We start from the raw sequence: 144,179 nt of genomic DNA on the forward strand, positions 1-144,179 counted from the left end.
GTTTCCTGTGTGGCTGCTCAGAGCATCGAAGCTCGGACTGCTGTCCAGAGCGTCAACAGAGTGGTGCACTGTGGGATAGCTCCCGGAGCTACTAAGTTCGATTTGCATCCACACCTAGCCTAATTCGAGCTAGCCATGTCGAATTTAGCGTTACTCCACCTGTCGGGGTGGAGTACCAAATTCGAACTAAAGAGCCCTCTAGTTCGAATTAAATGGCTTCCTGGTGTGGACGGTTGAGCGGTTAGTTCGAATTAACGCTGCTAAATTCGAATTAAAGTCCTAGTGTAGACCAGGCCTTAGGGAAGGAATCTGGTCATGACAACATAGCTGTTAGTGGATGTTTGTCTATTTCACAAAATCACAGATGGCTTGTAATTGTTTGCCAGAGTTGGATTTGCAAGAATGCTGCAGGTTGGGGTTGAGGCACTTTACACTGAAAGTATGAAATGTATCTGATCATCAGAGACTAAAACATAGAGAAACCACCACTTAACATGGGTGGGGCAGCAGTCTTACATTCACTATGGAACTGACCTGCATAATGACCACTCTCTCCATGGAGACTGGGAGAGCGGGAAAACCAAGCAGAGATGTGGGTCATGTAGAGTTAACAGCCACCACCAGCTAACATGTTTTTAAACACAACTGTATTTGTCCGTAGAATGGGCAAAATCACATGATAACATTACTGTATGTTAATTAACATGGGTTTGTTAATGTATTTCTTGATGTGATGCATTTTTCCTGTGTTGATAAGGCCTTTCTTGGCCTTTGTGCAGAAGATATAAAATTCACCTGATGTGCAAAGCTCTGGGTATAATCTTAAGTCAGTGCTGTTAACTGCTTCTTGTTTCCATGAACACAAAGGGTAACTATATAGAGGGAACAGAGGACAGAATAAAAAGCTTGTGGGGAGCATGAGAAAATGTGAATTTACTGCTTTATTTGTATTCCATATGGAAACTATGCATCAGCTGGGAAATATCCAGAGTTGGTGACTATACATATTCTACCACAAAAGGCAGATATTTCCACAACTTCCTCACATGGAAACCCTTCTAATAAACCCTACTGGATGGATTGGTTTGATCTCTCTCAATTGCACATCTCTTATACAGCATGAAACTTGAACTTTTATCCAGCTTAACATTTTGAAACTATAGTTTTGTGGGGAGAAACCTTGGAACTTCTACTTTACTTTAGATAGCTGCTTTTGAGTGTATGGGAGATGATGAGAAGGGTCAGTCGATGAGCTTGTCATCTTTATGTTCTCATGTGCCATAGCAGGAGAAATACAAGATGATACAAAATACTCTCAGAGAAAGTATCTCCTCATCTCCCACCTTCATCTTGGAAGTATTCTGCCCTATAGTATCTTTTCTAGCCCAAACCTAAATCTACAACATGTTTACATGCAAAAATATTACCTTAGTCTCTAATAAATCAGCCTCCTCCTGTCATGTCTATAAGCTATAATTTCTTACTTGTGATATCAGAACTCATTCCCATAAGTACTGATTATGATCTCTGAAAGAAGATACAACCTCTTAGTTTATGCATGCACGAGAAGACTGGCAAGCTAGCTAGAAGGAAGACCTTTCCTATTTGCAGAAAAACAGAACTACATGGGTTTGTTAACAACCACGTAGGGTAGAAGCAGATACCGCCTGTTCTTAGCACATGGAAAATTAGCAATGTTTTAGTCCAGGTGAAAGTTTATTTAAAAGGGATATCAGCTATTTTTTAGATATTTTAGTTATATTTTCTTTTTTGTTTATATATAACATTGGAATTGGAGGAAAAATTTCTGGCAGGATTTGAGGCGTTGGAGTCACCTGAACTAGAGTGACTCAGCATTTACCAAAGTCAAAATTAATATAGACCTTGTGAAAGAGGCTGGATTAATGAAATCTTTTAACTATTGGAAAAGTGAAAAGACAAATTTGGCTCACCAGAGTGCCTCAACTTCTGTCTGAAGGAATCATTTCTCTGGGCACCACAGGCCATCTCTACATTACAGGCTAAATCGGCACTGCTGTGATCGATGCAGCAGTATCGATTTAGCGGGTCTGGTGAAGACATGCAAAGTTGATGGCAAAGCGCTCTCCTGTCGACTTTTGTACTCTGAGAAGAGTAAGGTAAGTTGGCGGGAGAGTGTCTCCCATCAACACAGCAGTAGACACCACTGTGAGTCGACCTAAGCTACATCGACTTTAGCTACGTAACTTACATAACTGAAGTAGTGTAACTTAGGTCGACTTACAGCTTTAGTGTAGAGCAGCCCTCAGTCTCCATTTTCATTCAATTTTCTCTGTTGTCAGTACCTAAGAGCCCAATACTGTATTTGCCATGTACTGAACTTTAAAAATATGTTAATGAGATTCCTGTGCACAGCAGTCTTGCCAGATTGGGCCCTGGGACTGCAATAAGATTCCTGTTTAGTACAAAATATGACATTCATTTGTGATTTGGACTGCTGCTCAGTGGGAGCTCATTGTGTCACCTCCCTCAGATTAATTCACATAAACCACCAAAGATCTATAAGACAACAATGATTCTTGGTTAGTACTGGATCAGACTAGATTGTAACCTCTCCATTAGAGAAACAGACTGTATGCTGAACTATCCAGTCTCCATTTATAAACATTTTGAAACTACGATATGGACCTGTTAGACTGGAATGTCTCTGTTGGAGCTACACCAGTCTGACCAGTAAGTACCTGTTATTAAAAATACATTTGAACAGCACAGTGACTCCTAAAGGAATGCTTACGTGGGCTACTGTATAAATAAATCCTTCTTTAGAGATTATTGATCAGTGCAGAAGAGATCATGATGTCATAAAATAAAAAAAGCTTTTATTTCTTGAAGTAGTTAAAAAATTTCAATGATATTAGTATTTACTATGGTTGCACTTAAAAGAAGTTACCATGTGTCTAATAGAAGGGAGTTAAAATGATTTTATTCTCTTTAATTGAGAATGCAACATAAACGGTGATACAATTTTCTTCCATCCTGTTTTGCACATTCTGCACATTCCAGCCTCTTGCTGGCCAGGAATTGGTCAGAAAAGTGTGTGTGTGTGAGAGAGAGAGAGTGAGTGAGTGTGTGTGTGTGTGTGTGTGATTCCAAATCTAACTCTCCCCCCATATCAAAGTCTTCCAGCTAGCTCTCCATCACAGAACATTGTGCCTTTCTGGCCCGGGGAACATTTTTGTTCCGCTATAGCTCAAATTTCAGCACTTTCTTATTTTTTTTAAATGTAGAATAGATATGAATTGCACAAGATTGTTGCATGCATCTTGGTTGTTGCGAATATATATATATATATATATATATGTAGGGTGTGTGTGTCTCTCTTGTTGTTTACTTGGGGAGTTACATTTAATGTGGAGATTCTCCACCCTTCCCGGCTTTTTGTATATGATAATCTGATACCTCTGCTGATGCCATTAAATCAACTCTATCATCACATCTGGAATTTCCTATACTTCCCATGAAGGAAAAGTATTCATTTTAATTTTAGAGATGAGTCAGACACAAGATGGAGTTGGCATAGAATGGAAAGGTAAATATAGCTGGTACCACCTTCTTATAGCTAACCTTGAGTGTGTGCAGCCAATAAGGCAGTTACAGATGATAGCCAAGGGACTGATCTTATGAGCACACCCAACTGCAGTTGCCTTCACTTGGGACTGTGAGTAGTCCACAATTCTCAGAAATGTTTTTTAAAGTTATGCCTATGGCAGGATATCCAGCCAACAGATTTCTAAAAAGAAATCTCAGGAAATACAGGGTGATATCCTGGTTAGAACATAGCCCTGGATTTCCTGGTTCTGTTCCTGCCTCTGCCTTTGGGACAATTCACTTAACCACAGTGGAATATATAAAACCAGGCTATTGATATCTACCTCACAGGCATGTTGTCAGGCTTAATTAATTGAAGTCTGTCAGTTTTGCCATTAACTTCAAGGGGTGCAGAAGTGGGATTCATCATATTGCTAAAGTGCTCTGAGATCCTCCTATGAAAGGTGCAATAAAAAGGCAATGTATTCTTAGGGCAAATAATTATCTTGATTTCTCTTTATCTTCCACGTATAGTTTCAAGTAGGTTCTTTGTTACCCATGTGCAGCAATACCAGAAATTAATAAATCAGAGCAGTAATTATCTTTATATATGAAAGGATGTAGTTAATGCTTAAAACCTACACATTTTGTAATTAAGCCTACAAACCAAAGTGCTTTACAATCCTACATATTTATCAGGAAATAATTAAAAATAGTAGGTTTAAAAAAATGGTTCTTGCGGCACACATACAAAGCAAATGACTTGCCTTTCCTTAGTATTCTGTATTCCTTAGTATTCTCCCTCTACATACATTCTACATATGGATTATAGAACTCTACAGAATACTCTGTGTAGGTGCATTAACAAGGTATTATACTAGTCTGGCAGCCTCATAAGTACAGGTATCCAGATAACCCATTACACCGAGAAAACTTATTGGAGATTGGGAGATGAGACAGAAATAGAACCTCAAATTAAGAGGAAAGACAGCTAAGTGAAAGCAAGAGACATAAAAAATAAGAAAAAGAAAAGACCAAGAAAATAATTTTCAGAAAAGATTGACCGTGTTGAAGAAAATAAAAGGAATAATTTGGGATCTGACAACATTGAAATGAACCATATTGGCGTAGTTTCCTTCTGCCTGCAAGTTTTTCTTATACAGCTTTCTTGGCAGAGATCTTAATATCCTCAGAAATTACAGCTACCCGCTGACACATCTGCTGACATGAGTGCATTTACATTTAGGGAGATTGAAAGCCTCTTTTACTCTCTTTTTCTTTATGGTATTTGTTTTATTACATTGCTGTGTGCTGGTCTTAGCTTTTTCATTCTGATCTGGTGGTGCAGCTGTAATCCACTTGAATACAGATATCCGGCTCTTCCTTTAGAAACTTCCTTTTCAAACAGGCGATGCTATAGTTCTTGTAAACGCCCTGACGGAAGTGGGTTTTTTCCTCCTTCCTCCTCCAGCCAGAGGTCCTAGAAATACAAACCATTTTCTTAAAACTGAGAAAATTTTGATTAGAAAATAGCCCTACAAGTTCTACTGTGCTGAAGAAATGCATTGTGCACTAATGATAATGCATTGTTTTCCTACCTTATAAAAAAAGGTGCTTGTCATTAATCCAATGAAACAATTTGCTAGAAAAGCCACAGAGACTGTCCCCTAATACTTTAAATTGTTAGAGCAAAACTGGCAGATTATTTCCCATCCACTCTTCTCCATATATTTGAGAGAGAACATCTGTCTTACAATACTGACAGATCCAGCTCAGGCATGCTTCTCTGCTCTGGTTAGGGGAAGAGGTATGTATACTCCGAATGTGATTATCATTTTGCTTTCAGCTTTTATTTTAAAAGAGAACTTCAATAGCTAGAAGAAATTAACATATACATTTTAATTATAATATTTTAATAGTGTCTAAAGGTGTAGTAGGTATTTCATATAATGCAAAGAAAGATGCAGTGTGTGTGTCTCAGTACAATTATCAGGTTATTTAGATTAGGCTGTTGCTGATTGTGATGATTCAATGAAGGTGGTTTTTTAAAAAAATAATATGTACTCAAAAAAAGATGACCATGACAGAGGTATAAAATGGTGGGTATTCGTGACTTGCTAATTGTGGACATTCTGAAAGAGGGGAGTTTTCATGAGGGCCTCAAAAGATCAGTGGTGGCCTGGCAGACCAAAGTGAGTGAGGGTTTTCAAAGCACAGGGAGCAGTATGGAGATGCTTGTGAGAGAAAGATGCCAATTTCTCATATATCTTTGGCAGAGTGAATTGGCCAGGGCAATGTGACAAGGGATAAGGCTGAAGAAATTGGGAGGATCTGTTATTTATGAGTGTGAGAATCAGAGCAAGATGTCCTAAATTTTGACCTGATAGAGGAGGCAAGAGGAAAGATTAAAGAAGAGGTGATGTGGTCTGAGTGATGGGTTAGAGTGGTATTCCCTGTCTCTGAGTATTGATTACAAAACCAATAAGATATGTGAAAACTTGTTTTTTAATTATGTGGCAACTTAATTTATCCCTTGTTTAACTGTGTGAAGCTTGGACTTCAAGGAAGTTACCGTTGCTTACACAGGGATGAATTTGACCCTATAATGTAACAGAACGCTGTTTGCTGAAAATTGACTGTTAAATTATGATTTGAATACTTAAAACAATTTTTTTAAAAGTATGTCTGATTTTAAAAATCCATATAACAGATAGGATTTTATTAGTTAAAAAGATGTTCTTTAACTTATAACTGAAAATCACTTATGTTTATTTTTTAAATGCTATTTGCCTTTGGAAAATACTGCATATAGGACCTGATCCTGCAGTCATTAAGCAGATGAAGTCAGAGTATGCAAGACTGGGTCCATAAGTAGTACTGCCTTGCCATAATGATTTTTGACTTCATAAAGCTATTGTATGAGCTACAGTTCAAATGCTCTCTGAGTATTTGTTGACAGAACAGACAAGCCATTATGGATAATCAAGCTAGTAATCTGTCGGTTATGGACTCTCTAAGTATGTATTGACATCACGGACTTGTAAGAGTTTTCATGCTGTTGATCTGTTACAAACTCAGATGTGTGTGTTACTTCATGGAAGCTATTGTCTTCCCAAGAAAAGTGTAACAATTGTGATTTTCCACATTTCCCAGTGATTTTGTAACATCTCATAAGATATTGCAATCTCAATTATTCATTTTTGAAACAAAGTATATCTCCAAATTACATTGAAGTAATGTTATGCTTGTTCCTTATTAACAAAATCAAGGAAAATCAGATTTAAGGCCCTGATCCTCCAAATACTACTGGTGGGTGATTTTACTCAAGTGTCTAATCTTATTGAAGTCAGTGAGATGATTCTGCAGTCATGTTATGGACATGTGTGTTTGTAGGATTGGGGCCTTAGCCTGTATCCATCAACTCATCTCCTTGTTCTACTCAAGTCACAGAACACTGCATGACTGCTATATTATCGGAGCAAAACAGATGATAGACGTCTATAATGTAGTTGCAGTTATCTGGATGTTGATGATTAAAAGAGAAGTTTCAAATGTAGCTTTGGTTGTATCAGGCTGCTTTTTTATGTCTTTATAATAAATAGCCCCATCTCAAAACATAAACAGGCTATTGTGATAAAATATTTTTTTTTAAAAATTAGATTAGATACACCCTCTCCATTTTTTTTGTTTTAATCGCAATACACTGAAAAATGAAGATTTACCCTTCTTCCCCTCCTCCCCAATGGTTTATAGCATTGGGGGAGGGAAAGCTCAGTGGTTTGAGCATTGGCCTTAAGGGGGCCACTTAGGGATCTGAGGCAAAATCAGTACTTGGTCCTGCTAGTGAAGGCAGAGGGCTGGACTCAATGACTTTTCAGGATCCCTTCCAGTTCTATGAGATAGGTATATCTCCATATATTATATTTAATCTTAGAAAGACATACATACAGTATCAGATGCAATGGGGACTGAAACTTGTTTTATTCATGAAAAAAGGCATTTTATCTTAAAAAAAATAGAAACTTCTAGAAAGATGAAAATGAGAAATGAGACCATATTGCTATGATCTCTCAACTACAGCAGGAAATATATTTGTTTATCATGACCCTGATACTTCCATCGGCAGATTAGTTTTTAAGTAAAATGTCTCTATTCTGTTTGTCTACAAAAACTAAAACCAGGGTTGATGACAGGCCCTGTAGTTACAGAGGACCCTGGCCTCAGGAGATTGTTACTATCAATACTTAGAGATCTAGCCTCTCTTTCTGAAGGTATCTGTGGGACAGACCTGGTTTTTTTAAAGTTTTTCTTACCTCTCCTGGCGGCTGCTGCTGCTGCTGCTTTTACAGCCATGCCATGTTTTAATAAGGGGTGGATTTTTTCGCTTTTCTGAGTAGTTAACCTCTCAGTTTTCTGGTCTTGCACATTTTGTTAGAATACCAGGGGCAGGAGGTGGGGACTTGGACATATTTGTGCCAGCCCTAAGCACTCCCCACTATGGAAGGTAATTCCCTAAGCTCCCTAGTGGAACATGGATAATAGGGGCTAGCCTATCCAGGGTCTAAAAAGGACTCTAGAAATCTGAACATTTTAAGCTCTGATTATGCCATGAGTTCTGTATAGGTGGACCACTATAAAAACCAGTGAGGCTTTTAACAGGTGCAACAGTATACTCACAGGGATTCAGTTGCCGGATAATGATATACCAGCGTAGTCCTTAGGAGTTTTACCATTAACTTTAATGGAGCCAGGATTTCACCCCTAAAGCCCTTCACATTCTTTGGTATGTGCAGTGACTTCTTAGGCACTGGTTTGTTCCTGGACATTGAGTCTCCATTGGTCACGGATTATATTGTTTGTTGGATTTTTCAGGAATCACTGGATGCTTTAATCTTCCTAGAAGCAAGTTTAGGATTATAGACTTCAAGTGAATTTAAATAAGATTTTAAAAGGCTTCCTCGCTCTCGCCAGTATTCCTGTGCTAAGTCAGAAAGAGGATTACTAAAGTTTAGAGTCTTAGAAATGAAAGTTTTGAGTTTTGAGTGTATCTTTAACTACAGTGTGCATTTAGATGGAAGGGGTGGGAAGAAGGAAACATTACAGGGCTAATGGCCTGTCACCTCTCTGGTAGGAAAATGAGAGTGATCTATAGCCTCCACAGTGTTAGATCTGGGAAGATGGAGTCAAGCCTCTTCACCTAAACTCAGGACTATTTTCACTGATTTCAGCAGACACAACCGAGCTACTGTTAAAACAGAGTCAAACTTCTTTATAATGAATATAACTTAGATTGTTAGCTCTTTGGGGCCTGGTGCTCTCTTTTTGTTCTCTGTTTGTAGGTCTAAGCACAATGGGACCCTCCCTGGTCCATGACATGATAATGGAAATTAATAGTAATGCCTTCAGAATGCTGAATGTTCTCATCTCTGCATCTTTATCTTCCTGTCATCTACCTCTCCCTTCCCCTTTATCCGTTTTTTTCCTTCCTCTGCATGTTTGCACACTCACTTTTCTACACTCTCTCATTTGTTCGCTCGTTGCTCTCCCAAGCAGGTGAGGACAGTGTGGTGTGAGAGCGGATGGGCTGCCACGAGCCTTTTAGGGGGGGTCAATAATCTTTTGCTCCCCAGCAAGACCGCGTCGATTTTCCAATCGCCCCTTTTCCTGCCCCCCCCCCCCCGTTTAAAAAGCCCCTGACACTGCAGGAGGATTTTACTGTGGATTCCAAGGAGATCGACAACAATCGCCCTCCCGTGTCTTTTCTCTGCACTGTCATCTCCCCCCCAGCCTCTGGACGCGCCGCGGGGGAGAGGGGGTCACTGGCTACCCTGGCCCCGGGGGGAGATGCGGAAAGGGGAAGCCGGTCCCTGCAGCCGGGCGCTCCCCTGCGTGCAGCCGGAGAACGCGCGGCTCTGCTTGGGTCCCATCACGTGGGCAGCAAACTTTTCTCCCAGCAGCGGTATGAGGAAGTTCAGAGGGACGCTGCTGCCGGCGCCGCCGCAATCTCCAGCCCAGGCGGGTGAATCCTCCTGCCCCGGGCCCGCTATGTGAGTCCGGCTCAGCCCCGCCGCAGCGGCTCCTCTGCCCCCGGCACGCAGGCTGGCTGCGGGGCTGGGCTCGGGCCCTCACGGACCCCGCCGCCGGCTGCGGGGCAGGGGCCCGATCCGGCCCCGCGGGCTGCTGCCCGCTCCCCAGGGAGGGAAGCGCTTTGAGGAACACCCCGATGGGTTAAGTTCTCGGGTTGCCGTTCGGCTCCCGCGGCTCGGGCGGGCGCCTCCCGCTGTGTTGGTTCCTTTTTGCTGCGGCCGCTGGAGCTGCGCTCCCGTCTGGAAGCCGCACTCGGGGGGAAGCGGAGGTGACAGCCGCCAGCTGGGGCGAGGCGTGGGAGGGGAGCGAGCTGCAGCGAACCCCGGGCGGCCGGGCGGGGGCGGCCAAACGTAGAATCGTTTTCAGGGCGGACCTGGAGGCCGCCCCAGTGTTGCAACAGTGAGCGAGGCGCGAGCCGCCTGTGCGCGCGGGGCCGGCGGGGGGCGATGCTGAGCGCGGGGCGCGCCGGGCTGCCGGGGCCTGGGGCGGACGGCGGGTGACTCGGGCGCTGCTGCTCGTCCCCGGCGGGGCTGCGCGGGAGCCCGTCCCCGCGCGTGGGAAACGCGCTGCCGCCCTCGCGTCGCGTCCCGCGCGCTCACCCGGCTCGCGTGTGCCTGGCAGGGCGCGTTGCTGCGGTCGCCTTGTGAAGTGAAGCAGCAGCAGCCGCAGGAGCCGCGGTCCTGATGGAGGAGCCGCCGGGGGCCGAGGAGTGGCCCGGGGCCAGCCAGAAGAGAAAGGCCTGGGCCAAGAGCAGGGACTCCTGGCAGGCGTCGGAGGCGGAGGATCTCTCGGCAGAAGCAGCCCAGCTGGCCCGGCAGGAGGACGAGCTCACCGTCGGGAAACTGCTCCTGGCTGCAGAAGGAGGTCTGTCCTGTCCTGTCCTGTCCTGTCCTGTCCGGCTGTCTCCGCTAAGGCAGGGAAGGGGGGGAATCAGGGACTGGAATCGGCCCGTCCATTAGCCCTGCCTGATGAAAGCGCTACTGGGTTGCACCATATGTGAGACACGCAGTCTGGGGTTAAAAGTATTTTTAATTCTGATATTTTTGGCCTGCCATTGAGTTTATTCTTCTTTCTTTTGTTTGTTATTGTCTCCTTTTTGGTTGCTCTTGTCAGCAGTCTAGTTTGTGTGGCAGTAGTGTAAGTGGTGTTTAAAAGGCACCATTCGTCTTTCTTCATGAGACGGCTGGAATGCACAGAGCATCAATTACAACTCTTTGCTTTTCTCTCTCCTTCCCTTTCTTTTCTCCCAAAGGTAATATTCCACACGAAAAGATCGCCATATGGCTTAAAGATTGCAGGTAAGTACTTCTGCAAGCCAGAAGTTCCAGTACTGCTCTAAATAGTTACATATGCCTAAGTAGCAGTGTCCACAATTCTTTATTAGCTAAAGGACCTGAACTTAACAACCTTTACTTATGTGAATGTGAGTTGAAGGATTGGGCCCTCAAAGCATGCAGTTTTACTTTTAACTCTCTCGGTAGTGCGCTTTCTCTTATTAGGAGGGAACAGTTGAAGTTCTTCTTTGAGAATAAATGTACCATTAATAAGCTAATAGAGTAGCAATGTATGTAAACAGAGAGCAAACAGAGAGAAGATGGGAAAAGAAAAATCAACTATCTGTCATGTGACAATGGTAAAACATTACAGAGTCACTTTCTTCTAATACTGAGCAAAGATTAAGGAAAACAGTGTCATCCCTAAATCTACTCTCTCTCTCCCTGACTGACTGCAGGGCTCCTCTTAAAACCTTTCCTATCCTCATCTTGACTGGTTTCCTGTTACACTTCTAAGGAAACAGTGCACATCCCTTTCTCTCCTCCTCTTTATTACTAAACATTTAGCAACAGATTACTGAGTCATCAACTTTACCATTCTCCCACATACAGTCACCTTCTGACCCTGAGGATCCTTTTTCTTTGTTTTACTGACTGACACGATGTATCTAATCTCAAATAGATTCCTGTCCCTTAAGCTTGGATTTCCCTAAAGGATTATCTCTAGGACCCTATCAAATTCATGCCATGAAAAAGGCATCATGGACCGTGAAATCTGGTCTCCCACTGTGAAATCTGGTCCTTTGTATACTTTTACCCTATACTATACAGATTTCATGTGGGAGACTAGTGTTTCTCAAACTGGGGGTTCCAACCCAAACAAAGGTTGTGGAGCAGTTGCAAGGCTATTGTAGGGGAGTTGTGGTATTGCCACCTTTACTTCTGTGGTGGCTTCAGAGCTGGGTGGCTGGAGAGTGGTCGATGCTGGCCAGCCACCCAGCTTGAAAGCAGCACCTGAACCAGCAGCAGCACAGAAGTAATGGTAGCAATATCCTGCCATGACACCCTTATTTCTGCGCTGCTGCTGTTAGTAGCACTGTCTTTAGAGCTGGGTTCCAAGCCTGCAGCCACAGAGCTTCCTGAAACTGGGGGAAGTTCCTGGAGGTGACTCTGACTAGGCGCTGGGAGCGGCCCCTGCAGGGGAAGAGGAAGTCCCATCCCTCACCAGCCTGGTGAGGACAAGCTGGAACCTGGCATACAGTAGGAGCCCTTGGCCATGGTGCCCCCAGCCTTGTCCCGCCCTGGTGCTCAGGGGTTAAACAGACCTTGGGCTGGCTGTGTGTGTAGGGGGGCGACCACCGGCCCCCGTAACCACATACCATGCCACCATCATTTTTACGCTGCTACTGGTGGCGGTGCTGCCCTCAGAGCTGGGTGCCTGGCCAGCAGATGCTCATGTCCGGCTGCCCAGCTCTGAAGGCAATGCTGCCACCAGCAACAGCGCAGAAGTAAGGGTGGCGATATTGCAACTCCTCTACAATAGCCTTGTGACCCTCTCCCCCATGACTCCCTTTTGGATTGGGGCACCCAAGGTTACAACACAGTGAAATTTACAGTTTTTAAAATTCTATGACTGAAATTGACCAAAATCAACAGTGAATTTGGTAGGGCCCTAATTATGTACCTTCACTAAGACTGTGGAATGAATACCATTGTTGCGATTGTCACAAAACAGTTCAATTGGATTTAGAAAAAGCTTTTTCTTCAGTCTCCACCATATAGTATTTTGGGGTTCAGCTGTAGCCAGTGACAATAGCTGATCTTGTCCAATCTTTTTCTTCTTTCAGTTTTATCAGGGATAGTTGTCCTAGTTTAAGGTTAGGTGAGCTTTGGGTGGCATCCCAATAGTTAAAGATTGTTCAGGACCTCCTATATTTATCTTTCACTGTCATCCTTTAGACATAGCAGTTTATGGTGAAAATTTACTTTAAAGGTTGGCAGTGCTAGTCTGATCCGTTGACCCAGTGAGCAACTCAGCTGGGCTTACTCTAGAGACTGCTGAGTGTGTTCCCGTATAGCTCAGTAGAGCTAATATGGTGTCTTTGTTGTAGAAGTCTCTGTGCAGTCTAGGTGACCTGTTCCCTTGTGGGCAGAGAGGGCTGGTGACATACTGTATCCCCAAAACTTGGAATTCCCTTCTGACAAATTGTGGTCCATTGTCAGTGACTATTTTTTTTCAGACTGCCAAAATGAGACAAGTTGCCTTAACTTTTCTATGACCTAATGACTTGTGGGTCTTGTAAGAAATAGAATTTCAGCAAATCTTGGTAAATAGTGGCTACCAAATCAGTATGTTCCTTTTCTTTACACAGGTCTAGTGCTAAACTAGAAGCTTTACTAGAATGCGGGGGGAGAGATTCTTCCAAAAGCTAGTCTGTCTCTATTCACAGAGTTTCTGTCTAGAATCTTTTCCTTTCTTAGCTTCTCGGTACAGGTTTAAAGGAATTATACATATATCCACATAATGACAATATGCATACTTAATAACTAAAGTCACAAACCTATATAATATTAGATTTTATTATTAATTATTATTTTCATTATGCGGGATAGAAGACTTATGAAGCAGTAGTGTCTGTTGATTAGATCAGAGTATTGGGAGCCAGAATTCCTGGCTTTTGTTCATTGCTACTGACTGACTGCGTGACCTTGAGCAAGCCACATAAATTGGTGTTTTCCTTATTTTACAGCTGAGGAAAGCAAGGCACAAAGAAGTTGATTAACAGGGATGTTGCAAGGTTTAGTTAACGGATGTTTGTAAAGCCCTCTGTGATCCTTGCATAAAAGATCCTGTACAAGTGTAAATGTACTGTTTGTAATTGTTGTTGCTGACCAGTTCTGTACTTTACAACAGAGGCAAATTTAATTTTTTAGTATAGAGTTGGCAAATCCTACTTTGACACTGTTCCTTTAGTTTTCATGTATTACATAAAAATGTTGCACACTTTGTTCTTGTGGCTGGCTTTTGCAAAGCTCAAGTGATTTGTTAATATCAGTGGTTCCCTGAGATGGAAAAACTCCCACTGACTTCATTGGAGCAGGATCAGACCAGTAGGCAATTAGGGTCTGATTCTGTGATGTGCCGAGTGCCAACAACTACCAGTAATGTCTGTGGGAGCCGGGAATTCTCAGCACTTTGGATAAGTGCTCAGCTCCTCACAGGATTATATTCTCAAGACCAGGGCTTTGGAGCGGAGCCTGGAGCTGGAGTGTGGAGCAGCTCCAGAGCAGTGGAGCTGCAGGTTTTTGCCTGGAGCTGGAGCAGAGCCAGAGCACAGCTCCAAAGCCCTGCTCAAGACTGTAGGTAGTACACAGTTAAATTTGTGTGTAAATGCATATTTTTGTCTATTATAGGTGGTGAGAGAGAATAATCTAATTTACCTTTTGACAAGGTGTCTGCTACTCTCTCTCTGCATGTGTGCATGTATAATCAAAGGGAACGGGTTGGGCTAGTTCTTCTAGCCCTCAATGCAGGGCTGGCTCTAGGCACCAGCAAAGCAAGCAGGTGCTTGGGGCGGCACATTTGCAGGGGCAGCAGAGATCCAGCCTGGGGGCTGAGAACAAGAGGGGGCGCTAGGAACTATAGTTCCTTGGTTAGCTTCCTGCCTATAGAGCCAGCCCTGGAGCAGGGAAATAACTACATTTCCCAGCATTCCCTTGGCAGCTATCAACAGGAAAGGGATGGGGAGGGAATGAGGTAGCTGAGACCTCATGCTGCAGTTTGCTGTGAATGGAGAGCTCCCTGCTAGAACGGGGTGGCACTGTGAAGGGTAGGGATACCATATTTTAACATTCAAAAAAGAGGACACTCCAGGGGCGGGGGTAGACCCGCCCCCTATCCACTCCCTCCCCCCACAGAACCCTCAACCCATCCAACCCCCCCTGCTCCTTGTCCCCTGATCGCCCCCTCCTGGGACCCCTGCCCCTAACTGCCCCCCGGGACCCCACCCCTATCTAAGCCCCCCTTCTCCTTGTCCCTGACTGCCCCCTCCTGAGACCCCCCCACCCTAACTGCCCCCCTAGGATCCCACCCCCTGACTGCCCCAACCCCATCCACACCTCAGCTCCCTGTAAACCCCCCCAGAACCCCCGACCCACCCAACCCCCCCTTCTCCCTGTCCCTTGACTACCCCGACCCCTCTCCACACTGCTGCCCCCTGACAGGCCCCCCCAACCCATCCAACCCCCCCTTCTCCCTGTCCCTTAACTGCCCCACAGGATCCCATTCCCCTTCTCCAACCCCCTGGCCCCCTTACTGTGCTGCTCAGACCAGCGTGTCTGGCTCCAGGTGGAGCTGGGGCAGCAGGAGTGTGCGGGGGTAAGGGGGCAGCCAAATTTTTTTTTGCTTGGGGCGGCAAAAAACCTAGAGCCGGCCCTGCCTCGATGATCCCTGGTGGTTTTCCTCTTTTTCTGTCCACATTGCTGGTTAAAGACAATATCCAAAATCTTGAACATATTTTACATTGTGTTGTTAAGAATAACACCTACATTACAGGTACTTTCTTCCTGGATTGTAACTGAATTTCTTGTAACAATCTAACGCGCTTTTCACTATCCTGTTGCATAATCTGGACTTCTCCAAGTGTGTACAACAAAAATAGACTGATTTCATTTGTTTCTAGTCAATTACATGTCCTGGCTCTCAGGAGTTAGCAAAATGCCTTATTGTTTGGTGTGTAAAAACAGCAAAAATACTTTCCCCATAGGAATGAATTAATACATTTCTATTGTTTTTAGGTTTATATGACATTTTAGAAAATGTAGGATCAAATTTGATTGGCCAGTCTGAAAGGTTTTGCAGTGGTATTAGTTCAAGTGAAGTAGCATCAATATTCTTGGTAATGAGCTCTGCTTGTAAGATTTTTGTTTCAAAAGACTATCCACAATGTTGTCGTTGTAAGGAAAATGGACTTACTAGATGGCTATTTCTGTGGTATGCATTAGCAGTTTGGGACTGTAACCATTGAAATTTCTCATCTGTTGTACAGTAGTTCATGGCTATGCAGAAGTCTCTCCACATCACACCAGGCTCCACTATTTATATATATATATATATGTGTGTGTGTGTGTGTGTGTGTATATGTGTGTGTGTATGTGTATGTATATTACCTTTGTACAGCTATTGGGTTAGAAAAGCACTCATCACATTGTGGCAATATTCATCGAGGCCTAAGAAACATCCCACTTCTGCTCCATTTCATGGAATTGTCATCCCTGTAGGAAGGTCTTCCTTCATTTATCTCAATTTTGCCAGTGTTTTGAAATGATTTAAAAGAGTTTAGTGCATTTACTAAGGCTGTTTAAGATAAACATAAAAAATCAGCTGTGTACCCATCTTACATTGAAACAGAAAGGAGGAAATCCTCCATTTGAACTCAAGGATGGTTTTTATTTTTTGAATTTGAGTGTTTTGTTTGGCCAAAATGTCTTCTATAATAACAACAACATAGCTTACCCTGTTGGAAAGTGTTTAGGAACTTTCTCATGTAGAATATTCAGGAAAGAGGAGGATTTGAAATCTGACCGAGAAGATATTTTTTTTGTTTTGAGTTTTTGAGGCAGAATGGACACACTATTTAATTGCACTTCGGCTGCCAAACTATGATTTTTAACAGCCAAAGTTTTAACTGCTTCTAAAACACAATGCAAGATCTTCATTAATTGTTAAAGTTTTCCTAAAATAAAACACCGGGTCAAACAAACCCAACAGAAATTTTCTACAACTTGGGGAAGGTGAGAAGCAGAATTCTCAGTGAAGTCCACTATGGGCACAACCATGTGTATCTAATCTACCTGATCAGTACACAGAGCCTACAGCGATGGGCACTGTGGGTGTAATGAGAGGGGTAAATGTTTGAGGGGAGGTGTTGAGTAGAAGATCCCAGAGAATTCCCCCTCCCTCCACTCTTCTTGACTGCACCTAGAATGTTTGGGAGATGTCTTGTCATCTCTCTGAGGGATCTAAGTCATGTTGGTTCCTTGATTCCAGTGCAAATCAAGACTTTTATGAAGCTCTGCATTCCAGATTGTCTTTGGTTTTCCGTTTGTCCTTGCCCTGTGTTGCATCTGCTCCACACTCGTGCTACTTCACTTAGGGCTGTGAAAGCAGGCAGCTTCTTCAGAGTCTGCCGTAGCAGTATTTTATCCATCCTCAGTGTACAATGTGCCTTTTCTTGAGTATGAGGATATATTGAAAGATCTCTAAAATCTCCTGTTTAGCAACATAATGCACTTGAAAGCAAACCTGAATCAGCTGATTTATGAGCCATCCTGCTGAAAATATTCCTATAAAAAAAATCCCAGTTGCTTTGCTGTTGTTCAAAGGGCTTCCATTGTTCTTATGCTCTTCTCTTTTTAAATGTACAATTTTTCAATGGAATGGACTATAAAGTGTGTGTGTACAGATTCAAGCAGGGATGCAGACAGATTGCTTGCCAAAGTTTCTTTCTAGTAGCTGTTAACAGGCTGCAGAGGTGACAGGCTTAATTTTTGAGGGAGAATGCCAGTTTTGCTGCTTGCTTTTTACCATTCTCTGCCAGCCAGTGCATGCGCAATACTGGCATCAATTGAGGAAGTTGCTGCCAGCAACTTTGTCTAGCTAAAAAGTAAGACATGCTGAAGTGGCCTCCAAGGAAGGAGAGGGAGAATAGAAATTTAGCCATTAAAACCAGGATATAAACAATAGGCATGGTTGTTAATTCAGATCATAAGACTTGCTGTAACTTGAATAGATTTAATAAAAAACCTAGTCACTTAAAGCCCTATTTACTCCCATGAGAGACCCAAAATTTCAGAAGATTTGAGTTTCTAAAGGCTTGTTCTGTCACCTAGCTGAGTAAATATCACTCATACTGTCACTATTTTAATTGGCATGTCACTGTAACAAGTTATTTCTGAAGAGTCATTGTCAAAGGTTTGTGGCTTATTCCATATCAAAGGGCAACGTGCAGCAACAGTAAACTGTTCCAGAGAAACAATTTGCATTGTAAAATAAAGGGTGTGTTAGGAAACAAATACACGCTTTTCATTCCAGAATTTAGTTTTGGAACCAGAACAAATACCGTATCATGTTTTTGTTTATTTCAGAGTAACTTTGGGCAATTTTCTCTGCTTGTCTAATGAAAAACCTTCACATGCCCATATATGAAGTATTCATGATGTAAACACTTAAGTCATCTGATTTGCCCTTCTTTAATCATATTTTACTTTATTTCACATAGCAGGTTCTTGTTAACCATCGTTTGTCTACATTGGTGGCAGCTCTGTATTAATATTTGGTCTGTTTAAAGAGCTTATGCACTGAATTAGTTTACGCAGGATGAGTAATACTAACTCCATTAGGGTCCAATCCTGCTGTCTGTGGGAGTTTTGCTGTTGACTTCAAAGGCTGCAGGATTGGGCCCTTCAACAAGCCTCTTTCCATCCTTGAAATCGTGATTACATCTGTCCTAGAACAAAAGCTAAAGAATTTGATCCCGTATCCGAGCTAGCAAATGACTTGACAGATATTTTAGGTCTCAGATTGTTCTTGTTTCTGATTAGACTTTGTATTATTATTGTTTATTACTACTACTTATTTTTTGTATTACAGTAGTGCCTGGCGGTCCTAGTCCTGGACCAGGACCCCATTGTATTGCACCTAATAGAAACACAGAACAAAAAGACAGCCACTGACCAAAAGAACTTACAATTTGGGGTAGGGGGGGAGAAGAAGGGTGAGGAGTGTGTGTGTGTCTCTTCCTGTCTATCTGTCTTTCATTCCCTTACTCACCTATCCTTAGGATTTCAGTGTAGGAAAAACAGGTGTCAACGTTTAAAGTGTAAATGAGTTTAAAATGAATTCACTCCTGCGTAGTGCCACTCCCACCGCTCCCTATTCATTCTTGTTGGTAGTGTGGGCACAATATAACACATAATATTTTCTTTGACAACCTACAGAATGCCTGTGGCCTTCTTAACTTTTGCCTTAATCCTGATTCCTGTGTTAACGTTCATAGGTGCGAGTGCTGCCAGTTTTATCGACCTGTTTTTTTCACAAGTGTTTATTCAGGGGTTGGGGATTGTTTAGTAAGTTATTGTCAGTCCCTATGCATTTGTGCAGGCTTTCTGGGGGAGGAAGGAGGCACAACTGCTGTTATCACAAGCTGGTTATAGCTCTTAAGGAAGGACATGAAGAAGCAACGTTTTAAACTAGCATTAACCTTTTCTGTGGTTTCAGAACACCTCTGGGAGCCTCCCTGGATGAGCAAAGCAATCCTACATTGAAGGGTAAGAAAAGGCGCTGTGCTCTTGGATAGCTGCTTTTATTATGAACTTTTCTACTTTCCTAGTTTATGATTTAAAAATCAATATATGTTACCCATATGCATATGTTATGGCTATCTTGATCTTGTTAAGATATTTGTATTCCTGTGAAGTTGAGGAAGAAGTTTAGGGGAGGGGAAAAGAGTCAGATTTTTTTTTTCTCAAGAGTTGAAGAAGTCTTTAAAAAGACTATTCCCGTGCTTCAGCTTTTATATAAATGCAAAATCTCTGCAGAAGCTGTGTGTGTGTGTGTGTGTGTGTGTGCGCGTGTGCATGTGTGGGAAAGGGGAAGCTAGTTAATGCACCGTCTTAGAACTAGGTCAGCTTTCGTGCTATGTTTCTTTGCTTGCTCTAACTGAAATGGCCACACCTGAAAAAATTACTGTCTGAGCAGGACAAAATTTGAAAGTTCAAAGTACAACAAGAATCTGCAGGTAGTTGCAGAGCATATAAAAAGAACTCGCAGTATATACTAGTGGAAGAAAGGGGATGACTCGACTAATTTATTAACCCTGAAGCCCTGTGGTAAGATGTCTGGAGTGTAACTTAACATCCAATGCAGGTACTTACGTTAGGTATGGTACCAGGGGGTAGGTAGTTATGCTTAATTAGCTTGTAAGTTGACATGGAGTTGTTCTTCATCTGGTCCCTCTAATAGCTTTAGAGTGACCTCTCACTCTTTTAGCTCTTCTTTTAAAACAAGCTTTTCTGTGATGTGAATAGTAACTTCAAAATACCATAGGCTTTGTCTGTACATTATCAGGGTGTAAATGATAAAGGATCTGTAAAGATGTTCTGAGTAAATCCTACAGCATTAACTCTGTTTAAACAAAAGCTCATGCAATATTTTTAGGAAAGAAAACATTACAGCACTATATAGGCGTTGAACTGCCAAATGTACATTTTCAGGCATGCTGGTGAGAAACGGAGGAAGTTTTGAAGATGACTTATCCCTGGGAGCGGAAGGTGGGTGTGGCAGGGTTATTTGACTATTAAAGCAAGCATTTTTTTAAATTATTATTTAAGTAACATTCAAGAGTTTGAATTTATTTTGAAAAGTCAGTATTTCTAATCTGGTCAAAGTCTGATGGTAAAGCTGTTTGGAAAGCAAGAGGGAAGATGAGACATTTGCAAAAAACCCAAAACAAACCTATTTATTTATTTTCTTTCATCAAAACTTTATTTCTTTGTCAATGTGTTGTGACCTGGCCTTCCTGCAGGGCAGAGCCAGCCTTGAAGGGACCTGCGTAATGAAGGGAGCAGCTGTCTGCTGCTACTTCATGTGCTTTGGTGCAAACAGCAATGAAACAGTCCAAAGTACTGGTGGAAGGAGTGCAAGCAGTGAGAAAAATGACTGCGCTAATGCTTGTGCTCTCTTTGTATGGGCCAGTTATGGAGGTCAGACACGTGCACCAGTTCCAGGGAAACCAGTGGGAGTGGCATGTGAGGGTTTTCTGACGGCCAAATTTGGCCTCACGTGTTCAGCTAATAGCTGATAGTTAAGGAGGAAGGAAAGAGAAGACAGGGTGAAAGATGGGAGACAGAATTAAATAAACCCTGAAATAGAAACCAGTAGATAAGTGTTTAAACCAACAACCACCAAACATAATAAAACAAATGGAAAGGCGGTTTTGATTTTCTGTCTGTTTTGACACTTTTCCCCCTTGTATCTCCAGCTGTTGCTTTACTGTTTGTTCTGCTTCTCTCTGCTTGTTCCCACTAGTTCTTCTTTTCTTCTCTTTCTTTTGGAGGAGGAGGAGAGGTGGCCCCTCAGAGCAGGCTTTTTTTTTTTTTTTAACCTCTTGACTAAAAAATGTGGCCTGCACAGCCTTTTGGTGATTTGATTGTTTTAAATTGCCAGAGAGATCCCCAGCTGAGTAGCTGATCTGCATTGAGGGTCCAGTGCTGAGAGCTGCCAAACATGCTCAAGTTTCATACATGCAGAGGCAGATCAGCACTTCACAGATTGGGTTCTGCTTGTCCAGCTACCCTGTGCATACATGCAGGATAAGAGGCATACAATAAGTTGACAACAATTTTTGCAATTCTAAAAAGTGTTTGAGAAATGTCAGATCTGATCTGATCTGGTATAAAGCCCAACCCTGTTCTTATTGGAGTCAATCGGAGTCTTGCCATCAACACCACAGAAGGAGAGTTGGGCCTTGGGGGAGGAAATAATTTTTTTTTGGACGTCTTTTAAAAATAAGGAGGAAAGCAATTTATTTGACAGTTGACTTGATGTGATTAATTTAGTCCATATCACTTACTGAATTAGAGTAAGTGGGATTAAAAAGATTCCTCTTAATAGACTTTTCATTTGTTATTCTGCCTGCCATAGAAAGGACTTTTTAGAGACATGTTTCCCCTTTGTTTTAAGTAACAATCCAAGCTCTGGTCATATGACTGAAATGGAAAAGGACAAAGCTGTTAGAACGGGCTGAAAAATTTCAAATGTCAAAATTTTCTGAAAGTGGGAGGCAGAAAAAACGGAAAAAATATTTTTCAAAAAACTTTTGATCAGAACCAACTAACACCTATTATTACAAATGTGTATACATACTGATTGTACACTGTTATGTGAAAAGAATGGACTCTGGGAGGTGGAGTGGCATCTACAATCATATGTTGTTGGCTTCATATGTTGTTGGCTACCATTTCTTATCAATTATAAGTGCTGTTTTGCCAAAGAGCTTTATGTACAATTTATTCCTTTATTTTCCTGCAGCTAATCATCTACATCAAAGTGATGCAAAAATGGAAACATGGCAAGTATCTCATTTTTGTTTTGCTATAGGGGAATATTGAAATAAAATGATCTGAACTATGAGGTAGAGGTAAACTAGGCAGTCCCAGTACTAGAACCATTCCATGCAGAAGAGTTTACTCCTACAAAGAAGATGTCGCTAATAATATGGGAGGGAAAAGACTTTAATATTCGCACAAATATATTCCATAAATATGTCCCTTTACGTCTGTCGCATTTAATCTGGAGTCTCAAGTAAAAGGGGGAAATCTCTGAACACAAAGCAACACGTCTGCAAGAGATAAGTGGCTTACTTCAGTTCCCTCATCCGCCATTCAAATGGTCAATCTATTTCTGGACAGTGTCAGGGGAAAACTGCTCCTTGTTTCAGCCTTTGAGATGGAATCTTGGCTAGAAAAAGCCTCTTTTTGGGGGAGTAAGGAGGGCAGGTGACTGTACTGGGAGAAAACCTCTAGGGAATGGCCTCCTACTTACCCCCAAAGCGATGTTCTAAGTGCAGTCAGAGCCCAGCTACGCAAATAGACTCAGGCTACATCTACGCTACAGCCGGGATCGACGCTCTGAGATCGATCCACTGGCGGTCGATTTAGTGGGTCTAGTGAAGACCCACCAGATCGACAGCAGATTGCTCTCCAGTCGACCCTGTACTAGACCCCTGATGAGAAGAGCAAGGTAAGTCAACGGGAGAGTTTCTCCTGTCGACATCACGGGGTAACTTGACCTAAGGTACGTCGACTCCAGCTATGTTATTCATGTAGCTGGAGTTGTGTAGTGTAAGGTCTACTTACCGAGGTACTGTAGACATAGCCTAAGACCTTTTGCTACTTCACCTCAGTTAGGTCCAGTAAGAGCCCTTATATAAATGGACCCAGCTGCTCCGTGTTCCCTTAGCTCCTAGGTGACTATTCTGCCAGGTTGCTTGCAAGTGAAACTCCCATTGTCTAATGGTTAAAAATCTATATTCCCAAAAAGGGTGGTGATGCTGATGCCGTTCAGGGAAAGTCATTTAGTACGACACTGGAAAATGCCGAGGCAGCGCCAGTTGCTGGGGATGTAGGGAGGAGATAGTCTGGAACTGGGGAGGAGAAATCAGGGTGGGAGTCTTGGTTGGAGCCAGTCCCATTCCATTTCCCCAAATCTGGAAGTACAACCAATTCCCAGGCCTGTCTGGGAGGCTTCCCCTGCTTCGTGCTGCTCATGGGCCGCAATCCGTGCCTTGCACCAGGGAGCAGCAGGGGTTAGGGAGTTGAAATCAGCATCTAAGAGGTGAGGTAACACAAGCAGCAAGCCATGGCCAGTTCCAGTGTGAAGAGGCGGTCCCGTGGGGGAGGTAAGGGAGTGGAGAGCATAAGCCTACTGAAGTAAGGGATACTTTTGACACTTCTGGGTGGGTTTAAAGGAGGGTGAGAGTGGGAAGGGAGATGGGACTGTTTTATAGGAGATTGCAGGAGTGTTTTATTAGTTTGCATCCCTTGCTTTAGGATTCTCAGGGTGTATATACCTTTTTTTATTAAGGGGCTAAGGATTAATTATTTCTGTGTATTTATAAAATGAGACCTAGCTAATGTAAAGCAGATAATACTGAACAGGAAAAGAAATTCTCTGAGAGTGGAGACTTAATTTTCCTTAATGACTGAGACTTGAATCACTGCAAGGAACCAGTTCATCATGTCAGTATTGTCCATTTGTATGACAGCAATGGTATGTTGGCGAAGGAGAGGAGACATCAGTTCCATCAGAAGGGGAGAAGTATGAATTCCACTGGTTCTGGGAGAAGCAGTGCGACTGTTTCAAGGTAAAAGAACTATACATTGGAGGATATGGCACAGTTCAGTGGGATTTATCATTCTTTTTCTGCCAATAGTTAGTTTTTCTATCCCTAAAATAGACAGACTTGGCTTGATTTTTATGTATTATTGTGATTAGTAGCAAAAGAGGGATTATTAATTTGGTTATTTGAAAGAACTTGACATTTTTTTCCAGTTGTGGCTCTCAGAAAATAAGGACAATTGGGCCAGAACTCTGGAAATGCCTGAACTTTAGAAGCATTTCAGATTTCAAGACCTTTGGGTTAAGGTTTGGGTTTATAAATAAATATATAAAAAGTTTGGATCTGAACATTGACTGGGTTCATCTCTCTAATGGCTTGAACAGAAATGCCAGGTGTAAACGCCTCCAAAACTTGTGACTTGGGCCCATCTCACTGTGTTGCAGGAGACAAAATTTCAGTAGGGCACGGACTGGGGGGCTGAAATAGCAACCAGACTGAAGGGATCATGTCCTAAAGAGAGCCACTGTGTAGAAAAATCTCTTGTTTTTCATTTGTCTAGTGTTTCTGAATTACTGGATCTTTATGAGGAAGATCCTGAAGAAGTACTCTATAACCTTGGATTTGGAAGAGATGAACCAGATATTGCTTCTAAAATCCCATCAAGATTTTTTAATTCATCATCGTTTGCCAGAGGGATTGATATCAAAGTGTTTTTGAATGCCCAAATGCAGCGCATGGAAGTGGAAAATCCAAATTTTGCCTTAACAAGTAAGTATAAAGTGAAGGTTAATTTAAGCTTTTAAAATTTTGTAAACAACCAGAAAATGGAACCTGTAGACCAGTATTCTGTAAAGCTTCTATAGTCTCAGGACCAAAATTTGGTCCTATCGAGACTCAACAGTAAAACTCCAGTTTAATTGTAACCATTCCAAGAGGTGATGTGTACGTGTTTGGGCAGGTTTTTGGGGTGGGGAAGGAAGGTGCCCCATCATTATCCTTCACCTTCTGAGTTTTATGTTGGTCTTTTTGTGAGTCTCTGCTAAGCCATCTTTCATTTAAACTTTAAAGCACTGAAACAAGCTACAACAAAAACACTCCAGAGCCTTTTCTTATCCTGTAGACTCTTAGGGTGAGATTTTAAAAAGCGCTCAAGTGTTGACCTAATTCTGTTCCTATGTGACAAAACTCCTGTTGACTTCACTGGAAGCACAGTTAGGCCAAAGCTGAGCCTTCTGAGAACTTCACCATTGGTGTGCAGAGCATCAAAATAGTATTGAAAGAGGAGGAGCGGGGGGAAATAGAGAAATTGAGGCATTCCATTACAGCAGTACTTGGAGTGGGAAAAGCTGACTAAGTGTTGTCAGTACTCACAAGTTTAGTTTACTTGTGTTTCTGTACTGAATGTATCTATAAGGGCTCTCCTTACCTTTCTGTTTCTGAAGTTGTAGAGTGCTCTTACAAACTTCCAGTTGTTAAGGGTCAAGGGATCACTTGTGGTTTTCAGTACTAGGCAGCATTATAAACTGCTCTTGAGAGCCCTTGATAATTTCAGAAAGAGGCATGTCGGGGTTGCCCTTTTAAAATATCATGAAGATAGCCTATGTTTCTAGGTAACTCTTAATGTTCTTAAACTAGTATTTACATACTGCGTCATACAAAGAATCAGTACCTCTTTATACCCCAAGACTCTAAATTGTAGGTATTGAGGCTAAGCTTCTACATAAATAAAATATTATCTATACGTTTTTTAAATTTTGACCTTAGACATCAGCCTCGATATAAGTGTGTATTACAATACATTCCTAACATGTTGCTAATATACTCTTGAAATCATATATAAGGACAGGTGATCTCACTTTTACAAAAGTCTCAGAACATAGACCTGAATTAAAATGGATGACCATAAAGATGAGGGTTCACGACATCCATAGTGAATTTTGATGTTAATTTTAGACAAGGGAGAGAGAGATTTGGGGTTCAGAAATCTGGCTTTACCTGTGCACTGTAAGTTGTGGTGGTTTTGTTTACTCATTCCAGAGAAAAGAATTAGTTGCAAGTCCTAAGACATTCTTAGCTAGACTGTACAAATATTAGACACAATATCATCAATTGTTCTCTTAAAAATTTAACTTGTGCTTTGTTCTTGTGCTTCAGGTCGTTTTCGTCAGATTGAAGTGCTTACTACTGTGGCCAATGCTTTTTCTTCCTTATATTCCCAAGTTTCTGGGACTCCTTTGCAGAAAATTGGCAGCATGAATTCAGTGTCTTCCAACAAAGAGACCTCCAACCCTGCTCCTTTAAATCGAAGCAATACGGCAAGTCGTTTAATGAAGACCCTATCAAAACTCAGTTTGTGTATACCACAGCAGGCAGGAGAAAGTAGCAGCTGCACAACTCCCCCAGCTGTTGAAAAAGAGAAAATGCTACCTGGCCAAGAGACTGAAGAAAATGATGTAAAAAATGAATCAAAATTACCAAAACACTTAAAAAAGAAAGATTCTCCATCTTTGGCTACAGTAAAAGAGGAGATATCTAGTAATCAGTCCAATATCATAGACATACTTAATGACACTACTCTTTCTGCTGGAATTAGTGACAAACAAGGAACTCAGGATGATAATGTGCCTCATACAGATGAGCAAAAGAATGACTCACCAAGTCACCAGAATAGATTGTCTGAAGAATCTGGTATTGTGGACTCCTCCAATCTCAGTAGCGATGCTAATATATCTACGAATAATGAGCTTGAAAATAGCACTGAGCTGCAAAATCCACCTACATCAACTCCAGATAAAGAACCTTGTGCTCCCATAGCATCTCCATCCATAACTATTCTAAAGCTACCGCAGAAGGACTCCTTTGAGATGGAAGAGGTAGGTGGAAAGAAATGACCTTATTTTGCACCGAGTTGACATAGCCTTTGTTGTTCCCTACACTGCCACAGGAAACATTGAGACAAGACAGTCCTTAAACCAAACAAACCCAAAAGGCTGGTAAAATAGAAAGTTGTTTGATGTGCAGCTCCATGCCAGGAAAATATATTCTTTTAAACTGATTTTGCATGAAGTGTTTTTGTGGGTATTTTTATTAAGCTTCTAGTTTTTCCTCTATCATTTTAATTACTGTTTTTCTTTTAAAAAGGCTAACTTCATTTAAAAAAAATCTAATTTTCTCTCTATTTAGTAACCACTTATAATTGACTAGTAGTATCAGTTTAAATCTGAACTGAAATCGATATTAAAAAAACCCTAAAAATTGTTAGAGATTATACCCTTCAACAGAATACAGAGGTTAGAAAAATGGTCTGAAACAGTAGGGTAAAAACCTCAGCTGGTATAAAATGACATAGCTTCATTGATGTCAATGAAACTAGACTGACTTACAGCAGGCCTGGTTTTAGCCTAGTTCCTCCATTTATTTGCCTGCTGTTATTTGAGTTAGTGGTTCTGAGTTTGCTCTACAGCAACCGATGACATCCTTGGCTCTACTAGTAGTGTAAGCAACCTAGCTCCCTGCTTTGCTGAGTGTTAGTGATATCACTTGTTCTAGGAGAGTTAGGATCATTAGCTTACATCTTAACAGATGATAAAACATTTCACTTCTATGTTAGTGAAATGATTTTTTTTTTACATTTTGGAAAGTGAGAACTGCTCACAGTAATTAGAGGTTGCAGAATCCCATAAGGTCATCTAACTCAGTGGTTCTCAACCTTTTTTCATTTGCAGACCCCTAACAATTTTGAATAGAGATGCAGAGCAGACTCTTTTGGAAATGTTAGACATAGTCTGTGGTCCCCCAGGGGTCTGCGCACCACAGGTTGAAAATCACTCTTCTATGGATTAACCGATGTTTTGTGAGAGTTTAGTCTCCAAATTTGACCTATTTTAAGTTGTCATTTCCAGTGATGATAAAAATCCTTCAGAATTTAAATGTAATCTCTTTGTGACTTTTTTTTTAAAAACAAAATCTCCCACCATCTTGATTGAAAAACACAAACAGCAGATAACAAGGATTGCGTGTCTTCTTTTCAAGCAGGATTTAACTAATTCTATGTCTGCTGCAATGTTGGCACTGGAAAAGCATGAAGCTTTTCTAACACAACCAAGGAAAACTTGACCGTTGTTAGGTTTTGTTATACACATGATGATCAGATTGTATTCACAAATCTGAGATTTTTTTTTTCTTTTGCAATTCTGGGCCAATATAGGAGGATAGGTTGAAATGACACAAAACTTGGCGTCTTCCACTGAATTTTCCTTTGAGTTGGACTCAAAGGAAAACATGACCCAAAACTGAAAAAGAGACTGCTGAAACCTCTGCAACCCAAAACTGATGAGTTTGTGCAGCTCTAGTTGATATAGTTTGCAGTGCTATCCGTGCATAAACACAGCTGTTTTAGCATGATGAAGTACAATGTAGGTTGGAGTTGTGGTGAGTTTTTGTTTATACAATAAGAGTATATACATTTCAACTGCTTTCTAATCCCCAGGAGGGATTCTTATTTTTCTTCAGTAAAACTGAACGTTATTTGGTAGTTTTAATTCTATTTTCCTGCATTTTAAAGAGGGTACAATGAACAATAAACAATATTAGAAGCAATGAAAATAACTCTTCACCCACTCTTTCCTAAGCTTTGTTTGGAATGTATTCCTACACATTAAGAAAGATGACAAATCTATAAAGGAAGCTCTTCCCATGCTTTCTAATGCTTAGTTGGTCAGCTCCATTAGGAAGGCTGTCGCTGTAAAGCTAGCCAGTGTGGGAGTTTGTCAGAGCAGGATTTCCCTCAAGCAACCTCTCTTCAGTTAGCCAATTAGATTCACTAAGGTCTGTCTCGACCTTTCAATATTGGCTGAAGAGATTGGAAGGAGTTATGGGCTTGTGTTGCGAGGCAGCACACTTGGATTGCAAACACAACTCTGATCCAGTAGCTCAGCCAAGGTCAGGAGGTGAAAGGCATTTAAGATGAAAAGGAGATTGGCAGCTGAAAGGCAGAGCCTAGCCATCAGAAACAAAGAAAGGGGAAGAGAACCAAGGTGTCCTTCCTGGAAGACCAGTGCAATCAAAGGGCCTGTAAGACTGACTTTTCTCAATTTTTTAAAAAAGGAAACCAATTTAATTTAAAATATTTATTTCCTGCTATGTAACTTGTCTTAAACAAGTAGCTGTATTTTGCAAAATACCAGGAATTGTGTTGAAATAGTCTTACTCTTCCTTTGAGGGGGTGGAATCGGGGCCTATGATGCTAGATTTTGGCTTCTACTGTGCTAGGGGCACATGCAACAAAAAGTCCCTGCCACAAAGAAGTTATTATCTAAGTACAGATTATACCTAATCGAAGTATAAAATGAGAGATAACAGGTGGATAAAACCAAGAGATGAGTAAGAGTGAGGTTGGTTATGATTGGTGCTGTAAACAGCAGCCACGCCTTACATGCATTACTGCAGTGCCCCTCACTCAGACCTTTCTGGATGTTCTCTCCCATAGAGGTTAGACTGTTCGAAAGGATTGCTGAGCTCAACTTCAGTGAATCACTTCTCATTGCCAAAGCTGCCAAGAAAGATAATACAAATGACCAGTTACTGATAATTAATAACTGGTGGCTGATTGTGAGCTAATTGAGCCCAATGAGTTTTGAAGAAATAGCTTTTCTTGTATCTCATTCTCGTGGTCTTATACAAACTGGAATTTTACAAACTGCCTTTCCAGCAGATGAAAACATCAGCCATTGTGCAAGTTGTGTTGCATTCATTTTTTCCTACAAGGCACTCTTTAAAACACTTCATATCTAAATTTTAGTAATGGCATTGCTCAGGTTAAAGCAAATGGAGTTGCACTTGCTTACATTGGGGTTAAAGTGGCCTAAGATTTTGCTGAGCAAAAATATTAAACGCACAGGACTTGGACCTGCAGTCCTCAGTCAAGAAGTCACTTTGTGAGCTGAATAAAGCATTTTAGGTCCCCTGCTGCATTGAAGATGCTCAGCAGCCTTCAGATCTTAAGATCTTTGACAGAGTGTTTTAGAATCTTTTTTTTCCCCCTAAGCACATTTTATCTTTGATATAATTTTATCAGTTTCTGTTTTCTCATAAGTAAAGCTCAAACTGCTCCTGCTTATTTAATTTGTATTGTGTCATTTTAAACGCTATAATAAGCAAAGAGCAGTTTTTCACTTCGTGTTTTGCAAAATCTCCATGTTCCTTTTAAGATGTCCTTTTGAGACTGGAAGTTTCCATTTTAATACATTGGAGTTTCATAACACATGCTCTGATTTTAATAGAAAACAGAAACAAGGCAATTTTATCAGTACTTAACATCTTAAGTCTCCGTGTCAAACTGAGAAAGTTGAGAAGTGGGTGAACTCAGGTCAAGTGTGAACAAAGATCTCTTTATTTAAAAAGACACTTCAGTGACTGACTTTTTCCCCCTAGTAAAATATAATATAAATATTTCAATGTGGAATATCATGAGTTAAAGTAATCTGTGAAACTATAAAGCAATCAAATGCTCTTCAAAAAAATTGTTTTCTCTTCGTGGCACTCTTATTTCCGTCATGGTTACTCCAACATGGTGCAACAGTGATAGCAGAGATTATAGGTTGAATACATTAAAATGTAACTATTTTAGTTACAGAAGAATATATAGTAGCTTCTGTGATCATATTATTATATTTTTCATTCTAAGATTTTTTTTTCCTCTTGACATTGCAGCTGGATGTAATTTAGACAGCCATAAATTGTCTTAGTGATGTGGTCATGGATTCTAGCCAACCAACTTAATTAACAAATAGAGGAAAGTTGTTCTTTGAGGAATTGATTATAACAGGAGAATGCAATCCCAATTCTTTATTTAAGGACAACTAGAGGATTTGAAAATTTCTCTCAAGGATGAGTTCCTTTGAAATCGCTGCTTTACTCTAATCTTTTGTGGAATAGTTTGTGTGGTAATTTTAAATATGTTATGTCGATTTTCATATTACGCAGTTATAGCCGGAACTTCTTTTTCAGTAGCATGTATTTCGAGAAGATGATTGTTTTACCTCTTGAGACAGTCTACACAGTCAGGAAGAACCAATATGATGCTATTCTTAATGTAGAGTTTAATCCCATTTGAAGTCAGTAGGAGCTGGTGTCTTTTCCCTGCTGAAGTCAAGGGCAGACCCGTAGACTGAGTACTTCCTGAATCTCCTGTAATTAAGAAAATGTATTTAGCATTAAGCTTTATTCTTGCAGCAAAGATCATGTCAGTGTAAATATATTTTTTGCTTTTGACAAACGCGTTTCAAAAATGAGTAAAATACCAATTTTTGTGTGAAATATCGGTGTTATAGATATGTGTGTGTGTGTATATTTAGCTGAATCTAGCTACAGATGCAGTTGGAAGTTTCTCTCCTTGTTAATTTTGAATTTAGTTAGACTAGTACATTACTGTGGGTTTTTATTTTTACAGTCTAGCCTTGCATGCGAACTAATGGATCTTTTGTTGCATACAAAAAAGAAAATGTATTAGGGCTTTCAAACCAAACAAAGGCCTTTCTGTTGAGATTTTAAACATATTCTTTTCATTGTTTGAACGGTCATCTGAGAACTGTTTATTTAACAATAAGTTTTACTGTTTTGCAAAAGGACTAAGCAGTAGGATTAATTTTCCATGGTATGTAATTTGAAGTTTCCCATTTGGAATCTTCATGGCTTACAACATGCTATCTTCCATTTTATGTACTGGGAAACACAAGAAGCATTTCTACAAATAATAATGTAGCTAAGTATGGATGCAATCCCAGCAGGAGTTGAGCTCCTCCTAATTAAACTCATGTTGCAGTGAAATACTCAACACCTTGCAAGATGACACTAGGGAGTGTGTTTACTTCAAGATGGCCACTAGTTTCACTACACTAAATGTATTTTATTCACACATCATGCTTCTTATTCATGCAAGGGGCTAAAAATAACTGTATTTCCCAATGGGTATGAAATAATGTGAATGGAAAGAGCAATGTACCATGGTAAAGATAGAATTACATTACTATTTTAGTCTTATGTCAATGAGTAATAAGATTCTCAATATTAACAGAATATTGTCACAAGATGGTGACTTAGTGTTTATGGTAATTAATGTAAGGTGAGGCAGAAGCATTATTTTGCAAAACTGGAGGCATTGTTGCAGGGATCGGTATTCTTTTACAGTTATCTTTAATGCTACATTGAGAATTATTTTAATTTGCAAGATAAGATGCATTAGAATAACTGTTTCTACCTGTCACTGCAGACCTGGTGGATAAAAAAAGATTGCCTGAAACTGTACACAACGTGAGGTGCAGGAACACGTTCCACTGGTATAACTAAATATACAAATCTCCTCTCCTCTAGATTCAAAGCACAGAGGGAGAAGCACCACATGTTCCAACTTCTTACCAGTTACACTTGAACAAATCAAGAAGAGGTGAGTAGACTTCCAGTCCTCGGAGCCAGCAATCCTAAGAGTGTCTCTGAATTTTGAAGTGCTAACTCTGGGATTTAAAACTAATTAAGTAGTAATCCTCTCCCCACCCCCCCAAAAAAGGGGGGAGCTGCTTTTCAATTACGTTTACAATCACAGAAGGTAATTGCAAAGTGGCACCCTAAATTACAGGAGATGAGGCAGCTCTATAACCTCAATTAATGTTATGACTTTTGTACCACTGATGGCATAGCGAAACTGAAATGATAATTGAGGTTGTAGGTTTTTTTCCTATCCAGATCTTGTAATTTAAGATTCCCATTTAAACTAAAATTATATTATTTTAAACCTAAATTGTATGGTATATCCAGTTTTTTACTATTTGCTATGCTACAGCTGCATTTTGGCTACACAAAGGGCCAATATAAATGCACTAGGTGGAAATCCTAGTTCTTCAGGTAGCAACCCAGTTCAGGGAGTTTATGTAGCACATTTGTTGCACGCTTTCATCTTGAATGACGTTCTTTTATATTTTGGGCAGGGAGAGGGGCAAGGCAGAGGTTTAAATTCATTTTGTCATTGTTATTGCTTCTCATGCAAAGCTGGCAAATGAAGTTAATCTTTAGCTGTTGCATGTGTAACTAATGAAAGACTAGACCCTAGTGTATTAAGTGAATGGTTCTTTTAGGGAATGTGTACATGGACACCTGATCACGCCCCAGCAAAAACTAAAGAGACAGAAATCTGTTTAAAGCAACAATTTAAGAGATTAACAAATTTAAATTTTATAAAATGAGGTGGTCTTCTAACAAGAGCCGTAGACGTGCATTCGGTATGTTTGAGGATACCTTGAAGTGAACTCTGAAGATTGAAAACTGCCTAATAAGGATGGTTTCCTGTATAGATACTGCAGTATTTCCCAGAATACATGTACAGTTGCATTGACTACTCCTCTGTTGTGAAAGGTAGGACAGGAAGAGAGAAGGTGACAAGTTCTGTCAGTAACCAACCTCTTTCACAGCATCCCCATCTTGATTTCTTTTTCCTCAGGATTGTACACATGTATGGTATACCTGTCTTTAGGTACGTTTGATATTTGTCCCCAGGTAAAAAGTCCCCAGGTAAAAAGTTCTATGTGGTTTGTATGGTAAAGATCTGATTTTTTTAAAAGGTTTCCTGTTTGTCAGGCCTTCACTGACATTGAAGGAAGTTCAAAGCCTTGGGTAGCTGCACTTTTTCCACCCAAAACAAAGTCTTCTATTTCTAACTAAAGGTGTGTTATATAGACCTCCACCCACCTCAGGAAAAAAAAAATGTTCCCAAAGCCCTGCATATTGGTGCTCATGAAAGGTGCCAGAGAGCCCTGGCAATGGAAAACTTCTGTATAGCCACAGAACTGGTATAATTGGCAACAGCAGTACATGGGAACACCTGCATAGAAGTGAAAGAATAGTGAATTTTCCACGCCTGTGCATGTTATTGGCTGAATCTACCAAGAAGGGTGCTAATTGTGATGGGGACAGCTACTATCTGCTAGAAAGTAGTCTGAGCGCAAATATTTATTTCACATAGGACACAAAATAACTGCCAAACCTCAGCAGACTTTGTGTCATTATCATCTACTTCCCTGTTTTGTTAAATATTTACCTTTTATTGATTGTTGGGTTAGTTCTATTTGTCTTCTCTATTATAATGTTAGCAAAACTGTCACTTTAAACATAAAAGTTGAGACTATTCACAAACATTAGTTTCTTAGTTTAAGAGTCTTACAAGGCCATACCAATTTAGTGAAGCTCCAAGAAGAGAAGCATTTTAGGTGACTAGTGATTTTTGGGTGCTCAAATTGAGACAAGGGGTCTGATTTCAGAGGGCAAGTGCTCAATAAATATAGAGGCACCAAAAACTACTAGTTGCGTTGGAAAAAATCTTGGCCACTGTCTCCGAACAAGAGTTGTAGCCTTGCTAGGGATCCCTTAGCTCAGTTCAGCTCTGAGTGGAAACCCTAGTTCTTTGTTACAACGTATTTGCTGTTAAGTATTTTAACACACACTAACCTGTTTCAGTTGTATGGTTCTATTGTACATAAGCACCCAAACCAGAAATACATATTTCACATGTACTCTTCACAGACGCAGGCCTGTGTCTGTTTTTGGAAGGATATTTCTCTCTATATACCAGAGTGGTGCTGTTCAGAACAGAATGTTATGAATTTATGGGATATAAAAGGAGAAGATACTTATAATGACATTGTACTTCTAAAAGGAGGACTGTGGCAGCTTTCTCTGACTTGTTTATTGTACTTTGCAAGGCATTTTTAAGAGGGTCTGCAGTAAAATGTACAATATTTAAACTAAAAATTGGTGGTTATTTTTCTCTCCATTGAAATAGGCTGAAGATTACTAAAACATGCCTAAGCAATGCTGAATTCTACAGCAGCCAGTGTCACTCATTAGCACACATTTTTCATTTTTAAATTACTGTTTTTTATTATAAAGGGCAAGCTTATTTTTTAAAGTGGCTTGCAAATTATTAAGAACATAAAAACATGAGAACAGCCATACTGGGTCAGACCTAAGGTCCATCTAGCCCAGTATCCTGTCTTCCGACAGTGGCCAATGCCAGGTGCCCCAGAGGGAATGAACAGAACAAGTAATCATCAGGTGATCCATTCCTTGTTGCCCATTCCCTGCTTCTGGCAAACAGAGGCTAGGGACACTATCCCCTTCCCCCCCTGCCCCCGGCTAATAGCCACTGATGGACCTATCCTCCATGAATTTATCTAGTTCTTTTTTGAACCCTGTTATAGTCTTGGCCTTCACAACATCTTCTGGCAAGGAGTTCCACAGGTTGACTGTGCGTTGTGTGAAAAAATACTTCCTTTTGTTTGTTTTAAACCTGCTGCCTATTAATTTGATTTGGTGACCCCTAGTTCTTGTGTTATGAGAAGGAGTAAATAACACTTCCTTATTTACTTTCTCTACATCAGTCATGATTTTATAGACCTCTATCATATTCCCCCTTAGTCTTCTCTTTTTCAAGCTGAAAAGTCTCAGTCTTATTAATCTCTTCTCATATGACAACCATTCCATACCCCTAATAATTTTTGTTGCCCTTTTCTGAACCTTTTCCAATTCCAATATATCTTTTTAGAGATGTGGCAATCACATCTGCATACAGAATTCAAGATGTGGGCGTACCCTGGATTTATGTAGAGGCAATATGATATTTTCTGTTTTATTATCTATCCCTTTCTTAATGATTCCCAACATTGTGTTTGCTTTTTTGACGGCTGCTGCACACTGAGTGGATGTTTTCGGAGAACTATCCACAATGACTCCAAGATCTCTCTCTTGAGTGGTAACAGCTAATTTAGACCCCATCATTTTATATGTATAGTTGGGATGTTTTCCAATTTGCACTACTTTGCATTTATCAGCATTTAATTTCGTCTGCCATTTTGTTGCCCATTCACCCAGTTTTGAGAGATCCTTTTGTAGCTCTTCACAGTCTGCCTGGGACTTAACTATCCTGAGTGCTATTGTGTTGTGTTGTATTGTATTGTATTGTTTTGTTATTAGTGTTGTAGTTTGTCAAACACTGCATTGAGAATGCTAAGTATCCCTTAATATGGTAAGACCAGCTTGCTGTACTTTTTAAGTCATGTCTTGTAAATGGCAGTGAACTAGTTTAGCCAGTATGCTCAGAACTGGCATTTGTTATTACATAACTCAAATGTAGCTATGTTTTGCTTGTGGGGTTTTTGTAGGGAGACTGTAGAGAGAAATGAAGAGCTTCAGTTGCTTTGTGCTGTAAACGTAAAGTGCTGCTAAATGTCCAGTATAAAAAGTTATTACAAAGTTAGATGGAAGGAAGCTTTTGTTAGCTGAAAACAAAGTTCTTCATTTAACGATGACTTGCATTTATGCAACAGCGACTTCTTTCTGGCACCTTCTGAATAGAGCTTCACAAATACAGGCTGTACATCTGGGGTGTAAAAGACATAGCACTATGTTTTCAGTGTCTAGTGATTTTTGAATACCCAGCCTGTGGTTCCTTAGGAGTGCCTGACTTTCAGAAGTTGAGCAGCCAACTGCCAAAAATCAGACCCCTTCAAGATGTCTCAAGTTTGGCAGGCAAAATCAGGAGTCACTCCTGAAAATGAAGGCCATAGTAATGGACTAGTAGTACACATTTAAGGGCAATACCACCGTTAATTCCAGTTGATATTCACTGCTCCAGGTAGGGCGGGTGGGAGTGTACACACACGTACATATCTCTGTACATATCTACAGAAAGAGAGGCCTGAAATTAGCCAGATATTTGGGGGAGTTCACACTCATGCCCTCCAGGTGCTGTAATGCCCCTTCACTTTTCTTGAGGGAAGACTTGTCAGGGCTTATTATAGCAGTGTCTCCTGCTGTCACGGTTTAGTGCATGTTTGGTTGCAGACAGTGATCTGAGCTCCTCTCCCAGGCAGAGTCAGCAGAGTACCAAGTAGGAAAAAGGAGGCACTGAGGCAGGACCAGCCCACAACATTTTGGCACCTGAGGCAGGGAGCTCAAATGATGCCCCCATGCCCCTCACTTGGGCCAAAACTTTGAAAAGTCTCAATTCTACCTTCTTCCTGTTCTACTCCTCTCATGGTACTGCTCTGCTACCTACCCCAATAAAGGAGAACTAACAACTTAAAATGCCTTGTTCAAAAATGTTAAGTAACACTTAACTTTCAAACGCCTGAACAGCAAATGTAACTTTTCTTATCTGCATAGTAAACACTGACATTTTTATCTGTTTGAATAATCAAAGTGGTGCTTTCCGTGCGGCCTTTGTTGCAAAGATTTGAACTGCTTTCTGAAAGTCCACAGTCTGGGCCACGAACAGTTCCTGTCTTAGTATTATCCTCAATAATGGCAACTATGGCATCATCTATCTTCCCAATTTGGTGTTTGATAGGCTTTATCGCCTCCACTCAACTTTCCCATCGTGTGGCACTCAGTGGTTTCAGTGTCAGAGAGGATGTTCCCAGATGTTGCGTCAAAATTTGCCATCGATGAGTTGATGCAGAGAAAAATACATAGATGCTTTGAATTGCATTAAAAAATTCAGCAGCCTCACTAGAAGTTGATGCTGCATCACTGACCACCAAGTTCAGTGAATGAGAACTGCATGGGACAAAAAAAGCTCGAGGATTTAAATCTCAGATCCGTGTCTGCACTCCTCTGTTCTTTCCTCTCATGTTGGCACCATTATCGTAGCCCTGACCTCCCATGTCCACTATCACAATTCCCCTATTACCAGCTCCTGTAGTATCATCAATGTCAATAAATTCTAGAAAATGCCCTCTGACAGTCACCATTGCAGGGACATTTTCACTAGGTTCTGTTGTTACAAAATGCACCATTAAAGTCATTTGTTCGTATAGCTGATGTCCGGTGTGCAGTCCAGAATAACAGAGTAATATCTTGCTGACTTCAGATCTGCCACAATCTTCTGTTTTACTTTTGTTACCAGTAACTGTATGATCTCATTTTGAATTGTTTTTCCAAGGTAGTGGTGTGTGTACATTTCTTGGGTGGTGACTCTTCTTAGATGCTCCTGGAGTACAGCATCAAACTCAGCCATCAGCTCCACAATTTTAAGGAAGTTTTCATTGTTTGGAACATACAGCTGATCTGAAGTGCCATGCAGTGCTAGGTTTTGGGTAGCAAACATTCTCACAATGGCAATGAGCCTTTTCAGAACATTTTGCCAGTAAAGAGACTCTGATGCAGTCTTCTCTTGATGCTGATAATCTATGGTGGCCTTTAACCTTAGTCTCATCTCAAGCTCTTTCCACCTATGGAATGCTCTCTGGTGATTTGCTGCCTCATGGCATGCCAGATTTCTAGTCAGATTTTTCCAGTCCTTTGTTCCTGTAGAACCCAATGTGGCTGGAACATTTGACTGGAAGAGTTTGCAACTAAAACAGTATGCAGCATTCTGGGTTTTTGAGTACATAAGCCATGGCCTCTCCACTTTGTCACCATTGGGACTTTCATGACAGTAATGTGTTGGATGGAAACTTCTATTTTCATTGTCTTTTGGGGAACATGAAGTTTTCCACTTGCTGTGGCCCATGCAGTACAAGGAAGTCCCTCAGGCTAGTGCTCAAGTGGGTCCACAGTCCTGGATCATCTAGACCAGTGGTTCTCAAACTAAGGCTGCTGCTTGTTCAGGGAAAGCCCCTGGCAGGCCGGGCCGGTTTGTTTAAATGCTGCGTCCACAGGTTCAGCCGATCGCAGCTCCTAGTGGCCGTGGTTCGCTGCTCCAGGCCAATGGGGGCTGCAGGAAGCAGTGGCCAGTACGTCCCTTGGCCGTGCAGCTTCCTGCAGCTCCCTTTGGCCTGGAGTGGCAAACCGCAGCCGCTGGGAGCGGGTAAACAAACATGCCTGGCTCTTCAGGGGCTTTGCCTGAACAAGCGGCAGCCCTAGTTTGAGAACCACTGATCTAGGCTTAAGGAACTAAACTCTGCACCAGCTGTTTCTTGCACCTCCTCCACACTCTTCTCTGATCTACACTTTTCTGCTGTAGTAGCTGCCAGGTCACCTGCACTCTGACTAACTGGAAGATCAGGCATCTCCTCACCACTCACATCCTCACTGGGGCCGGAAGGCTTACCATGAACATTTGTGTCTGTGTATCTCAGGAGAGCTCCTTCCTACTTAGATAGAAAAGCTTCCTTTGCTTGCTTGCTTTTTCTGAATGCTGCCCCAGAGGGGGGTTTTCTTCTTTCACTCATGACTGCTGTTCTGTGCCAGCTATAGTGGCTCTCACCACACAATTGAAGGGGACAAATAAGCAGACTGGTAGCAGGGCCTGAGTGAGGGAAGATATCAGCATCTTAAGGGCCTAACTGGCTCCTACTCAGTTGACTGCTTGTCCTCTTCAAGTGGGTTCAGGGAAACAGCAGGAAACAGGAAGCTCCCTGAGAAGCTGGTATTAATCAATCCAGGCTCCTGGGGGTGCTAGAGAGGTACATAAGAGGCTCCTCCTCCTCTCTCTCCCTGCAGCTCCTGCTGCTTTCTGTTATTCCCTCTCACCTTTTCTCCTGCCTGCCTGTTATGTTTCTTGTGCCCTCCTTCCTCCAGCACAGCACTCCACCATCTCTGTGCATCTAGAGCACAGAGAATACATATGCACCAGCAACAGACACAATTTTCTACACTCTGGGTCCTAGTGGCGCCCCCTCCTCCCCCTTACAGTCTGGCACCTGAAGCGGTCGCCTCAGTTCGCCTCGTGGTAAGGCCAGCCCTGTACTGAGGTGAGAGTACTCTTAGGTCCCCATAACTAGGTACCTCCCACCCAAATCTGGAATATTGATATAAAAGCTTATTGCATTTGGGTTCATTAGTATCCATAATGCAAAGCATTACAGCAAATAACCCAAATATTGCTAGATATTAATGAACAGATTCAGTGCACTTCTTCCTCTTTTCTCTACCAGAAGCACAAACTCAGGCAGATGATAGCAGAAACACTATTCTGATGTTTAGGTAAGCTGCCTTTAGTTGACTGGACTGTTGGAATGATGAGAATCCTAGTTGGTTGAGAACCAAGTAGGGTAAAGTAGAGCGTAGTTAGTTATTCCACTGTTTGTTAATTACCGTGCCATGCACCCATCAAATGCAGACATGCTTATAAATCAGGGACTCCTGTATTCTCTTTTCTTCAGAGATTTGTCGGCCTAAATGTTTTGGAATGCATAAATTTCACTGGCATATTTTGAATATTTTAATTGTTTAATTGGTTTTGTTTTTTAGTATCACACCAGCCATGCAGCACAGGGAGGATGCATTCATTCCTTTCCTAGTTTAGTTGGCACTTGTGTTAACTGTTCCACTTTATCTGTTCATCTTGGTTGGCAGCTGCTCTTCCCAGTTTCCCTTTCATAATCCCCTTATGGCCTCTTGCAATCTTCTGGGGAAGAGGTCCTTGTCAGACTTTCTGACGAGATGATGTTTTTATGGTACAGTGCAAACAGTGGAGATGCAATGAGCTTGACTGACTGCCTCTGGCTGGTACAAATTACACCAATCTAAATGTATGGGAGGCCACTGAACCCAGAGGTCACTGAACACCGGGTGAACTGCCATGCTCCCTGGTGTTCTGTGATGGAAAGTAGCTTTAAATTAAGCTTTATAACAGAGGCAGTGCACATTTTCCACATCCAGGCATGCCCTTCGTAAGCCAGCACTGCCCTTTTTGGGGGGCTGAGTTGGACACCTGCAGTCTGATTGTGGGATGTGGGTTGCAGGCACCTTGTACGATTGTCCCTCTTCCAGGAAAACTCACTGTTGCCTGGGGTCTGTGCCATTTTATCCATAAGCTATCTAGCTCAGTGTGTCCTTTGCACCTTTGTCTAACCTGTATGAGCCAAATATGTGCTCCAAAATGGTGGAAAGGGAGGAGAGTCTCTGAATCTGTATCCAAAACCCATATGCAGTTGTGAGGAGGGTACTATTGTATATCTGCATAGCTCAGCATAGTAGCTGATAATATTTCTATTATGGACCAGAGCCAAAATAATGCAACTCCAATAATAAAGGAATATCAACAGCACTCTTTCTTAATATCTTTACTGCATACACAGTATGGCAGATGGGTGTTTTTGGTACATAAAGGGAATATAGATAAGGTGTGGTGTGTTGGTGTAAGGTAGGAGTATTGATTCACACTTGGATAAAAGTTATCCTGTCTATTAAAAATGCCTTGCCTGATTAACCTCAAAATGTCCTCCCAAAATTAAATACACCTGTGAAATTGTCAGCACAGGTGAAATGTGGAAAGAGGTGTCCCCCCCTCACCCCAAAGAAGTAGTTGCTGAGGGATGTTGAGGCAGATGCAAAAATGTGACACAACAGAAAGTGATTTAAATTACTAACTAGCTTTAGCAATGTGCCTCTCTAGTAAGCAGAATTAGGCTTTGAGGGTCATAAAGATTTATTGTCATGAGAAGTAAATATTCTCGAGAGGCAATAAAACTTCATGAAACAAGAAACCAGTATACACATTGGTGAATGTTTTTATCTGAAATATTAGGAATCAATGCACAATAGCTCTGAAGTTCATAAACAGCTTTATAAGAACATAAGAACGGCCATACTGGGTCAGACCAATGGTCCATCTAGCTCAGAATCCTGTCTCCTGACAGTGGCCAATGCCAGGTGCTTCAGAGGGAATAAACAAAGCCGGTAATCATCAATCATCCCCTGTCGCCCATTCCCAGCTTCTGGCAAACAGAGGCTAGGGAAACTTCAGAGCATGGTTTCGCACCCCCTCCCCATCCTGGCTAATAGCCATTGATGGACCTATCCTCCATGAATGTATCTAGTTAATTTTTGCACCCTGTTAGTCTTGGCCTTCACAACATCCCCTGGCAAAGAGTTCCACAGGTTAACTGTGCATTGTGTGAAGAAATACTTCCTTTAGTTTGTTTTAAACCTGCTGCCTATTAATTTGATTTGGTGACCCCTAGTTCTTGTGTTACGAGAAGGAGTAAATAACACTTCCTTATTTACTTTCTCCACACCAGTCATGATTTTATAGACCTCCATCATATCCCCCGCTTAGTCATCTCTTTTCCAAGCTGAAAGGTCCCAGTTTTATTAATCTCTCCTCATATGGAAGTTGTTCAATACCCCTAATAATTTTTGTTGCCCTTTTCTGAACCTTTTCCAATTCCATTATATCTTTTTTGATATGGGGCGAACAGAACTGCATGCAGTATTCAAGATGTGGGCATACCATGGATTTATATAGAGGCAATATGATATTTTCTTTCTTATCTATGCCTTTCGTAATGATTCCCAACATTGTTAACTTTTTTGCCTACTGCTGCACATTGCATGGATGTTTTCAGAGAACTATCCACATTGACTCCAAGATCTTCTTGAGTGGTCATAGCTAATTTCGACCCCATCATTTTATCCGTATAGTTGGGATTATGTTTTCCAATGTGCATTGCTTTGCATTTATTGACATTGTATTTCATCTGCCATTTTGTTGCCCAGTCACCCAGTTTTGTGAGATCCCTTTGTAACTCTTTGTAGTCTGCTTTGGATTTAACTATCTTGACTATAGTCAATTAGGATGCTTCATTTGCATATGAAGTCTGATTTGATTAACATTTTCTTCACTTCAGTATATTTTCTCCTGTAGGCAATAATGAATAATAGTTATTGTTAGCTAACTAGCATGTGTAATTATGTTTTAGCATCTCTTGAACACTGTTTTACAGATAGAAGAATGCAGGAGCATTCATTCCTTACTGAATGTTTTGGGGAAAATATGTCGATTAGTGATACTGCTGTTTGGTCCTGCAAAAAGTTTTTACTATATATGTATTATATATGTCTACATCTTAGGAAGCATGACTTCATAGGTGTATAAAGTTCTGTACTATAGAAGTGTTATTGTGAAATGTACAATGGCTGTCCGCTGCAAAACTTGCAGTTATAAGTTACTACTCCCCTCTTTGTATACGCCTTATCTGAACCAGGAAGACTTCATTGTAATCTTACATTTTAAGATTAGATAGCGTGATTCCATGCAACAATAAAAGACAGATTTTGTATTGTGTCTTTTATAGCTTTAAAAAAGTGTAATTAGATGGTAACTTGAGGGAACTTTAAAAGAAAGTATTAACTGTATCCTGGACTCAAAAAGAGCCCAATCCAATTCTAAACAAAGTCAACTGAGAGCTTTTCTGTTGTCTTTGGAAGTTGGGTTGGGTTTTCTGTCCTGAGGTGGAAAGCAGTTCATCATTCCTGGGTACGGTTGTTACCAAGTTAACAGGGAGTGCCTTTGGGTTGTGCAGATGTTGTAGGGAACTGCGTGAAACATTTGATGCAAAAGTTAAAAGGGCATTTTGCCTGTTTTCTAGTAAATGGCACTTCTGTGCACGTGCTGTTGTGTTTAGCTATTTATTTTTGCATTAGTAAAATTTTTGTTAAAATTAGTATAAAATATTGTGCTTGTTTGGGCATCTAGCAGTTTAGAAGCTGCTTTCATAATGTGTTGTTTTAAACTGGGATTTGTTCTGTGATGGCAGTCAAATGGTTGAAGTCACGGGGTGAGATTCTGTTCTCTACCTCTAAGGGTTCATCTATGCTGGAATAAAAGACTCATGGGATGATCGTGGCTGGCTCAGGTCAGCTGGCTTGGGCTTGGACTGTGGGGTTAAAAATTGCGGTGTAGATGTTTGGGCTTGGGCTGGAGCCCAGGCTCTGGGATCCAGCCCCTCATGGGGTCCGAGAGTTCACGCACAAATATTTACGCAGCCCAAGTCCCGCAAACCTGAGGCAGCTGACCCAGGCCAGCCAAAGGTGTTTTATTGCTGTGTAGACATACCCTAAGAGGCACGGTACTCAACTCTCAGCCCATGGGACAGGGTAGGGGCTATAGTAGCATTAAGGCATGCTTGCACATCCTGGGTTTCTCCAAGGGTGGAAGAGGCCTATGGGCCTGTCTAAGTTACAGTGATCTCTTCAGAATGCCCACTGGGCACTGTTGCTACCTGAAATCTCTGTAGTATCTCATGCTGCAAGCCTGCGGTCAGCATCTGCCCCCAAAACTTCTCAAATGCTAGGACTTGTGAAGGTATCCTTGACTGGCAGCCTTATGGTTGCCTTTGGAGTTCCTGCACCAGGGTGCATGGGTGGAACCAGGGCTTTTAGAACCCCCTTTATGGTATTCCAGCCCTCTTACCTAGAGCAGAGGAAATGGGGATGAGGCAAGGGAACAGGAATGAGGATCTTGCCCTTTGTGCTTAGACTGATCTTCTGATTGTCATGTTTTTCAGGGGCATTTTCTCAGACTTCATTTTGCATGTGCACTCTGAACCTGTCTGTATATAAAAACAAAATCTAATGTCTCTGTTTTTTTCCGGAGGCCTGACAACCACTTGCAAAGGCCTAGTGTGTGTGTGTGTCCTTTTCTGAGCCATGCTGTAATGTGAAGTTATGACTACTTATTGTCCTCAGCTCCCTGCAGTCTGGTCTAGACTGGGAGATAGGCTGGTAGAGGCTAGTGGTCTCATGTGGTGTCCCTCTTCCCCCCTCACTGGAGGAAGGAATATACCTGCCATCTGCTGCAGCTGTTGGGTGGGAGGGGGGAAGTGCAGCAAACCACTGGAGCACTGACTGCATGTGTATCTGAGTGGCCACTGGCTCAGCTTTGGGGAGCAAACCTTGGAGGAAGTAAGGGGTTAGCAGCAGCATAATGCATTTTTCTCTCTGCACCCTCAAACACAGGTAAGACAAATGTAAAAGATGGCCAGTATCCCAGGGCATTCCCCAAGCAGGACATTTTGAGAGAGTCTTTTGTACTCCCTCATGATTAAAAGCAACCCCCGGCCCAAAAAACCCCACATGTTGCCCCCAAATCTTGCTTTTTGTGATGCATGATTTGGAACCGGGACCATTCTGCTTCCAGCTTTCAAAGGCATCTGTTGTCTTGGTATCTCAGCATAGCATAGAGTTAATGTGCTTTGATTTAAAAGTCTCTGTATATAAACTTATACAAACAGTTCCCTTCTCTGTGGTCCAGCAAGGACACCAGCTCTAGGCTTCTGGCTCCTCAGCCATCACCTCTCTCGGGCAGAGACCCGCATCTTTCTTCCTCCTGACTGAGGTGTGAAGGCTGCACAGTTCTCTGGCTACCCTGTGATATTCCCAGCAAGCCAGAATGCCTAGATGGGCCAGGCTCCCTGACTCCAACAGGGGCTTTGGCAGGAGTTAGTCTTTCAGCCTCCACAAAGGGTTTTTTCTGTGGCTTACCAGCTCATAACCACTTGAGCTCAGAATAAGCACACCCGTGAATAGGTTAGCCTTTCCTTTAGACAGTTTGAGCCTTTGATCTTGAAATTCCATAATCAGCAGACAATGATCCTCTCCTCAGGGCATAGCTTCAAAAGGCTGGGTTTTTGTATAACCGGAGGACAGTGGGGAATTTGCAGTCACCTCCCTCTAGAAATTCCCAAGAAAAGCACTTGACCCTGTTTGTCCCAAAAACCCATTCTTGTCTGGCACATTGTTCAGTATCCTTTGACATTTATACCACTTCCCAGGGTTCACACCCCATCTCCCTCCTAGAGAGGTTAAATACAATCCCAGCCCACAATGGTACATAAACCATTCATTTAATACAATGGACCGCAAAAGATATTTACATTTAATTAAATAAAATCTCCCAAGGTTATTGCAGGAAATTTGCCAAATCTGTCTCAAACATCTTATAGTCTCCTTGTTGTTTTCCTTTACAGACCATCTGTTGCGAACTGCTAGTCAGCATTCTGATAGCAGTGGCTTTGCTGAAGATTCGTCTACAGATTGCTTTTCGCTTCAGGTAAGCTGCTCGTTGATTCTAGCACAATGAGTTCCTGACCCATGACTAGGGCTTTGAGGGTGTATCTACACAGCCCACGGCAGTGAACCGCCAAGCCTGGGTCAGCAGACTTGGACTTGTGGAGCTCACTAAAAATGGTTGTGTAGGCATTGTGGCTTGGGCTCTGAAGGCTAGGGAAGGGGATGTCTTCCGCAGCTATTTTTAGTGCCATAGTGCGAGCCCAAGTCTGTTGAGCCAAGCTGGGAAGCTCACTGCTGTGGGCCGCCGCTAGCTGTGTAGATGTGTTGTGGTTGGAGAAGTAGCTGATTATTGTGATACTGTTTTTGTTTTGTTTGTCAGTCCTGGATCCTGACAAGATTTTCCATTTCAGGACTGGACTTGTCTGGTTTCCTTTTGTAGCTTTGCATTGACTTTTTAAAGTCTTCTAGATGGATGATTTGACCTGAATGACTTGAGACCATGATATAAGCTTTAAGTTCAATATTTCCTGCTCACTGATTTTTGGTAAACCTTTGCTCATTGACTGAGCCTTTAAAACTGCTTCCCCTTCTTTCATAATATCCAGTGAGCAAAGATTAATATAAATAGGACAATATGTTTTTTCTGCTAATCATGCAGTTTTCATATATTGATGTCTATTTTTCCCCCTCACTGGGGTAAATCAAGAGTAAATTGACTGAAGTCAATGCTTTTATGTTAGAGTAAGAGTAGAATCATTCCCTGGTCCGTGCTGGTCTTCAAACTAGTTATAAAACCTGTTTAAGGTCCCATGTACTCTACTAAATAAAACCATAAGTTCTCAGTGGGCTAAATAGGCTCCAGTAATGATGGTTGTCTGTGTTCATTAGAAAAACACACTATATTTTGATTTCTTTTTTACTTGTTTTAATGGGTACATCAAGAAATTATGGGGAACAAGACAGTATTGGTTTGTGCTATGGAATTTTTAGACTGTCGCCTTCATTGTTTCATTTCAGCCAAGTACATAGTTGAATGAAAAAATCTGGGTGAGTGGTTAGGGTAATATAAAAAGAAAGTGAGAGCTTGGCAGCTAGGGGAGAGGACTTGGGGAAAAAGTCTCAAGGAATAAAAATGGGTATAGATTGTTTTCTAAAATCATGGTAAATTAGTGCCATCTACTGTTAAATAACTTACTCTAACAGCTCCTTTGAAATACAAGAGCAAACTGAAAAAAATGGAGCTGCCAATACGTCTCCCACTCCTTGAAATTCTAAAATAAAGATTTCTGAGGCAGATGTTGCATTCCTTTGGGTTGTTTTGAAGGGTTATATCAAGGACTTCCTCTATCAAGGGGAAATTGGAGGAATTCTCCCTCCAACAATTTTGAGATTGTGGAGATGACTTGTGGATGAATAAGATATAACAGTACACAGACAGCTTTGCAAACTTTGTAAGTTACATTAGTTTACATGAGGTATTTCACTAAAATATTAACATCTATTGGCGGTAGGAAAACATTGGGCATGCTAATTTCCTTTGGCATGCTACGCTACTTCAGCCTTCCTAACTTATCTGTGATAGTTGTGCAGTGTTAACAGAAGCAACAAAGAGATTAATACCTATGAGTATGAAGCTCATGGTTGAAAATTCTGTTCAGGGCAAAGTAGAGATGGAGATTATTGCCTGATATACTCCATAAATGATCTAGTAAGAGTAAACAAATTGATAGACTCTTTACGGTGGTACAGAGCAATAGAAATTAGAGATGGAAAAAACTTCCTGGATCTTCTAATGCCACTGCCATGGCAAGCCCCTGATTGTACCCTATACACATTTGTCCTAGTGTCTTGTCCAATCTAGCTTTTAAATGTAGAAGCCCCATTGTCTGGTATCACTTCCCCAGTGGAACCATTCTACAGTCGAATAGAACTCGCCCTCAGGAAACTTTTCCTGCTATTCCTTTTTATTATTATTTTTTATATTACAGTAGTGTCCGAAGGTCCCAGTTAGGATTGGGAGCCCCCATTGTACCTATGCTCTGTTCAAATGCATATGCAGACACAGATCCTGCCATGAAAAGCCTACAATCTAATTTAAGACAGGACTCACAAGTGAGCATGATCGAACAGTGGGAAGGAGAGGAAGAGAGGATAACAGTGGTAAATTGCAAAGAGTTTCATAGACTAGCACAGGGGTGGGGCCACATCTGGGTATGGAAATTGTATAGTGGGCCATGAATGCTCACGGAATTGGGGGTTGAGGTGTGCGAGGGGGTGAGGGCTCCGGCTGGAGGTGTGGGCTCTGGGGTGGGGCAGGGATGAGGGGTTTGGGGTGTAGGAGGAGGCTGGGGGCGGAGCAGAGGGGTTGGGGAAGGGGGCTCCAGGCTGAGGCAGGGGGTTGGGGAGTGGCAGGGGGCACAGGCTCTGGGCTGGGGGTGTGGGTAGAAATGAGGGGTTCTGGGTGCAGGAGGGGGCTGTGGGCTGGAGCAGGGTGTTGGGGTATGTGGCGGGGGTGAGGGCTGGGGATGAGGGGTTTGGGGTGCAGGAGGGTGCTCTGGGCTGGGACCAAGGAGTTTGGAGGGCGGGAGGGGGATCAGGGCTGGGGCAGGGGGTTGGGGCACAGGAGGAGGTCAGGGTGCAGGCTCCTGGCAGCACTTACCGGAAGCAGCAGCAGCATGTCCCCCCTCTGGTTCCTATGCGGAGGTATGGCATCGGCCAGGCGGCTCTGCACGTCACCCTGTGCGCAGGCGCCACCCCCCAGGAACCTCAGCCAATAGGATCTGCAGAGCTGGCACTTGGGGTGGGGGCAGCATGCGGAGCCCCCGGCTACCCCTATGTGTAGGAGCCAAAAGGGAGACATGCCACTGCTTCCAGGAGCTGTGCGGAGCCATGGCACGCATGGAGCAGGGCAAGCCCCCAACCCCAACCCTGCTCCCTGGTGGGAGTTTGAGGGCTGGATTAAAAGATCTGATGGGCCGGACGCGGCCAGTGGGCTATAGTTTGCCCACCCCTGGGCTAGTAACATGTGGAACTTGATGGTAACAGTACTGGGATTTTGTGTGTGTTTTTTTTAAATAAATGAAATATGCGTTCAGCCTAAATTTTCCCATTCTTAATTTCATCCCATACCTCGAAGTGACACCAAGTGCACTAATCTAATAATTCTTCTCACTCCTTGGTGTCCACCCCTTCTATATACCTAGATATTTCCAAGACAATTATCACCTTAGTGTATCGGTGTTGAATAAGAACCTAATATTATAAAGTTGTATAGAAAGGATCCTGGATCACATGCTTTGTAACATGTATTTTACTGTATTTGCCTTGGCCTATTTCAGTGTCACATCTCATTACATATTCCTATTTAACTTCCCCTCCAATATACTTCTTTCAGCATTAGTGATTCCCAGATTTCTCTCTCCAACTGAATAACTGTACTTAGGATTATTTTCCCCCAGAAGTATGGACTTTCTCTGTTGCTAGCCTGAATTTTATTAAGGTAGAAGTTGTATTCTTAGTGTTCTCTCACTTCCTTTGGCATTTCTCCCATCTCTGCTTTGCCTTTCACAGGTTCATGGCATGGGAAGCAGTGCTGACAGCTGTGACAGTGAAACAACAGTGAAGTCGCTTGGTGAGGAGATTAAGACGCCAATAGACAAAGAACAGATGAATTTCAATAAGTTTGAGGAAGAGGAGGAATTTCTCCTCACAGAAGTGGAAGTACCTTCTAAGAACAGAACAGGAGATGTTGAGAAAATCGTGGAACATGTATCTGATGAGAGCCAACGTAGTAAAAGCAAGCAGACTCAGACATCAGATACGGGTCAAGGGGATTTCAGTACAGAAAGTGAAGAGGTTTCCATTCAGCAGAAGGAATCTGAATTACTAGAGGAAGGCAGTGATGAGAGTGATCTGGACAAAAGCAGTGAATGCGAGTTTCCTCAGTACCAAACACACCATATTCTCAGATCAATGGCATCCATTGAAAGCAGCAGTTCATCCTCTTCTGCTGCCGATAAGGTTAATGTTGCTTTGCAAAGAGCCCAGACGAAAACCAGCAACACTTCTGAGTCCAGAGTAGGGCGCACTCTACTCATGTCAAAAGATCTCCTCCTCTTAAAGCAGAGGCACCAGTTTGCCGGATCAGGTTATCCTCTAAGGCGGTCCCAATCCCTCCCTACTACATTACTGAATCCTGTGAAAGTTGTGTCTTCTGTAAATGTCCGGTTATCTCCAGGAAAAGAGACTTTGTGCAGTCCCCCTTCTTTCACCTACAAGTATACACCCGAAGGGGAAGAGAAACTGGTAGATGAGGACAAAAAATCAGTGACCGAGACAAATGACAGTCCACCTACATGTAAATCCACACTGTTCATTGCCCCTTCATCCATGAAAAAAGAAACTTCCCAGAGTGGGCTGAACAGGTCGGTGGATGAATCCAGTCACAGCAGACTCCAGAGCTGCCCATTGTCCATACCAGCACACATATCTCAGTCAACATGTTCTCTCCACTCTGTTCCTTCTGATTGGCAAGACAGGCCTTTGTGTGAACATATGAGAACACTGAGCAACCATAGCATCCCAAGCATCTCAGGATCTTCCTGCAATGCACTAACTTCTGTTTTTGGATGCCCCTACTCTCCAAGGCATGCTGGATATCCTCATCGGCCTCATGCTATTAACCCACCCTCTACTGTTGAAATGCAGTTGCGCAGAGTCCTGCATGATATCCGCAACTCTCTGCAGAATCTCTCTCAGGTAAGAGGAAACCAAATTCAGAGCTGCAGTCAAAAGGGTTTTTTTTGGTGGTGGTTGCTGTTGAAGTCAATGCAAAATGTTAATCTAGTCTTAAATGTGACATGGATTTATCCCGTGTGTTTTCTGTCAAATAAATTAAGTTGTAACATGATGATTCCAAAATGTGACATTTTGTGCAGGGTTAATTGGATGTTAATTATGAGCTTCTGCATAAGATCATCTCTCCAACCCCCAGCTGGCTTTCATTTTACTGGCTTTCCTTAATGCAATTGACACAGTGATGATTGTACTTAATGAAATCGTGAAAAAATGAACTGTGTTGTCTAACGTAGACTTTCTCAGATTTTTTTTAACACATTATTGTCCTCACCTTCAAGGATCTGCTTAATTCCTTCTTCTTCTCTCCATGACTTCAGTTAGCCAACATTTTCTTTTTTACATTTTCCATCCTTTCTGCTCCACCAGCCTCAATACCCTATTAGTCCCTGTTTCCCACAAACATCTCTATCTGTCCATTTGTGCCATCCCTGTACATGGAACACTGTTCCGCTCCCCAGCTGATCCACAAGATGCTTCACTCTTTCCATTCAAGTCCCTGGTTAAGACCCACTTTTGCCATAATGCATACGTGAAACTAGCCAGCTTGGACATCTGATTACTCAGAATAAATACTTTAAAATGTAAACCCCACTCTTTACCAAGTTATGCCAGGCGTTAGCCCTTGCTGATTAATCTCATAGCCTTATTGATATCCTTCCTTCTCCACCTTCTCTCTGGCTTGATATCCTCTTAGCTGGCTAACTTTGGCCCTGATCCTGTAGGCTCCTCTGCCTGGGCATAGGGGTCTACGTGCTCAGAGCAGTTGCAGGATCAGGGTGTTGGACCCCAATCCTGTCATGTGATGTTTGTGGGTGGATTCCTATGCCCCTGTGGAGCCCCATTCATTTTGATGGGTTTGATGCGGGGCAGGGATTCAACTTGCGTGCACACTATTGCAGGTCCAGGACCTCAGTCTGTATGCTTCTTGGCACAGGGATGAGGAATTCTGTCTGTCGAAAGTGCCTAATACATGTGTGGGTGCCAGTGGAATCGATGAATGATAATGAAGTTATTGATCCTTTTGTGGTGTTTGCCACTTGTCAAAATTTAGCATCCAGCCTTGGCATAGGGCTGACTATACTGACTTTGAAACCACTGGGATTGCTCAGGGCTCTAGGCACTGTGCTGGTAGTAAGTGTTTTCAGACTCTGACCTCATGTCTAGATTGAGAATTTTACAGGGAAATTCCTTCCAGTGGAAGCGTGTATAGACAAGGCTATGGAAGCTTTACAGTCTTTTCACCATCATGTTAACTAAACTTGGTGAAGAAGAAGCCACTGGAGCCATGTCTGTAGCAGGATTCTTGCTGGTGAGAACACCAGATCAGCTGATGGAAATGAGCATTGGTGGGAATAATTTTTGTAAAATATCCTAATGTAGACAGGGCTTGACACCCACACATCCCAATCCCATACCAAGCATATTCTCAGCCAGGCCAGAGTCTCTATCCTGTTTACTATATTTCACTCCACCAGTATTCTTACCGGAGATGTTTGCATGAGAATTTATCTGCTTCTCTTTATTCTTTGTACAAAGTTGTCCTCTGTCATATGACAAGCAATTGCTGCAAAGATGACTGAAAAGTTCCAAATACTAGATTGCAACTTCAAGTCAGGGATAAAGAAGAACAGATAATTTCCCAGAGGGTGGGGAAGAGAGGGTCTAAAGCCTTATAAAGCTCATGTTTAAGCAAACCTCCTCTTACAATGTATTTCAGATTTTCTGTGGCCTATCAGTTGCCCTTTGAACTCTCTCAGAATTACATTGGACAAACCACATTTTTCTTAAATGTTTCAGCTATGTGCAATTGTTTTCAACTGCAGCATGTGTGTACGTGTAACTCTTTGCAAATTCAGCTTTGCTGCACCATTCCTGGATACAGCAAAACAAAGAGAAGCGGTTTTCTGAAAAATTATGAAGGCAGGGACCTTTGGATGCAGGCAACAGGTTGACATAAAATACAAAAAGGGCAAATCTGCACAGTGAAGTTGTATGTGATCATAATGTGAAAATGGTGCCGTGTTTTTGTTTGCTTATACAAATCCTTTTAGGACCCCTAGAGGTGGTGATTGCTTGTATTCCATTTTTATGTTGCATTAGCAGGGTAGTCAAATGTCAAAGACGTTAAACAAATGGTATAGACCCAAACATATCCTTCCTTCCTGTTTCCTCTAGCCGACATGATAACTTCTAAATGGTTATTTTTCTATCTCAAGTTTTAATTCAACGCTTTGCTGGTGCTGAGCCTACAGGAAAGCATGCTTCAATGATGTCCTGTCTCCCTTCTCTTTGAAGGCTGTTCTGCATGCCCCTCCTCACATCAAACCCCTCTCTCATCATAATTGTATCAATTGTAGAGCACATATTGCCACAAAGGCATTGTTGTTTGACTGCTGCTGCATGTTTTAGTTTCCTTATCAAACTCAGCACAGCTGACTGTCTCTTTTAGGATTCTGTACTGCTGCCCGTCACTGTAGTGTCTGAGTGCATGAGGATTGATTTGTAAAATAGTCTTATTGGCATTTTCAGTTACAGTGGTTTTGTCTTTTTTTTTTTTTTTTAGTACCCTGCGATGAGAGGACACGATCTTGCTGTTGGCTCCTACAGTACTCACAGATCATCCATTCTACCTCTGTATGAAGTAAGGGACAGTACATTTGTTTTTATTAGTAACTAGTAATATTTCATTAGTACCTTTGAATGTGCTGTGTACTTTACAGACACAAGTCACCAGGGCCTGATGAAATACATCCTAGAATACTCAAGGAGCTGAGTGAAGAAATATCTGAGCCATTAGCGATTATCTATAAAAATCATGGAAGATGGATGAAAGTCCAGAGGACTGGAAAAGGACAAATACAGTGCCAGTCTGTCAAAAGGCAAATAAGGACAACCCTGGGTAGTTATAGACTAGTCAGCTCAACTTCAGTACCTGGAAAGATAATCGAGCAAATAATTAAGCAATCAGTTTGCAGACACCTAGAAGATAATAAGGTGATAAGTAACAATCAGCATGGATATGTCGACAACATATTGTGTCAAACCAACTTAATAACTTTCTTTGACAGGGTAACAAGCCTTGTGGATAGTGGGGAAGCAACAGATGTGGTATATCTTGACTTTAGCAAGGCTTTTGATACTGTCTTGCATGACCTTATCATAAACAAAGTAGGGAAATACAGTCTAGCTGGAACTACTATAAGCTGATTGGAAAATCATTCCCAGAGGGTAGTTATTAGTGGTTCACAATCAAGCTGGAAGGGGCTATCGGGTGGGGTCCTGTAGCGATTGGTCCTTGGTCTGGTTCTGTTCAATATCTTCATCAATGATTTAGATAATGCCATAAAGTTTGTGGATAATTCCAAGCTGGGAGAGGTTGCAAATGCCTTCAAGGATAGGATTAAAATTCAAAATGATCTGGACAAACTGGAGAAATGGTTTGAAATAAACAGGATGAAATTCAACAAGGACAAATGCAAAGTACTCCACTTAGGAAGGAACAGTCAGTTGCACACATACAAAATGGGAAATGACTGCCTAGGAAGGAGTACTGCGGAAAGGGATCTGGGGATCATATGGATCACAAGCTAATATAAGTCAACAGTGTAACGCTGTTGCAAAAAAAGCAAACAACATTCTGCGATGTTTTAGCAGGAGTATTGTAAGCAAGACACAAGAAGTAATTCTTCCTCCCTGCACCGCTTTGATTAGGCCTCAACTGGAGTATTGTGTCCAGTTCTGGGCACCAAGTTTCAGGAAGTTGTGTACAAATTTGGAGAAAGTCCAGAGAAGAGCAACAAAAATGATTAAAGGTCTAGAAAACATGACCTATGAGGGAAGATTGAAAAAATTGGGTTTGTTTAGTCTGGAGAAGAGAAGACTGAGAGGGGACATAACAGTTTTTAAATAAGGGCCCAATCTCACAAACACTCACGTATGTAATTTTTTAAATACGAGTAGTCTTATTGAAGTGAGTGGAACTAACTTCATGTTGAAAGTTATTCATGGGAGTGAGTATCTGCAGGGTCAGACACTAAAAGTGAAGCCCAAATCTTTCAGTAGTTTTTTAAACTGGCTGCTTTTCTGTGTCTAAACTACTTCAGCCTGTGACTTCAGTCATGTAACCTGTGGGTGGGCCTTTGTGTGAAAGTCAGTGGAGGGAGCTCTGCATGCAGGTGGCGGTCCACTTATGTGGATCCAATTGTAGGATCAGGGCCTATAAACAAAATTCTGTGTGATACCTTCTTGTTCATACCTTTCTAGAATACTTTCCAGGAACTACAAGTAGTGAGGCAGAGTCTAAACTTGTTTAGAACACAAATGATGGATTTGGAATTGACTATGTTACGTCAGCAAACAACAGTTTATCAGCACATGAGTGAAGAAGAAAGGTAAATATCATTGTGTATGGGTTTTGTTTGTTTTTTTAAAAAAGGAGAAAATAAGCACATATCTAAACTTATTTGGTCCAACAAAAATTATTATGTGATAAGGGACATGCTCCTGTTCCCATTGATGTTAAAGGCAATTTGCTCATTGACTTGCCATTGAGCAGGACAAGGCCTGAATTTTCTCTCACATTTTGGTTACTGTCTCCCCATCCCCATGCCTGTAATTCTTCTTTTCTTGTTTTTCTGGTCTGCCTTTTGCACCAGTCACCAGAACCCTTATCTCACTCCCCTGCATGTTTTTGATAGTTGTGGGTTTTAATGAGCTTTTATCAAATGCCACTTTTAACTTTTTTAGTTTAAATGTTTTTGGTTTAGATCTTTCTCTCCCCCATTTATACAGAAAGAAAGAAATTGCAAAGTGTTCAGATGTTCTTTCAGCCCCCAGCTGCCACGTGCAGTTTAAAAATGGCACTCATTATTTTGGCTATGTTTAACTGTCCTGACCGTGGATTTCAGGAAGAGCTTCATCCAAATGATCTGGAACAGTTTTAAATATTGCTCATCTACTTCTTACATTTAAAGCAGCTCTTGACATGCCTAATTCAAAACTAATTAAATTCACAAACAGTTTGCCTGTTGATAATGGCCTCTTGACCCTGTTGCTACCACTGCTTGTGAAGAGAGAACCAGGCAGGAGAAATAAATTTTGATCATGATGTTGCTGTTGATTTTCTAAATTTTAAAATGAATCCATTACAAAAATGTATAATAATCTCTAAACTCCATATGCTTGACTATATTGAATTTAATTTTAAACTTGTGGAACACATTCCCTGTTATGCAGAAAAGGAATATGGCAACCAACCCCCTTCTCTTTTACAGACAGCCACTAACATAAGTTTTCTCTTTGAACTTATCCCCTCCACCCTACCCCACCTCCTTAAAAAGAGATGGAGTTGACCTTTTGCTCCCTTCCCCTTCAGTAATGCTCAGGTGGCAGCAGGTTTCTTGTGAAAGAGCATCATTCAGTCCTGAGGTACACCATGGCTTCTGTTGTCCTTGCTGCCACGGTGCTTCATAGGATGTGATGGATTATGGCTCTTTGCTAACAAAATGCTGTTGTTCTTTATAATTTACTTGCATATAGATACGAAGCTGATCAACTCCAGAGTTTGAGAAAATCGGTCCGCATGGAGCTACAGGATCTAGAAATGCAGTTAGAGGAACGTCTACTTGCTCTGGAGGAACAGCTTAGAACTTTACATATGTCTTCACCTTACAGACCTCAGACACTTACAGTGCGTGTTGCTCTGCAATAAGTATTCAGATATCTTAGCAGCTTGTTTACTTTAATTGCATGCTGAAGTAAGACACAAGGTCTCCCTTACAGTGCAGAAAACACCGGCTTGGATAGTCTCCAACCAAAGCCTTAACTAGTTGGGAAAATAACCTGTTGAATCTTGGAGATGTGTTTTTAATTTAGTTCAGAAGTGACACTTTATTGTTTTCTGTCAGGGGATCTTTCAAATGTGAAGAGGAAGTCTAAGCTCAGGAAAAACAAACTAAAATACAATGTTCCCCCACTTTGAGGCTAAACTATTAACACCGAGCTGTGCAGATCTTGTTCTCCCATCCTGGGATTTCACACCTCTTTACTTCTGCCATTCTTCTCCTCTTTCTCCTGTTTTCTTCAATCTCCACCCAAGAAATGTACCTAGACTCCCACAACCGTAGCCATCATGCATCACTGCAACCCTAGGGCCTGGAGGTGTTCCCTCAGCAGATCAGCCACGCTGCTTGTTTTGCTAGCCAAAGGTCATTGTAGAGAGCAACAGGAGATGCATATGCCTCAAAGAGGTCGAATGTGCTACCTCCAGTGAATGAAGGACTGGACATAGACCGAAATTTGTCTCTACTTTTCATTGTGCCATCTTTCTTCAGGTTTCCTTCCCCTTTTCTGTCTCTGCTTTGCTTCCTTTTATTGCTTCTCTTTTGCTACCATCCTACAAATTATGTATGTGCCCCTGCTAAACAATTAAGGAAGCACTAGTAACACAAACATTCCCCTAGGAACGAAAAGAGACATACACGTATGTATGTCAGTGGATTAGGAGAGAAACTGTTACATGTCTCTCCTTTTTTTTTTTCCCCCTCTCCTTCTTCCACCACCATCTCAACAAAGTACTGCTCTTGTGTGTCTGCTTCTGCCGCTCCATCTCAGACCATGGCACTGATGAAAATAACATAGTCTCTGATCATTTCTCTTACCTCTCCCAGCCAATGTTGTTATAGAAGTTCTGTGTGCAGGAGCAGCAGGGACACAGGCCGGATCCTCCTCTGTAGGACTCTGTCTCAGAGAAATTTTTGAAGCACAGGAAGAACAGGAAAATCTGAGATTGCTGTGATCCAAAGCCAAATTTAAAGTCTTGGAGTATTATAAATATACATATATTTTAAAACCTCTCATAGAAAAAGGCCTGCTTTTAAAATGACTGAAATAGACCCTCTTTGATGAGCTTTATGTGTCCTGATTTCCATGTTTTTACTTCTTCAGAATGTTTACTACTACACAATATATTATTAACATTTGACAGCTTAAAAAACCAAACCTCAATATCCTAATTTTGCTTAATATTCCAGGGAATGTATGGCAGCAGAAGCACTGATAATCTATCATGCCTTTCTCCACTGAACGTAATGGAACCAGTAAGTAATTTTGTTTTAAACATTGTTAGAAAAGGCTTTCTTAGGAAAGGCAGGACAAGTTTAGTATTCATTAGAGGCCTGATCCCGCAAGCACTTACCCACATAAGTAGTCCTGTTGAAAACAGCGGCACTGCTCACGTGATCAAAGAAACCCGTGTCCGTAAGTATTTGCATGATCTAGTTTATGTTTTAGGAGAAATGTGTGGAGGGCAGGTGTTGCTTGAGACTGGTTGGCTATTGTTGGTACGTGGTGAGGTTGTTGTGGTACTTCTCAGTTCTGGTCAGTTATTTGCCATTCAGGAGCCTTGGATAAGTATCTTTTTGTCATTAATTTATTTAGATTTAGACAAATTGAACTATAACAGATTTCATAAAAAAAGCTGTCCAGAATTTGCAGAAACATAGGCATCTTTCAGTTGCTTTACTGGGGGAGAAACAATTCAAGACTTAGAGATAGTTTTCATCAGCTTTGACTGTGTGCATCCATTGTTACAAAAGTCAGTGGTTTGCAGCACTGCAGTCATTTTTATTTAATTTGGATTTAAATAAAAGATTATTCCTTATGATCCTTGGTTGCAGTCACAAAGGCAAAGCATATACATATCATGGAATGACTAAGTGACTGAATACAAAAGAAAAATAGGGAGAGTCCTGTCTGCACATGACTTATGTGGTTCTGCAGAACAGTGTGAATCGGCTTTGTCTGTGAGGTGCACAGGCAAAGCACCACTGAGTACCATTTTTCTAGTTGTTGTCATCTTAAGTCATTATAGAAAATACAAGGGGAAATAAACTGGTTTCTCTGCACTCCTAGGTCTCTGAACTTATTCGAGAGCAGTCGTTTCTGAAGTCAGAGTTGGGACTGGGAGAGTTTGGTTTGGAAACTCTTCCAGCAGAGGGATCAGAGTCAGTGTTCTCTCATGGAAACTCGGATTCTTCTTCAGTGTGCTCCAGTCACACAAGTAAAAAAGCTGCTGTAAACTCATCTGAGCTGACTGGAAAATCCAAGACTCAAAGCAAGAGGTTATACCGAGCATCTGTTGCCTTAACGCCGACCCCGCCGGCAAGAGCAGGCATTGAGCAGCAAGCTGAGTGCTCTGAGGAGACTGGAGACTCCAAATCAGAGGTGGAACAAAAACTTGAAAAAGTCCCTCTTGTGCCTTCAGTTGATGACATTCACAGAAGTGTGGAGAACGAGGAGCTGCAGCAAGTCATACGGGAGGTGAGAAAAGATGGTCAGTCTACTGGGGTGCTGGGTTTTTAAAATGTGGCTTAGTTGAGGTTGTAGTTGTACTGCACTGAACTCTTTGACAAGGGAAGCAGGATCCTCTCCCCCCGCCCTCCCTGCAAACTCACTGGAGTCTGCAGCAGTGGACCCTAGGTTTGAATTGTTTGTTATATCTGAGCAAAACAGTTAACAGCACATGAAGGATAACTGACTAGTACCATGGAGATGGTAGGGAAGAGCCCTCTAGCGCCTCTGCTTGGTAGCATTGAAAGCATATCAGATTTCAAACTAAAATTACCCTGGAAGGTGTTTCTCTCTCTCTCTCTGAACTTCATCTGGCAGTAAGGGCTATTTGGGGTTAATTTATTGATGAAACATTGTATCCAAAAGGTCTCCACAGTAAATTTTAAGGAGATTACTCTACTCCACCTCTTTCCCTGCCCCTCCCCCCAAATCATTGCTGGTTCTAGAAGTGTGACTGGAGTGAGCCAGGTCAGAACAGAAATGACTCCAGCTCTTCTGAACCATTATAGTGATCCCTATCTGTGTGTATGTATTTGGACCCGTTATCTGCTGTCTGTGAAAGAAAGGGAAGTTGGTTGCCACATTCTTCTTCTGTAGGTTTGGTTTTAAAATAGGACAGTGACACATTTTCTTAATTGCATGCAACTGGCCATGATAATTTAAACTTCATGACACACAAAATACCAGAGAAAAGGAAATCAAAGATTTTTCTCCCAGAAGTTCTCCTGTGGGAATGTGGACTTTTTGCTCTGTGCACTAAGCACAGGAATGGGAACCAGAAAGTTTTAATCCCAGCTTTGAAAATGACTCACTGGCCTTCAGCAGGTCACTTAAGGCTCAATTGTGGCTTTGTCGTGAGCCCTGGGAAAGGGCAGCATGCAGTTGTGCTGTGCCGGGAGTGCACCATGACCAAATTGTGACTCTCTGAGCCTCAGTCTAATACCTGGGCCCCAGTTGTTCCAGGATGTTGGGAGTGGGGAAGTAGTCTGATCCAGCTCTATACATAGTACAGTTGTACAAATTACTTCCTCAGGCAGGGCAGTTTAGCTCCATCTACCTCTGCGGAAGGAAAAGTAGCAGCCCTAGGGAAATTGCCTTCCACCATCCTCCTTCCCCTGTGTTTCCACCCACGGTGCAGATAGCCTATATAAGTAGGAATAAGGGGGGCCTCATGCTCCTTTACCCTCCCTGCTTCCTCCCAAAGTCTAGCAGCATAGCTAGGATTGCAGTGTGACCCCACTTCTCTGTCTGTTTCTCCACCTGTAAAATGGGAATATTATTTACTTGCCTGCTTCACAGTGGTGGGGTGAAGGATATTTAATATTTGCACAGTGCTTTGAAGATGTAAAGTGATCTAACAGTGCTAAGTTCTGAGCTCCCTCAGTTCTCCACAAAAGCACTGAACTCCATGAAAGCACTGAAACTTTGTGCTCCGGTAGAAAAACTAAACAATGAAAATAAAAAAAACCTTGAAGTTTTCAAACACCCAGAATTTTTCTGTGCCATTAAACTTAGATGGGCAGGAATGCTTACACTGTAAAATGGAGCACAGAATAGTAAATAATATGATACGAGTTCTTGAGCGCATGACCTCTAGTTTGAGAAGAGACTGAAGGAATTTAATCTGTTTAGATCTGGGTAACTGCCTAACTAGACAAAGAAAAGAGAGAGAAAACTACAGTACAATGACTGGACACCAATGTTAAAAATGATTGACGTACTAATGTTACATCTAGCTTGGCTATTATGGAAAACACTTGGCAGTGTGGTCAAACAGACGGGTCCAGCTTTCAGTACCCTCGCTCACCCTAAATAGTACCTTACACCATGAGTAGCTCCACTGAAGTAACTGGGACTATTTATAAAGTGTGGCCCTATGCAATGTGAGTAACGGTTTCCCAACGTGGCTATTAGTGAGGCACACACGCCTGGAGTGAGTGCATCATTGTTTCTGTGATCACCACTAAGTAGACATTTGCTACATGCCATTGCACTAGAGGGGGTTGAGATTCCACCATTTACCCCTCTACATAGAATAGAAAGTAACTGAAGTGACTGTGTGGTAAATGGTTTGTTTTGGTTTTTTAATGGCATCCAGTAGAGTCACTCAAGGAAAGGTGAGAGAAGTTCTGGAAATTGCCTACTTGATTCAGGTGACAGGACCAGGTAGACCAAGACATCCCAAATTCTCCTATTCTCTGATCTGTTTCCTTTTAATCCCTTTTGAAGAGCCTCTTGCTACTTGTGCTATTTGCTGAGGCCATTTCATGACATGCTCAAGAGATCTCTCTCTTGCAGCCCATTTTACTGTTCTGCATTGGTCTTCCAAAGAAGCCCTAAATGTTGCATTTGTGACATCTCTGTGGTTCTTTTGGCAACAGACTGTAATGTCATATGTGGGATTATGATATCATTGCCAGATGTTGCCGAAGAAGAAGCTGAGAGAGGAAGGAGAAAGTTATAAGTCAAACAGTATGTAAGAGTAGCACAGGGAACAGAGAAAAATGGAGTCAAAGTATGCTGTTATTTCAGGAAATGTTCTTTTCAAATTTTACTTCAGTGTGAAAGTTTCTCTTTAAACCTTTTAGGTGATAGCAAATAAAAAAAGATGTACACTCTGAAGAGAGATTCATGGCATTTGTCTGAGTTTTCTGAGGCTTCTGTACAATCAGTGCAATAGGCTTTTAGCCCCAAAGACTGGGATTCACCTATGTTGTCCTAATTGACCTGGACTCACTCCACAGGTGCTGTTTGAACACACAGCAAAGTTGCCACACAGTTTAACTGTTCTAGCAGCCTACTCAAGAGAGATTTAGGCCCAAAACCGGAACTGTTTTGAAGGTCAGGATTTAGAGGAATTGGCATAAGGGTGTCTGGAAGTTTTTTGCAGAGTCTGCAAATGCTACTGAATACTATTCATAAGAATCTTTCCATTTCATAAGCATTAAAATTACCACAAACTGAAGCGTGTCATCCTGTGTAACTCCATTGTTAGCACTGGAATTCTTTTTTTGTTGGAGAAGGAAAGGAAATCTATTAGTATGCATTCTTGATATATGCCTTCACAAATACTAAACCCCATTGCATATTAAATAATGCCTCCCCTTCTGTATAGCCGCATGATCTCATGTTGGGGAAGGAGAAAGTATGTAGTGCTTCAGAATATGCTTGGGTGGACTGTGGTGTATGGGAGCTTTGACCAATAACTATTTACTGGTTTAAAAAAAAAAAAACTTTAACTGCTAGCTCTCAGAGTAAATGAACTCACTCCCACAGAAGGGAATTCAGCAATAATAAATGTCAAAGTACTGAACACTGCTCGTCTTGTTTGATGAAAGTACACTCTTGCCTCCATTGAAATATCACATACAGTGCTTACTTCTTGACTCTTAGATCACAGCATTGCAAGAAGTGCAACTGGGTCCTTTATTATTCTGCATGTTGTTTAACAAAATTAAAGAAGCTGGTTTTGAGGATGCTGATTATTTGGCCGTACCCTGTTGTGGGAAAATCTTAATGAAATTGTACTTTAATGAAGTTTATGACATCCTATAAACACCCCGTTTGAATGAATGAAGTATTAGTACATTAGCTGGCTCAGGGAATTTACTGGTGATGTGAGATGGATTCTTTCCCTTCTGTGTCTCCTGTTCAAATCCAGCTCAGTTTGGTAGTGACCAAACACTGTTGCAACCTTTTGGCTATTCAGTAGCTTGTGAGATACAAATATGGTTACCTCAGTACTTAGAATCATAGAAATGCAAGGCTAGGAGGGACCTACACTTTTCTTCATCTTTCTTTTATTCCTAATGAATTTATAGAATATCTTCTTATTGCCATTTGTGTGCTTCATAACTTATGTAACTCATTTTGTGCTATAGCCTGTCTGATTCTGTCCCTACATGCTTGCATATTATATCATATAAAACTGCCACTACTATTGGCACTAGTGAGTAGTCTCAGAAGAGGCACTAAGAGATTAACTGGCATGGAGACTAAGCCTTTCAGTCTTTAAAGGATGTTCTTCCAGGGCAGGGTTACAGGGCAGTGGGGGGAAGCTTCTATTCATATTCTACATCTTCTGTAGATAAATGGAGGACTTTAATCTGCCAGGGTTGTCAGTCTGGCACTTTCACACCAGCAAGAAATTCATTGTTAACTGTGCAGCACCGTGGTGGTGGTTGCTTTTTGAGGTGAGGGGGAATTAATGCTTTATAAATGACCCACCTCCCTGGCAGGATCCTAGGACACGGGTCCTGAATGCTGGCTGACCCAGAACAGACAGATTTCTTTATGGATGGAAAGGGGACTATGGCTCAGACCCGAGTCAGGGATTGGGGTTAGTGTGCCATGTAGACATACCCCTAGGGGTCTGAAAGAAGAGAGGCTGATTGCTTGAAAACACTGGGATTGAAATGGCATCCCTGGCAGCCTGGAAAAAGGACCTGTGGAAGGGAGTAGGGGATAAACACAACGGGAATATTAGAAGCTGAAACAGGGTTCTACAGGTCCTTGAAGATGAGGACCAGGAGATTAAACTTGATGCAGAAGGCAAGAGGAAGGTGACTGGAGGTTAATCTTATAGCTGAGGCACTGATTAGGGACTCAGGAGTTCTGGATTCAATTCCCCACTCTGCTGCAGACTCGGGGCAAGTCACTTAGTCTACACTACGACTACACTGTCTACACTGGTCTACACTACGACTTTAGGTCGAATTTAGCAGCGTTACCTCGACTTAACCCTGGACCTGTCCAAACAACGAAGCCCCTTTTTTTCGACTTAAAGGGCTCTTTAAATCGATTTCTTTACTGCACTTCCGCCGAGGGGATTAGCGCTGAAATCAGCCTTGCCGGGTCGAATTTGGGATAATGTGGACACAATTTGACAGTATTGGCCTCCGGGAGCTATCCCAGAGTGCTCCATTGTGACCGCTGTGGACAGCGCTCTCAACTTGGATTCACTGGCCAGGTAGACAGGAAAAGGCCCGTGAACTTTTGAATTTCATTTTCTGTTTGGCCAGCGAGTTTGCAGAGCTCATGAAGAGCTCATCAGCATGATGTGCACATTGCCCAGCCCGTACTTTATGAGAAGTCTATGACCGCGCTGCCGTTGCCTCCTCGCCTGGTTTTGTGCAAAACAATTGTCTGCTGTCCCTCTGACGGAGGGAGGGGCTACTGACGACATGGCTTACAGGGAATTAAAATCAACAAAAGGGGTGGCTTTGCATCAAGGAGAAACACAAACAACTGTCACACAGAATGGCTCCCTCAAGGATTGAACTCAAAACCCTGGGTTTAGCAGGCCGCTGATTTCACAAAACAAATCAGGTCAATTTATTGTTTTGATCCATCTATCTTTTTTACATCTTAGGCTGGCAGCAAACGGTGCAGTACGACTGCTAGCCATAGTCATCTCCTGGGTGCTCGGCAGAAGATGGGAATGACCTGACTGAGTCACTCCCATGTCTGCCCAGGTGCCCCTGACTGACCTCACCGAGGTTGGCGAAAAGAGCACCCAGGAATACGACGATGATGGCTACCAATCGTAATGCACCGTCTGCTGCCAAAAGGCAACGAGCTGCTGCTGTGTAGCAATGCAGTCCCACGTCTGCCAGCACCCAGGAGACGTACGGTGACGGTGAGCTGAGTGGGCTCCATGCTTGCCGTGGTATGGTGTCTGCTCAGGTAATCCAGGAAAAAAGGCGCGAAATGATTGTCTGCCGTTGCTTTCACAGCGGGAGGGAGAGGGGGGCCTGACGACGTGTACCCAGAACCACCCACGACACTGTTTTTTGCCCCATCAGGCATTGGGGTCTCAACCCAGAATTCCAGTGGGCAGCGGGAACTGCGGGATAGCTACCCACAGTGCAACGCTCCGGAAGTCGACGCTAGCCTCGGTACTGTGGACGCAGTCCGCCGACTTAATGCACTGAGAGCATTTTTGGTGGGGTCACACGCAATCGACTGTATAAAAACTATTTCTAAAAAAACTTCTATAAATTCGACCTAATTTCGTAGTGTAGACATACCCTTAGTCTCTCCATGCCTCTGTTCCCCATCTGTAAAATGGTGACAATACTGCCCTTTCTCACAGGGTAAATATGCTAATGACTGTGAGACACTCAGACATCAGGAAGTCGGGGAAAGTCATAAGGTGAAAGGTCAGCAATTGGGAGGGGAATTTAGTTAAAGAGGGATGGAGAGACACCTCAGGATCAGAGACTGGAACTAAGGTAGAGGAGCTGAGAGGAAATTCAGAAGAGTAGCAGTCGCTCTTTGTTAGGTGTCCATGTCTTACCAGTGAACGTCAAATATTGTTTCCAACAAGTGCTTCTGCCTTTTTTTTTTTTTTTTGTAAAATGTCCTTCAAGGACATAATTGGGAGAAATTTAGGAAATGGCTCACAATCAGGGAAGTGTGGTGATGTGCAATCTTCAAGCACTACATTGATGATCTTTAAGCTGGGGATCTCAGTGATTTACAAATGTTAGCAAATGTAGCCCCTGGGAGGTGGATACGTTTTATTATCCCAGTGGGGAGACACAGGACTAGCATGATATGCCAAGGTCACATAGGAAGCCTGTGGCAGAGTTAGGATTAGAACAGAAGAAGCCTGACTCCCAGTCTTATTCCTTACCACAAGACCATCTTTCCTCCTAGCCCATTAGCTGTGTGAATTTGGGCAGGCTTTATCAGTTTATTTTAGAAATCAGCCTTTATTTTTATTTACCCTATTAGAGAGAGGGCACAGAATGTATGTTTTGGAATGGACTCTGGGACCCATATTACTACAGAAGAAAGATGGCTAGGCGTGCAGTGTGTCCTATTCTGACAGCTCTAACTGCCATGTGGTCAAGGGAACCTCAATGTTAGTAGCACACTGGCCCTAGACAGCCATTTACCTACTGTGCCTTCCCCTCCAAGTTTAACCTGGTGTGCATCTGATTATCTGAAGGAAGAGAAACTCTAAAACCAGATGGGTGCCTACCAGATTAACAGTTGCCCCAAATTCTGGTGTGTGTGTGTGCGCGCACATATCTCTGTGAGGTTTGTGGTTATTAGTGCCACTGCTCTGTGAACGTTTTACTGATCGATGAATAGAGTTTTTCTGTCTTACCAGTTAACAATGCACAAAAGCCAGCAAACTGTCCCGATGAAAAACTATTCCTGAATAATAATTTTAGGACCTGCATTTCTGCTTGGAATCGATTGGTAATAAAGTTATGCGCTTTTGCCACTAACGGTTCAAGGCTTGAATTATTTGCCAAGAAGAACACGAGATAAGTAGTCTTGGGGTAGCCTTGCTGACTTGGTCACTTAATCTCCCTGGCATGCAAAGAAGAAGGACACTGTACTCTTTAAGAGAGAGAAGAATTTTATAGTGAGCCTTTTATAGTAATAGTGAGCTTTACCTTGAAAGGGTTAGACAGACATCACAACACCCCTGGCAGGTCAGTTTAAGCAAATGTTGCCCCCACTTTAGTGATGGGAGATCATGGAGAGATTCTGAGACTAGCCCATGACACACAAGAAATTATTGGCAAAGTCAGAATTAGGGATTTTCCGGGCTTCTAACTCAGGTTCATTAAAACGAAACCACACAAACTCTACCACATTGAAAAGAATGTTTATCAAGGTACAATATGAACAGTTTTTTTTTTAAGTCTAGGATTTACTAATCATGCCAGGAAGTGGTGTGGTTTTGCATTTTTAAAAAAATAAGAAATAACCTCTTTTTATTCTGACTGAGATGGAATATATTGTTAACGTTACTGACACTGACAGGTGATATCCTTTGATTTCTAATAGCCTTCATTCCTCTACCTGGATTTGATGGTCCTCTCCTATGTTATACTCATGCCATGCATCAAACCTGTTAAGCGTAACAAAGGCGAAGAGCATCTAAATCTGCCTTGGCTCGTGAAGATCTCCCAGACTTGCTAGTAGCTCATCATTTTTTTTTTCATGTCAGATCAGTGCAATACACTGCTGTAGTGCCACCTTGTCTGCTCATCATTGTCTCCTGCTTCTTCTTTACTGAAGCCTGTAGCGATCTGTTCATTCTCTGCTCCTCCCCATCTCCAACTAGGATCTTACTAGAATTCAATCACCTTTACATTTTTATATGTAAGCCTAATTGACAGATTTTAATAGAAATGATGTGAAATAGCCTTTGCCAGCATAAGTAGTATTCCAATGGCAAACTAGTAACGTGAGTGGGCAGGTGTTTTTCTGCTAAAAATAAACCCTCATGAATATTGTAAATTTGTTTCCTTGATTTATATTAAACCGTGGTCCTATCCAAAACCCCACCTACCATTTAGATGAACTGCTTAATGAATTGGAGTGGGGATCGGGGATAGAGGTGTCTTTATGTCCTGTGGACCTAATCCAGAGATCTATTCACAGTGTAAAGATTGTTCCATTTAGGGTGTTTTCAGTGCATCTTTGCTAAAATTCTATTCTCACAATTGTAGGTGGTCAGCATTTGATCAGTTTTTAACCTAAAACTGGTAACCCTAGATATAAACAAATATAAACATAAACAGTCTGGAAAGCTACTTAGTTTACAGTGCCATGATTTTTCAGTCTTTAAATTCAGATAGTCTTATTTTGCAATAGAGACGCTTTTCCACCTGTATTTTTTAAAACATTCATTGCTACTATGACTCCTAGGACATGCAGCTAATATCTAATATGTCTACTGTACTGTGCAATTTTACCCTCTGTAGAGTTGTGTATAACTTAATGACCTTATAACTCCATATAATCTTTTTTTAGATCAAAGAATCTATTGTTGGTGAAATCAGACGGGAAATAGTAAGTGGATTGTTAGCAGCTGTATCATCCCCAGGTAGATCTGCTAATGCAAAGCAAGATACACAGCCATGAAACAGGTACTACAGGTAATTATTATGAATTTTGCTGGATTGATTAATTTCATTATATAGAATATTTGTATTTGAAATTGTTAGATTCACTTTTAAGAATTCTTGCACAGTTAAAATATAAAAGCCTTTTATACAGCCACAAGAAAGTCAAGTCTTACATTGCTCTTCTCCCCTGAAACCTAAAATACATCAGGTCAGCTGAAGTTTAATTAAAATTAATGAAAGATGTATGCCTAAATCTGTTAGTTGGCTTGGAAACTCCTGCCACCTGACAGTGATGGCCCTTAAACTGCCAGTTTTACTTAATATGTAACATCCTTACTTCAGTATCTACAGTGCTCCTTTATGCAGCTGTGTATTCACTGTAGAGCATATCTTGACTACTGCAAATATCAAGGCTATTTAAATAAAAATACATGTTTAGTTATCTAAGCAATTGGCAAGTTTTAAAGAGACGACACTGTGTCTCCTTCATGAATCTAGTTTTGCTCTTAAGTGGTAGATGTTTCATTGCCTTTTCTTTCTCCAAAGGGTAGGCGTGTGGACCAGCAAAGCTGTGGAATTCTGCTCTTGGATGACGTACACTGGTGAAGGCATCAAATTATGTATTGGGCTTCACTACAGCTGCTGAGATAGGCTACTGTATACAATGCCTAGTTCTATGATGCATTCCTTATTATTTCTTCTTGAGTCCATATCTAGTGATTTAGACACTTTGCTTAGTTTACTACTTTCCATAAACCATCAAGAAAAGTATGGCCCTTTTGAAAGACCTAATATTTATTTGTATGTCCCTATTGTTAATTTGTGTGTAGTTTATTTCTTTGTGGAGAGGTGTGTCATGAAACTTGATCTTACCAATTTATAAATAACATACATATTCAGTCTAGCTTTTTTTTAATAAAAAACACTGACCTCTATGAGGTATTTACTGTGCAATAACTGATTCACTTTGAGAGCTTGAAACAACCAATAATTGTTTCCACTGCTGTTACTTAGTGCCACTTCAAAAGAAAAAAAATTCTGTTGTAAAAATTTCTATTAACTCTTGGGGAGGTTACTATTAGCAGAGTGGTAGAATGATATGAGGTTACCTAAAACTACTTAAAGTTCTTACACTGAAAGCTTTATCTTTGTGCAGACGATAACTTTAATTTTATTTTGTTTCCTTACTAGTCCTCCCACTCCTTGGAAATGTGCCTTATGTTAAACACTGTATGTGTTGACTACTTCTCGGTTATATCAAGAGAAGTTCTTTTCTGTCTTTTATTAAGCAAAATACAATAAAAAGACTGCTCTTGGAAAAGTAATGGGGATGTGTGACTTGGAGTGGGTGGGTGACCTTGGTTGTATTATGGGGAGATTAAAGTAAATTAACCCCCCCCCACCACCACCCCTCACTGGTTGTATTGTAGCTTAGGCCAATGAAAATGTATTTGTTCTAATGGATAAAATTGAAAGTAAATGGGGTTCATATGTGGGAGGTGTTTTGTGTGTGTGGTCAGACAGACGTTTAATGGATGTGTAACACAACGTCTGAATGTTGCTGGGATTCTCCTTTGTGCCTTTGTCATTTCCAGCTATTAAAAATGTTTATATTGTGTCAAAGTCTCAATCAAAGAATAGTTAAAGGTATAACAATATTCTTTAAAAAGGCTTATCTGAAAGATTTATAAATGTGTTTGGAAGACACACCTAAGGGCTGATTTCTAAAAACAGGAATATTAAACCAATAAAGTATTTATTTTGCCTACATACAGTCTTTGCCAGTGTTTTTTTACATTGATGCAGTCGGGTATGTTTTTGATGTCATTTTGTGCATTCTACTTTTTTGCTTAAAAACATCAATTTTAGATCAAATGACAGTCCTCCTTAGAAAATGAGGACATGTGGACCAGAAGAGTAGCATAATGATAGATGACTTAAGTCTGGGGGCTGCAGAAGGCTTCATATGCTGAATTTACCGGACACTTAAGATATTTAAATTTAAATTTTAAATCTAAGTGCACCAAGAACCAGATTTTAAAAGAAGTTCCTCACCCTGCAATTCCCATTTTCTCTCAATGGAAACTGCTGGGGGCTAAGCTCTTTTGAAATTTGGCCCCACTTATGGATGCAGAGCATTCTTGAAAAGCCACCCTAGATGTTACATGTTGAAATATAAATGGCAGTGCATAAATGCTGCCAGAGGGAGTTAACGTAAGGATGTAACTTGCAGTAAGGGGGCTCTGCTTTAATTCATAACCTGCATGCCCAAATACTCTATTTACATTTCAAAACTCCACCTCAAAGAACATCCATCCAGAGCTTTGTGCACCCTTGATGTCAGTTTAAAAACACAAGAAAGTAAATTTACCCAAGCAATCGGAATAGCAGTGGACCACTTTCTTCCCCTCCCCTGCATCACTCCACTACATCTGACTATTCAGTAGACCCAATATAAATTAAAATTCCCACATCTCACACTCCCCCAAACCAAATTTCCCACCCCCAGCTGCATTAATCTCTTTCCAATGCTGCTTAATGGCAGCATGCCTGGAATGTCAACAAGTTTCAGACCAGGGTGGAGGAGAGCGCTCCAAAGGAAAGGGACTCTCAGAGAGAACATTCTGCCAGCAGCACCCCGTCTTGGTAGGACAGTGTGATCTCTGCTGTGGGAGCAGGTCAAGGAGAGAGTGCTGGTCCTTCAGCTAGGAAGAACCCAGATTACTTAGGGTTTGTAGGTCAGAACTTATATGAACGTGGGATCTCACTCGTACAGAATGTGCTGTTGAATATTTGCTGGCAGGTGGAGACAGTGCCAATTTTTCATTCTGTTGACAGAAGCCAGATTAGTGAGGTTCTGGTGCAATTTAAAATAGATATACTATACTAATACACAAAAACCAACAGACAAGTAAACTGCTCAGCTGCCTATAATCCTGATGGTACTGCCTTGAGTGCAGGGGCTGGACTAGAAGACTCTTGAGGTCCCTTCCAGTCCTATGTTTAAAAAAAAAAAAATTTAGATAAATTCATGGGGGATAGGTCCATCAATGGCTATTAGCCAGGATGGGCAGGGATGGTGTCCTTGGCCTCTGTTTGCCAGAAGCTGGGAATGAGCAACAGGAAACGGATCACTTGATGATTACCTGTTCTGTTCATTCACTTTGGGGCACTTGGCATTGTCCACTGTCGGAAGACAGGATACTGGGCTAGATAGACCTTTGGTCTGACCCAGTTTGGCCATTTTTATGATTCTATGAACTTCACCCTCTTTTAGGGCTATTGATGGTTTAATGTTTTCCAGTTCAATGGCGTTTTTTAATATTCATAAAACTCACCACTGCTGTCATGCAAATTAATCCTAACTTGTATCTCAATTTTTTTCTGACAACTTTTGCTTATGTCTTAAAAACAGTTGTCATTTATTACAGGAAACATCCTTTGCTTTGGTGCATTACCCATTGGTAATGCCACTTCAAATGTAATGAAAAACCCTGACTTTATGAGGGAGGATGCATTTTATTTTGTTTAAATGATTGAAATAGCTCCCATTCATCACAAATCAGTGTTGTCTTATCCTGCCAGTCTCACAATTTGATATGAATCATGTGCTGAGTGACACAATTGTATTAATGGTTAGTGAATTTTCACCAGTTAAATTCACTGTGAATAAATTTGTAATAACTACCAGAGATCATTTCCAAAGCTTCCCTGTGATAGTGGAGTAATGACTGCTAGTCAGCAAAGAAATAAAACCAAGGGCTAATTTTTGCAAAATCGCCTTAGGAATTTGGATGGCAACTGGGCAGTTGAATTTCTAAGGTGACTGCAAATCTTGGCCATGAACTTTAGAGCTCAGCAACTGCTACAGACTGGCGAGTGCTAGTGAAAAGACTATCTTAAGGCATAGCCATGACAGGTCAGGGCCCCAGCTCCTGGAGTCACAGAGTTGCATCCGAATCTTGTCTTCCATTTTAATAAAGTATGTTTTTAGCCCTCTTGGTTGCAAAAGCTTTAAGACATGACCAGAGATCAATTGATGCAAAGACGTATGTCTGAGTATTCAAACAGCCAGAAACAATAGCTCAAAAAGATGTGAACTGTGCCAGGCCTGTCTTCTCTGGGATGTTAACACCGAGACCCAGGCTTCGGGGAGTACTGCCAACACCAACCCAGCAGAGGACTCTGTGTGCGGCCAGAGGAGGAAGAGGAAGCTGGACCTAACCGTCACCACCCCACAAGTAGATATATCTGAGGTAAATACTGTGGAGGGCTCTCTACAGATATTTCTGGTGCCTCTCTGTGAGGGAAGGGAGGTGCCCCTGATGCTGCTAAGGGGGGGAAGAGGACCCTGCTGCTGTTTCTGCCATTGCTCATAGTGGGAAGACCGTGCCATCCTGTTGCACCACACTATGCCCAAAGAGGAGTGGTGGCAGGCTCCTCAGCAGCTTAGTGGTAGGTTCTTTTGTGGGTTGGCTCTTAATACTGTAGAGTTGGACACAATGAGAGGCAGGGTCAAAAGAGGTGCCCCATGTCATGATGTGTCTAGAAGCCTGGGTTGCTTTAAGCCAATCCTGATTGGTGTCTCTTCTGACAAGAGAAATTAACTTAGATCCTCCGTGACCTAGTTCAGCCATTGACAAGTGTGAATCAGTCTAGCCTTCTGGGGCACAGTCTGTGTCTTCCAATGGCTTTTGTGAACTGCCAATCAAATGGCTACTGCTCAAAAATCTACAGCTGGTCAAATCATTTTTGATTGAATGAAATTTAATCTAAATGTGTGATTTCATTGAAACATAATGAAATTTCCATTGGGATGGTGTTTGAGATTCAGGGCTCTCTGGTCACTGCTGACCAATTCCAATAAAAAAACCTAGGCTTTTCAGGCTAAAATAGTCCATTTCAACACAATTCTGTTTGGAGAAAACTTTTGAAAGCTTTTATTTCATTCCAGTGTGGAATAAGAACAAATTTTGAAACTGCAAAAGTTGTCACAAAATGGCACTGTCATCCTCCAGCCACCTACAGTACAATATAACATGTATAGTTTTGTCTATTGTCTTCAGCACTCTAAGCAAGCATAACTAACAAAATGATAGCATAATATTTGATGCCCAGTGAAAGCTGACAACCAGGTTTTACTCCAGATTGACATTGGTATAATGGAATTCAGAATCTGGCCCTTAGAATGTAACTCGATCCAGTTAACAGTGTAAAATAAACCCCAACCACAGTAGTGTAATGGTAAGCACCATGGCATCATTTTAAAAAGAGGAGGAGCAAGGAGTTGGCAATCTGAAAGTAACTTATATACAGCACACTTCTGAGGGTGCTTTACCCCCAGGAAAAACCTACATGCAGTAGATTTACCTATTTTACAGATATTTTTCTCCCTCCCCATCAGCATAAAGGGGGAGGACCAGCTCAGTGAGTTTATCTATACACAGTACAGTGTATTACTGTAGTAAGAGGACAGCATATTGAAAGCTAAGCATTGTCTGGGCATGGGAGTAGCTGCTTTGCTGAGTATGAAGCATTTTGCGGTGGATGCCTGTCTATCATTATTTCTAAAACAATGAAGGTTAAGTAATTATTTGCTGCTTCCCTAAAAATGAGTTTATTTTTCAAAATGTTGCTGCTATCCCTATGTGTCTTGCTATGACTCATTTGTGTATTCTGCAGTTATTCTGTTTTATTTTTCTATAAAAATACACATAGTCATTTCCATGCTTTTATTTGGACATAGTAGAGAAACGGAAAATGGTTTGGGAGGGAGATATCTTGTGTTGGAGGATAGACAATGACTAGGCTAATTCTAGTTTAAGAAAAACATGTTTTAAATATGTGTAATTAACAAAAGGCTTGACAAAGGCTTGACAAATGCATACCTACACAAGCTACACTATGATCATGACAAAAATGCAAACAATGGAGCTGATTTATTTTTCTTAGAGAGTGCAGCAAGTGTTTGTAAAACTGCACCCATTCATAAACAAAGACAGGTACCATGAAAAGCAGAGCAAGGAGATGTGATTTTCATAGCAGTGTTTAAAACTCTTGGGTTTTGAATTTTATAAAGCTCTTGAATTTGAACTGGGGAGAAGAGCCGGGTTGATTGTAGTACATGCTATTCATTACAGTTAATGGGAATATAGGCTATTAAAAACTGGCGAGTGATATTGCTAAGAGTTTGGGATTTCTGCCTCCATTCTTCAAATTTCTTCCAAACTGTACAGGCCCACAGCTTGGGGCTTGATCCTACACATTGTAGCTGAGGAGCATGAATACAAAAAACAATACTGCAGCCTGGAAGTGGTGTCTTGTCAGAGTCAAATGAAACTGAGATCTCAGAAGTTCCAATGATTTTTAAATGGCTTCAGAATTTGGTACCCTATTGCCTGTAGACTGTATATCCCAGTTTAAACTCTGAAATTGTGGTAGTTTCTGCCTTGTAATATTTATTTGCGTGTTGCATTTTAACCTTAATATCCTAAAAAAATATTTAAAATAACAATGGGAGCTCAGTTTTATATCTTCATTGTTTAACACAAAGATACGATATAAAATGGTGTATTAATGATTTAGTATGGACTGGAGCTAATGACTTCATTTTAAGTCTGCACTGACTGGCAACGTGGGTTTTGTTTATTGGAAAATACATTAGGTTTACTATTTTCTCACTAATGGACCAAAATATATCATGATTTCCTGCTGAAATAAATATACAAAACTAAATTACCAATATGTTAATCTCTGCGATGTTGAAATATAGTCCATAGTAGACATTTGGCTGCCTAATGAGTCTGCGTCTCGTTTATCTAGCTCATTTCCTATAACCTGGCCTTGCTGATTCTACAGACAACAGCAGAAAGCATTTATCAGTAAATGTTTGTATATTACCTGACAGCCTGGAGAGCTGTTAATCCCAGTAAAATTACTTTAATTTAAAGACATAGTATCAATTCTTAGCTATCAAATTAACATAACAGTAAAGCTCATTATTATTTGTACTCTCCTAGGTATTATTCACCCTCACCCAAAGACATTTAATAAGTAGAAATAGTAGTTTATGAAATGAAATTTCTATTAGGCTAACGCATGAATCCATGTATTCATGTGGCACATAGGTATGTGTGAACACTGGATATAATGGAGAAATACTGGAGAAGGAAAGACGTTTCAGGAGAGACCCGACCAAGCTGCTACTGGACAAACAAAAGCATCTTGGCATGTAACACTGGCCTCTGTGTATGCTCAATACAGATTTCTGTCCTACAACTTTGCCGGCCTGCTGCAGCATGTATTGCTGCCAAAACAGACGCCATCTGCTCTACATTCTCACTTCTTCAGAGTTTAAATGCTTTGTTTTTTCCACTGTGTTTCCAAAGTGTGATTGGGAACAAGCCTGAGTGCTTAGCTTTTATTTTTTTAGATATATTTGTGTCTGTTTAGTGATTATGAAAATGCCAGATTGAGAGCTCTGGAGTATGAAATCTGTTTATTCACCAGCCAGGTACAACATAGGTAGCAGTACAGCAGGCTTTCCTGCACCATGCTCCCAACATGTCCACACTCCTAGATGGATCATCTGTGGGGGTGAGTATGTAATTTATTCTCCATGTTCAGTCCATAGCTAACAAAGTAGGGGGTTGTGTTGTGGCTATCCATGCACTGGGCATTAAAGTAAGACTCCAGACTCATATCACAGGAACATTTCCTTATTTGTTAATACAATGTTTGGATGGGTCATTAGAATAGGACACAAGGGGAGAGAAAGCATAAGGCTTTACAAAGCCAGCATAGGCCCTAGCCAAATGCCCCCAAACCTCCTATGGTGGGAGCTTGCAGCTGTGCAAAGTGGCTTCAGCTTTCCATGCACTGGGGAGCTGCATTAGGGGTCCATCATGGACCCGAAGTGGATAGTTCTAGGTATGAGGAGAGCGTGGTCAGAGTACTTGACTAGTTAACTGATTCACCACCTCTCTGCAAGGGCTCCCACTAAAGAAGCTGCTACCAAGCTACAAAGCTGTCCTCTGACAGGACCCCCGAGAGAGGGTACAGTGCAAACAACATCCGCCCTTCCTCAAGCTGAATCCTCCCTACAGCACAAAAGACCTTGGAGGTTCACAGAAGTGTAACTTACACTTCCCTGCATCGGTTTCAGAGAAATTGGATCATGCTCCCTGGAGGTGAAGCCTTGAGGACTGTAATTTTCAAAGTGGTCCTTGCTCTTCCACTTTACCAATCTGATGCCTAAAATCTCAAGTCAGAGAAGGCTCAAGCTGAGAAGACAGGACAAAGGCAAGAGGAAGGGTCTGAAAAGAGAACGGAGGACAAACCCCTTTAGGGTTGCAGTGTTTAAAGTTAATTTTTGCTGAGTTTCACTTTTAATAATATGGAGTGGCCTAAATCTATGGCTAATGCAAATGTATCTCCCAAAAGAATAAAAACATGTCAAACAAAAGTCCATAAAGAGCCATACTTTGATAATTGCGGCCAGGGGCACAAAAAAGTCACATCCAGTTCACCGGCAGGTTCACAGCCTCAGTATAAGTGATGGTACAGACCGGGAAATATCCTTAAACTAAATGGTGATGTTTGATTATTGCAAATTTGTTTATTCTTTTCCTGGCAGTTTTAGCTGAATCATGAAGGAAACTAAAACAGTAAACAGCAAAGTGCAGCTTGAGTACTAAAAACAGCAGTCAGCTGATGAGCTAAAAGATTGGGCAGTGCTTACATATCCTGGATTATAGCTGAAAGTGTACCATGCAGGCCATAGAAAATGCAAGTTCTCTCTGTGTGGAGACTGCCTGTGATCTCCCTGACAGTGCTATAAACACTGATGAAGCCAAGGGGCTACACAGGTATGTAAGAGCTCAGAATCAGGTCTCTCTACCATTTTGAATGCTGATATGAATGTTTCCTTTTGATAAACTCTGTGCTAACTGGCTTAGGGCTATTATTTTATGTTCTACTTCTCGAAAACCCCACTAAGGTCCATTTAAACTCCTTATTTATAACAAACACATTATGCTACAACATGCGATAAACCTAGATCCTAAGAATAGGCTCAGAGAGAGGGAGCACTACACTGGAAAATTACAGAAGGGATGTGATAGGGAAAATGGCAATATCATATTAAGGTAAGAGATTTGAGTAATTTAGATACTAATAATTTTGAGATGTGGTCAAAACCCCTAAAATGTACTGGACAAATTTACTTCACCGGGAGAGATAAACACAGACCTCAGGCTCTGTTGCTCACTTCTCCTTCAGTCTCACATATGTGACCGATTGGCCTTTTTTTAAAGTGAACAGAGAAATTGCCATACTGAATCAGACTGGTCTCCAGCAGTGGCCCCTATCAAATGTTAGAAGATACTAGATCTCTCTTAAACATGGTTTTTACCGTCTTTCTGAATGCTGACATTTTAAAAATGAAATAGTGGTTTATCAGATATCGGGGTGTGTTGGTTAATCACAGGATGACTGTGAACCACCTATGTGATGCAGCTGCAAAAAAGGCAAATGCAATCCTAGCATGATTAAGGAAAGGCATTTCCAGTAGAGACAGAGAAGTATTAATGCCTTAATACAAGGCACTGGCATGACCTCATTTGCAATACTGTGTACAGTTCTGTGTACATGTTCAAGAAAGATTAATTCAAATGGAACAAGTACAGAGAAGAGCTACTAAGATGGTTAGTTGAATGTGTGTGGGGGTCTATATTATGAGAGGAGCGTGGAAGAATTTGTCTTGTTTAGCCTAAGAAAACAAAAGTGCAGAGGGAATTTGATTGCTCTCTATAAAGATGTGTGTGTGCATGTGCGTGTGTCTGTGTGTAAACACCAGAGGAGGGTGAAAAGCTATTTAAGTTAAAGGACAATGTTGGCCCAAAACCACATGGGCACAAACTGGTCATCAATAAATTCAGGCTGGAAATTAGAAGAAGGTTTCTAGCCACCAGAGGAGTGAGGCTTAATAGATTCCAAGGCCAAATGGGACCATTGTGATCATCAGGTTTGGCCTCCTGTCTAACACATGTCATAGAACTTCCCAAAATAGAACAGTCTCCCTATAGGAGTTTTGGGAACAAACAACATATTTAGTTTTAAGAAAGAGATGGACAAATTTATGAGTGGGATAGTTTGATGGGGTTGCTTGTGATGATGGGGGAAGGGCTGGGCAGCCCTGGGAACCCCTTCTCGTTCATGTCTGATATTCCTAAAACCTTATGATTCAGGGCTTCTGGGGTTGGCTTCAGGGGTTAGTGAGGAAGTTTTTCCCCCCAGTGTATTCTGGGTTTTTTGTCTCCTTCCTATGAAGCATCAAGAGATGGCCACAGATGGAGATGGGGACACTAGATGGGGAGGACCAGGGCTCTGAGTGGAGTTTCTGCTGTCATTGTGAATTGCCATGATTTCATTAACCTTCAAATCAACCACATATATTCTCGCCCCTATATTGTTTCTAGGGAACACATGCCTACCTACCTAACAAATGTGGGTATTTGTCTATATAATAATAGCTAGCACTTATATAGCACTTTTCATCAGTAGATCTCAAAATACTTCACAATCTTTAATGTATGTATCCTCACAACAACACTGCGAGGAAGGGAAGTACTGTTATCCCCATTTTTTAGATGGAAAACTGAGGCATGGAGAGACTAAGTGACTTGCCCAAGGTCATGCAAGAAGACTGTGGCAGAGCAGGGAATTGAACCCAGATATAAATTAATGCCCTAACCACTGGGACCTCCATCATTACTTTCCTGCTTGAGGTAAAAATCCAAATACATGGCCACAGTATGCAGTTACTGCATTGTCACCTATATACATCTAAGCCAAACAGATGGTCCATTCCTGACTTTCTGATTTACGATTGTGTTTAAGGATAGTATGGTTTTTGGTTATTTCTAGTTCTGTTCATATTTTCTCTATGTTCTAACTGCTCCAGTGAAATCAATAGTGACATGTCCATTGACTTACATGGGAATAGAGTTAGGCTAATGAAGCATGCTTTTGAAAATCCCAGCCCTGGTGTTAAAACCCGCTGTCACAGCTCCAAGCACCTCTACATTTTGGTGATGTTCAGATGCAGTTGAACCCTACAGCTTCCCCCATCTCTATTTCAGATCTGAATGCTGTTAAACTAGGGGAAAGTTTGCAGTACAGACCTACCTCTGGTTAAAAATGAAATTCCTTTAATCCTGGGCTTGAACTAAATTGTTTCCTCACTTCATTTTGCACAGTCACTCTCCTTCCTTATCCAAATCATTCACAGTCACTCCATGTACCTAATCTAACTGTCCTTCATTCATTCTCAAGCCCTAAATTACATTAATCTTCATCCTAGCTAAAGTTGTTCCAGTATATCTCTGTGCCTGTCTGTTTTCTTTAGACTGTTGTTCATTCCTCATCTCACGCGCTCTTTCTCCCTAGCTGGTGGCTACATGCCACAGGAGATGGACTGCATCATTCTCAGCTGCAAGCTCACACCCCCTCCTTTGCTCCATGAACTGTCAGTGAGAGGCTCTGGCCATAGCTGCAGTTTTTAGCCCAGGAAATATTGCAACAGCTACAGCACACCTCCATTCAGAGGTCACGTAATCCAAGCAAAGCGGATAGCTCTGGTCACTGATTTCTGAATATGCTCCTCCTCTACTGTTTTTGTATGCTGGTGAAATGCAGAGTAAAAACAAATTAGATTTACAAGGAATTATTATTGCTATTATTTATCAAGCTCCTGCTAGATGCAAGATGCTCTGTAAGCTTAGAGGAAGGCACAGTCCTTGCTTCAAAAAGCGTACAGTCCGAAAGCTGAGACTGACAATATGGGGCTGGCCCAGATAATCCATCAGCTAATGGTTCAGGATCAAAGAAGTGGAGCCGTTTATGTAGAATTATCACTGAAAAGCTTCCTGGGAGAAGCATGTTTTAAAGAGGATGCACAAGAAGAGGGAGGCATTCTGTAACTACTATAAAAGAGATGGAATTATTGCATCCCACCCAGCTCTACTGCTACCTCCACCCCCAAAATCGCAAAACTTCCCGATTTCTGTTCATCAATAATTAAGGGCCCATCAGCAATACTCAGAGGGAGCTTACGTTGCACTTTTGAGCAGTAATGTACCATGGATAGATCCTCTTTTTCAAATCCCAGGGCACCAGGCCATGCAAGGCTAGTATTGCATTTTCAATTAGCTTCTGAGTGAATGCTTGGCATATGTAGAAGTGACCTGGTACACAATTAGCTTATTGTTCCTTTCAGCTTTGTGCAGAGAGGATCTGAAGGATTGGAAGGGGTGGCGGGGGGAAGAGCCAGCCAGAGGCATCACTGTGGATATGGAATAAGGGATTGCTCAGCTCCTGCAGATTCACTTGCTAACTCGGGAGTTACAGCTGTTATTAGGAGGCATTCAGTGTGGCTTTAGGGAGTGCGCCAGGGGATAATCACTGAGACGACTCTCTGATTTCTTGTAGTCTGGGCTCTTTTCTCTTCTGAGTCTCCTCATCATTATTATGGAGCCAAACAGTCCTAAAAAGATCCAATTTGCTGTGCCATTATTTCAGAGTCAAATAGATCCTGAAGCAGCTGAACAGGTAAGGAAGACAGGTATCTTTCACTACCTGGGGGACTGGGTGTGGGATGAGAATAGGTAATATTCATGGCCTAAATTCTTCTCCAGTTTACGCTGGTGTAAATTTAGATTAAATCCATGGAAATCAATGTAGTTATGCTGGGATAGCCAATGTAACACAGGGCAGGATTTGTCCTGTTGTGAGAATGCACATTTTAACTCGCACAGGTTTTTCTAAGTATATATTAGCTGTCTGACTTTATTCTTTTAACATGTTTTGCACAAGAGATTAGCACACTTTATCTGAAGACATAATATCGAGCTGAATCAATATGGGGAAGTTAGCTAAAATGTATTGGTTCATATACACCAAAATATACATTTTATAATTTGTGTTGAAGGGAAATATTGCAGAGCCTGGGTAGGAGATTGCCTGCTTGCAATTTATTTTGATGTTGGAGCAACTAATTTAAATGCTGCAAGATAGTAACTTATTGAGTTATTCCCCCACATTTTAAGACTTTTAATACTGAATTCTTTACATCACTGTTACTGTTTGCTAAGTATTTCATGCATATGTATTTGGATGTGGCTATATGTGTGACTATATATACATACGCACACTCAGAAATATAGATATACTGTGTATATATATATATATAACAGCCGAATCTGACTCACCTGTAAATTTATATACTGTCCAATCCTGCATTTCTTACAGGCTGACCTCTCATTAGTTATACACACACACACATATATATAGCTGTGTAGAGCTACTTCTATATTTAAGGAATGATAACCATAAAAGCTTAGAAGACAGAGGTGGATAATACCTGTTAGTTGGTCTAGTCCATCACTGTTACTATATCATTGTTCCCTATTGTAAATTTACTGTTGTTTTGATACGTCTAGTTTTAAATGATACCAAAGACGTAATAGGGCTTTGACAATTCCACTGTAGAGTGATGGCAGTGTAATCGTTTACATCTGGAGGGCAGACATCTTTTTCCTTATCTTCTGATGTAATGTCTCCTTAGAGGAGGCGGGCTTTGCCAGGAAGAGATGAGTTGTTGTTGGCGGCCATGGAGGAAGAGGAGATCGGGGAGAGGGGTACAAGCAAAGAACTTCCTGCAGCCTTCAACCTGCCCAGAGATGGTTTTACTAAAATATATTTATAATTTTGAGAATGATCCTTCTATTAACTTGAGCAAGACCTGGCCCACCACCTTTCGAAACCAATGAAAGTTATTGCCTTCAAGGACTGCAGAATTGGGCTCGTAATTAAATTCCTCTGGGCTGTAAAATATTATGAACCAAGTTCTGCCCCACATTTATGGGAAGCCCTTTTGATCATGTTGCACTTTTAATTTATGGGCTAGGTGCCCTATAGTTTTATTTTAGATGTTTGAAGAAATTACATCAATACAATCTGGAGTAACTGAACCTTATTGAGTTACTGTGGATTTCCTCCACTGAGAGCAGAATTGGGCCCTAGCTATGTGCAGATGTTGCTTAAGCACTTAAAAAAGGGCCGACACATTGACAGAGAGAGTGTCTCAAAATAGTGTCTGGGTTAAATATTCTTGAGCACACTATTATATTCTGCTGCATAAGTGCCAATAGCCTCGGGGCTGTGATATAAAGTTTAGAAAAGCTTTCTTCACAGATACATCCATTATTGGAGACTACTCCAACATCATGTTAGTTAATTGTCTAACATTCCTATTGGATGTTAATGGAACCATAAAACTACAAGCGAACTTGTGAAAATTTTAACTAAAAAGAAACCCATACAATGCTGATTCAGATGTACATAGATAAACAGCTGCAATATAGCATGCTTAAGAAATTTCCTTTTGGAAATATTAATATTAGGTGTTTTTTTTAATTGCTTGGAAATAGATTGATAGGATTTTTTTTAATGTTCCTGTATTCACTGACATTATTTATCTAGTTGTTATTTCTTTGCTCTGCTTATATGCTTCACAGTCGGAGCAATGTCAATGATGGAAAGAGAGATTTACAAGAGAGATTTCAGTTAATCATTGTTGGTGATAACGGTGGTAGTGCTAGAAATCCATGCTCACATAGCAACTTAGGTTCTTTCCCAGAAGTAGAGATAAGGGGTTATATTTTCAAAAGGACCTCAGACTATGTCTACACTGCACACCACTTGTGGTGGCAGCGTAGGTGTAGCTGCATAACACAGTGAAAAGCAGGCTTTGGCCACACGGCAGTGTGTAACTACATGCATCAGTGAAAAGCTCTGATGGGGAAGGCAGTGGGGAAAGGCTTGGCAGCTGCTGGAGCTTTTCCCTGCTGCCTTCCCCCTGCCAGAGCCTTTCCCCACTGCTGGAACGTTTCCCTGCAGTGGGGAAAAGCTCCAGCAGTGCAGTGCTACCAGAGCCTTTCCCCACCGCTTCCCCCATGCTGAAGCCTTTCCCAACTGCCAGAGCCTTTCCTTGTGGCATGCAAAAGCTCCAGCGGAAGGGATGCAGCCGGACACTATCCTGCTACAAATAGCTGTGTGGATGGGAGAGTAGAGAGTCGTGTCGGGTACTTACCCACAGGGGTCAGGCATGGTATATCTTTACTCTGCTTGCCTAAGCAATGCCTCACCATCTACACTCTATTCATACCCATGCTAGTGGGGTATGTAGTGCCTGTACTCTACATGCTGCTGAAAGGAGTGTGCAGCATGGACATACCTTAAGTGACTCAGGTGACTTGGTCCTAAATCACGTAGGGATTTTTGAAAATCCTAGCCAGTGACACTGATCCTGCAGTATGTTGTACCTAAATATTTTTAAAGCTGTTTTCCGTGTGCTTACTTTTGCCATTTACATTGTTCAATAAGACTCCTGACGACGTGTACTTTGTTTTGGATGTAGGGTAGTGGGTATGTTTAATGACTCTGCTTGGGCCTGTGTTTTTCACAGATCAGGAAAAGAAGGCCCACACCAGCATCACTAGTTATTATGAATGAACACTCACCCCCAGGTAAGAAAAAATGTATCTTCTAAATCACAAGACTGATGTGGGGGAACAAAAGGCCTGTCTTTTGCAATATGGGTTTAGGAAATAAGTGCATTCAAAGAAAAGAAAATCAGCACTAAGTTCACAGCACTAAATGCCAGATCATGGGCCATACATCCATTCACAGAAAAGACCTATGAATCTATACAAATCCTGGCCCCACTGGAGTCAATAGCATAACTCCCTTTGACTTCAGTAGGGCCAGCAACCCACCCTACATGTGACTCTCCTTGTTGCACATGGAATGAGAGCTCAGTTGCCTCTGTGGGTTGGGGGTGGTCCCAGCTGCCCCTTCCACACACCCTCCCCTTCACCAATGGGATGTTGGGGGGAATCTGTGGAGTTAAGTTAAACTAACAGAGTTCTTGGTCCTCCAGTTCCTAGAGGGAACCAGGTCAGTTGCAGTGCAGAACTTAATAAAACTAGGGGCTTCCAGGTAGGAGGGCCATTCTCTAGTTCTCTGCTGAAGCATATAGTGTCTGTTCTCTCTCTGCTCTGACAACAAAATCTTTGTGGAGCTTGTCCTCTCACCAAAGACTCCCTTCAGAAGTTTTCCTGGAAGAGTTGATGATTTGGGGCCAGGACATGCTTAATCACATACCTATGCCTCCACAAGGTTGCTAAAGCAAAACTGGAGTTTCTAGACCAAGCCATTTTGGAGACACGATGAGCTAAAGAAAGCACTAGAATTATTTTTAAAGAGTAAATCTCAGCAAAATCTTCAAAATATCATAATTTAAAACTCTTTATCTGTTTTTATTTAACCAAACTTCCCTGAAAAATGGCCTTGGGGTGAGATGCAGCATGCACAATTTCAGGATGATCAGTTTCTTTTCTCCTCTGAGGTGGGGATTGAAAATCAAGCTTATAAGGGAGATCTGCCTAACTACGGAGAGATTAGTACCACTCCATAATAAAGGCCTGTCAATAGAGTGAGTGATCTAAGATTAGCTCAGTTTACTGTTACTGTGCCATTAATGTAATGCAGTTGACAAATTTCCCAATCAGTTTTCTCTACTGCCCTTTTAAAAGCTTTTTTGAAAGACGCCAGTCCATTTACAAAGGTTCATTTCCAATTTTCTATAAATGTAACTTTGCATTATTCCTGCTGACAAATTTTATGCTGCAATTTACAAATTAGTTTTATATCGGAGTGTGTTTAATTTTCCATTTAATGACAGAGGGCCCAGTTACCATCTTTGCGAACAATGAGTAGATCTTTACTCTGTGAGAAATCCCACTGATCTCAATAGAACTATCTGGGGGGGTCTAGAACTACTTGACATGAATAAGGGTAGCAGAACGGGGCCCATGAGTAACATATATAAAAGAAAAAGAAATGGTTCTCCTAAAAGTGATACCTTGCTTCTAGTGAGCTATAATTCCACCTCCTGAAATGCCATTTCTGGAGATAACACTTTGTGAGTAAGTAGCAAATTAGTCCCAATATAAATAAGGATAATAACAGATCCTTTATACCAACTGGGATCATAAAGGCCATAGTTCTGGCCACTGGTTCTACAAACCACAGGGTAGGGGAGCAAATAAGAACCTATCCAAAGATCAATGGGTATTCTCCTCTCTGGAAACACACAACTGAATTGGTGGGAAGGGTTTGTTAGACAAATTTCTAGGTGCATTAGTAAACATGGAATCATAAGAGTCTAGGAAAAAAACCAGCTGGATCTATTTTCACTTTTTGTGTTACCAGTCCCCTTTAATATTATTTCCTGTTTTAAATGGAGGAAAATTGCCTTGAGCATGTTTTAAAAATAATTCGGATTTGTTCTCATTGCCCTAATAGGTTGTTTGGTTTCTATACTTAGAATTTTTTGCCTTAGAGACTAGTTCTATCTCAGTTCTTTTAGGGTTCAATCTTTCAAGGTTCTGAGTACTTTCTGAGAGGTGCTGAGCACCTTCCATTCCCATTAGCATCAGTAGTAGTTGAGGGATGATCCTTCCAGAGCTGTACACATAGGGATTAAAGCCAGAATACGTTGGCTGCACAGCTCATAGTAGCCACACTACACAGAAGGATCTGGCTCTCAGTCTCTAACCTTTCCCTAACTCAGTGGCACACACCACATCAGGGTTGCTAGGCCTTAATTTAAAACAAACTCACCTTGACTGCTGTTCCATATTGCAGTTCTTTCTAAATAGACTCATATTTCCTTTTGTAAACAGAGCCCTGTTGCAGCACTAAATCAAAAACAAACAGAGAATAAAGACACCTCTCTGATTTACAGAAATTTTTACTGTAAACAAATTGGTGCATGCCTGTCATCTCTTTTCATACAATGCTTACAATACAACTCCAAATAAATCATTATTTAGTACTGCAGCAAGTATCAGTGAAATTTTAACCATGCCATGGAAAGAACATTGACACATGCAAATAATTGGTACACTTGGCTCAGTCTTTGGTTAAAGTAGGCATGTATCTTATTTATTTCTGATTTTTTTGCAAAGTTAGAATTATTTTAAAAAATGAAGTCTTAAAGCTTTCCCAGAAACGGTACGTTTTGGTAAAATTGTGTGTGTGTGTGTGAGTGTATTTACATGTGAATGCTTGATGTGTGCATGTGTATAGTGGTGTGTGTGCACACATTTATATGTGTGTGTGTATATATATATATATATATAGAGAGAGAGAGAGAGAGAGACTTATATATACAGATGTGAGTGTGTATATGTGCAATTGTACATCCCCTCCCTCCTTATTTGTATATAGAAACCTCACTATTTGGTTTGGGGGAAGGGTGTTTCTAAGGGTTAGGAGTTCAGATTTGGATGTACTTTTAAAGGTTGAGATGCCTCAACAAAGTTTATTCAGACTTTCAACCCCTTGAAAAAAATGAGGTAGAAATCTTGTAAGAACGGGCTCTCCTGCATGATTTCTGGTGTATCTGCTCCCAGAGGCAGCTGATCAGAGCACAGCTTTTGTGATATTTTGGCATGTCTGGTTGCAGCCCCTTCTGGAAACTAGAGAGAAACAAAACTTATTTGAACCTTGACGAACTTTATAATAAATTCAATCTGAGTTGTGCTGTACAAATGGTTCAAGGTCAGAATGCCTTTTTCCTTTCCTGAGCCATTTCATCCATCCCTCACGTCTCCTACAAATTCCAGTACAAAACCAGGAGTCTATCTGCACTGACGTAAGTAGAGGTCATCCTGCTTTCAGGATAAATAATTTTGAACTAATGGTAGTTTCTCAGAAACTATAAGACAAGTCTGTTTGGCTTCCTCAACATTTACATCAAAGGAGACTGTGAACACCAGACCACACTAAATGATTTAAAGGCTGTTTGTGGATCTGGCTTCAAGAGATACACACAGCATAGGGGAACATTGATTGGTGTATTTTCCCCTGCACACAGTGTAGGAACCATCAGATGGCCACATATAACTGCAGTAATAATTTGCAAAGGAGAGGATTTAAATTCTCAATAGCTACAGAACTTCCTGTAGAGGACAAAACATCACTTTAAAACAAAATGAAAGTTAAAAAAACCCACTCAGCATCATCTACATCCATCCTGGAGACATCTTTTTGATGGAGGGCATTCTGCCAATATTATGACTGTGGTAGGAAGTTACCAATAATACACCGAGATTGACCTATGGCTTCAAAGGAGTTATGTTTTTCATTGACACCAGTTGAGGATCTGGCACATTATTGTATTTAATATGCATTTTAATGTATTTTTATTTTTAATTTTGGGATAAAAGTGATGTTTATGAAAGCAAAGGACTAATGCAACTGGAGAGAGCTATGCACAATATAGGCCATTCCTATGCAAAGTTCCCTTTGCTGCAATCAGAATTTTAGCCTCCAACGTTTTCTCCTTTGTTGTATATTGTTTATTGTGTATGGTTGTAGTTAGATGTTTACAGCTGATAACAAAGTGTTGGGTTTTTTTGCACAATATACTTTGAATGTCAGTATTATAATTATTCTTTTGGTTGCCTCTCTCCATAATTTTGAAACTCTATTTAGATGTTCCACAATCTACACAGGAGCAGGGTCCCTATGGTTGTAGTACATGGGAAATAACCACGCTGTTACAACTGGCTCTGTCCTCAGATCCACTTCCTCCCCTCCTTTCCCCACTTCAGAGAGTGTCTCTGGGGACAGCTTGGCTTCCTTGCAAGCTATCCCCATTAGTGTCTTCCCTCAGTCCTGCTCTTTCCTTGCTAGTGAGGGGCTCCCAGAAGGGGGCTGGAGCGCTATGAAAATCACATCAGCTTAGGTTCAATGCACATTTAAGAGCCCAGGCTGACAATCTTTTATTGATTCTTAGTATTAATTATTTACCTTATTATTTTATTACTAAACATCATATTCTTTCTTTGAAATACATTTTTAGCATAAAATTATTTAAAGAGAAAAAGGGAACTATGGAGTATGCTGCACTGAAAATAAATTCAGGCCCTGATTCAGCTAAACTCTTCAGGAGGTGCCTAAGTGCTTCACTGAAGGGATAGGGATTTTAGTACGTGTTTACAGTTAAACACACACTCAAGTACTTTGCTAAATTAGGGCCTCAGCTGAGATTAGGCACAGCTCTCTCGATTCTTCTTTGGATATCTTGTGACAGTGTTGCTGAAAGCAACAGAAACCAGAACCTACCTTCCCAGTATACGACCTGCTTTAACAACCCGGGCATAATCATGAACTATTCTCTCCTTAGCATGCCTGGGCTGTTAAAATGCAGAATAAATCACTGCCATTTGAAATGAAAATATACCAAAGCTGCATACTAGCAGAGTGTCATGTTGCAATGGCTCAGGAAAAAACTGGTAACTATGGAGGAAAAATGACTTTTCATGGCAAAACCATTTCAGCTCACAGCTCAGATTTAAATTTGATCAGAATATGACACCTACTTCTTTGTATGAACTGGCTTTGTCTCTGAGTCACTATAACATCAAATGATCTGCTGGCACAATCTGCCCAGCTTGTGTCAAAAGTGTGTAGGGAGTTTGAAGCCATGCTAGGAATTGGGAATCCTATTGGATCCTAAAGCCTTCAACATAACTCCTGAATATTCAGGTAAAAATCTCCCTTTCTAAACTCTGTTTTTGTTTCCTGTTTCTAAATCTTTTTTCCTCTGCTGCACTTCTGGGCTTCTTAGCCCTGCATGTGAATGCTACTCAGGGCTCGAAATGAGGGAGTATGTAGTACCACAAATGCCAGCACCTCCTGTAACCTGTCATCTTGTTCTCCAGAACCTCTGTTTTCATTTAAAAACAAACTTAAGTCTGTGTTTCTGATTGTTGCAAAGATAACTTCAGAAATGTGAACCAAGAGCAAACCCATGTAACTGTGTCTGCCTGAGTTTTCAGAGAGTCTGAAACAATAGCTCTGAGGTATGGGGGAAAAAACCTATTCATCTCAGTAGATGCTAAATCAGAGGCCAGTGATGATACTTTACATGTCAACATTGGTAACTATTTCACTGCTCATCAAAGTGTGTAAGAAAGCGGAGGAGTGTACTGTACTACTCTGAAGATGCATGTCATTTACTCTGAGTGACAACTCAACTCATTTTGGCATCAGGAGTGGCTTGGGTTTGGGAAAACACTAGAACTTATTGGCTCAATCAAGAAGGAGCCAAGCAGAGCCCAACAGGACATCTGAGCCCCAGCAAAGGGAAACCACACCTGAGGAGCCAAACAGAGCTCTTGGGTATATTTTAACTTCTCACAGAGGGTCTCAAACCCCAGGAGGCTAGCAGAGTCCAGCTGAGGGCCTGTTATTATATTATGAACATCTGTGCAATCTACTGATAGAGATGTCTCACTTTTGCTTCCGAAATAGGTGGCGTTTATTTTGTGGGTGGAGCTTGCAAGAATACTTCTACATTATTCCTTTTTTTCCAATATGACCCCTGATGCTAATTCCTAGGAATGGACAGACCTCAATCCAGTCTCTCTGGCAAAGTCCCACTTGTCACATGTGGAAGTCTGGGAACTGCTATCTGATGAGTCACTAAAAATATGCACTGTATCCCAAATGTCCCAGCAAAAACAATTGGTCCACTGAGCTAAATTAGGTCACATTCTGAGAATTGTGTGGAAAGCAACCAGTCCCCCACCCATACAAAGGGATCACCCTCTACTCCATAACCATGGGAGCCTCAGTCCAGGCCCATCTCTCCCTCACACTGAAAATGCTGGTTAATGGTGTAACATTATAGCTGTTGTGATTCCTCTGGCTTCTCCTAAGAAAAGAGACAAGAGTGTGATCTGCAAAGGGCTGAGTTCCCTGTCCCTCTAGAGTAGCTCTGCATGTTCCATCTGCTAAGAACCCTTTCAGAATAGAAGCTAGCTACTAGAGTGGGTAGAGAAGTGAATTTTTTCTCCTGTGACAATTTTTTTTTTAATTTTTGTCTGAATTTGTGCCTGGTAGTGGTGGTGGTTTTGTGAGTTAGCGTCTGTCGGGCCTTAGCCAGCTTCTCCGTCAGATGGCCTCTTTCCCCCAATTAATTCTCAAGTTGAGCACACTAAGCAGGCCAGCCTTCCCCTGCTGGTGTCTGCCCTGCTATGAGGAAGGAGGCAGCATATATGATGGTCCCCTTCTCTCAGATCATCCCCAATTGGTTGAGTGAGAGAGGAGCCTAGCCCCACCCATTTTGCAAGGCTCCTGGCCCTAGGCTCTTAAAGACATAGTGATCAGCTTTCCTCCCAGCACTATTCAGTCCTGAACAACTTTATCTCTACCAATATCTCCTAGGTCCATGTATATATATCAGACCTTTCAAAATCTTAAAGGGCCGTGCCACATGACGGGGTGGGCTGATCCCTAGGTACCACTACCCTTAAGGGACACACTACCCCATCACACCTACCTGTTACAAAAAATGGACTAATCTTTATTGGATTACACATTTTAATAAATGGATTTAGTTTGTCTAATTCAGTTTAAATTTCACCTTAGACAAAATATATAGCAGTAAATAAGAACTGTGTCAGGTGCCCTGTGGGAGACAGACATCATGTATATTTGTATGCAGTTATAAGGCCTACAGTCCTTATTCAGGTAAAACTCACTGAAACCTAAATAAGGACTGAAATCTAGGGCCCACAATTTGTGCTCTGACATGTTTTTCAAATGTATGCAGTGTTGCTGTGGCCGTGTGGGTCCCAGGATATTGGAGAGGGAGGTGGGGGAGGGAATATCTTTTATTGGACCAACTTCTGTTGGTGAGAGAGAGAAGCTTTTGAGCTTACCCAGCATTAGACTTCTGGCTGCCTAGGCCCTAACTACTCACTGTTCAGGAAGCTGAAAGTGAGTAAGCCAATAACAGCTGTTTTCAATTGCAAATCTGAGCTTCTAACTTGGTTATAAAATACTCAGAAAAGCAGTAAATCACTAAAAACTGCCATTTACAACTACTGTTTACTTAATTTTTTTAAGTCAGAGCAATTGGCTTTGCTCTGTGCTATATGTGAATACCATTTAAGTTGGCTCTGCTTTCAATTTAACTCTGTGACTTGAGGAACAGATGAAAAAAGCAATGAAAATGAACAGTCCCCCGCACCCCTTGCTCATAGTGGTGCAGCTCCAATCATGTTAGCAATACTAGGAGCACTGGTACAGATACGGCATTGGCAGCCACTGTTTTAGCAGGGTCGGATGCACAGTGACATTGATGAAAACAAGAGAAGAATAAATGTATGTCAAAGGGATTTTCAGAATCAAGAAGCAAAATCCTACAGTTGAGATAAATATCCTACCATTAGTGCACGTGTATAGCTACTTCTAATAGCTATAATAAATGTTCACAGTGGTAAAACGTCCCATTTCCCCATCTATGTACTAGATGACAGCTTATGTTCAGATTACTTACCTGACCCTTATACTATGCAAGGCTTTGTTAAGCAAGTAATCAGTGTGACAACTAATATGGGAAGCCCCAATTCAATGTAAGGGTGACAGAATCTGGCTCTTACAAAACAGCTCAGCAATGCTTTCCAACAAATTCAGGAAAGCTGCATTTGAGCTGGGTTTAGTACAGCCCAGAAAGGAAATATTTCTAAACAGCTAACACATTCCAAACATTAGTGACAAAGTGCAGGCACGAAAAGCTTTCTCTTTGCTGAGTACTTGTGCAAAAGCAGACACTCCCAGAGTTACATGTGCAGGAAGTACATTCAATCTTTTGATGAGAGTGAGGATTTTATACTTCTGGCACATTTTCTGCTCCGTGGCAAACACAGGGAGGCGATTTGCATTTGGGATGAGTGAGCCATGGCAGCAGTTGAATTTTGGACCATCTTAGAGGGGCTCAGATACCATGGTGCTGGATGAAGTGTAAGTAGCTGCTAGTTAAGTAAGATATTACAGAAGATATTTTAAATGCCCCCCTTTGCTGATCTCAAGAGAGGATTTAACCTTCAAGAATTTTGCAGTCACAGGGCCTGACCCAACTCCTATTGAGCTCAATGGAATTTGAGTCTGACCCTCAAAGCATTGCGTGGGTGTTTGCCAGGAAGTATATGCAATGACGAGTGGAAATAAAGACAGAGGCTAGCTGAGCACTGATGCTTCAGTGATGGCTTCTGTAGAAGTGAGGTTTGACATCTCAGCAGGGCTACCTCTCTGAAATCAAAAGTAAGTGGGTCCCCCTCACCCTTCAATTTTTTTTTATAGAGTTTTGTCAAATGTAATTACCCAATGGCTGGCTGGCTGGCTGCTTGTGGAAGCTTTAGTGCCTCTTACTGACTTATCCTCAGTTTCAATTTTTAGCCTGTAATTTACTTATCTTTCTTAGTAATTGGGTGAGGGAAACTCCAATACCTCCATATTATTCCTTGAGATCACAAATGGATTAGTTTGGAATGTAAACATTCCCCAGAAACATGGCTTTTTAGCCTTCATGGAACACGTATCATTGGGTTCATTATTTATATAGTCCCCAAAGTCTGCTGTTTGTGCTGAAGATGAGAAGGAGACCGGGGCCTCAGATCCTCAGCTGCATCACAGCCACTTTGCACAACTCCAGTGCCACAACTAGCAGCTTAACTGGCCCAGGAAGGAGCCCTGTGTAGAGGGATCCTTGGAGGGCATAGAGCCGGTATAATGCCTCCTATGCCACAACCCTCCTTGAAGCTGATGTACAGGGCATTGCGGGTAGCTGCTGTAACACTCCTTTGCAGTCACAGGTAGCCAGTATACAGGAAAGCAGCCTTCAGCTTTCTCTAACTTGCATGGGGGGCTGGCTCAGCACATAGCCCCAGGATAGCTTAATGCTGCCTTTGCACTCCCCTCCTGAGATGCACTGTGTGTGCCTCTGCCGAGCTGAGGCTCAGGGCCCAGATCTTAGCCTAAAAGAGGTTCTAATCTAAGTTCCTGAACCTTGCTGGGTATACAACACCATATCTCTGTTGAGAAGTGACATGCCCTCAAATCATCACTGGGCCTGTATAAAAGTGGGGCATTGATAGGAGGGAGTGAAACAAATGATGCATACATGCAAAAGATTATGGTAGACCTTGCTGCTTCATGTAACTCCTACTGCACAACATCGTCTGATGGTAACTAGAGGCCATATTTCTTATCAGTTCTATAATGCTGGTGTCCATTCCATGCCGTGTCCTAGGGTACAGGGATGCCTTACTGTAGCACTGAACTCTGACAGAATATCTGTGGAGGCCCTTCCCTTGAGTACAGACGTTCAGAGGAGGATCCTCCAACAACAGCGATAGACGCTCCAGTAGAAAACCAAACACATGCTCCTTGCGCCGAGCATGCACACTCCTCCGTAGCTCTCATCCCCCTCAACCAGGCCTTAAACACCCTTTGAACACCAGCTCTTCTTGAATACAATCTAAAGGCCAAACCCTGAGAGACACTGAACACCTGCAACTCCCACCAACTGCAGTGAGTGTGCAAGTACCTAGCACCTCTCAGGACTGATCCCTTCATGTGCCACTGAAAAAGAAAGTATCAAATATCAAAGCAATTCACACTTATATATCGAGTGACCTCTCCTGGCTGATTCAGACCCTTTCCATATGCACAATCATGCTACAAAGTGTGGCCTGATTTGTTCTCACAACCGTAATACAGATCTCTCTGTGTCTTGTAACTTCAAGAAGAAAGCATGTGATTTATTTTTCTGTTTATTTTTAATCAGTCCCCATCAGTTAAGTCATCTCAACCTCACACAGCCATGAAATATGGGATCTCGGCAATAGTTCAAAGCCGACTGGAGATAGAAAGGAGGACAGATATTTGCGGGGGGCCAAAGCCCAAGTGAAACATTGAGGTCAAGGAGCTCAACTGCGAACCCCAAGTCTGAGTAACAGAAAGCAAGTTCGGACCCTAAAGCATTGATAACTAATGTGACTAACGAACACTGGACAAAGCTGGAGGTGGCTATTCAATTGTTATGTGCAGTTTGGAATCTCATTGTTAGTTTTATAACTCACCTGATATGAGAGAGGAAACAATATCTCATGACATAGGCAAGTAGCTTACACGCTGAATTTGCAAATTGTGAAATATACAATATACTTTCAGTGAATATTTGAGCTCAAATACTTTTTGAAAGTATTTATGTTGTTAAAGCTGGGCTGATTGGGAATGAACACAAAAAGGTGGTGAGCAGGGGTCAGTCAGAATTCACTTCTTAATCTAGATGAGCATTTATGGACATTTTTATCACTATTTGCTCACTTGTAATGATTAACTAAAGCTTATACTAGCAATCAAAATTTTGTCATAGGAACAGTTTTCATGACACGTGACATTTTTTAACCTGCGTTTTGACCATGGTAGCTGGATGTAGTCATTAACTGTGTAGTCCAACACTCCCACCCCCAAACCAAAAACTATAACAAAAGTAGACATGAACTCAAACCTGCCCCCAGCTCTGAAAAATGTTTGCAGTCTATGGGGAGGGAAGTCTGGAATCCAAGCCTATTTCTGAATCCAAATTGCAAACTATGTAAAGGGCTGACCCAAACCCTCAGATACAATACACACGTTTGGGTGCTATCATGCAGATCTGAAATTTCTGTTTCTGGTAAGTGCTGTGACGCTGTCTGTTCGCACTTTGATTGGCTTCAACGCAAATGGAACTATCGGAAAGTAAAGGAAATAATTTTAGAACTGAACCTTGTACCCTTCGTTTGTTTTCCTCAATCTTATACAACAGCACCATAGAAACAGCCTTCTTCAATCCTAGGGGATTATTTGCATGCCATTTTTTAATATATATGGCTTCATATTACAACTCTCCAGCTGCTTTATAATTTAGTGTCAGGGACTGATGATCTTTGACTATTTATTTCTGTTATCATCTGGGTGCATTATTAACATGACTAATAGCGGTGTCATTTCAGAGAGATAACAGTGACAGAATACTGGTAAGGGTGAGAAAGTTACTTTGATAACAACCATTCACCTCTTTACCCTCACAGAGTTTAATATTTTGTCCCAAGATCATAGGAGATATACACTCAGCCGGACTGTGTGATCAGTTTCTAGGTGGAACTCCTAATTGATTTCAAAGGGGACCTCTACCAAAAAAAAAAAGGGATGGTACAATATGGCTTAGCTGTAACTAGCTAGCTTTTCTAATCAAAGTATTTGTATTATATTTAGTGCGTAACTAGGCACTCACAGATACCATGGTGACAAGTGCAGAATAAAACCACAGATAGGTAGATAATGTGGATAAATGACCAGCTTTTAGCATTAACCTCGTTGTATTCAGAAGACACCTATTTTGTACTTTAGGCATCAGTCATGACAGATCCATTTGTTGAGCTTCCTGAGAGAAAGCTTGTGTTTTAATACACATTAGCAGTACTTGAAGCTAGGCTTTGAAATAAATGGAGAGTAGGAATTTAATACAGCTGAATTCAATTCAGAGACTCTGGACAAAAATGTAAAATTGCCTGATGATAAAACTTGCCATCAGCTATACAGGACCAGATGCTTGGCTGTGGCTGAGGAATGCAGAGTGCAACTCAGGAGGCGACGGGGCGCATATGCAAAGATGGTGTATTATTGACCTTTTGCACACCCTGATCCTGCACTGGCTGTAACCTGGTCTGGTCTCCCAGTGCAAATTAGAGCAGCCTGGATGCTAGGACACAACACTATGCCAGCCAAGCCTCTATCTGCCACGTTCAGGGCTGCTTTGGAGCAAGGTTAGGGTTAGATACTGCTCTGATTTCCACCCCCAGCTGTTTGCACATCTTTTACTGCAAATAGCTTCAGCATTGGAAACAATAGAACAGAAATGTGACAAAGACTGCACAGAGGTTCTGTGATTTCCCTTCTTTTGTGTTTTCATTAATGTTTGGAATGCACCCATACTATAACTAATCAACAAGTGCCTCACTATTCTAGAGCTTACCTCACCAAAATGTATTTTTGACAGGCTGTAAGTGGTGCTAGGAAGCTTAATGTGCTTTCAGGAAGACACGTCCTATATTGAGGGCCATATTCTCCACTCTGTTATCACAAGCAGAGAAGAGACAGGCTCAATAGAACCATCTAGGGAGGACCTAGTTAGGTGAAGAGTCAAATAAGGCAGAGAGCTCCATGATACGTTCCACTCTTACCCTGATCCCATGGAAGCCTCTCGGTAGGAACTGTTCAGTGACATAGGAAAGACTGCGTCAGCCTGTTGCAAGCACTGCTTGTGAACCTTGCTGAGGTCCTGTCACTTAGGGTACGTCTACACTACGGGACTATTCCGAATTTGCATAAACCGGTTTTGTAAAACAGATTTTATAAAATCGAGTGCGCGCGGCCACACTAAACACATTAAATCGGTAGTGTGCGTCCATGGTCCGAGGCTAGCGTCGATTTCTGGAGCGTTGCACTGTGGGTAGCTATCCCGTAGCTATCCCATAGTTCCCGCAGCCTCCCCCGCCCCTTGGCATTTCCGGGTTGAGATCCCAGTGCCTGATGGGGCAAAAATCATTGTCGCGTGTGGTTCTGGGTACAGCCTCACCCCTCCTCCCTGAGCAGCAGACAACCGTTTCACGCCTTTTTTTGCTTGGTGAACTGTGCAGACGCCATAGCACAGCAAGCATGGACCCTGCTCAGCTCCATACCGCAATCGTGAATGTTTTAAACACCTCGCGCACTCTCGTGCAGTCTATGGTGAACCAGGACCTTCAATCCGAGGCGAGGAGGAGGCGGATACGGCAGCGCGGCGATGACAGTGATGAGGACGTAGACACAGAATTCTCTCAAACCGCGGGCCCCTGCGCTTTGGAGATCCTGATGGTAATGGGGCAGATTCTATCCATTGAATGCCGATTTTGGGCCCGGGAAACAAGCACTGACTGGTGGGACCGCATTGTGTTGCAGGTGTGGGACGATTCCCAGTGGCTGCGAAACTTTCGCATGCGTAAGGGCACTTTCATGGAACTTTGTGACTTGCTTGCCCCTGCCCTGAAACGCCATAATACCAAGATGAGAGCAGCCCTCACAGTAGAGAAGCGAGTGGCGATAGCCCTGTGGAAGCTTGCAACGCCAGACAGCTACCGGTCAGTCGGGAATCAATTTGGAGTTGGAAAATCTACTGTGGGGGCTGCTGTGATGCAAGTAGCCAAAGCAATCACTAAGCTGCTGCTACGAAAGGTTGTGACTCTGGGAAACGTGCAGTCCATAGTGGATGGCTTTGCTGCAATGGGATTCCCTAACTGTGGTGGGGCGATAGATGGAACCCATATCCCTATCTTGGCACCGCAGCGCCAGGGCACCCAGTACGTAAACCGCAAGGGGTACTTTTCAATGGTGCTGCAAGCACTGGTAGATCACAAGGGACGTTTCACAAACATCCACGTGGGATGGCCAGGGAGGGTTCATGACGCTCGCGTCTTCAGAAGCACTACTCTGTTTAAACGGCTGCAGCAAGGGAATTACTTCCCAGACCAGAAAATAACAGTTGGGGATGTTGAAATGCCTGTCGTTATCCTGGGGGACCCAGCCTACCCCTTGATGCCATGGCTGATGAAGCCATACACAGGCAGCCTGGACAGTGGTCAGGATCTGTTCAATTACAGGCTGAGCAAGTGCAGAATGGTGGTGGAATGTGCATTTGGCCGTTTAAAGGCGTGCTGGCGGACATTACTGACTCGCTCAGACCTCAGCCAAACCAATGTCCCCTATGTTATTACTGCTTGCTGTATTCTCCACAATCTCTGTGAGAGTAAGGGGGAGACCTTTATGGCGGGGTGGGAGGCTGAGGCAAATCACCTGGCCGCTGATTACGCGCAGCCAGACACCAGGGAGATTAGAAGAGCACACCAGGAAGTGGTGCGCATCAGAGAAGCTTTGAAAACGAGCTTCATCAATGGCCAGGGTACAGTGTGACTGCTGTGTTTGTTGATGAACACCCAACCCCCTTGATTGACTCAGTCCCTGTAAGCAACTCCCCCACCCCCTTCGAGTACAGCTTACTTATGCAAATAAAGTCACTCTCATTTAAAAAGCATGAATTCTTTATTGATTCATTATAAAAAGAGATAGAGAAGTAAGGGTGTGGTTTGGGAGGAGGATAGGAGGGATGGAGAAGGCCATTAAAAAAAATTCACAGTAACGACAGCCTTCTGGTTGGGCTGTCCACGGGGGTGGAGTGGGCGGGTGCACGGAGCCTCCCCCCACGCGTTCTTACACGTCTGGGTGAGGAGGATGTGGAACATGGTGAGGGATGAGGGTGGTTATACAGGGGCTGCAGCGGCACTCTGTGATCCTGCTGCCGTTCCTGAAGCTCCACAAGACGCCGGAGCATGTCAGTTTGATCACGCAGCAGCCCCAGAGTTGCATCCCGCCACCGCTGATCTTCCTGCCGCCACCGCTGATTTTCCTGCCGGTCTTCCTGCCGCCACCTCTCATCTCGGTTGTCCCTCCTGTCCTCACGTTCATCCCTCCTGTCCTCACGTTCACTGGCCTCTTTCCTGTAATTTGAAACCACGTCCTTCCACTCATTCAGATGAGCTCTTTCATTGCGTGTAACTTCCATAATATCCGAGAACATCTCATCTCGCGTCTTCTTTTTCCTCCGCCTTATCTGTGCTAGCCTTTGGGATGGAGGAGGGATGGTTGAAAAATTTGCAGCTGCATGAGGGAGATAAATATTTAGAAAGATACATTTTACAGAACAATTGTTATACTCTTTCACAGTGAAAAGCAGTATTCACCTAGCACATGTGATTTCCCTACAAGGTCGCATTTTTCATCTTAATAGTGAGTGCCTGCAGCTCTGCAGTTACACATCTCTCAGACACAGGTCCAGGCATCAGAATTCAGCTTGCATGCGGCCATGGTAAGCCACTGTCTTTCGGCTTCTGCAGTGCTTTACCCCTCCCCCCAACGCATGGCTAATACCACGCTAGCTCCCTGCTAATCAACACCCTTCCCACCCCCCACCCCCTGCGTGTCTGGTACCTTGGGGAAGATCGCCGGTGACCAAACACAGAAAAGATCATCGGCATTTCACTCCTCCCCTCCCCCCGCTTCGCTACGTGCAGGAAAGTTTTTTTTTTAAGCTGATGCATTCCACAAACCCAGTAGAAAAATGGCCACCCCCCTTACTTAAATTCCTGATTTTTAAACAGGTTATCCTGAATGATATCACTTTGCTGAGGATAACAGAACAAGATAAAGAACGGATGCTTCTTGAATGCCAGCAGTCACCGGGACCATACGCTGCTATGCTTTGCCACGCAATGATACCTGATTACTTGCTACATGCATGGCGTGGTAAAGTGTCCTACCACGGTGGGCGGAACAAGGCTGCCTTGCCCAGAAACCTTCTGCAAAGGCTTCTGGAGTACCTACAGGAGCGCTTCATCGAGATGTCCCTGGAGGATTTCCTCTCAATCCCCGGACATGTTAACAAACTTTTCTAAGCAACTATACTGTCTGCGAATGCATCCCAAGTCCTCAGGGCAAATCAATCATTAAAAAAGGCTTGGTTAAAAAAACAATGTTTGCTATTTGCAAAGGTACACTCACCAGAGCTCCCTTCCATGGCGTCATTGTCTGGGATAGTGGCTTGTGAGGGCTGGGAGGACGGTAATTCCGCTTGTGAGGGCTGGGAGGACGGTAATTCCGTCAGGGTGATAAAAAGCTCCTGGCTGCTGGGGCTCACGGAGTGCTGTGTGCTCTCTGCTAGGTCTTCCTCCTCTTCTTCATCTTCATCTTCCCCGTCTGCATAATCCTCAGCCATGGAAGAGATTACAACCCCCACCTCGGAATCCACGATCGGGGGGGGGTACTTGTGGCGCAGCCCCCTAAAATTGCATGCAGCTCAGCATAGAAGCGGCATGTTTTTCGACCTGCCCCGGACCTTCCGTTTGCTTCTTTGGTTTTCTGGTAGCCTTGTCTGAGCTCCTTAACTTTCACTCTGCACTGCACTGAGTCCCGGCTGTGGCCTTTATCCGTCATAGCCTTAGAAATTCTTTCAAATACTTTTCCATTTCGTCTTTTGGAACGCAGTTCTGTTAGCACTGAATCCTCTCCCCAGATAGCGATCAGATCCAGTACCTCCCGTGCAGTCCATGCTGGGGCTCTTTTACGATTCTCAGGAGACTGCATTGTTAACTGTGCTGATGAGCTGTGCGTGGTCACCTGTGCTGATGAGATGAGATCTCCACGCTGGGGAAGCAGGAAATGAATTTCAAAAGTTCGCGGGGCTTTTCCTGTCTACCTGGCCAGTGCATCCGAGTTCAGAATGCTGTCCAGAGTGGTCACTGGTGCACTGTGGGATAGCTCCCGGAGGCCAATGCCGTCGATCAGCGTCCACACTAACCCTAATCCGATATTTTAATACCGATACTAGCGTTACTCCTCTCGTTAGGGAGGAGTACAGAAACCGGTTTAAAGAGCCATTAAAATCGATATATGGTGCCTCCTAGTGTGGACGGTTGTGGCGTTAAATCGGTTTTGCGCTCCTAAAACCGGTTTAAACGCCTAGTGTAGACCAGGCCTTAGTGTATGTCTGCGCTGCAATAGAGGTGTTATTGCAGCTTTGGGTAGGTAAACCCACATTAGCGTTAATCTAACTAGTGTGGATAAAAATAGCAGTGAAGATGTGATAGCATGGGCTTCAGTTAGGACTGTACAAGCATGCCAAGGACACTGGACACATAGTCACACAGCTGTTAGCCTGCGCTGAAGTCTGTGCTGCTGCATCTTTACTGCTATTTTTGTGTGAAGAGGTTGGCTGACGGAGTCACAGCGCTATTGATCCGACCTTTCTCTAGGCCTGGCTAAGCCCAGCCTGTAGATACATCTCTTTGGGAGTGCAGATGGAGCTCTCATGGGTGTAGTTCAATAGCATTCTGGAGATGAGGATCCAATGAGCAAGAGATCTACACCAATCCTGTTGTCTGTTGGCACTTTCTGAATCCCTAGGATGGTCATGGGGAAGGGATTTGTTGAACACTTTTAGGAAAAGGCTTGTAGCGAGGTTGTTTGTCCAGTCAGTAGGCCTAGTGGTCTGGGCCTCTGACTTTAGTCTCTCTTTCAGTTCAGTGTGTTCTAGAACTACTGGATGGGGTCTATCTGGGTTGGTTTCCTTGCCAGTAACTCATAGTCCTGCCTGTCCCAGGGCTAGGAGTAGGGGAATCTGGGATGGGTAGGGGGACCAGGTCCTCCTGCTCCACTGGGTCACAGCCCAGGGCTCTGAAAGTGAAACAGCATGTGATAGCCTGGGTTCAGCCCACCTCCTGCTCACCTTCCCCTGGGCCAATGCCTACCACACCCGATGCCTCCATGTGGGGCATGCCTGCCATTGGGTAGAGTCTTCTGCTTCACATTCCCACAATCTAGAGGCTGATGCAGGTGTCCTTTTGGTGCTCCTTACATGGTTCTTCTTCTCCTGCTGTAGCACTACTAAAGGAAATGGCTTCTCTTTCCCCATCTTGCCTGGACTGCTGGAGTTCTTGTTATATTGACCTTTTCCCCAGGAGCATGCTTGGCAGTTTCTGAGGGGAGGAACTTTCCTTGCCCAGTACTCCAACCCTTTCCTATCTCAGCCTTAATGCGGGGTCTGTAAACCCCATCACAGGACACTAGAATCTTCTGCTGGTTATATCTTGCAAATATATATATTGTGCAATTTCCATAGGGTTTGTCTTGAAGCCATCTATTGATGTCACTAAATATTTTTAAATCTATTCATTATTGGAATGGTGGGAGCTACTTCTTGATGATCTAGAAATTGATCTAGGAAAACATAAACCATGGGCCACTTTGATTACATCAAACTCATTAGCACTACAAAAGTGATTTTTCCTTCCTTCTTGTCAACTGCTGAAAATAGCCCACTTCCACCTTAATTGAATTGGCTCATTGGCACTGACCCCCCACTTGGGAAGGCAACTCCCATCTTTTCATATGCTGTCTATTTATGCCCTACTGTATTTTCCACTCCATGCATCTGATGAAGTGGGCTGTGGCCCACAAAAGCTTATGCCCAAATAAATTTGTTAGTCTCTATGGTGCCACAAGGACTCCTTGTTGTTTTTGCTGATACAGACTAACACAGCTACCACTCTGTAACCTATAAACCATCCTGAATCTCAACCCAAATCTTAAAAATCTTGACCCAGACATTCTGAGGTTCACCAAACATTAATTTTGATCATCTTCATGTAACACACAGTAGGTCGCAGAGATATATGTGCTTAGATAACCCACTGTCAAGAATCCAGAAATGTCAATGTCAGTGTGTGATTTAGGAATTAATAAATATAGCATATCATGTTAGGGGGGTGGGACAACTCATTCCATATGAATCACAGTGACATGTTCCTGATCATGTTGTTACAGATGCCGGCATAAAGAAATACAGGGTCATTTCTGAAGCATAACCTTTCCAATCTCTGGTATTAGTGAGATTAGTCAAGATTCAGTTTTAGGCAATCACAGACTCTTTTAGTTTAAATTAACAGATTATTGTCTTGTCATTTCCTAAATCCATCCAGTTTGGTCACGTTCATCTTGCCTATGGGATTATGGAGCCTCAACTTGTTGACTCTGAACACACCTATATACAGAAATGAGAAATTAATTTACGTAACCTATATTTCTCTCCTCTTTCTGTAGCAGGAACCTCAAAGCCAAAGAGTTTTACTAGTAAGAACTTGCTTGGTGCATTGTTGATACAGGCATTTGAGGAGCTTAATGTGCAAAATTTATGATAATAAGAATTGAGAGAGTAGCTGACAAGGGCTAGCTATAAAATGAGTTGTTACTGGGATCCTTGCGGTATTATTTAAAAAGGAGGAAAGGTACAAAGGTTCCAATAGTGGGTAAAGCTCAAACCACTGGCTATTGTTATGATATGTATTTGTTTGTTTCTTTTTCCACAGCAAATTGTCATCTCTCTCCAAAATATATAATGCTCTGTTATTCAGCTTCAAATGTATTTTTGATGGTTCTATGAGCCATAGTATGATGTGAACAATTTTGACTTTTTTTTAGTTTAGAGGTTGGAATACTCATACAGTTCAGAGAAAAGAAAGAAATAGCTCAAAATGATGCTTATTACAGCTGTAACTCCAATGCAAAGATTGCCAGCCCTCTGCCAATTGTAAGCTATTTTTCAGCACAATTGATTCTTGTACACTATGCTGCTAGGAAATGGTTCAAAATGTACATCATGGGGTCCAGCTGGTATGGTATTTATGTTAGCAATTCATTTTTCTTGTGTTGCCTCACTGATATTTATATTTTCAAACTGCGTATAAGACATTTAAATTAGATCCAACAGAAGATCTTTTTCTTTAAAGTAAGCAGCGTGGAAAGGATTAACTATTATTATTATTTCATTATTATAACTGAGCACATAACTCTGAGGGAATCATTTTTCAGTTAGTTCAGCCTCTTTTTCTGTTGAAAAATGTATTGAAAATTATCAATAACATATTACAGTTTTCTCGAGTGGGTTCATTATTCAAAAGTCTTTGTTGCAGTGGATTCATTTATTTACAACTATTGCATGGTTCACAAGCCACTAGTTGCAAATGTTTAATAAGCAAAATTTGAAGCTCAGGCTGGGTCAATGTTTTGACTGATCACATTGATCTCCTGGTGGTGTTTCTGGTCCCTGAATATAACTCTTAGAATCAGGAATCCAGTGTGTTTTTTTTTAAAGATTAAAATCTGTTTCTGTGAATAGTCTCTAGTAGTCACTTAGTAGGGCCTGTCTGCACTGCAATTAAAAACCTGTGGCTCACCCATGCCAGCGGACTCAGGTCTGTGGGGTTGTTTCATGGCAGGGTAGACTCCCAGGCTTGGGTTGCAGCCCATGCGCTGGGACCCTCCCACCATGCAGGGTCCTAGAGCCCAAGCCTGGAAGTCTACCCTGCAATGAAACAGTCCTGCAGCCTAAGCCCTGCAAACCTGAGTCAGCTGACATGGGTCAGCGGTGAGTTTTTAGTTACAATTATCAGAGGGGTAGCCGTGTTAGTCTGGTTCTGTAAAAGCAGCAAAGAGTCCTGTGGCACCTTATAGACTAACAGACGTTTTGCAGCATGAGCTTTCGTGCATCCGACGAAGTGGGCATTCACCCACGAAAGCTCATGCTGCAAAACGTCTGTTAGTCTATAAGGTGCCACAGGATTCTTTGCTGCTTTTAGTTACAATGTAGACATGCCCTTAAACCGGCAATGGTCCCAGCACAGATTATAGAATATCAGCCTTGATGATCACCGTGCAGCCAGGGCCGGCTCCAGACCCCAGCGCGCCAAGCAGGCGCGTGGGGCGGCATTTTGCCGGCAGGGCGGCAGTTGGCTCCGGCAGACCTTCCGCAGTCATGCCTGCGGGAGGTCCACCGGAGCCCCGGGACAAGCGGACCTGCCACAGGCATGACTGCGGAGGGTCCCCTCTTCCCGCGGCTCCGCTTGAGCTCCCGCAGGCATGACTGCAGCGGGTGCGCTGGTCCCTCGGCTCGGACGGAGCTCCCGCAGGCATGCCTGCGGATGCTCCACCGGAGCCGCGGGACCAGCGCCCCCGCCGCAGACGCTTCTGCCCCAGCCGCGGGACTGGGGAAGGGCGGCGTAATTTCTAGAGCCGCCCCTGCATGCAGCTCACACCCCATTACCCTAGCCTGAACATGAGGGAATCTGTCATATGCAGGTGAAATTATGCAGCTTTGTGGCGTGTGTGGTTGTTTTCTACTCTGGCCACTGCAGGGAGCCCCAGGCCCTTTAAATCACCAGCCTGGGGAAGCCGTACTGGCTTACTTTCACCTCTGTGTTACATCATTATTTAGTCAGCCTTACTCAAGCTCAGTAGAAGTTTTCCTGATTAAACACTCAGTTGCAAGCTGCTAAGAGAGTAGTCAGAGAAAAGCCAAAATCTTACTTCAGTGAAAAGATGAATGATCTATTCCTTCTTCAATTACAGTTGGATATGTAGGCCAAGATTTTCAGACATAGTAGCCTGAATTTAGGCTCCTAAATCTTGGCCAAGACATTAATTACAGATTAATGAACATTCATGGCATGGTAATGTCTCTCTCCTTAGAGGTTTAGGGCCACATTAATACTCAGATAAGGTGTGCATTACACCAGATGTGATTCCATTCATTGAAATGGGCCTACTTGTGCAGTAATGTAATGTTCAGAAAATTAGAATCTAATCCATAATTAGTAGAATTCAACAATGTAGACCTAGGTACAGCTTGAATACCTTGACATCTCAAAGTGCTTTATTACACAGAACTGATGAACATCTGTCATTTGGTAGACACCCAGCTATCATTCCATGCCAGCATACTCAATGACAGCTTCCCTGATACTGAAGTCGAGTTTCTTGTTGCTGGTTTTCTGCGGAGTAGTTTGGCGGTATAGAAATCTATTCCTCTGATGATATGTCAAAACCACAAGACAAATCTGTTATCAGAAACACTTAAACAGTTTTCTTAAACATGGTTTTAACAGTAAAGGTTGCCAAAGAAACATGCATTTTGCTTAGATTTCATACTGAAATTTCAATAAAATGCATGTCCCTAATTTGCCAAAGCACTTAAGCACCTGCTTAAATTTAAGTATATGTGCAAATACTTTCCTGAATGAAGATTCTTTCCTGCATTTGCTGTGGTTAGAATATACTCATTTAACTAGTAAAATACCACCCAAGAGCCAGATTCTGTCACTTTTACTCTCATTGAGTCGAAGATTCATAGATTTTTATGGACACTGTGATTAGCTATAAGATTTCCTTTAGTAATTACTGCATCAAGTCCAAGCAGTGAAATCAGTAGGACTAGTTGTAGAATAAAGCACTAATCAATGTGACAAGTATCAGAGGGGTAGCCGTGTTAGTCTAGATCTGTAAAAGCAGCAAAGAATCCTGTGGCACCTTATAGACTAACAGACGTTTTGCAGCATGAGCTTTCGTGCATCCGAAGAAGTGGGTATTCACCCACGAAAGCTCATGCTGCAAAACGTCTGTTAGTCTATAAGGTGCCACAGGATTCTTTGCTGCTTTTAATCAATGTGAGTAAACGTGGAAAAATCAGTCCCTAAATGTTTAGATTAGCTATAGATAGGAAGAAACATAACCCAATTTATGGAGCTATAGCTCTAACCTGTTTTACTGTATGTTTAGTACCATATACATTATGCTTTACAAAGATCAGTAATGAAATGATTCAGTGAACGAGAATAATAGATGAATAAAAGGTTAGGAATAAATCCTTCTTCTAAAAAGGCATGTACAAACCACATAATAAATATATCCCAGAGGAAAAACTTGAAATGACAAGTCCACACATCTGCTAATCCATTAATTTCGTGCAAAGTTTAGGTATCTTTAAGGTTTATCTAGCATTCAGAACAGAGTGTCCAGGGTGGAGAGATCAGAACTCTGTAAAAAAACATTAAAACATCAAGGGATTTTCAGTCCAACACAAAGTTAGAAGGAAATTAACAGTAACAGTTGCTGGCTATATTCCATCTTCAGATATAAATGTTGTGGCATGCACAATGTTTTTAATAAGAGCTGAACCTTAATATTGTATATGAAGAGTTGGACAGACCTTCTTACAAAAACGTGATTTAATCTAGGGGGTAAAAAAAATAAATTTAAAAATAAGCACCCATTATATATCTACAAGGTGTTCTGCCAATGAGCTAGCTTGATTAACTAAATGCTACAATGCTCCTTAAAGAAACATTTTAAATTCAATACATATAAAGCTCATATGGATGAATCTAGGGAAATGGAATCCTTGCACTTCTGTAGGTTTAGGGACTTTTCTGTAACAACCTTCATGGAACTTGGAGGGAGCCGCACAGGCTGCAGAATGGAAGGGTCTAGGGAAGGAGGCAGGAAGTCATTCTGTGAGCATATAGCTGCAATTGAAGCATCCCTGTAAATAGTTCTCTTAAGAAAGAGCCAGTTTCATTTTACAAGCATGAAGTCCTTATATGTTATTATCCAGCACATGGGACACAAAACACTTCCTTACACTGGATGAAATCCTGACTATTGAAGTCAATAGCAAAGCTTCCATTGACTTGGGAGAAGCCAAAATTTCATTTATATTTATATGTTTATATTTCTTGCTCCCCTCACATGGGCAGGGAGCAGAGAATTCTTCTTTGTTTGTTTTTGTTTTGCTGATGCAGGCCCTTAAGTACCAGTCTCTGAAATATTTTCTTAAGCTTAGGTGTTCAAGATGCAATAGACGGTACGGTGTTGGCATATGTGAAACATTGAGGGTCTATGATTAAACTTAACTTTTGTTGTGTTGGAAACAGGAAAAATGTGTGTCTAAAATTGATATTCTTTCAGAATGAAATAATTAGACAGCAAAAAGAAACTCTGTTAGACATTGAAATGCACTTTCTGTACACAGTGACACCTTGTGGCTTTCTCAGGGACTTCTCCCTTCTATAAATCTGAAGAATTCTCTTCACTTGATCAACTGCAAATTCTGTGGGAGGAAGTTTCTCTCTAAATTATGCCTGATGTTTCAATGAATTGTTTAGCTTGATAATTTATCTCTGCTAGTAAGACATTTTAAACTGTATCCTGCACACAACCTGACATGTTAGGGACATGAAAAGAAAAACGCTTTCACTTATTCCAGTTTCACTCATTTATCACTCCCTAACTGAAAGGCAATTCCCTTTATTTCACACAAAGGGAGATTGTGCTGCTTTGAGAACTGCTAAGAGGCCTTAAGTTCAAATTAGCAATGTTTACATTGTGATTTAAAGCCAGCCTCTACATCAATTATTACAACAGGAGATTTATTTTAAAATAGTGTCTCCCCTCATCCCTTGAGTTGATCTCTTCTTCACATAAGAAATACTAAGCCTCTAATTGCTCCCATATGACTGATTAGTGACTTTATGTCAGGAGACTGCTCTTATATTTGAAAAATCTCCTAAAGATACAAGCTTTGCCAACAGTCTTTCTGAGGCTCATTCTATTGTAATTAGAACTGACCAAAAATTGGCAAAAAATAAAACTGAAAACATTCCATCAATTGTTTTTGCCATTTTTTGTGAAATTTTTTTATTACAATTTTTGTTGACATTTCAGTTTTTTTTGACTAGCTCCAATTCTGATGCACATCCTAGAGGACTCTAAGACCCCAGTGTTCATAATCTTAATAATCCTTAACACAAACTTTCAGCTGTTTTGGGCAGAGACTAAAAAATGTTGCCCCTTGCTCTCCTCTACTTCAGAGCCAAAATCTAGCCCTTCCCCCTCTGATCTAAAGTAAATTAAAAAACCTTATATTTAAAACAATGAGCATATAGAGGGGGTGAAACCTTGATCCTACCACATAGGCCAGCCTTTTACCAAATGTCTCTATCAGTTTAAAGAGATCAACAAGGAAAGAGTTGGATTAACAGCAGAGGGGGTGGCAAAGCGGGCAAAAGAGACCACCAGAAGATTCTCACCATTATATCACCATTTCTCTCCATGTTTAGGACTCCAAGCCTCCCACCTCTAGAGGGACAGTGAATGAGGTATATCACTGGGACTACTTGCATGAGTAAATGCTCGCCAATGCCAGTAGGAATTGCTCAACATAAGTTCTGTGCAATCCCTGTACCCATGCATGTATGCGTGCGTGCTTCCTGACTGTGCATTTTAAAGAAACTCTTAATTTACAAAGTGGTTAGTAAGATGGGTGAAACACAGAAGTTGTGCCTATGCTGTCGAGTGCAATCTAGAGTGTCCAGGATGGCAGGTAGACTCTTGGGATGGCATTAAGTAGATGGCAAAACACAAAGAAGTGGAGAGGACAGTGAAAAAGCCCAGGCTCAAATGATTATGGGAATTATCCTGGATTTACTCCCGTGTAACAGATCAAAGTTTGGCCCATCAGGGGAAGAATTATAAGACGACAACAAAAAGCACAGAAAGAAGATGACATTTTTGTACCTATTATAAGAAGTCATCTGTGGGTGTGTGGTGGGGGTAAAACTGTGGGCCTGATTTACCACTGTGATATTCCAGTTTTATGCCAGTGTAACTCCATTGCTTTCCATGAGCTACACTAGAATAAAGCTGGAATATCATAGTGGTGAACTAGGCACTATGACTTCTCTCTGAGGGTCTTGTGTTATAAACAAATGCATCAAGATTTACTTTTGAGATTGAAGATGGCTCCATATTCCCTTTAGTCTCAGTATGTATGTCTTAGGGGAATGTTGATCATTGTAAATTATGAAAGAGGGTTTTGTTTCACATCTAGAATTATTATGCCGTCATCCCCGAGTCACTAGGTATTGCTGCCCCTCTTATGCAGCCAGCACTCCTACCAGATTTTGTAGAGAGACTCGCTCCAGGGGGCTGTCTTTGCAGCAGACACTAGCATGTCTAGAGGAAATGGCTCTATTGTATTTTTTTGTTTTAAAGTTAATTTTAAAAATTGCTATGAGATGGGATTTATTCTAACAAAGAGCATGGTTGCTCCTGGTCGGCACTGCTAACATTTACTCCTTAATGTCTGATGCCGGAAATGCAGAACTAGGCAAATATGATCAGGCTAATTTATCTGGAGGCAAAGCTTTTAAATGGGCAACCAGCTGGTCCATGTCTGACCTATGGCATTGCTGGTGTTAATGGGTCTTAGAAACCATCTGGCAAGGATAAAAAGCCAGGAGGTTCTGGAGTTATATGCTGTACAGAGTGGGGCTGTGTTGAGGTTGATTAGGTATGGGGACACTTCAGCCAACTGTGTTTGGGCTGGTGTCTGTTGTGCAGAGTAATATGTAAATATAATGAGCTAAATTAACAATACACCAGGGCACATGCATTTCTCTCACATACAGCCTGAGTCATCAGGCTATATGATGGAGAACTGCAGGTAGGTTAGGGAGATTAAATCTAGCCTCCTGCCTGGGATTAGAGCATGAGATTGCAATGCAGAGCCCCTCCATGCTACTTGATCTGTGCCAACTCAGATCCAATGGTCCATCCCCTGGCCTGCCCCTGTGCAGCTCTCCACAGTAGCTTATGCCAGACTTTCAATGGAGACCCCTTCCTCAGTATTCAAGGAGTGTGCTGGCATCATTACATTGCAGCTCTTCCTGCAGGTCCCAACAGTTTTTGCCTTATGGAAAAGTCCTATAGAATTTAATAGAAAATGGTACGTTTTTTCAGTCGGCTTTTGGACCATCCTAAATGATTGAAGAGAGAATTCTATCCTTGGCATAGCATTCTATAAAATGGTAAAAACTGTGTAGAAAGAGTGTAATTCTCTGTGGGCCGGTAACTGTGGTATTTCAGTTTTATGTTGAAATCAACCCCATTGAAGTTACATTGACATAAAGCTGGAGAATCCTCTCCTACAAGTAGTAAATTCTGTAAAACACAGGTAGATGTCTGTGGGTTCAGGAGTAGGGGTCTAGATTGAATACATTACTTTACAGCAGTGCCTGGATTTAATTTGAGTCATTAAGTATGTTTTAACTATTTTTATTTTAAGTAAGGCATTCAGAGGCCTTGGTACCTAATACATACAGAATATTTATTATTATTTCTTTTAGAACAGGCAGCCTAGTCACTAGCTTAGAAAATCCATGGCATGTAACTTTGTATTAGATTCTAGTGTCATGACTTTTGTAAAGGCCACCAACAGTGACATACTTTATTCAATGTATTAAAGCAATACTGATTAAGGCCCTGACCCTGGAAAGTGATCAATCCTTGCGGAATCTCATTGGTCCCAGTGGGGCTCGGTACAGGCCTAAGTGTTCATACAAGTCAAGCTCTTGGCAGCATAAAGGCCTAAAAATGACAGGCAACTTGGGTGACTGACTCCTACAGGTTCTTAGCATTAATCAGCCAACTGTGCCACTGTGTTACTTACTCTGTTCTCTCAGTTTAACATCATTATGCTCTAGAAATCCCCTGTGCACACAAGGCATTGATCCATACAGTCTCTCCTAGCCTAAACTCCAGGAGCTCCGTTGGTGAAGGTGCCTGACTCAACACACTACAGTAGGTTTCATATGCTACCAACCTACCACCAGTACATTGTAGAAGAAGCAAGGGAAGAATGGCCTGGGCTGGTGCTTCTACCCTATATTTTTATTAATATTTCCTGTACAAATCGTGTTATTAGGGTTCCCTGTAAGACCAGGCAATAATTTAGATGCTGATTAGAGTATGAAATGCAGTGGAACTGTAGAATACTTACTCTCTTGTCAGCCCTAGAACAAAGGAGGAAAAAACTGCCTCCAGCTACACTTACCCTGGCAGCTGGGATATTGTAGTTTAATGAGGCACTTTTTCAGTGCAGAGGTTTACAGAGGCACACACTAATGCTCAGCAGGATTTGCCGTATTTCTTAGTAATTAAATGAAATTACATACGCCTCAGCAGTAGAGTTTTCCTGGAGAAACATAGACAAAAGGAAACCAGACAATTCACTTTATCAAAGTGTTTCACATGTTTGCCTGACTAGATATTTTTCAATTTCTTAGCTCAGTCATGCAACAAGATAACTTGAGAAGTGGTTAGAGCAGCATGGAAAATCCTCACTGCAGGTTAAGAGCAGAGAATGTAACATTTTTGAAACTGGCTTGATTTTTTGGTTGTGTGGAAAATAAAGGCCGTTTTGGGGGCAGAAAATAAATAATACTAAGACATTGAATTTCTAAGTTACATTCCATCTGAAATGCTTTCTGAACACCAGTTAATGTAGCTGCATAACATCCCCTCAAAACAGGTAGGTAGGTATCACTCATTTTATTGAGGGGGAAACTGAGGCACACAAAGGAAAGCCAACATTTTCAGAAAATTGCACATTCATCTGCTCCCATAGGTGGCACGAGAAATTACCAGTTATATCAGAAACTAGTCATTTGCTCATGCAGTTACTGAGATTGTATGTTTAACTGCAGCTATTGTCTGTACAATTTAGGTGCACAATTGCAGATGCAGTTTTCTGAAAACATGGGCCTAAGGGACTTTCATAAAGTTACACAGAAAATCCAAACAGACCATGTCCACCGAGTGCCTGAATCAAGGCCTTCCATGTACCCTAGTGAGAAAGGCTTCCTTTGCCTCATTCACACCCCAAGGTGGTCATGTTGACATAAAGAACTAAGAAGTGAATCTTTTTTTTTTTCTTCCACCTAAGAAAATGATAAAATTTCAGCACAAGTCAAATTCACAGACATCAGCATTTGGTCCATTTATTTCACATAAAAATAACCAATTCATATTTGCTGAGAGACACGGCATTATTTTGCTAGAAAAATTTTTTGACAAGTGAATACTAATGAAACAAAAAGTGGTTGGACAAGTTTCCAGGAGCGGTAACCTTTGATTTGCTCTACTTTAAGATTTAAAATCCCTTCCAATGTAACGTTTCACATACTAAGCCAGATTCCTGGCTCTGTTCCACCTGCTTTGCTTGTTCCAGTGTCACAAAGTAGCAGAGCTGGCACTAGGCATAAGCCGACTATACAGTTGCATAGCGCTCTGAGCAGCTCAAGGGGGCCCCCTATTAATTATTAGTATGTGTTGTGTGTGTATGGGGGGAGGGTATTTCTGCTTAGGGCCCCCAATGGGCTCGCACCGGCACTGCAAAGAAGCCAGAAACCCTCCAGCTGATGATTCCCCCAGCCCCATTGAAAAGCGGGCATATCTGGGGGAGGATTGAAGGATGGCACCACAGACTGGTGGCTGAGCCTCTTCTCCATGTGGCAATGGAGGGATGTGCATGTAAAAAGGGCTTGAGGGATGCTCCAGGCCATTAGCACCATATCCACTGTGCACCCAAACCAGCCATCAGCTATCCAGACCCATTTCCCTGGGGCTCCATCACTTTGTTTAGCTCCACTGTGTCTTCTCTTGCAGTAGTAATGTATGCAGGCACTTCTCACTGCATGGAAAAAGCCAAGCCCAAATGGAGGAGTAGTGAAATCGGAATGCAGCTGCTTCAGAAACAGACAGACAGATGATTGGAGCTGCTCAGAAAATTTTCCTGTGGAAAATTTTGACCTTTTAGTGAAAACAAAACACACAAAAATTCAGCCAAAAAGTGAAAGGTTTTATTTTTCAGCCTAAAACTACTTTCCAGTTTATGGTTTTTCAATAACAAAATTAACTTTTCCAAATAAAGCAGAAACTTTTAATGAACTTTTTGGGGGTTAAAATCCAATTTTCCATCAAAAAACAGTTTCAACAGAATTTTTTCAACAAGTCTTACTGACTAAACTGATGAAATAACTAATTTATTTTGGAGTAAAAAATGTCGGCCTTGCCTCTGGGGATTAAGTTTCTGACTGCCATTAACATTGAGACACATGTTGATCAAAGTAATGGATACACTCTCAGCTTGTTAAGAGTTTACAATTATTTTGTTCATTATAAGTTAAGCCCTGTTTTCCTCTAATATGAATGCTGTCCTCTAAACACCACACGAAATGGGCATGTTCAGGGTTCTTCGCTCAGACCCCCATCCCCCCTCTCCCTGTTTCCACTAGAAAATTGGGGGGAAATGTTTTAACAAGGTAAAAATGAGTGGAAGTAGCACTTTCTCTTTTCAAAGTAGCACTTTCTCTCATTTTGGCCGGTCTGTCTCTTTAAATGAGAGAAAGAAGCACCAAGTGACACTGGCTTTTTTCCTCTGGGGGAAAAAAAATTAGACAATGACTGCAAGTGCTTTATTTTCCGCTTCGTTTCACGCTTTCACGCCTTTCCTTTTTCTAATGGGAAAAGGGCGTTGAAATTAAAAAAGTAAGAGAGTACGATTTGAATCTCCAAAGTAAAACAAATGAACCCAACCAAAATTAAATGAAAATTTTTGAAATATGAAAATTTTTCACTGGGGGGGGGGGGAAACCCAACAGTTTCAACCAGCTCAACTCCTGAGTCCCAGTCCAGTGTCATAACAGCAAATTTATCCTTCCTCTCTGCTATTTTATAAACAGTTGGGCTGCCCAGGCTGACCCCAGGGCAGAAATTGATCCTTTGTTGTACAGGAATATTGCAAGGGGCAAGGTTGCCAGGAGAGTCTAGTGTGACCCAATTGTGCCTCCTAGTGGAGTAGAGTGAACTGCAGGCACGCACACACATTTCTCAGCAATTATACCTGCCACTCACTGAGCTTTTTCTGTGCGGCAGCTGCTCTCTGCAACCTGTTCTGCCTTCTCTGTGCCCAACTGAAAACTGGAGCAGAGGTTTTTATTTGTTCTTACGAGTGGAGGAGGAAGCAGATTACTTAGTCTGATGAGATATGATTTTGCAGGATGACTCCATTGGGGAGCCCACCGGTGAGATCAGAGGCCAAGTCATTTACAATATGTCACCTTGTGCCCTGCACAGTCGCCATGAGTGCATTAAGTCTATCCGATGGGAGAAGAGGGAAGGGAGGCAGATGTGTAATGCTCATGTTTCCTGTCTCCATTCTCATTCTAAAGAGACCACATTGCTCTCTGCACAGGATGGTCATGTTTCTTTGCAAAACTAATAGGGATTTGCTTGGAAACTGATAATCAAATATAGCTGTGGTCATTCTGACTGCCACCCAGAGCATGGCCAGCTCTTTTATAACAGGGTGACTCTGGTGTAACTCAACTAACTGCATGCTGATGTGGGTATGAGGATATGTCTGTGCTAACAAACATTAGAAATTGATCTGCACTGAAGACTTTCAGTAAAAGAATTCCCCAATGTGTCTCTCTCCATTTTGCAGAAATGTCACTGGGCCAAATCTTGCACCTTTCCCTCAAATGCCAGTGAAAGTGAGTGAGAGTTTGCAATGAGCAAGACTCTGATCCTGAAATGGGATCTGGGCAGCCAGACTCCTGCATCTGTCTGGACCCCCCTTGATTTCAATGGAGCTCCACAAAAGTGCAAAGATCTATCTCCATGAATCTCACTTCAGGATCAGGCCTTATCTAAGACTGTTATTTATGTAGATAGACTGATAAAAGTGCCCATCTCAGGGCTTCAGGTTTGAGCCCTGGGTTTATAAAAATGGAACCCTGCTCTTTCTGAAACCACTGAGCAAAGTGAAGCCCTATATTTGAAGTCTTTGTTTACTCTGGCAGAGACTGAGCTTTACTTAATTCACGTGAATTTAGAATCTCTTGAGCTTCAAATGTTAAGAGTCGACAAATTCTTTCCACCTTTCTTCAGCACAGGTGTGGTAAAATCAAATCAAACCTTCACCACTAATTTTGAGTGCATCTGCTTTAAAATATCTTAGGTACATACAAGTCTGTTCCCAGATATCCAAATCCGTTTCTAATATGCCACATTAAAATCCAGTATGGAAAAATGCCATATGTTCAAATTTAAAATGTAATAAAATGATGTATAGTTGTATGATGGAAGAACACAAAAAATACTTACAAATAACAGAGTGTGATGAAATCTGTAAGGGAAATTATATCAGGTGTAAATAGCCTGAATTTCAGTTCATAAAAGCCTGACCAAAATAATTTTCATTCTTAATGAGGTAATTGTCAGGGTATTAACTGTGAGTCCAAATAAATGTCTTTTTTTCTGTATAATCATAACAGACCTTGGGTGAAATCCTGGCCCCATGGTAGTTTTGTCATTAACCTCAGTGGGGCCAGGATTTCCCTTTTCATTATTAATCAGCTCCAATATTTATGACTTGTTTTAAATCATTCCTTGAGCTCTGACAAGGGGAGATAGTACCCAAAGAGCAATTTAGTAATGATATCAAGCTACCCACTCTTAACTCCATCACCACTGCCTCTCCAACCATGGATCCCTCTTCTTTCTTCCCTTCACCTCTCAACTCATTGAATGCACTGTTTGTGGCTGCTCCCCCAAGCCTGTCTCCTTTAGCTCTAAGCTGGATCCCCTCCTTTCTGTTTCCTGATCTCCCCACTCTACTGAAATTGCAAACACAATCAGGTCATATGATTTCAGGGACTTAATTAAAAAATAATCGAATGGATTTTCTTCATTCCCAGATTTTCACAGAGGTGCTAAGCTGGATATTTGGTGCTGCTTGCATTAGAGCAACTAAGTGGCTTTTTCTAAACCCACACCTGGTCAAATCCTGTTCATATTACTGACTTCAGTGTAAGTGCTGCTGTGAGTAAGGTGAACAGGCTAGTTTAGCAGCAATGTCCATTGCTGAGAAGTGTAATGTGACCCTGCTGAAAAGAACGGCAAAAGTGCAGGCTCTGTTGAGTAGAGCTGTGCAAGCCTTAAGTAATGAAACTTGAAACCAGACAAAATGTTACTGGTTGTAGGTTTTGTTCCCAGCCCAAGGTTCAGCTCAAGTTTTGTTGCGAGATTCACAGTCCTGAGCAGATTTAAGATGGAATGTCACCAAACTCAGCTTTCACTAGCCTTTGTTCTGAGCTTTGGATTAATTCAAACTCCAGCTCAGAATGAAACACAGGGTCCTGATCATGAAAATCCTTGACACACTCAATTCCCACTGAAATCAAATGTCTCTCTTACCCACATTAATGATTTCCTATTTAGTGATTTCAATCTTTAGCTCTCAAAGAGCTCTGCGAAGAAGTGTAAGTATCCCTATCCCCATTTTATAGACAGGTAACTGAAAAATAACTTACCCCAGGTCACACAACAGGCCAATGGCAGGAACAGGCCCCATGACTCTGAGCCTAGCACCCTATCTGCTGGCCCAAGGCTGCCCCCTTCTTTAGGAATGAACTCTAATATTTAGGGCCTGTTTTAATTCACCCTTTATATGGTGGAATATCAGTACTTTTAATGCATGTCTTATGCAGTCATATGTGAAGGAATTGCAATTAATCAGTTAATGTTTGTGCGGTTCTCAGATACCAAAGAGATGAGCACCATAGAAAACATTATAAATAAATTAATTAAATAAATTCTTCCTGGCTCTGATACAATAATCTCTCTCTCATACACACACATACACACACACTGGGCCCTATTTTCTCTTCAGGAACACATGCACAAATTCACCAGACTTTAGTGGGAAGTGCACAGGGGCATTTTAGGCTGGAAGATCTTAGGGTGGGGCCCATGTGTCTTGATGGTGAGAGATTTCTCGCACTATATTTTAATGTCACTTTATTTTAGAGCTCTATAATTATGTGGCATCAAAGGTCTTGCCCAGTAGATAGTGTAGTAATTGGCGAATCACCCTTGAGGATTGACAACTTACTTTTTGACCACTAACAACATGCAAGTTGTGACAATAGAAAGGTAATTAAATCTTATGCAACACGGCCTAAACTGATTGCAACTAGGTGTTAGGATGCAATTGACCTCCTATCCCATGCACAGCATTGCACAGTGTAACATACATTATAGGAGGTATTTACTTTCTTTAGAAGTACTAAATTTAGGTCATTGATGGAGACAGTGTATACCATGTAAATTAACCAACAGCACTATGTAATAACAAGAAACACTCCTTGGTCACGTCTGACCCTAAACCAGTGTGCTATCATGAAACTTTTAAACTGTAAATTCAGAAATAATTATATTTAGAATTGCTAATGTTATGTATAATTATAAGGTACTCCTCAGTGATGTCATTTTGCTGTTATATTAATAATTTAACAGCTTGTAGTTGGTATGAATGATTATTAATTAATTTCTAGTTGTACCCATAAACTACGCGCTGTTTTGCAAACATCAAAGAAGGTGAAGTTCCTGTCCCAAAGGCTTGCAATCTAAGGGACAGATTTTCAAAAGAGCTCATCATCACCTGTTGTTCTGAACAGGAGCTGTTGAGTGCTGAGCACTTCTGGAAATTTGGCCAAAGCACTTATATGTTTAGAGGGTGTTGATCTCTTTGGCCTAGAGGACAGACAGAGCCTAGTGAAACTTGTAAATCAGTGGAGTTATTCCTTATTTACAGTGGAAATACTGTTGAGATCAGAATACGATTCACAATATTTACCCTGGAAAAAACCAAGTTTTTGGTACTCCCTTTTCTCTAATTGAATCTTTTCCCTTTTATAGAAATAGATGAGAAGAGAAAGAACAACTCACAAGGAGAAGTAAGTTAGTTACATTTTTTAAATTGTGGGCTATTGTTTAACAACCATTTTGAAATATATTAATTCTTGTTTTGCTGGTTTATACAATTGTTTATATTATCAGGCTTCCGTAACTGACACAGCTTTTAATGGATGAAGCTTCTAGATCGGGGTAGGCAACCTATGGCACATGTGCCAAAGGCGGCACGCGAGTTGATTTTCAGTGGCACTCACACTGCCGGGGTCCTGGCCACCGGTCTGGGGGGCTCTGCATTTTAATTTAATTTTAAATGAAGCTTCTTAAACATTTTCAAAACCTTATTTACTTTACATACAACAATAGTTTAGTTATATAATATAGACTTATAGAGCGAGACCTTCTAAAAAGGTTAAAATGTATTACTGGCACGCAAAACCTTAAATTAGAGTGAATAAATGAAGACTCGGCACACCACTTCTGAAAGGTTGCCGAACCCTGTTCTAGATAAATGGCTTTGTACAAATACCTGTTGCTCCTTTAGTTCTAGTCAATTTCTCCATTAGTCTCTATTCAGGTTAATGAGCACAGCAAACGCCATTCAGTAGTGTAGGGGAGATTAGGGATTGCAAGCGTCCTTTCTAATTCTGTATCAGGGCCAGAACTAGTGCTCATTGAAATCAATTAATCTTTCCATTGACTTCAGGGGACGTTAGCTCAAGTATTAAGTTTGCAATGAAGTCTAAGGTTAGTTCCTCCAGTCCCATCTCTTTCTCCCCCAAATTCTCCCACCTCCCTTCGATCTCTTTCTTTTGTTCTGGTGTTTTAAGGAGGCAAGCACTGCTTTAAATAGCAATGGGCAGTATTGTTTCAGACATAGGCCATGGCTACACTTGCAAATTTGCAGCGCTGCAGCAGGGTGTGAAAACACACCCTCTCCAGCGCTGCAAATTGCGGCGCTGCAAAACGCCAGAGTGGTCAAAGCCCCAGCGCTGGGAGCGCGGCTCCCAGCACTGTACGTTATTCCCCACAGGGAGGTGGAGTACGGACAGTGCTGGGAGAGCTCTCTCCCAGCGCTGGCGCTTTGACTACACTTAGCGCTTCAAAGCGCTGCCACGGCAGCGCTGCCGCGGTAGCGCTTTGAAGTGCAAGTATAGCCATAGATCCAAATACAGACTTCTGAAGCCTTGCTGTGGTGAGGAGCAACGGCATGTCACACGCAGAGCATCAAGAGCACTCTTTGAATACAACAAATGTTTTATTCATAAACAGTATCTTTCCATCCATTATGATATAATAGGATAATAGTATTGGCCATATTTATGTGAAAGTGTTTTTCCTAAGAGCCTACTTAAATTAATGTCTGTTGAAAGACTAGATCTGTTAGAAAATACACTGACAGTGTACTAATCTCAAACACGCAGAGAAATATAAAGAGGCCTTTCAAGTGAATACTTAAGAAAATGATGAATTTCCATTGCATCACTATAATAAAATACAATAGGAAATTGATAAGATGAAAGAATAGTTCTCTTAGGCCTTGTCTACCCAGTTTTTGTACCTCTATAATTGTTTTGGTCAGTGATGTGACATTTTATGAAACTAGATATACATTAAGTATCAGAGGGGTAGCCGTGTTAGTCTGGATCTGTAAAAGCAGCAAAGAGTCTTGTGGCACCTTATAGACTAACAGACGTTTTGGAGCATGAGCTTTCATGGGTGAATGCATGCATGCATCCGACGAAGTGGGTATTCACCCACGAAAGCTCATGCTCCAAAACGTCTGTTAGTCTATAAGGTGCCACAAGACTCTTAGATATACATTGCACAACTCCTAATATAGATGTAGTTATGCCATTTAAAGGGGGCTTATACCAGTATAGCTTAATCCCTTTCCCATAGATGGTTATAGACACTTTTATACCAGTATAATTAAATCCACACAATAGCTTTAACTATTCAGGTATAGTTACATATTAGTTAGATACTGGTATAGTAAAACTTTGAGTGTAGACAAGGCCTTAGTGTTGTACCAAACTTAAAAGTGTCAGCAGAATTCCCTTACATCAAGCCCCACTAAAAGCATGTAATTTGAATGTTTAAACTATTTATTGTTTTAGGAGAGTTTCAATAAGAACATAAGAACGGCCATACTGGGTCAGACCAATGGTCCTTCTAGCCCAGTATCCTGTCTTCCAACAGTGGCCAATGCCAGATGATTCAGAGGGAATGAACAGAACAGGGCAATTATTGCGTGATCCATCCCCTGTTGTCCAGTCCCAGCTGCTAGCAGTCAGAGGCTTAAGGAAATCCAAAGCATGGGGTTGCATCCCTGATTATCTTGGCTAATAGCCATTGCTGGACATATCCTCCATTAATTTATCTAATTATTTTTTTAATCCAGTTATACTTTTATCCTTCACAACATCCCCTGGCAATGAGTTTGACTGTGCATTGTGTGAAGACATACTTCCTTTTGTTTGTTTTAAACCTGCTGCCTAATAATTTCATTGAATCACCTCTGATTCTTGTGTTATGTGAAGGGGTAAATAATACTTTCTTATGCATTTTCTTCACACCATTCATGATTTTAGAGACTTCTATCAGATTGCCCCTTAGTTGTCTCTTTTCCAAGATGAAAAGTCCCAATCTTTTAAATCTCTCCTCATACGGCAGGGTTGCATACCCCTAATTATTTTTGTTGCCCTTCTCTGTACCTTTTCCAATTCTAATATATCTTTTTTGAGATGAGACAACCAGAATTGCACACAGTATTCAAGATGTGGGCATACCATGCATTTATATGGTGGCATTATCATATTTTGTCTTATTATCTATCCCTTTCTTAATGATTCCCAACATTGTGTCGCTTTTTTGACGGCCGCTGCACATGGAGTGGATGTTTTCAGAGAACTATCCGCAATGACTCTAAGATATTTCTTGAGTGGTAACAGCTAATTTGGACCCCATCATTTTGTATGTATAATTGGGATTATATTTTCCAATGTGCATTACTTTGCATTTCTCAACACAGAATTTCATCTGCCATTTTGTTGCCCAGTCACCCAGTGACAATTTATTGGGAAAAAAGGTATCTCATCAGTTTGTTTGTGCACTTTTATGAATGTCAGAATTTCTTTAATTATTCTAGATTAAATGTGTGAATGTTACTTTTTTGGAGGCTTTTTTCTTTTGGATTATCACTTCTATTTATTTATTTATTTGGTTGCACTATGTCTTTTACTGAATGATGATGAAAATAAATCTTTCAATCTTTCAATTCATGTAAAGATATATTTCCCATATGGGTATCAATTTTATATGGAATGTTAGTTGTATAAGCTACTTTATTTTAATGCTGAAAAACACTTCTTTATATCCAGTCTTGTTTTAAAACAAAGTTGGGCCTTGTCTATACTACTGTGGTAAGTTGACCCAGGTTATGTGGCTTAGGCCGACTTACTGCAGTGTCTACACTGCGCTGTGTAGACCGAAGGTGCTCTCCCATCGACTTCCTTTACTCTTCTCGTAGAGATGGAGTACTGGAGTCGACCAGAGAGTGTTCTGCCATTGATTTAGTGGGTCTTCACTAGACCTGCTAAATCGACACCCGCTGCATTGATTGCAGCAGTGCCAATCTACTGGTAAGTGTAGACAAGGCGTTAGACACAACTCTCCGTATCTAATCGTGGCTTTTCATATAGATAGGTGGCATCCCAGGAATTGGGATCTGATTCATACAACATGCCTTCTTTATGAAGAACTCTTGCCATTGATACAGTTACCCTTGTGAATTCTGAGCAATTGTACAGTGTAAAGGTGCTCTAGTTCTGGATATCAACACAGGCTACAAAGGAACAACACAGGCTACCCCCACAGGAAATGGTCTGACATGATTTGACACTTTCCTTCTATGTTTATTTAACCTCTTTCTCTTATTCCTAGTCACAGAACGCCTCCCCTAAGCAAAGAAAGCAGAGTGTGTATGCTCCTCCTGCCATCAAAGGTACTGTTCAGGTACTGTTTCTCGTTATGCTAATGCATGTTTTGTTTCTGCCCACTGGTTTTCCACCATCTCCCTAGAGTAAAAATCGACAACTAGATAAACAATGAGTACATTTGCCCATGGATAACTCAACCCAGGAACGGTTGATTGCTTTAAATCTTATCTATCTGTGCATCTTATCTATGCATTTTCATACTCTGAATTAATTTCCCTCCACTTTTTCCTCTTGAAGTATCCTAGCAGCACTGGTATAAAGCAGTCATTACTTCTCAGCTTCTAAATGCTATCACCAGCCTGTGGTAACACATGCTTAGATCCCAATCATTCAGACCAGTACTTAAGCAATTAGTCCCATTGCTTTGAATGGAACTACTTGCATGAGTAAGTGTTTGCAGGATCTGGCTCATACAGCTCACTCATTCTTATTTAGAGCTTTCCTTGGTGTTGTATCCTGCCTGTTGGGCAGCTGCTAAAAGGATGGAAGGCCAAAGCTGCACACTGACGATTTGATCCTATGAGGTATAGAGCTCTTAGGCTGATATCATGAGGAATTGAGAATTCTCAGCATCTCCTGGGAGGGGTTTGGCCCACATCCTCTAATGTATTTAGGTGCCTAACTCCCATTGATTTCAAGTGAAGTTAACCCTAAAAACCTTTAAGGATCTGGGCCTTAGAGATTTTCAGAATATGAGCAACAGGAGTGGAAGCAGTGATCAGAACTAGTGAACTTAGCCATAGTTTCTGAAATGATACTGAACCTTGGCCACATTTGCATCTAAGTATGTTCAGAACTGGCTCACTTTCACCTTTGATTGACACTTATTGTCAGCACTGGGTCATTTTCATAGTGCAGGCAAGGATCCATTCTTGCAAGGTAGAAAGTGTCTCCTGCCAGGTGCTGAGTGTCCTCAGTTACTATTGCTTCTAATAAATGTAACTGATCACATAGTAAAGAAGTAGAATTAGTGTACGTTAGCACTATTTCCTATAAAGCTACTAAATAATTATGAAATACCCCATACTATAGTATGGTAGTTTAGCCTATAACCCAGGTACACATAACTTGTTCCATAATTTGAAAGCTCCAGTTCTGCTCACAGTAGTAGCTATAATGATATTACCCATGTGCCTGGGAATTATGTACCACGTCGGGGGTAATTATTTACTGCTCTAGGTTAAAATTTCATTTACTGGATATTAGAAATATATTGCTTTATCCTATTATATTGATTTTCTAAAAGAAACAGCCTTGGTATGGGAATAATGTCTATTAACCCCACATATTGTATTGCTGTACACTAAATTCAAACTAAATATTGTGTAAAAAGGTTCTGGGTGTATGCGAAAGTTCAATTTCTGTATTTCCTCATGATGATCTTGGTTGTCATGGGCCCACAGCTTTAATATCGTCTTGGGGTATCAGGTATGTTTAGAAACTAGAGTTGCTTACTCGTTCTTTAAAATAGATGTAGGAATGGCTAATTTCTATTGAGATCCTCACTGCAGAGTGACAGATTTTCTAGTTAAAAATTATTTCGTTTTCTCTGAGGTAGAAGAGCTCACAGCGGGGCTGAAATGGTTTGTAAATAAAACAAAGCAAAACAGCACACCACCACAAAGTTATCCCTAAATACTACAGGCCAGATTCTGCTCCCAGTCACAGCACTGTGAACCTGAACAACTTATCAAGTAAATGAATTACTTTAATGTGAACCAGGAACCTTTTAGTTCATGCACCCAATGTCCACACAGGGGAATTACAGTGCAGCACTTTGGTGTGCACTGCTCTTTACTCCCGAATAGTCCAAACTGTGGGGCAGCATAGAATCATAGAACCATGGGGATAGAAGGGACTGCAAGGGTCATCCAGTCTAACCTCCTCCCAAGATGCAGGATTTGTTGTGTCTCAACCATCCAAAGACAGATGGTTATCCAGCCTCCTTTTGAAAACCTCTAGTGAAGGCACTTCCATGACTTCCCTGTTCCATTGTCCTATTGTTCTTACAGTTAGAAACTTTTTCCTGAGATTTATTCAACATCTGCTGTGCTGCACTTTGAACCCACTGCCTCTTGTCCTGCCCTCTGTGGCAACAGTGAACAACTTTTCTCCATTTTTGTTATGGCAACTTTTCAAGTATTTGAATACTGCTATCATGTTCCCCCTTAACCTCTTCTTTTCCAAACTCCTCTTTTCAAGTTCTTCAGCCTTTGCTCATATGGCTTGCATTCTGTCCCTTTGATCATCTTTGCTGCTTGCCTCTGCATTCTTTCCAGTTTCTTCACATCCTTTCTATATATTGGTGACAAAAATTAGCTGCAGCCTAACCAGCGCCAAGTAGAGTGGTATTATCACCTCCCATGACTTGCATGCTATGCCTCTATTAATGCAACCTAAAATTGCATTTGCTTTTTTTTTTTTTGCAAGAGCATCGCACGGTTGACTCTTGTTGAGGTTGTGATCCACCACAACTCCCAGATCCTTCTCAGCAGTGCTGCTGCCAAGCCAGTTATCCCCCATTCTGTATTTGTGCATTTGGTTTTTTTCCCCTAAGTGTAGCACCTTACATTTGTCTTTATTGAATTTCATTTTATTGTCTATAGCCCAGCTCTCCAATTTATCAAGATCCCTTTGAATTTTAGCTCTATCCTCCAAAGTGTTTGCAACCTCCTTTCCCCTCCCTCCTTCCCCCCACCCTGGAGTTTTGTGTCATTTGCAAATTTGATCAGTATGCTCTCTATTCCTACATCCAGGTCATTAATAAAGATGTTAAATAACACCAGACCCAAAACAGATCCCTGTGCAATCCCACTTGAGACCTCCCTCCAATCTGATACCATTCCATTGATAGTTATTTGTTTGTGGTTGTTTAACCAATTATGTATCCACATAATAGTAGTTCCACAGAACCTGCATTTCTCCAGCTTACTTATCAGAATGTCATGTGTGTCAAAAGCCTTGCTAAAGTCTAAGTATATTAGGTCCACTGCATTCCCCCCATCCACCAAACCAGTTACTCTGTCAAAGATGGAAACCAAGCTGGTTTGCCATGATTTGTAAATCCATGCTGGCTGCTAATGATTGCCCTTTCATCCTCCAGATATTTCCAGATTGAATGTTTTATACATTGCTCTAATAGCTTCCCAGGTATTGAGGTCATGCTGAGTGGTCTTTACTTCCCCGACTCCTCCTTTCCCCCATTTTTAAAAATGGGCACTCCATTAGCCCTTCTCCTTCCAGGACTTCTCCTGTCATCTATGAGTTTACAAATATTATTGCCGGTGGCTCTGAGATTTCTTCAGCTAATTCCTTCAGCACTCTGGGGTGAATAGTATCAGGCCCTGTTGACATGAATTTGTTCAAATTAGTCATATAATCTCTCATGTATTGTTTTACTTTGCCTGATCTGCATCCCTTCCTCTTTATTGCCTATGGTAACTTCGCTAGTGATCTGGTCACGTATTATTTCTTGTGAGAAGACTGAAGCAAAGTAGACATTGAGCAGCTCTGCCTTCCTATCATCTTCTGTTACCAGCTCATCTTCTCCATTGAGCAGCAGTCCAACACCATCAATGATCTTTCGTTTTTGTCTGACATATTTGTAGAACCCCTTCTTGTTGTCTCTAACATTTATTGCCATCTGTAACGCATTCTTTGTCTTGGCTTTCCGGATTTTGTCCCTACACGCTTGCGCTGTATACTTCCTTGGTGACATTCCCCTCCTTCAATTTCCAGTATGTATCCCTTTAGGTTTTTAGATAGCTGAAAAGCTCCTTGTGCAGCCACATTGGCCTCCTGTGGCTCTTATCTTTCCTCTGCATAGGAATAGCTTGATGATGAGCCTCTAATATTACATCTTTTAGGAACTGCCAGCCCCCTTCAACTCCTTTTCTTCCTAATTGGTCTTTCCATGCCTACTATTTCTCTGAGTTAGTTGAAATGCACCTTTCTGAAATCCAGTGTCCTTGTTCTGCTGTTTCATGTCCTCTTTTCCATAGGATCTTGAATTCCATCAGATCATGATCACTTCCTCCCAAGTTCCTGACCACCTTCACATTTGCAACTAATTCATCCCTGTTGGTCAACACCAGGTCCAAAATGGATGACCCCCAGTTGTTTCCTCAACTTTCTGAATCAGAAAATTGTCCCCTACACAAGCTGAGAACTTGCAGCACAAATTATGTTTTGCTGTAATAGACTTCCAACAGATATCAGAGAAGTTAAATTTCCCCATTAATACTAGCTTATGTGTGTTACCTGCTTGTGAATGCTCCATTCACTTCCTTTTCTTGATTTGGTGGTCTATAATAGACCCCCACCATAACATCGCTACTACTATTTTCTCTTTTTATCCTCACCCTAAAGCTCTCAGTAGGTCTGCCACTCACTTCCTCTTGGACCTGAGGGCAAGTGTATACATTCTTGACATACAGCATGATGCCTCCTCCTTTCCCCCCATACTTATCCTTCTGGAACAAACTATATCCCTCAGTGCTGGTACTTCAATCATGGAAGTAGTCATATTAAGTCATAATTGTCTTCATATACCACAACTATTTTAATGTCTTGTTGCTTTTCTTCTTGCCTCTTTAATGCAGTTGTGGTTTCTATTCCCTTTTCCAGAATTTAGCCCCTTCCCCTTGACTTCATTACTTGAGCCTAGATGCACATTGGATGGATTTCACCATCATCCATAAGACCTAGTTTATAGCTCTTCTTATCAGGTTAGCCAGACGATGTCCAAAGATGCCATTCCCAGTATTTGATAGATGGAACCCATCCCAGCACAATAATCCTCTTTCCTGGAACATCAGCTCATTGTTGAAGACACCAAAGCCCTCTCACCAATGCCACTTGTGTAGTCATACTTTTACTTCCATGATTTAATAGTCCCTTCCCAGGCCTTTTACTTCAACAGGGAGTATGGATGAGAAAACCACTTGTGCCCCAAATTCTCCTTCTTCTCAGAACCATGTAATCTGTAGTGATCTGCTCAAGGTCATTCTTGGCAGTATTGTTGGTGCTCCTGTGGATAAGTAGGAAGTGGTAGTGGCATGAGGGCTTGATGAGTCTTGGCAGACTCTCCATCACATTCTGAATTCTAGCTCCAAGCAAGCAGCACACTTCTCAGGATTCCTGGTCCGGATGGCAGATTGATGACTCTGTCCCCTTTAGGAGGGAGTCCCTGACTACCACCACCCATCTCCTCCTCTTGGGAGTGGTGGTCATGGAACTCCCATTCCTAGGACAAAGCATCCTATGCCGTCCGGTTGACAGTCTCCTTCTGATCCCTAGCCTCAGATGACTCTTCCAAGGCACTCTCAGCAGTAGTACCGATGCAGAGATCCTGAATGCAGGTGCTTACCTCTATCTGTGTTGGAGGTATACTGATTCTCTTCTTCCTTCTTCTGGAGGTTATGTGCTGACAATTTTCTTCCCTGTTCTTCAGTTCCCTCTGCACTGCCCTCTCTGATTTTTTGGCATGCTCTACCCAGAGTACCAAATCCTGACTTCTGCCCAGGAAGTCTTCATTTTCTCTCACGCAATGCAGAGTCAAGACTTGAACCTCCAGTCCTTTAACCTTTCTTCCAGTACAGAGACCAGCTTGCACTTTGTACAGACCCAGTCACTTCTATCCTCCAGGAGAAAGACAAACATGGCACATCCTGTGCAGGTCACAACAGCTAATCCCTTACTATCCATATTTTCTTCCTTATAATGTATCAAGAGCCTGATCAGACAATGTATTTACTGTTCCCAGAAGCCTGAAGGCAAAAACTCTGTGGGCGCTCTCCCTTGGTGACCTCCCAGGCAAACTCCTTCTGTTTACTTCTTCTCTGTTGACTGCTCAGTAGGTTCACCACTGGCTGCCTTTTTATAAGGCTGCTGGCTCAAAGCAGTTGCCCCCGCTCAAAGCCTCCCCTTCTTCACACTTCAGTCAACCACTCAAAGCCCACGTAGCCCAGATTACTCCAGATTTACAATGGTGGATTTGATGACAAAATATGACCCAACTGGCTTAATATTTGCCACTAATAGGAAAACTCATATGACACAAATCCATTCATGTCTTCCTCTGTTCATTTGTTATGACAACATGCATGTTATTTAGTATAGGCAAAGGGACTAAAAAGCAAAGAAGCATAATAAAAATGGACATTGAAATACATAGGCCTACAAAAGGCAGAATTCTGTAAAGAGCTAGGAATAATTTAGATTGTTCTGTTTTAGTAGCTGTTAAAGATCCTTTTTAGCAATGTGTTGATAATAGGGCCCATAACTATAAATTACTCTCAAAACATTTGCATGTTTTGCTTTCCACTGGGCCCAGTTTATTAATTTGTTCTTCAATTGGCTTAGAAAGTCTACTTCACAATGCAAAAGAGAATGAGATTTTGGATGCCGGACTACCCACAAAAGGCCTCTGGACATAGTCTGCTCTATATCTTCTATTGCTGTTATTAGTGAATAATCTTGGGAGATGGGACAGGAATACATTCTGTCCCTTCCCATTCCGAGATGAGTAATAAATCTCAGTTCCTGTCCCCAAGCCTTAAAATAGCACTACTACTGGAAAAGAGCAATAAACTCTACCATTTGCTATATTGCACTGGAGTTTTAACATTGACTTCTCAGATAACCCCAAGCCCACAATAATTATGCAACCATATGAGTGCAAAGCCTGGAAGCACAGTGCAGCAGTAGACACAGAGGCACTGCGATAAAGACATATTGTAATGGAGGGTAGGATTTATCTTGTGTCTTCAATAGAAAAATGTCCTAAAGAAACAACAGAGAGAACCCAAGAAGATTTATACTTAAGTCTGACTCAAGACCTCTAAGTTGTTTCCTTGGGCTATTTTTTTTTGCAAGCCCCTCATTGTATCGCTAGCAAGTTTCTTGAAATGAATATGAAATTCCAAGACAGACAGAGAGATTACTGATGTACTGATTTCATGAAATTTAATGGAGCGGGCATTTAGGGCTGCAGTTGAAGGGAGAGAAAACAAGAGTAAATTAAGTTGAGACAAGATGGATGAGGTAGTATCTTTTACTGGACCATCAGTTGGTGAGGGAGAGACAAGCTTTCAAGCCAAATAGAGCTCTCCTTCAGGTCTGGGAAAGGTACTCCAAGTGCCACAGCTATATGCAAAATGGAAAAGATTGTTTAGCGGATGTAGTTAGCACATATTCTTAGAGACCATTCAAGATAGAATTGCTGCTAACACCTCTGAAGTTGTAGGACAAAAAGTGGGGTTAGTGGGTTACAGATTGTAGTAATAAGCCATAAATCCAGTGTCTCTGTTCAGTCCATGATTGTCAGTGTCCAGTAGAGTTATTAATTTAAGATTCCAGGCTTGTCTTTTGAAAGTATTCGGCAGGTTTCCTTTAAGGATGAGGACTGATAGGTCAGACACTGAGTGATCGCTTTGTGAAAAGACCAACAGAAATTGGTCTAATAAAAGATATTACCTCACCTACCTTGTCTCTCTAACATCCTGGGCCTGCCATGGCTACAACTACACTGCATACAGTAAATTAAGTTGTCCTTTGTGATACCAAATTAAAACAGATTATTAATTTATTAGATTAAAAAGATGGTAAGCAAAAGGTACCTCAGGCAGCAGTAACTTGTGATCAATAGGACATGCATCACCCTGGTTAAACTGTAGCAGAAGTTGCAGGGGCCCACAGGGCCCACCTATCAGTGTTGATGTGTTGGGATCATCATGGACTATATCCACATCATGACAGTTAAGTGGGGCCTCACTTGCTCCCTGCAGCAGGTACTACACAGCTTTTTCAGGATGGCTTCCGTGGATTTTGGCACTGTCCAGTTATTGGCTCCACTGTACCCACTGTAGTCCGTAAATTGCAACACGCCGGTTTGTGAGTTGTGACAAATTCCAAAATTGTATGATGGTACAACTGACAGGTTCATTATTTGCAAATATTTGTGTATATTTTGGCTTCTTCTGGATATTTTTTCCTATATGAAAGAGCATCAAAGAGCCCCTAGGGTAGGAAATAGCTGACTCATCCTAGGTTGCGGGGTTTTATTTTTTGCTTTTTACTGGAATGCAGTATGATGGAAAAATCAATGTGAGTGCTATTGATTTAAGAAGATATCTGCAGAGGGAATCAGACAGCAGACCAGATAACAGTTCCGTACGCTATCCTTGTTAGTATTATATTACTGTGCTTAGTGGACGTCAAGAGTCATTTTCCATTTTACTGTCGAAAATGTCTCTTTTTTTTTTTGCCTCTCCCTTGACGGTTGCTAATTCAATGCTAATACCGTAGTATATGTGTTTAGCAATTCAGACTCTGAAGACACTATTCTTGTTGCACCAAATTGTGTTTTACCTGAATATTTTCAGCATGTTATAGTTTTACTTTATCTCGTGACATCATTCTTTTGATATATCCACCACTTCCCCTTCCTAACTCATAATACTACCAATAATGAATAATATACTGCAAACAGGAACGCGTGAAATTGTTTTGTCTAATTTCAAACCCACTCATAGGATGGTCCAAATCCTCAGCTGATGTAAATCAACATAGCTCCCTTGACTTCAGGAGACCTGTATGGATTTATACCTGATAAGGATCTGGTCCTTTGTGTTCAAAAGTCCACTGATTTTTTATTCATTATTATTATTTACTGATTTATTTATTTATTTAGTAAATGTATTTGCCCAACTCCACTTACAGTCCTGCCTATCTCCCCCAACCAGCACCCTCCCACACACCTCACTCACTCCTGGGCCCTCTTCTCCCGACTCTGCATGCTGCTCCCACTTTCTACACTCACGTACACAGCAGTCCTGATTCCCCCCACATCTGCTTCCTTCATTCTTGAGCCCTGTCTGCTCACATCCGCAGGTTTGCGTCATCCTGTGACGAACAGGATACTGGCAGCCAGAGAGAGGATTCTGGACTAAGTGGACCATAGATCTGACCCAATATGGCAAAGTCACTGGGTGGCTGGCCTTTAAGAAGAGATGAGTCTCAGCCCCACCTGTGACATCACCAACTTTCTTTGCCAGGTAGGAAAAGGCAGATGGTCATGTGTCCCAATCAGGCCTCTGGGATAGATAACGGAGATGCCTGGGAGAGACTTTGGGTGAAGCAGAGGACAGAGCTGGAGGAGCTGCAGGAAGTAGGAAGGCAGGGGACTCACTAGAGGAGATAGGTCATGGGAGGGAGGACTGAGGTGGAGTGACCTGACCTCCAACCTGTGGAGGAAGGCTGGAAGATCACACCACAGCAGAGAAGCCCTCAAGCAAAGGATTTTATTATGAAAGTTTTGTTTTGAGTTTTGTTTCTTAAAAGAGTGTGTTGCCAATCTGGTTGGAACTGGTGGAGGGCAATTTAAAGGGATTAAGGAGAAAGTGAGCGCAAGCCCTTTATAATTATTTATCCAAGAGGGAAGGGATTGGGACTTCCACCAGAAACTGTGTGTAATGACTCAATAAACTAGACCCTAGGTATCTTGTTTCAAATACTTTGGATTGTGGAAAGTCTCTGGGAGACCTAAGAGGGTGCTGAGGGTAGTGTGCCTGCAGAGATACCTCATGCCATGAGTGGTGCTCTGGAGATGGTGACCGTACTACAGGTAACTAGGGGCCAGATTTTTAATAGTATTTAGGGGCCTAGCTCCTATTGAAATGTCCCTGTTTGGGTCTTGTTGGTCCCACTGAATGACCCAGTATTACTTGGGTCCTGCTCCCCACATCTGCCAATCCATCCTTCTCCCTGTAGGATCTCACAGTATAGCAAAGCAAGGAAGGATCTTCATTTCCCTTTGTCATGGGCTCAGGGTCTGCCAGGAGCCAAAGGGAGAGGAGAAGTATTGTTCTCCACCTCTCCCTGCCTCTCTAAATCCAAATCAGGGAGACCTAAAGTGATCCAGGAGCTATATTGGGAGATCTAAATTTGCCCTTCCCAGGAAAGGGAAGCAAGTGGGAATGTGAGTCTTTAGGGTATCTTCACACTCCTGCCTGTGGGCAGAGGAAAGGGGGCTATTGGGAACCACATGGGACATTCTTCCTCCTCCTTTTGAACCCACAGAGGAGAAGTCATAGGTGGTAATGGTGTTCCCATATGGATAGAGACTTCTGTGGGAAGAGACTTTAAGCTGCCAGTGCAGATGGCAGACTGCACTTACCCATGCAGTAATGCTCCCTTGGTGCATCTTACCAATGTAGAATGAAAAGAGCACATGTACAGTCTTAGGGCTGCTACAAGTGACTGCTCATCCCCACACTTGACTCTACACCCAGCTAGGCTTCCCTTTATCTAGAGAAATGGGTGTGGTTTTGTACAGGTCATCCCCAAAAGGAAACCTGGGTTTAAATGCCAGGAAACATTGTGTGAGGTGTTCGCAAAACCCAGACTTGCCAGAGTTCACCTAACTGTACATTATGTACAGTCTATCGTTGTCAGTACTACCAGCCGTTTAAACACCAAAAAGCCCTTCCATTCTACAAGATCCCAAAGCACTTTACAGGCTTCACCAATGATGTGTCAAATTATGGCTACCCTGTGTGGATATGCTAAAGGGGCAGAGCAATAGGAATTCTTCATTTGCTCTGATGCTCCTGCCCAGGAAACTACCATAGGATCTGATCCAAAAGCAATTGAAGTCAATGCAAAAATTCCCACTGACTTCCAAGGGCTTTGGATCAAGCCTACAGAGTGGCTCTTTTTGTTTGCTGAGTCAGCATTACCATTAGCCATCAACAACCCAAAATGTATCTCTTTACTCCGAGTCAGAAGGTGACTTTGGCTCCATTGTCCCTCTTTCAGTTTTATGGCAGCTCAGTTTTTATTCCTCTATACACAGCACTGGTTAGTGTGACGGGTTTTCATGGTTTCATTAAAAACTCCAGGAAAATAGTTGATTTAATTACCCCTTTTCATGTATTTTTGGTCTGCTTAGGAATAAAGGTATGTTCTAGAGATGGACCCAAGCTACTAAGTTTGGAACTGGATTGACTCTGAACTTTCTCAAAGCCATGGGATGTTTAGAGATAGGATTTTGGTTTGGCCTATTATAGATCTAGGATCCCTTTGTGAAGTCTGGTATCAGAGCCATATTTGAACTCTTCCAGTTCAAGCGGTGTTCAGCAGAGCTGGTTGAAAACTTTTAGTCTAAACAGTTTTCCATAAGAAAATGCAGTTTTGATTAAACTCCAAATATCTGTGAAATTGTACTGATTTTTGACAATCTCATTTTGAAAAAAATAATCTGAAACATGTCAAAACATAACAGTTCAGCAAGTTGGAAATGGAAACTTCTCCATTTCAAAATGGCTTTGTTAAAAATTAACTTTATATATAAACTTCAAAAATGGTTGAAATTAAAACACAACATTTTGAATTTACTGATTAGAAACAATTTTTCCCTTTTGAATTTCTCTGCAAAAATTTTCAAAATTTTGGCTTTTTTGTCCCGATTCAGGATTTTTAAAAAATATTGAAATTTTCCAGAGGACACAATCTGTTTTCCATCAAGTTCTAGTGTTCAGATACAGGGATTTGATGCATGAACAGCTCTAGCATTTACAGTGATGGTTGATTGAGCTCATTTTGTGAAATTCCTGCTTGCTCTTTCCTCTAAAGGAAACAACATGCAGCATAAATCATTAAAAGCACGATGTCCCTCCTGAAATATGTTATTTATTAGAAGCAATTAATACAATATGTGGCCACAAGCCAAATCTGGAACCCCTTAGGCCAACTGGAAGGTGTCTGATGCATCTCATTACTTTGTGACTGCAGGTTAACAAGTTATGTGGATGTGGCCTGGAGATTTTGATGCTTATTGCAAGCATGGTGAACACTGAACTCAGGGAGCCCTCGAGACTCGCCAGGCTCAGGGTTCCCTGCAGCTTCAATCACATAAATCTCAGGTTAGACTTAGCCAGACTGTCAGAAGCATGAAACATGCCTCAGGACATGGGGAACAGCCAATATCCATGGAACACTGTATATTGTTTAAGTATAGGCTTCATATGCTAGCAAACTCTCTGAACTACACAGTTCTCCAACCCTAGTTAAATAAATTAGGCCAACAGCAAGAAACATTGCATTATATTACAAAGGAAAATACAATGTTTTTGCCAGTGTCACACAGCCCTGGCAGAGGTCCTCCCAGTTGCACACTCAGAAGGCTGCTGCATTTGGGTCCCACACTAGCCATCCTGGGTCCATGTGCCCTTAAGCTTCCCTTGCACTGAATAGGCTGCAACACTGGTTCTTTCCTGGTCCTCTCATGCATGTTTCCTGGGCCCAGGGCCCCTGTCTGCCACCTCTTGACGGAAATGGGATCCAGTGCCCCAGCTGCCAAGGCCCCTGGCCGGGACCAGTACTGACCCCCTAGACTCCCTAATAACTTAAGCACTCCCTCTCCCACAACATCAACATTGTGGATACTCAGGTTTACACTTACCTCTTCAGCGACACACAATAGTGATCACAGATTCACAGACTTTGTAAGGGTTCCAAAAAACAATTACACTTTCTCTTTAGTATCAGAGGGATAGCCTTGTGTCAAGGTTCCTCCCCCACTCTGAATTTTAGGGTACAGATGTGGGGACCTGCATGGACACTTCTAAGCTTAATTACTAGCTTAGATCTGGTAACACTGCCACCATCCAGAAATTTCAGTGTCTGGATCACTTTCTGTCCCCCCAAAACCTTCCCCTCCCTGGGCAGCCTTGAGAGACTTTTTCACCAAGTTCCTGGTGAACACCGATCCAACCCCTTGGATCTTAACACAAGGAGAATTTAACCATCCTCCCTCCCTTCCCCCACCAATTCCCGGTGAGTCCAGATCCAATCCCCTTGGATCTTAACACAAGGAAAAAATCAGGTTCTTAAAAAGAAAGCTTTTAATTAAAGAAAGAAAGGTAAAAATTATCTCTGTAAAATCAGGATGGAAAATACTTTACAGGGTAATCAGATTTATATCGCCCAGAGGAACCTCCTCTAGCCTTAGATTCAAAGTTACAGCAAACAGAGGTAAAATCCTCTCAGCAAAAAGGAACATTTACAAGTTGAGAAAACAAAAATAAGACTAACACGCCTTGCCTGGCTATTACTTACAAGTTTGAAACATGAGAGACCGATTCAGAAAGATTTGGAGAGCCTGGATTGATGTCTGGTCCCTCTTAGTCCCAAGAGCGAACAACCCCCAAAACAAAGAGCACAAACAAAAGACTTCCCTCCACCAAGATTTGAAAGTATCTTGTCCCCTTATTGGTCCTCTGGTCAGGTGTCAGCCAGGGTTACTGAGCTTCTTAACCCTTTACAGGTAAAAGAGACATTAACCCTTAACTATCTGTTTATGACACCTTGTTAGTCTGCATCTGTAAAAAGCAACAAAGAGTCCTGTGGCACCTTAAAGACTAACCGATGTATTGGAGCATAAGCTTTTGTGGGTGAATACCCACTTCACATGTGTCTGACGAAGTGGGTACTCACCCAAGAAAGCTTATGCTCCAATACATCTGTTAGTCTTTAAGGTGACACAGGACTCTTTGTTGCTTTTTACTTTCTCTTTAGCAGCACAAGAAACGAACAGATGCAGACAAAACAAGAAAACACCTCTATGCATTACCCCACCCCAGTTTCCTCACTACTTGGAACATTCTCTGGGCTTAGGTCAGTGTCCTCTAGGAGTATAGAATCACCTGCTCCTGCACATCTTGTCTTCTAAATCATGGAGTCTCTCCTTCCTGTGCAGCCAGTTCCCTTCTTCCTAAGATGGTCCTCTATTTAACAAGACCCTTCTGCTGTGAAAGCCTGACCCTCTGTTCCTCTCCTCTGCTCAAGCTTCCTATGTGAGTTCCCTCCCCAGCTTCTCAGCATTTGTGTTGTAAAGGGCTGTACCAACACCTGGTTTCTTTGTTTCTCTTCTGGGAAATTCCACTGCCCATAGCCTGGTACTGAGACCTTGGAGAAAACTGACTTTACCCCCACAACTGACTTCAGCCATCCCATTTTTCTGTATGGGCCAGGTCTAGTCACTTATCATTAGCCCTTGACAACTGTCTTTTCAAAGGTAGCTGCACCAGCACCACTCCTTGCTCCTTAGCACAAGAAATATGAAGTAAGAATACAGTAAAAATCATCACAAGAGCTTAAATATGCAGAGTTCATAATATCATTAATTGTACGTAGACCAATTGCCCAAGTCATCACAGCCTGTAGTTCCCTGGAGGCAACATTTCTGCATTATATTTAGAATAAGTTTAATTAGAGGGTGAGGATGATAATAGCGTCCGTGCTACTTCCTCAGAGAGAGTTGGGGAGAAGGAGACGCTCCAGTCACTGAAGAGCCTCATAGGGTGGGGGGAAACATTCCACAAAGAGCTCATCTGCACTTGGGCTGAATTCTGGGATGTTGCTGAAGATGAGCGAGGGTCCATCAGTCTGCACAAATCTAGGCTGGTGCTGTTTGTGCAGCCCCCTTCTTCCCCATCTCTAAAATGGAAATGATTGATGACCCATAATTAGTACTGATGTTGTGAAGGTAGCCCAGCAGGAGGACAGGTCAAGGAGAGACTGTGCAGCACTTTCCGAGCACACACATACTGATCTATTTGCTTCTCAGTGGGCAGTGCTTGGCCTTGGAGATCTATGAATTGGAGTCAGAGGGCCCATGTTCCCAGGAGGGTCTGTTATGGACAGGACATGGGGGGGAAGAGGGAATGTGGACAGTGAGACTGGAAGCAATTCAGCCCCAAGGACAGAGCAGTGCTCAGGGCTTAATCAAGTTCCACTTGTTCAACTTAACCTGCATTCCTACTCTTTGCAAATGAAACAGGCCTTAGGAGCTGAGCACTTACTGGCTAGATGGTTGGGACTGCTCTGCAAAGCCTTCAGTGGCCTAAGTAGTGTCCACCGGCCCTTCCCTAACCCTCTTATGGAGCAGGTGGTGAATGGGAAGAGCCATATTACTGTAGCAGCATCCCTCTCTTAGCTCACTGACCCCTTACTTCCTGCATGCTGCTGCTGCTGCTGCTGTACCACTTGCATTGCCTTCCACACCCAGTCCCCTCCCTTTGTGCAACCGCATTACCCTGATTCAGCTCTGGGGCTCTCCATGGCAATAGAAGAGGGGGAAAGGAGTTGCCTTGCTGTGCTGGGATTGGTGTGCCTCACTCACTTAATATTAATGCACTGTGGCACTGCACCATCAGCGTGCTGTGTTTCTTCATGTGTGTAACTTCCTGTGATGCCAGTGTGAGTTACATATGTAAATCCTGAAGCACTGAGAGAGGAGAATTTACCCTGTAGTCTTGTACCTTCATGGGGTTTTCTTTTGCTAAGTGAGCAGCTTAAGTGTATCACAAAATGTATATTCAGCTTTCGTTTCAATGAGTCTGATGTTATTTTGGCTCACACCCCCGTACCTGCTTTGGCTCAGACCTCCATACCTGCTTTGGGTTTGTTTATGTTCATCATCAATATTTCACTCAGAATGCACAAGAATCATGCTGCACATTTCTCACTGCACCACGGCCTTGTCCAAGCTTCCCTGAGAAACCCCATCTAATGTACTGGAACAAGCAACGGAGCTTCCTCTAATGCTATTATAGCAAATGACAGAATGTTCCTGTGTATTCTTTGTAAAGATGCTACACCTCCGGTGTCCTTGTTCTCCCCCTCCCCCTGCCCCAACATGCAGGAGAATGACTCAAAGATACAATTAAAAAATAATTTGAGTTAAATTAATTAGTGAGTCACTGAATTAGTGAACGGGCTACATTACCACGCTGCCACCTCACGTTCAATTGGCAGCCACCACTCTGCTTCTGGCTGCAAAATTGGCAGACACTGCTGTAGTCTGTATTTAATTTCCGACCATTGGCAGCCTTGAGCACATTTCATTTCACACAGCTGGCAGCTTCTGCTTCAAAATGGCTCCGACCTTGGCTGCAATAAATACCAAAGTTACTGTTAGAATGAGGTGTTCAGTTCAGATTAAGCTTGATATCTGTGATACAGCAAAATGGAGATGTTTGTGTTAGCTTGCTATCTGCCTCTATTACCTGGCATGTGGATATAAAAAAGATTGCACAGTTTACTACTATCAGTCCCTAAACTTCCATAGGTAGTTTAAGGGCCTAATCTAATGCACACTGTAGTCGATGGGAATCTTCAGCTCAGCCTTAAATCCACAAGGCTGGTACTTTCGCAGATAATAATGGCTAATGTGGTTTATTTTCAACTGTGTAACTTTACTCTTTTGCTAGGAGGAGGAGAAGTTTTTTTAAAAAATGTTTGTCTACACATCAGCATTTACAGCTTGTGAATAATTAACATTATTGAGTATTCGTTATCTGACACATAGAGAAACAATGTAAACACCACTGTGACATTATTTGCTTGTAAGCAGTAAACAGCAACATTAAAAAAGTAACTTTTTTCGGAGGTAATGGCATAAGAATTAAAATGTGCGAGAGTCAGTATTTTATTTAATATATAAACTAGAAAGTGTAGGAAGAACTGGCTGTTTTGTTCTAGTTACTTGGTCGTGAAATGTACAGTATTTACAAATTCCAATAACTTTTGCAATGTTACAAAATTAATTAATTAAACATTTTTACAAGAGCTGAAATAAAACAGCGCTTTAACAAAAGGTGATCATTCCATATAAGAAGATATAACAGACTCCACTGCAGCCACTCATTTGGCAAGATTATTAATCTTTATTTCCTGTCATCAATCATCTGACAAAGGTCAAAGGTTAATACCCATATTACATGACAGATGCCAGTATCCCCTGACTCCAGTGATAGCTTGCTTTACAAGCAATATATGTGTAAGCTTTTCAGTGATTTAGGAGTTCATCTCATGTAAAGTATCAGAGGGGTAGCTGGGTTAGTCTGGATCTGTAAAAAGCAACAAAGAGTCCTGTGGCACCTTATAGATTAACAGATGTATTGGAGCATGAGCTTTCGTGGGTGAATACCCACTTTGTCGGATGAAGTGGGTATTCACCCACGAAAGCTCATGCTCCAAAACGTCTGTTAGTCTATAACAGGCCACAGGACTCTTTGTTGCTTATCTCATTTAAAATAACTCCTAGTCCCTTAGCTGTTTTTTAAGCCCCCTCCCCCCCCCCCGATCTATAACAAGAACAGCTGTGTGTATATATATATAGATAGATATTTCCACATCTATATAGAGTTTTAATTGTGAAAATCTCCAGTTTTCAAAAGTAAAGCTGTGTAAAGACAACTTGAAAATCGTGAGTACTGTCTAAGCACCATATTGAGCTTTGCATGCTCCCAGTTGCATCAACTTTTGTTGAGTGCATATGTGCAGTGAGTGAGCAAAATTGCCCCAGTTAAGAGTGTAATCTTAGTAAGACTTTTAAGTCTCTCTCTCTCTCTCTCTCTCTCTCTCTCTCTCTCTTTTAAGAAAACGTACCTTTAAACCTAGTCCTTCAACTTTTAATGTCATTGGGCTTTCTCCCATTAACTTCATTTGGGATCAGGATTAGGTCCTTCTAAAAAAAACAATGATTTTGAGGCAGGGCTTTTGAAAAAGTGTGTTTCACATAAGAAACTGTCATGACTTCATGTAAATATTCATGTGAGTATGTACAGCAGGAGACAGTGATGAGGTTCTTCTGTACAACTTGAATAAAACCAAGCAGGATTCCAGAGAGGAGTTGATGTCCATTATATTGTTCTTTCTGGAATGGTGCCTCAAGATTATTTATCTTTATTTCTGCCGTCTGGTTTCTCTCTGACCTGAGCAAGTGTCCAAGTTAAATACCAGGCTTGTGATAGCTCTAGCTTTCGAGGGCTACGTCTATGCTACATACCACTGGTGGCGAAGGGCAGTGTAGCTATATGCAGCAGTGAAAAGCAGGCTGTGTCTACATTGTCCAGGAAGGTGTGGTTGTCCAGGAACCCTATGAACCCTACAGTAGCTTAATAGCTATGAACTCTATGAACCCTACAGTAGCTTAATTTTTCCAGTAATGACAAATTGAGCAAAACCTGCAAGGCCCATAATAAAAGGTTTAAATTCTTCTAAATTTCCCTAATCCTATTTATCATCTACTATTCCCTAACCTGCTCTTTTTTTCCTGAGAGAGTCTAAATGCCTGTGGCTTTTCCCAGTGAAACATAAGAATACCGTGTGAATTATATGGCCAATCACAATGAACCAGTGCAGCTTGATAATGAATACTGAAAGTGACCTGTTTCTGATCAAGCAGCTGAGTAAATATTTTTTTCAGAAAGTTGGGTAATGACTAATTTCAAGGAAGGTGTGAACTCATAATTATCCAGAAGTAGAAAAAGAGGCTAGATTGTTTGCTGTGAATACTTCACTCACCTCTAATATTCACCTTTGCTAGGCACTGTGGGCACAGGAAGAAGTCTACGCAAGTGGAGTGCTGAGGCTGATGAGGTGAAATCTAGCCCAGGGCCAAGATACAGGACCCTGTGCAATTGATATGAGAAGGTTTCACCAGGGTTATTCCAATTGTCAGGAATAGCAACTTCTTGACTATATGAGACACCTAACTATCTCTAAGGTACTTGGGTCTGAGCACCTCATAATCATTGTAATATATTTATTAGAGCTGGTTGGAAACTTCAATAAAACCTCTTGCTGCTGAAAAAATGCAGTTTAGTGAAAACCTAAATGTTCTAAGGAAATGTATTGATTTCAACAATCCAGATTGGAATTGAGACACCTCTCAGATTAACCAATAGTTTTGGGATTAGAGCACTCATCAGGGATGGGGGAGAGCTAGGTTAAAGTCCCTGCTGTGAATCAGGCAGATCAGGGACTTGAACCTGGGCCTCCAAGATCCTAGCCCTCACCATCAGGCTCTTCTAGGAGGTGTCTCTGTCTCTCTCTGAACTTTTTTGAAAAGCATCATTTTCATTCTGCACTAGAACAAAACCATGTTTTGAAACTTGTACATTTTTTGCAAAACAGAATTGTTGTTTTCCAGCCAGGCCTAGTATTTATCATCACAACACCCCGTGAAAGAGGGCAGAATTATCCCCACTTTACAGTTGGGGGACTGATGCACTGAGAAACTCTGGGCAGGTCTACACTAGAAGAGCTACACTGGGGCATCTGAAGCGTGTCTGGTAAAGATGCTCTATGCCGATGGGAGAGTGTCTCCTGTCAGCATAATTACTCTACCTCAGCAAGAGGCAGAAGCTATGTTGGCGGGAGAGTGTGGTGTGGACAGCGCTTAGGTTGCTGTAACTTGTGTTGCTTGGGGTGTGTGTCTTTTTCACATCCCTGAGTAATGTAAATTAGATTGACTTAAGCAGTAATGTAGGCCTGCCCTATGTAACTCGTTCAAGTTCACACAGGAAGTCTGTAGTACAGCAGGGACTTAAATCTGGGTTTCCCAGATGCCAGGTCAGCACCCTAACCGTTATCCCTTCTCTTTGACACCACATCTGAAGCCCTCTGGGGTGGAGACTGGCCTATGGTTCATTGTTATGAATATGAAAAGCTGAAGTATATACATGGAATGCTTTTTAAGTTACCAAAATGTTTTTTGGCACTAATGCTCCCCCTAGTGGCTCTTAAGTGGTTTTTATTGTTATTATTTCTGATCAGTTACTAAATTCAATTTGTAAAGGAATCATAGTAACTATTTTAAAGTATAGAAAAGAAGGGTTATAACAGAAAAGAGAGAAATGATTCTGAAGACTACAGAACTGCTTTGTCTGATACCTCAACATTATCTTGTCTAGTTTGACAGCAATTACTAATCGCTTACACATAACTATTTCCCCAAGTCCTAGGGATATTTGGGTCCTGGGATGTGGGTCAAGCTCATTTCTAGTTAGAACCTTGTTAAGTATAACAGAGTTCAAACCCAGCTGCAGATAGCACAATTCTCATACCAGTATGCTCAGGGTCTGAAAAATCTAGGTGCAAGTGCACTGAATTTTTGTTTTTGTGCTTTGCAGAGAAAACTAGTAAACTGATATTTGCTCACACGGGTTACTATTTGTTTTTGCCTGAAAAATTCAGCATAATCCACAGTGGTTTCTTTCAGGTTCTGGCTATTAATGTAAGTGCCAAATAATATGCTTCCACAATTAAATTCTGGTTGTTCTGATTGCTGGATGTAGGGTATTTTGCTACCTTAGGCCAACTGGAAAATGTATGTCTCTCACAGCATTCAGTCACCCACACTATAAAGAGTCATTAAAGATTTTGCTCCCCCTAATGTTTTGCTGCCCTTGGCAACTTACCTGCTCAATCTGTGCAGTAGAGTGGGACCTGGTTGTATCCAGTGCAGTTCAAACACTTTGTAGCTATGGTATTTTCTGATGCTTGAATAGTAAGGTGATATGCTTTAAGAAAAATTGACTTGGATGTCCGTTTCAGGTAAGTGAAACCACTGATATTAAAACAATAGCACCAACCCAGCATGTTTTTGTTTGATGTATTTTCATTTGATTGAAGTATGCAATAATTTTACTTTCTTAGTACACTTCTGGAAAACCTGTATCTTATAGCAAAGTGGTCCTGTGCTCTAGTTAAATTTAGATCAACACTTCAATTGCTAACCCTGTAAATAGAGGAGGAAGAAAATAGGGCTGGTTAAAATGCTGACTTGACAAAATCAAAGCATTCCATGAGAACATGCCTATTCCATCAAAACTCTCAACAGAAGCCAGGCAGGTACACACCTGCCTGCCTGCCAGGCAGCAGGGCTGCCCAAGTCCCTGGCTTTGTGGGCTCCCAGACAGCCCAACTGGCAGGCTGGCCAGCTCCTTGGGCTACTGTGCTTTCCACCTCCCTGGGATTTGCAGCTCCCATTGCTGCCCAGGTCCCTGGCAGCTTACGTGAAAGGTAGTGGGCTCCCTGGTCTGGCTGGTTGGCTTTGCTGCTTCCTGGGCAGCTCTGGTCCCCACCTGACAGGGTTTCTGGACTACCTGGCCTCTGCAGAGCTCTAGAAGAGAACATAAATCCAGTTTTCACAGCTGGGCAAGTGAATCATCATGGAAACAGAAAGTATTTTTACACAGATGATGGGAGGCTTCTTTCTTATGCTGATATATATTCCAAGACGCATGATACTTATTCCCAGGCTGTGACATTAACACAAAGCCTTGGTGCAGAACCACACCAGCCCCAGGGGAGCTTTGGGAAGCGGTATCCCTTAAGAAGAGCTCTTGTGGAGTTTAGAAGCATTCAGTGTGTAAGGGTAATCTGTACTGTTTCTTTAAATCTGTAGCAGGAAGCCATGCAGATGGGGATATGTGGAATTTTCTGGGCAGAAGCTCATCAGGGAATCAGAGAAGCTTCATAGATTACCGTTTTGCTAGAGTGAGCTCCCCCTGTGGCCAGCCAGCCACTGGACTGCCTCATCCCTAGCCTTTTGAGAAGCTTAGTTCCCACAGGACACTTGAGGGAGTTCTAAGTCTCAGGTTGTGGCCAGCCTCTCTGCAGCAAATAAGGAGGAAGTTCCTTGTATCCTATTTCCCTGTTTGAACTCACAATCGGGCCTTCCTTTTCTGATATACTCATCATCATCACTAATAATAATAATAGCACTTCACTCAGAAGGATACCAAAGCCCGTCACAAATTGTGTCCATAAATAAATCTAACACTTCCAAGGAGGGCAGCAGCAAAGAGGCCATTTAGCACACAAATGGGGGTGCTGGGCTGACAGGAAGGGAAAATTTTAGTCAAGGCTATTGTGGCTAACTGCTGCTGTTTTAAAAAAGAAAAAAATATCACGAGATTTTCAATGTTCATGGAAAGCAGGAAATTGTTTGCTTTCCCCTCCCCCACATCCACTAGTAACTGCTATAATACCCAATTTATCTAGGTCACATGGTTGAAGGCTTGGCTTCTCTGAGATTTGACTCCATGCTTTCAGGCAGTCAGGATAATTCAAACCTGATGTGTACACTGCGTAGCCTTTCAATGCTGCTTCTAAGATTTTTATGTTACTGAACATGATCAGTAGTTGGATAATGGTGCGGGGGTGGGGGGGGCTCCGCAAGCCACACTATACTGCAAAAGGCTCGTGAGCTGTGGTTTGGCCACGTCTGTATTATATGTAACATATACCATACATTTTATAGAAGTCTAAATGCAATGAATCAACATAACATTGAAATGAAATGTTTTGACACTATCAAAACCAAACGCTTCAGTGGCCCTGAACTGACATTTTGTTTTTAATTTTGATTTCACAGGGCATTTTAAAATTTTGTTTTTCATTCTTGAATAGAAGGGTTTTTTCTGACTATCCTGTAGAATGGAAATTCCAGTTCCTGACCAGCTCTAGAATTGAGGATGACACATGGATTGGTGGGCCAGTTTTGTGCATGTGGTATGAAGTCCCTGGAAAAGTGGAGCTCTGTGCAGCTGCACAAAATGGAGTCCTCAGACTACCATATCATTTTTTATG

The 144,179-nt window shown here is 41.8% G+C and overlaps 2 protein-coding genes across 14 annotated transcripts in view; both read left to right on the top strand.

The window, feature by feature from the left end:
* The first annotated feature begins 9,530 nt into the window (after positions 1-9,530).
* On the top strand, positions 9,531-69,460 carry ITPRID2 (ITPR interacting domain containing 2). Of its 4 annotated transcripts, none has more exons than XM_045032437.1 (19): positions 9,531-9,614; positions 10,276-10,518; positions 10,907-10,952; positions 19,207-19,256; positions 20,202-20,258; positions 22,018-22,057; positions 23,753-23,851; positions 24,387-24,595; positions 25,982-26,700; positions 32,198-32,270; positions 45,568-45,650; positions 49,181-50,368; positions 53,031-53,108; positions 54,731-54,858; positions 56,006-56,156; positions 57,499-57,564; positions 58,379-58,786; positions 67,598-67,722; positions 68,239-69,460. In XM_045032437.1, exons 2-18 carry the CDS (start codon positions 10,338-10,340, stop codon positions 67,706-67,708), a joined length of 3,687 nt encoding a protein of 1,228 aa, XP_044888372.1. In that variant the 5' UTR covers positions 9,531-9,614; positions 10,276-10,337; the 3' UTR covers positions 67,709-67,722; positions 68,239-69,460. The 4 variants fall into 4 exon arrangements, with proteins under 4 accessions (XP_044888372.1, XP_044888373.1, XP_044888374.1 ...); XM_045032438.1 differs by having other exon boundaries at positions 68,244-69,460; XM_045032439.1 differs by having other exon boundaries at positions 67,598-67,713.
* Positions 69,461-76,436: 6,976 nt separating this feature from the next.
* The window catches only part of PPP1R1C (protein phosphatase 1 regulatory inhibitor subunit 1C), an 86,641-nt gene continuing 18,898 nt past the window's right edge, over positions 76,437-144,179 (top strand). Inside the window, exons 1-5 of one of the 10 annotated variants that reach the window (XM_044978577.1) lie at positions 76,437-76,559; positions 80,182-80,301; positions 83,219-83,279; positions 117,739-117,776; positions 121,678-121,738. In XM_044978577.1, coding sequence (XP_044834512.1) covers positions 80,221-80,301; positions 83,219-83,279; positions 117,739-117,776; positions 121,678-121,738 — 241 coding nt within the window. In that variant the 5' untranslated portion in view covers positions 76,437-76,559; positions 80,182-80,220. Of the gene's footprint in view, positions 76,560-80,047; positions 80,302-83,218; positions 83,280-117,738; positions 117,777-121,677; positions 121,750-144,179 lie in introns of those variants that run through there. The other 9 variants (XM_044978580.1, XM_044978578.1, XM_044978576.1 and 6 more) reach the window with 9 other exon arrangements.

The sequence above is a fragment of the Mauremys mutica genome, chromosome 10, assembly GCF_020497125.1.
Source record: "Mauremys mutica isolate MM-2020 ecotype Southern chromosome 10, ASM2049712v1, whole genome shotgun sequence".
Lineage (NCBI taxonomy): Eukaryota > Metazoa > Chordata > Testudines > Geoemydidae > Mauremys > Mauremys mutica.

Coding starts and splice junctions, on each gene's coding strand:
- ITPRID2 (XM_045032437.1), top strand. CDS start 10,338: ATGGAGGAGCCGCCGGGGGCCGAGGAGTGGCCCGGGGCCAGCCAGAAG. Junction 20,259..22,017: donor CTTATCCCTGGGAGCGGAAG/GTGGGTGTGGCA, acceptor ATTTTCCTGCAG/CTAATCATCTACATCAAAGT. Junction 26,701..32,197: donor ACTCCTTTGAGATGGAAGAG/GTAGGTGGAAAG, acceptor CCTCTCCTCTAG/ATTCAAAGCACAGAGGGAGA.